At 52.3% G+C, this 137,837-nt stretch overlaps 7 protein-coding genes across 16 annotated transcripts; 2 read left to right on the top strand and 5 right to left on the bottom strand.

Moving 5' to 3' along the window:
* The first annotated feature begins 54,633 nt into the window (after positions 1-54,633).
* On the top strand, positions 54,634-62,448 carry ZC3H12A (zinc finger CCCH-type containing 12A). The gene is made up of 5 exons (XM_033080978.1): positions 54,634-55,033; positions 57,779-57,918; positions 58,318-58,552; positions 59,439-59,545; positions 59,649-62,448. Exons 1-5 carry the CDS (start codon positions 54,642-54,644, stop codon positions 60,644-60,646), a joined length of 1,872 nt encoding a protein of 623 aa, XP_032936869.1. The 5' UTR covers positions 54,634-54,641; the 3' UTR covers positions 60,647-62,448.
* Positions 62,449-65,741: 3,293 nt separating this feature from the next.
* On the bottom strand, positions 65,742-68,453 carry LOC117007691. Its single transcript, XM_033081015.1, has 6 exons — positions 68,357-68,453; positions 67,987-68,012; positions 67,324-67,380; positions 67,062-67,146; positions 66,770-66,927; positions 65,742-66,702 (listed from the first exon to the last, which is right to left on the bottom strand). Exons 1-6 carry the CDS (start codon positions 68,451-68,453, stop codon positions 66,343-66,345), a joined length of 783 nt encoding a protein of 260 aa, XP_032936906.1. The 3' UTR covers positions 65,742-66,342.
* Positions 68,454-70,479: 2,026 nt separating this feature from the next.
* MEAF6 (MYST/Esa1 associated factor 6) lies at positions 70,480-76,984 on the bottom strand. Of its 5 annotated transcripts, XR_004420171.1 has the most exons (9): positions 76,832-76,946; positions 76,601-76,716; positions 76,430-76,517; positions 75,990-76,035; positions 75,270-75,462; positions 72,496-72,525; positions 72,335-72,392; positions 71,707-71,740; positions 70,480-71,249 (listed from the first exon to the last, which is right to left on the bottom strand). XR_004420171.1 is itself a non-coding variant. In XM_033080848.2 (8 exons), the coding sequence occupies exons 1-8, from the start codon at positions 76,925-76,927 to the stop codon at positions 71,241-71,243; spliced, it is 612 nt and encodes a 203-aa protein (XP_032936739.1). In that variant the 5' UTR covers positions 76,928-76,984; the 3' UTR covers positions 70,480-71,240. The 5 variants fall into 5 exon arrangements, 3 of the variants coding, with proteins under 3 accessions (XP_032936739.1, XP_032936740.1, XP_032936741.1); XR_004420172.1 differs by lacking the exon at positions 72,496-72,525; XM_033080848.2 differs by lacking the exon at positions 72,335-72,392 and having other exon boundaries at positions 76,832-76,984.
* Positions 76,985-77,823: 839 nt separating this feature from the next.
* On the bottom strand, positions 77,824-81,619 carry SNIP1 (Smad nuclear interacting protein 1). 2 transcript variants are annotated; one of them, XR_004420192.1, is made up of 5 exons: positions 81,465-81,619; positions 81,290-81,392; positions 80,262-80,842; positions 79,325-79,718; positions 77,824-79,214 (listed from the first exon to the last, which is right to left on the bottom strand). XR_004420192.1 is itself a non-coding variant. In XM_033080994.1 (4 exons), the coding sequence occupies exons 1-4, from the start codon at positions 81,617-81,619 to the stop codon at positions 79,454-79,456; spliced, it is 1,104 nt and encodes a 367-aa protein (XP_032936885.1). In that variant the 3' UTR covers positions 77,824-79,453. The 2 variants fall into 2 exon arrangements, 1 of the variants encoding a protein (XP_032936885.1); XM_033080994.1 differs by having other exon boundaries at positions 77,824-79,718.
* Positions 81,620-81,725: 106 nt separating this feature from the next.
* Positions 81,726-85,741, top strand: DNALI1 (dynein axonemal light intermediate chain 1). Of its 2 annotated transcripts, none has more exons than XM_033080831.1 (6): positions 81,726-81,852; positions 81,935-82,017; positions 82,097-82,266; positions 83,095-83,441; positions 84,329-84,493; positions 85,399-85,741. In XM_033080831.1, the coding sequence occupies exons 1-6, from the start codon at positions 81,772-81,774 to the stop codon at positions 85,432-85,434; spliced, it is 882 nt and encodes a 293-aa protein (XP_032936722.1). In that variant the 5' UTR covers positions 81,726-81,771; the 3' UTR covers positions 85,435-85,741. The 2 variants fall into 2 exon arrangements, with proteins under 2 accessions (XP_032936722.1, XP_032936723.1); XM_033080832.1 differs by having other exon boundaries at positions 81,729-81,852; positions 83,263-83,441.
* A 623-nt stretch (positions 85,742-86,364) lies between these two features.
* On the bottom strand, positions 86,365-96,614 carry GNL2 (G protein nucleolar 2). Its single transcript, XM_033080830.1, has 16 exons — positions 96,475-96,614; positions 96,313-96,397; positions 95,335-95,429; positions 94,250-94,389; positions 92,843-93,027; positions 92,521-92,587; positions 91,307-91,465; positions 90,642-90,755; positions 90,368-90,496; positions 89,945-90,049; positions 89,708-89,866; positions 89,447-89,563; positions 88,786-89,222; positions 88,093-88,172; positions 87,371-87,471; positions 86,365-86,547 (listed from the first exon to the last, which is right to left on the bottom strand). Exons 1-16 carry the CDS (start codon positions 96,536-96,538, stop codon positions 86,398-86,400), a joined length of 2,187 nt encoding a protein of 728 aa, XP_032936721.1. The 5' UTR covers positions 96,539-96,614; the 3' UTR covers positions 86,365-86,397.
* A 4,066-nt stretch (positions 96,615-100,680) lies between these two features.
* RSPO1 (R-spondin 1) lies at positions 100,681-116,942 on the bottom strand. Of its 4 annotated transcripts, none has more exons than XM_033080996.1 (7): positions 116,688-116,942; positions 116,437-116,557; positions 108,234-108,608; positions 105,810-106,001; positions 104,879-105,028; positions 104,384-104,572; positions 100,681-103,544 (listed from the first exon to the last, which is right to left on the bottom strand). In XM_033080996.1, exons 3-7 carry the CDS (start codon positions 108,325-108,327, stop codon positions 103,393-103,395), a joined length of 777 nt encoding a protein of 258 aa, XP_032936887.1. In that variant the 5' UTR covers positions 108,328-108,608; positions 116,437-116,557; positions 116,688-116,942; the 3' UTR covers positions 100,681-103,392. The 4 variants fall into 4 exon arrangements, with proteins under 4 accessions (XP_032936887.1, XP_032936886.1, XP_032936889.1 ...); XM_033080995.1 differs by having other exon boundaries at positions 116,437-116,763; positions 116,888-116,936; XM_033080998.1 differs by lacking the exons at positions 116,437-116,557; positions 116,688-116,942 and adding an exon at positions 116,243-116,311.
* Positions 116,943-137,837: the final 20,895 nt, after the last annotated feature.

Here is a 137,837-nt window from a genome sequence, read left to right as displayed (position 1 = left end):
GACAGGTGTAGAAGGAGGTTGGGTATGTGCAGAGGAGGTTGGACAGGTGTAGAAGGAGGTTGGACAGGTGTGGCAGAAGGCTGGGCAGGTGAAACAGGAGGCTGGGCAGGTGTAGAAAGAGGTTAGGCAGGTGTGGCAGGAGGATGGACAGGTGAAACAGGAGGCTGGGCAGATTCAGCAGGAGGTTGGACAGGTGTAGAAGGAGGAGGACAGGTGAAACAGGATGTTGGACAGATGGAACAGGAGACAGGGCAGATGCAGGAGAGGCTGGACAGGTGGAACAGGAGGTTGGACAGGTGTAGAAGGAGGCTGGGCAGGTGTAGAAGGAGGCTGGGCAGATTCAGCAGGAGGTTGGACCGGTGTAGAAGGAGGTTGGACAGGTGAAACAGGAGGCTGGGCAGGTGCAGAGGACGTTGGACAGGTGGAACAGGAGGCTGGACAGGTGTAGAAGGAGGTTGGACAGGTGTGGCAGGAGGATGGACAGGTGACACAGGAGGCTGGGCAGATTCAGCAGGAGGCTGGGCAGGTGCAGAGGAGGTTGGACAGGTGTAGAAGGAGGTTGGGCAGGTGTAGAAGGAGGTTGGACAGGTGTAGAAGGAGGTTGGGCAGGTGAAACAGGAAGCTGGACAGGTGAAACAGGAGGCTGGGCAGGTGTAGAGGAGGTTGGACAGGTGTGGCAGGAGGATGGACAGGTGACACAGGAGGCTGGGCAGATTCAGCAGGAGGCTGGGCAGGTGCAGAGGAAGTTGGGCAGGTGGAACAGGAGGCTGGGCAGGTGTAGAAGGAGGTTGGACAGGTGTGGCAGGAGGATGGACAGGTGAAACAGGAGGTTGGGCAGGTGAAACAGGAGGTTGGACAGGTGCAGAGGAGGTTGGACAGGTGTAGGAAGTTGAACAGGTGTAGAAGGAGGTTGGGCAGGTGCAGCAGAGCTGTGCCATGCTGCAGGTCCACAGGGTCTTGTGAAGGGCACTCCATCACTATTGACACTTGGTCCAAGAGCCAGAGCAGTTGATGCTTTTAGCCAGCCTGGTCTGGGGGTGTTTTGCAGTATCTGAGTCCTGCCTAGTTAAGCAGCCCCATCTCCCACCAGGAGATCCCCCAGGACCAGCAGATCCTGCTACAACACCTTGTCAGCATCTCCTGAGCAGCAAAGACTTGTTTCAAGGCCTGGGCTTGTTGTTTTCACCTTTTTGTGGCTTATTTAGAAAAACAACTCCTTGCTTAAATTGGAATATAAGAAGTTAATCAAATAACTTGGGCGTGATAGCAACACCCAGTGCTGTGAGCCCTCCTGGGGTCAGCCGTGGCTGAAGGCCACAGGAATATTTGGTTCCAGCAGTAAACACTCTGGTTTTCAATTTAGCTGATGCTACTTGTGGTTAGCTGTGTGTGGTGGCTGCTGCACACACTGGGCAGTTTCTCTCACAGCATTTTGCCAGTTCTAAGTAAAGGCCATTTTTCTCTGAGCGTGCCTTCTATTTACTGATCCAGTGAAGCATATTAGGATCACAACCATGTTCTGAGAAGTAATTGATGTAATCAGCTACACAGAGCTCTGTGATTGTGATAGAAGTGTGCTCTGGTGAGGAGCATGAAGTGCAGTGGATGGCATTGAGTGAACGGGAGTTTAGCCCTGAGCAGGGAGGAATTTCCTCTCCACTGCCTTGTCCTGTGGGTGATTTTTCCTCTGGCATCTCTGGGTGACATCAGTGCCCTCCAGCCTGTTAGAGTGGTGAAGGGGACAGCCCTTTGGGTTCCAACACCCCTGAGCTCCAGCCCTGGGCATGGAATCTGGAGACAGTGACACTCAGCCCCTTCTCCCTGCTGCCCTGCCCTGTCCCCAGCCCCTGGGCCATGGGCACAAATCCACTGTGTCTTTGCATGGCAGCAGCTCTGCCAGCCCTGCACGGGCTCTGGGTGCAGAGGATGTGGTGGCCACAAGCAGAAGTGTCCTGTAAATGCTCAGGGACAGCGTGGGACAGCAGCCCCACTGCCCTGGGGTGGCTCATCCATCTGCTGGCATCCCCAGTGCTGGGATACTCTGGAAAAGCACCTGTCTGATGTGCTTCACTCCTCACACAGCTGGCAAATCACCAAACTGAGGCAGTGCTGGGTTCCCTGATACAGAGCAAAGCACAAGGTGAGAGCAGCAGCTTCCTGGGCAGCCTGAACCCAGCAGCATCCCTGCAGTGCCCAGAATCCCTGCAGTGCCCAATGCCCTGGCAATGCCCAGCATCCCTGCAGTGCCCAGCCCCAGGGAGATGGGGCTCCAGGCTGCCAGGTGTGCCAGGGCCTTCCCCGACCTGGCAGTGGGGAAAGAATAAAATGTTCACAGAGAACATCATGGATATGGGGAAGCAAACATTACAGGGAGGTGCTGCAGAGCTGACACAGGTGAGAGTGAGTTACCGATATGAGTATTGGTTTAACACCCATACTCAACTGTGACAGACAAAAGACTCTCTAACAATTTAATCTCTAACAGTTTAAAGTTACAAAGTGTGTGTTTATTCAGCGCTGGGCAGCAGTGTGGGGTAGCCCCCTAACACACACTGCAAAATTACAGGTGGTCACAGAGTGAATTTATTGACAAAGCTTCAAACAAATAAATATTCATAACACCAGCCCCTCCCATCCGTGCTTCCCATGGTAATTAGCTGTAATGGCAATTAAGCAGCGTGGTTGGCTTCTTGAATTAAGTCTGGGGTCGTTTTTGTGGGGAGGGGTCTTAAAAGGAGGAAGTAAGGTGAGTCTTCCTCACCCTGACCTTTTCTATCAATGACAATACAAATGGCTTTTGGGGCAACTCCAGTTTTGCAAAGAATGAGTTTGTGGTTGCAATTGTTTGTGTTCTTTGGACCTACCTACCAGTTTCATCCTTCCCCAAGCAGGCAATCAATTATTTAAGTTTCAGGTAACTATCTCAAGCCCAGTTTCTTCTAACTTTTAACTAAAATCCTAATTTCTTTAAGATTAGTGTTTCAAGAGCTGCCACCTCTGCCTCCTCCTTGGCCCAGCCTCAGCCGTGCTGTGTCTGAAGCTGATTCCTTCCTCTCCAGAAGGTGCCTGGGAAAGGGCAGAGGCCAGCAGTGAGGGTATTTAAAGTGCTTTCTTGGTTTTGAAATAGTGCAGGGAAGCAGCAGGGGATGGAGCAGAGGTGCAGGATGAAAAGAGGGCACTTGGGCACTGCAGGCTCAGGCTCCTGAACATTTTTCCTGGACTCCACACAGCTCCTGCTCTGCTCTGCCTGCACCCAGGGAACGTGGCAGAGCTGCTGGCTATTTATTTTTCCCTGTGTGTGGGGTGAAGAGGTTCTGTGCCACAGAAAGTGGCTCTAGAGATCGCTTTAAATTAATCAATTAGGGGAAAACGAGCTGTGTGATGTGAAACGTCCTTGCCCCGCGCGAGTCTTTTGAACTATTAGTTCTCTCGAGGAGATTAATTATGAGCGTACAGAGCTAATGCCCTCTTAATGGAATCAGTTATTCAGTTTAAGGAGTCCTGCGTACTGAGCATGCAGGCATTAGATATTCATTGTGTAAGTTCCAGATCAAACAGGAGAGGATCAAGCTGATCAGGGCTCTCTGAGCTGAGCTGAGCTGAGCCCCACGTGCGGATCTGAGGCCAGTCACAGACCGGGAGCTGCTCTAATTGTCTGTTCTGGATGTAATTCCAGAAACTGCCTTTTAACCTGCACTAAAAGGGGCTGTTGACAAAGTGCATACATTTGCATCTCAACTACCTCCCCTCGACTTAATGAAACTTGGAGATGAGCTCTTGGCTTCTCCTGGCTGCTGAGCTGCAGACAAATTCCTCCCCACATCCTTTCCCTGCTTCTCACTCTGACCTGAATTATCCATTTTTAGCGTCCCTGCTTTTAGGTGCCCGTTTGAAGGTAGCAAAGGCCCGAGCTCACACGGCTCCCAGCAGCCTCGTTAGTAATTGGAACAATTAAGGAAGCAATGTGCACACACTCCAAATTGCAACACCAAGAGCAAATCCACTTACTCAGCAGCAAATTGCAAATGGGGAATTGAACGCAGCAATCTTTGAGAGAATTCTGGAGGGAAGGAGAGGATCTTTCCAGAATACCTGAAGTCCCTTTAGGACTTTCAGAAAGGCACCTCTGGGGCAAAAGGGGTTTATTAGCTGGGGTGAGGATGTGAGAGGGCAAGGAGGGATGTGAGCTGGGCAATCTGATTAAAGTGCCATGTTTTTTTAATATATTCAACCCAGAAAGCTTGTTTGCAGTCTGGCCCCAAACACAGGCTTCCTTGAGAGGCAATATCTGGTTTTTTGTAGGCCAGTCCTCTCAGACATATCAATTATGGATCTGACTGGTGGTGCAGCTTCCTCACTGTGGCAGCCAGATCCATCTCCAGTGTTATTCTTTTTCTGTGGTAGAAACAAAACATTTGCTAAAGCAAAGAACATTCATTAGCACACAATGGAAACGACCCAGTATTTTGGTTTCCCACTTGTCTAATTAGTTTTTGCAGATTAGCAAGTAGAACAGCTGAACAATCAATTGGACATATTAATCAGGCCTATTTTGGAAGCTTTAAATAGAGAATATGTTTCATCTCTTCTTTCATTTAGGATATAATGGCTGGTAAATGGACACACACAACATAAATTACACCCTCTAACAAGATGAGGGGAGAAAATAGTGAAGCCCAAATACAGAAGGCTGGAGCATTTATTGTCAACTCATTGAGTTACAGCCTCTCAAGCTGATGCTGAGCCCCAGCCCCACCACATTGCCCAGCTCCATCCTCTCTCTTTCCTTCTTGGGAAGGTGAGGGCAGTTCTGGACTGTCCAAGAGCTCCAGCTCCCTCCCAGGGCATGTGACAAGCAACAGGGAAAAGGTTCAGCAGGGAACAAGAGATTGGGATGGGATGGGATGGGATGGGATGGGATGGGATGGGATGGGATGGGATGGGATGGGATGGGATGGGATGGGATGGGATGGGATGGGATGGGATGGGATGGGATGGGATGGGAGGTCTGAAAAACCCTACCAGGAACAGCTCCTGGCAGAAACATCCCAGCCAGTGCCTCTAAAAATGAATTTCCATCTGGGATCCCAGCTAGAGCTACTCCCACCTCCTTCCTTGGAGGCTGAGGAATAGGCAGCCATGGCTTACATTTCTTTGATGCATTCCTTAGAAAAAAGGGGCTGTATCCAGCTGGGATTGCTGGCAGGTACAAGTGGGGAGGAGGTTTGAGATCCTTTGTTCTCCAGGTGTTCGTGACACTGGCAGAGTCTTCTCTAAGAGACAGAATGGCTGAGCAGGGTGGGCTGATGGTCACTGTGCAGCTCAAAGTTAAACTTGAGAGTGAGGTGCCTGACTTAGGCAGGAGGGAGGGGAAGCAGGCAGGGTCTGTGTGCCCAAAACTGCTGGGAGAGCTCCAGCTATCAAAGGAACAAGGTCAGATGAGAGAGAAATCTTTTGTGTGTGAAAAGCTCTGCTATCAGATCCTGAACACTGCAGCTGACTCATACGTGAGCAGTGCTGCTGTCTGTAGGTGTGAGGCAGACACAGAGATATGTTTGATACATTATTCCTATTTGCAAAGGTTCAATAAAAAATGTGTGGGTTGTTGCAAATTATTTCTCCCATCCTTCTTGCAATGAAGTTAACAGCTGAGTGCATTCAAATGCATCAGTTGTATAAATTCGTAGGGCATTTTCATGTTTCAATCTAGTTATGTATTTCTAGTTGACCAAACATGTTCAAATTACCATTAACTGCAATCCTATCACTTGGTTCACTGAGCAGAAAGGCAATATCTGTGTTTTAACCCTTGCAGAGCTGAGGCTGGAGGTGGAGAGAGAAGAGGGGAAGGAGGAGGGGGTACACAAGTACACAAGTGTGATCTCCCTCCCAGCACAGTAACTCATGATTTGAGACCCCCAGCTCACCAGGGATGCACAGCTTGTCCTGTGCCAGGGGTGACCTGGGACACAGCCACGAGCCTGTCCCTTCTCCCTGCCCCACAGGGACTGTGCTGCCACTTCAGTGCAGCCATCCCCACCCCTGGTGTGTCAGGAGATCTCTGGGCATCCTGATTTCCCCTTCAGTGGAGCCATCCCCCATCCCTGGTGTGTCAGGAACTCCTTGGGTATCCTGATTTTCCCTTCAGTGCAGCCATCCCCATCCCTGGTGTGTCAGGAGATCCCTGGGCATCCTGTACCTGCCTTCAATGGAGACATCCCTGGTGTGTCAGGAATTCCTTGGGCATCCTGTATCTGCCTTCAGTGCAGCCATCCCCCATCCCTGGTGTGTGAGGAACTCCCTGGACATCCTGATTTTCCCTTCAGTGGAGCCATTACCCATCCCTGGTGCATCAGGAACTCCCTGGGCACCCTGTACCTCACCCAGGTGCCCCTGCCCCACCACCCATGGCACCCCCAGTCCCAGTGTTGCCCCCCTGGGACCTGAGCCCTGAGTGGTGTCACTGCCCTGGGACCCTCCTGCCTCACTGCTGGACCAAGGCTGCACAGCCTGCTCCAGATCCATCCCTGAGCAGCCACCTCCCTGCAGAGGCTGCAGCCCAGCTCCCTGTGTGCTGCTGGGCTCTGCTTGCTCTCCCCACACCAGCTCTGCCTCAGCAGGGTCTCTCTCCCCTTTTTCAGCCAGAAAACTCCTCAGGGCAGTGTGCCAGGACACAGCACATTCCCCTGCCTGTGCTGACACTCTTGCTTTGTGCTGCTTAGGTGTAAAGGCACAGACAAGAAAACAGCTTGTCCTGAGGAGATTAACAGAACCAGCAACAAGCCCCAAAAGCCAATTAAAGCAAGAACAAGGGGCTGTAGGACAACGGCAAGAGCAAAAGGGAAGGGAAGGGCTGCTGGGGTGGTCTCTACCCCAAGGGCCTGGGCAGGGCTGACCTTCAGCAGCTTTGATGCTCTTTTGGGTTACCTAAAATCAGAGGCCAGACAAAATTAAGGGAATAAAAAGCAGCTCTATTTATTGAAGAGCTTTCAGGTACATTTAGGGCACACAAAGCCCCCCAGGGATTACACCCAAAATGGACAATGGGTCCCAGATTTTCACACTTTTATAAGTTTGGTCCATTTGCACATTGGGGGTTAATGTTCCAATCACAGCTCCAGGTAATGAAGTCATTGACCCCAAGTTTGCTCCCCCAACTCACTTCTGTTTCCATCTCTGGGGGCCTGAGGCAGTGAGGTGTCCTTGATTCCCAGCCTGGAGAGGAATTGTTGTGTCTGCCCAAAATGGGAGAGCAGCAGTGACACTGGATATGGAGTTTAGAGTTACACACTAAAGAATTGCAGGGTTACAAATAGATGAAAATATAAAAGCTGAAATCCTAAGGCATCAGGTTCAGTGCCAGCTCCAGGGATGTGGGGCCATGTCTCCCTGTGTTCCCTCAGCTGTGGCTGCTGCCTGGATCCTGCCTGCTGAAGGGCTGGAAATGCTTTTATCAATGTCCTCATTTCCTATGGTCCTTCCAAGGGGTCTCACTGCACTGCTGGGTGCTCTGTGCATTATTTAATGTCCCACTTCAGTTTTTAAAGCTGCTGAACCCCACTCGGGGCACAAGCTAATCTTAAATTAGTCTCTCCCATGAATAATTGCCTCTGCAGAGCCAGGGTTGACCACCAGGCTGGTTTAACCCCACCCTCTGCCCTCCTGCAGTGTTGTCTGTGCTCTCCAGCATCCCCATGGATCTGACCAACACCAGCTTGTGGATGATACCATTCCTCCAAAGCCATCTTCCCCTGGCCCCTGGAACTGGCTATAATAGATAAGGTTTCCTAGATACCAAGGCTGAGCCAAATTCCTTAAGAATTTGGTCACTCTCTAACACTTTGGAAGATAATTGGTTAGAAATTAGTTTGTGTAATTGCTCAGTTCACCTTTAGAACTTCTCACTTAGATTGGATGCTGTTCTTTGTATAAAGTTTTTATTGGTTGTAGTTTAAATCCCCCCTTGAACCTATAAATGTGACTGTCTGCCCTTTGTTCTGAGAGAATCCTGCTTGGCCACCCTTGGCATGAAATAAAGATTCTTGTGGAACACAAGCAAGGCTCCGGTCTTTCTCTGCTGGCTGATGTGAGCTCCTGAGAGATGGCTGATGGATATCAGCACTCTCAGGTCCTGGTAAAACAACTACCAGGGACCAAAAGAAAGCTTACAGCAGGTGTTTAATCTGCCTGTACCCCCCCATCAGCACAGCATGTCAGCTCCTCACTGGGGTCACCCCGTGGCATGGACTGACTCTGGGCACAGATTGGGTGCAGGAGTTGTGATGTTGTAGGGCTGGGATCCAAGTGCTTGTGCTGGTGGAGTCACTGTGGGGATGTGCAGTGCAGCCTGTGACACAGAATAGACATTCCTGGCTCTTTCTAAGCCCCACAGGGCAGAAGAAAAGAAAGAGAAAGAGATGGAAATGAATGCTAAAATCCCAGCATGTAGCACGTTGGAGATCTGTCTGAATACTGCTGCAAGGAAAATGAGACATGGGCTCAAGTCAGCATGAATGACACTGGAATTACCTTAAAAATTCACCATATTTTAATGACTGTGATGCAGGAGAAGTGTTTTCCACCTGGAGTTTGGCACTGCTGCCCTGCTCTGCAGGATCAGCTCCGTTCTGTTGCTGATAGTGGGGCATCAGTCATTCCAGCGAGCAATTCCTGCATAAATTATTAGTCAAAATTCTCTTTTCATTGATAATGCCATTTGATCCCAAGCAGAAGTGGTCTGCTCCAGCCTGGCCAGGGCCCCCTCAATGCAAAACAAACCCCATTCTTGCAGCATGGGCATGAGGAGTGTGCAGTGCTAGGGTCTGGTCTGGCAAAAGGGACGGGAGGGAGCCAGGCTGGGGACAGGAGGGAGAGCCCTGGTTGGGGAGGGAAGTGCTGGGAGGTTTTGGGCTGTGGATGTTGATGCCACTGAAGGTGATAGCAAAGGTGAGGCAAGGCAGAGCAAACCCAGTGTCTTGGGTTACAATGCAGGATGTGATCAAAGGTTTCTGTTCTGTCACCATCTGTTGAGGGTGGGGGCAGTGATCCTGATCTCTGTGGGAGATATTCTGCTAATGGGCATCCATTGAAACCAGCTGGGGCAGTGTTCTTTATCTCATGGGATATCTCCTGTTCATGGCCATGGTTTATAAACCAGCTGGGACAGTGTTCTTTATCTTTTCACAACCCATCCTTCCTCCAGCCAGTCATTTTCTGCTCATGGCCATTGAGTCCCACTGTGGCACTGATAAAATTACTGCATCCCATTGGGAGTTGCTCCAGCCAGGGGGAAGAGCCCAACATTTCTTACCAAGATAAAAACAGAGGTTTGGGACACTAAGGGAGCCCTTTCTCCACTGGACTCCAGAGGGAAACGGGATTGCTCCACATCACCACTGGAGCTTGGGAGGAAACTGCACCTTGTACAGGAGCACTGCTCCAGCTGAGCCACATCTGTCACTGCAGGAGGATGCAGCCACCATGGGATGGGACTGCTGCCAACACCCTGCCTGCCTGACGGGTGTCAGGTTGTACTCTGACTGTGTCAGGGTTTGGGGTTTGTTTCTTTGTAGTGCTGTATTTCTATTTTAATTTCCCTAGTAAAGAACTGTTATTCCTATTCCCATATCTTTGCCTGAGAGCCCCTTGATTTCAAAATTATAATAATTTGGAGGGAGGGGGTTTACATTCTCCATTTCCAAGAGAAGCTCCTGCCTTTCTCAGCAGACACCTGTCCTCCAAACTAAGACACCCAGTCGTGTGTTCCTGAATCCCACATAAAGGTTTGGGGTATGGCAAACATCAGGAGCAGGCAGCAGGAACCGATAACAGCCCTGACTACTGCCTGTGTCAGCTGGAACTCTAAAAGCTGGAGCAATAAAAAAATAGATAAAGCAACCATTCCAGGCTGCTGCAAACCCCCCAGATTGCATCCCTGACTTTTAACACCCATCTGCCTGGTGCTAAAAAATCAATTTTGTGCAGGTGGTGACAGGATGTGAGGCTGCAGGAGCCACTCGTGGCTCAGCCCTGCCAGGACACCACGGTCCAGGGGGGCACGGTGGGGCTGCCAAGGGGGCAGCTCTGAGCTCTGCCAAGCTGCTGGAGTCAGGCCAGCCCCACAGCTTGTTCCAGCTACTTTGGAGGAGCAGGAGCAGGCTGATGAGCTCTGGAACAAAACTCACTGTTGATGTGAGATTTAACCCAGGGTCAGCTGGAAGCTTTCCTGCACCTGGCTGAGACTCAGCAGCATGAAAGATGCTCATCAGAAAGTATTTCACCTTGCTGATATTCTCTTGTCTCTCTTCTGGCAACCAGCTAAGACACAGCATTATGGTTATTTTGAGAAGTCAGTTTAACACAGGCTTTTCTCTCACTTGGTGTATCCCTCCCACGAGACACTGGGACCAGGCTCAGACTCCTCATGTATTAGTCATTACCCAGAAAGAAGCTATAAATCTAATAAACATGCCAATGTTTCCTCAAGGTACCAGTGGGTTCTTTCAGAAAAATTAATTCTCTGTAAAAATCAAATAAATAATGTTCACCTGAAATGTCTGATACAATTCATCATTTCAGAGCTTAAGACTGGGGAGGATTGCTGGATTATGTCTCTCACCTCATTTATAATGTGAGCCATCACACTCAGTCTGTCTGTGAGGATGTGGCCAGGTGGGGCTGGGCTAGGCTGGGCTGAGCTGGGCTGGGCTGGGCTGAGCTGGGCTGGGCTGAGCTGGGCTGGGCTGGGCTGGGCTGGGCTGAGCTGAGCTGAGCTGAGCTGGGCTGAGCTGGGCTGGGCTGGACTGAGCTGGGCTGGACTGAGCTGAGCTGAGCTGGGCTGAGCTGGGCTGGGCTGGGCTGGGCTGGGCTGAGCTGGGCTGGGCTGAGCTGAGCTGAGCTGGGCTGGGCTGAGCTGAGCTGAGCGGGGCTGGGCTGGGCTGGGCTGGGCTGGGCTGGGCTGGGCTGGGCTGAGCTGAGCTGGGCACTGCTGAGCTGAGCTGGGCTGGGCTGGGCTGATCTGATCTGATCTGATCTGATCTGATCTGATCTGATCTGAGCTGGGCTGAGCTGGGCTGATCTGAGCTGAGCTGGGCTCCTCTCCCAGCCATGGAGAGCACAGCCCTTCCCTGGCAGAACATTCATCTGCCATAAGGATGTCTGTCTCTTTTCTGCCTGATGTGAACATTTCCTCTAATCTTCCTTCCATCTGTCCACTTGTTTTGCAGGTGCTGCCCGGGAGCCGCTGGCCTCATCAGCAGGTGAGTGTTAAATCCAGAGAAAAGGTGGGAAAAGCCACTGAGCAGTGGGTGCTGCCAGTGGTCATTGCTCCAGAGCCTCACCTTTGGACAAAGGGGAAAAAGCCTCCCAGCTTTTGCCTTAATTAGTGTCTAGTCTCTGTGCAACTTGACATCTCCATTTAATTTTGTTTGCAATACACATGCAGAGGAGAATGATAATGTAATACTGTAATGATCGTTCCTGAGACAGTCACTTATTCAAAATATTACTCCTGTTTAATCAGTGCAGCCAAGTGATTTATTGACTTGCATAACCAATCTTGCCTGGCGTCTCACTGTAATTAAAACAGCCACGTTCCCCGAGTCCATCACACGCAGTAAATTGTAAAGATCCATGTCAGGGCCACATTAACACTGTGACAGTCAAGTCCCTCTGAGCTGGGCTCATCCTCTTCCCCTGCCGGGGATGGGAGGTCAGGCAGGAGCTGGAGCTCAGGGATGGAGTCCTGGGAGAGACAAACTGGATATTTGGGGTAGCTGAGCCAGGGAAGGGACATTCAGGGCTTTTTCCAGGAACAAATCTGTTTTTATCAGGTGGAGATGGGTGATACCTTCTCCATTGATGGAAGGAGCTCTGTGATGCTTTGTGAGACCAGAGGAGACCCCAGAGCTGAGGCAGAAACAGAACTCTGAGTGAGCTGCTCCCTTCTTCCCAGGCCTTGGCAAAGTCAATGAATTTGCAGCCTTGGAGGCAGAAGGCAATGGTGACACAAGAGTTTGAGATGCCATGAGTGAGTCTGTGCTCCTGGCTGTGGAGAAAGGGAAGGTCATGCTCTGTCCCCCATTACCCTTCCAGAGCTCTCCCAGCAGCTCCCAGTGACACAACACACTGGCTCATCCTGACACTGATCATTTCACTTTTATTGCTGGAGAGATTGTGAAAATCTGTTTCTTTTTTTCTCGATTCAAATTCTAACAATCGAAACTCAGATATTCTAAAAAAGAATGGAAGATGTCAGCTTATCATTGAGAAAAGAACAACTGTCAAAACCCAAAGATTTTCTGCCAAAACCCACTGAAAGATGTTGGCTGAAAACTGCAGAGCATCAGAAGCCAGTCCAAAAGAGTCAGTTTGGGTGTTGTCAGCCTTTTTTTGACAAAAATTCTAAATATTTTGAAGAAAGGGGCAGCTTCCAGGAATTTCTGTTTTCAGCAGCTCCATGTTCTGTAGGTTCTGACCCAGAATTCTGCAATGGGAGGCACCTGGTGCCTGCACACTGCTCCAGCACTGCCCATAGAGGAGATGATCGTGGTTCCAGTGGGGTTTGGTGGCTCCTCACTGCCCCAAGACCCTCCCCCAGAAGGGACAGGTGAGGTGGGGAATTGGAAAAGAGGGAGTGCCTTCAGTCCTGCCTCTGTGCCGGTTTTTATTGGTGTGACAGTGCCCTGCCCGGGAGGGATGCTCAGAGCTGCAGCAGCGTCAGCCAGGCGAGCCCCTGGCAGGGAGGCAAAGGAATTCCTGGGTGGAAATGGGAAGCAGAGAGCAGCTCTGCAGTGACAGCATCAGCCCGAGGCACTCGGCTTGGAGAGGGCTGGGGGCGAGGCAGGGAAAGGACACGAGGTGCTACAGGGCACAGAAAACCATCTGGATGGCACTTGACTCTCACCCGAGGCTCTCATCCATGCTGGAGTGCTGTGATGTTATTAAAACCTCAGAAAAGGACTTAACACCCCTGCCTGCCTCGGCTGCTTCACCCTGGGCTTGCTGAGCTGTGACAGCCTGGGGAGGGGTCTGAATTACAGCACAGAGCTGCCCCGTGCGATGGCACAGCCCCACGGAGGGTGTGGATGTCACACGGAGGGGTGAGGGTGTCACACAGAGGGTGTTGGTGTCACACAGAGGGTGTGGGTGTCACACACAGGGTGTGGGTGTCACACAGAGGGTGTTGGTGTCACACAGAGGGTGTGGGTGTCACACACAGGGTGTGGGTGTCACACAGAGGGTGTTGGTGTCACACAGAGGGTGTGGGTGTCACACAGAGGGTGTTGGTGTCACACAGAGGGTGTTGGTGTCACACACAGGGTGTGGGTGTCACACAGAAGGTGTGGGTGTCACACAGAGGGGTGTGGGTGTCACACAGAGGGGTGTGGGTGTCACACACAGGGTGTTGGTGTCACACAGAGGGGTGAGGGTGTCACACAGGGGTGTTGGTGTCACACAGAGGGTGTGGGTGTCACACACAGGGTGTGGGTGTCACACAGAGGGGTGAGGGTGTCACACAGGGGTGTTGGTGTCACACAGGGTGTGGGTGTCACACACAGGGTGTGGGTGTCACACACAGGGTGTTGGTGTCACACACAGGGTGTGGGTGTCACACACAGGGTGTGGGTGTCACACACAGGGTGTGGGTGTCACACAGAGGGTGTTGGTGTCACACACAGGGTGTTGGTGTCACACACAGGGTGTGGGTGTCACACAGAGGGTGTTGGTGTCACACACAGGGTGTGGGTGTCACACACAGGAGGTGGGTGTCACACACAGAGGGTGTGGGTGTCACACATAGGGTGTGGGTGTCACACACAGGGTGTTGGTGTCACACAGAGGGTGTGGGTGTCACACAGAGGGGTGTTGGTGTCACACACAGGGTGTTGGTGTCACACACAGGGTGTGGGTGTCACACAGAGGGGTGTTGGTGTCACACAGAGGGTGTAGGTGTCACACAGAGGGGTGTAGGTGTCACACACAGGGTGTGGGTGTCACACAGAGGTTGTTGGTGTCACACAGAGGTTGTTGGTGTCACACAGAGGTTGTTGGTGTCACACAGGGTGTTGGTGTCACGCACAAGGTGTGGGTGTCACGCACAAGGTGTGGGTGTCACACAGAAGGTGTGGGTGTCACACACAGGGTGTGGGTGTCACACACAGGGTGTGGGTGTCACGCACAAGGTGTGGGTGTCACGCACAAGGTGTGGGTGTCACACACAGGGTGTGGGTGTCACACGGGGGTGTTGGTGTCACACACAGGGTGTGGGTGTCACACACAGGTGTGGGTGTCACACAGAGGGTTTGGCTGTCACACAGGGTGTGGGTGTCACACAGCCCGAACGGTGCTGCAGCCCCTGGCAGGAGCTGTCACAACTGCAGGTGTCCCTGGGCTGCCTCAGCTCCTCTCCAGGGAATGGAGAAGCTGTCCCAGGACAGATTTTAGTGCCCAAATGCCTCTGCAGTTCGGGGCCCTCCTGCCCGTCACTTCTGCAGTTGCTGTCACTCCTGCTCTGCCCCTTCCAGCATTCCTATCCCTTCCTGAGCACCTGAGTTCTTGGTGCTCATGGAACATTTTCCCTTGGAACTTTTCCCAGCCTGTGTTTTCCTTTGCACCTTCCTCACCTCCGAGACACAGGCTCGAGTGTTTGCTTTTCCCTCGGGTTTGATGTCAGGTCTTCTTCAGAATAAGGGAAGGGGGATGAAAAATTCAGGGTCTTTGGCCACCCACTCCAAATAATTTTGCAGAAAATCCTTTCTCCCGTTAGACACGGGGATGGGGTGGGAACCAAAGCTGCTCACCTGGAGGCAAACCCGGCCTGAGCACAGCAGAGCCAGGTCTGGCTGTGGCAGGAGGTGCCTTTGGCTGCCGGCACAGGCACATCCCACATCCCACAGCGCCGAGCCTGGCAGCCCTTGGAGCAGCTGAGAGGCTATTTCATGCTTGGGTAGCCTGGCAAACAGGAGTGATTTATAGCTCTTGTGTCTGGTTTTCATCACTGCCCAGGGCAGCGTGTGCTGCTCCAGCGCTGGGATGACTCAGTGTAAGCCATGCTCAGAAACATCTGGGGTTTCCTTCTTTAAATTAAAGGTGTAGCTGATGAACTGTGAGGTGAGGGGCAGGCACAGGAGGTTGAAGGGGAGGGGAAGGTGTCAAACCCTGAAGGTTGCCCCACGGTGTCTGTCAGGAGCAGCACACACATGTGTGCCAGAGCAGAACGGCACAGGTGCCACACGGAGAGAAAGCACAGAGGTGTGGGAGCACACGGAAATCATCACCAGGGGCTTTCCGAGCCCTGCTGGCCCAGCCAAGTGCGTGGCTGCTGTGGGAAGGGGATCACGCTGGGGAGGGGGCACACGGAGCCATCGCAGCCATCGCAGGGAAGTGTCACTAAATCCTGTCACCAGCCTGGCGGCTCCCAGAGCACTGCCAGAGTGTCACGGTGAGGAGATGGGACATCAGCACCAGCCGAGGGTCACGGCAGGAGCACTTAGCACAAACAGCCACGGACACGCGTGGCCAGCTCGGGGCAGAGCCGATGGCACCAGGGCTGTGCTGGAGCCCGTGTGGGGCACTGCCCGCACAGTCCTGAGCTGTCCTGGCTGTCCCAGCCCTGTCCAGGCAGGGTTTGGGTTGAGGTGGCCCCGAGTGATGCTTCCAGCAGCGCCTGGTGACAGAGAACTGCCGAGAACAATTTGTCACCTCTTCCATGTCCCCACTGCGTGCGGCTTGTGTGTGCACGGCACGGAGAGGGGAACTCCTGCCCGAGACCTCTCTGCCGCTGGAAAATGGATCTGCAAGGGCTCAGCAGCCCGAGGGAAAGGGTTTGCTGTCTGGAAATCATGCCCTGCTCAGAAAGCAACGTCGGCTCTTTGAGCGCAGCAAGCGTGTGACGATGCGAGATCCCCTCCCGGAGTGTGAGCAGGAGAACGGGGGGCTCTGGGGGCTCCTGCAGCCCCTTCCCCACTCCCAATCCTCGGGCAGAGCCTGCGGACGGAGCTGTCGCCTCCCCCCATCGCAAGGTGCGATTGCCACCTACAGTTCTGCTGGCACCGGGAGCCGCACACCGCTGTGCTGTGAAACACCCGAGAGCAGAGCAACACAGCGCTCTGCTCCATGCAGCACCTGGGGCAGGATTTCAGCTCTCCCAAAAGATCTCACTTCGCCCGGGTACGGGAATTTTCCTTCCCCCGGGCACGGGAATTTTCCTTCCCCCGTGCACGGGAATTTTCCTTCCCCCGTGCACGGGAATTTTCCTTTCCCCGGGCACGGGAATTTTCCTTCCCCCGGGCACGGGAATTTTCCTTCCCTCGGGCACGGGAATTTTCCTTCCCCCGGGCACGGGAATTTTCCTTTTCCATTTTCCTCCTGGCGCAATCCCCGCTCCGTGCTCCTCCTCCAGCCCTGCACACTGCCTGACAGCGCAGCCCCATCCCCGTCTGTGATTACAAATTAGCAGCCTAATCCTAAATATCGTTTTTTGCCTAGAGATGCTTGCCTGAATCTGATTTTTAATCTGTCTTTACCAGCTGCTCCTCCTGCCGCCCTTTGCAATTTATTTTGCATGTGACTGACGCTGGATAAAGAATATCTGCCTAATTTTCTCCGATGTCAAACATCCATTTAGCTGGAGATGCTGCTTTATATGTTCTGCAGTACAAGGGGAACCGTGCCAGCGCAGCGGTCTCTGCTTTCCTTGGGATTTATTGACTACAGAGAGGTCCTGCTCTAATCTTCTCCTCTCACACCCTGTTTCTTTCCCTAAGAACCCCTAAGCTCCTTGAGTCTCCCGTATCATCTCTGTGATGGGCAGAGCTCCTCGCTGGCTCATCCCCTGCTCAATCCCATTGAAGTGCAGGGCAGCTCCGCATCCCAATCAGCACGGATTTTTATTTTTTCCCTTGAATAGCCTGGTTTATGCACGCTCCGAGGGAGAGAACCAGCCTCCTAAAGACTAAAATCCTTCCAAAAGGGATTTTAAGTATTTCAGATAAATCTTACTAATGGTAAATGTAGCTATTCACTCCCAGCTCTTCATACGAGGGATTTGACCCTTTTTTATGTTAATACCGTGGAAGCCGCTCAGGGTCCCGCTGCCTCTCCCTTTTCCTGCTGTCTGCCATCCCCTCCCCTGAGCTGGGGGTTCCCAACCCTCAGCCCTGCTTTATATTGGGGAGGGGCGGCTGTGGTTTTCTTTTTCGGTCCCTGATGGTATTTGCCAGGACCAGAGAGTGCTAACAGGTAGCTATCGCTCAGAAAACCAACATTTTTCATCAGCCGAGAAAGACCAGAGACCCCACTGGACGAGTTCCACAAGAATCTTTATTTCATGCCAAGGGTGCTCAAGCAGGATTCTCTCAGAGACAAAGGGCAGACAGTCACATTTATAGGTTCAAGGGGGATTCAAACTACAGCCAATAAAAGTTTATACAAAGAACAGCATCCAATCTAAGTGAGAAGTTCTAAAGGTGAACTGACCAATTACACAAACTAATTTCTAACCAATTATCTTCCAAAGTGTTAGAGAGTGACCAAATTCTTAAGGAATTTGGCTCAACCTTGGTATGTAAGAAACCTTATCTATTATAGGAAGTTCCAGGGGCCAGGGGAAGATGGCTTTGGAGGGATTGTATCATCCACAGGCGGCCCCCTGACCTTTTCCTGGGGAATTCCGGAGGTGATGATGAGTGCTGGAGGTGAGGAGCAGCCGGGGCAGGAGGAACCTGCAGCACCGCTCCAGGGGCACAGCCTTTATTCCACCCCCCAGCATCAATTCCAGCCCACGGGGGGAGCAGGGAGGATGCAGCTCCTTTGGGAATGGTTTTGTTAGCGCACATTTCTGTCCCTCGGAACAGCGGGCTGTGTGTGCAGACACCCGCACGGCTCAGCCCCGGCAGCCAGAGCGAATCGCTGTGTGCACACGTGTCTGCTCGCAGCTCTTGTGCACGATATCCCGAGATGCAAGCTCAGGAGCGAGCAGCAAATTACACCCGGGTCTTACTAAAGAAAGAAAAGAAGGAATGCGAGAAGGCTTCTGAAAATGTTCTGGAGGGATTTCTTGGCGTGGCTCCCTGCTGCCTGTCTGGGGCTCGTCAGCAGCTGCCGAGCAGTAAATGGATCGGGCACCGCTGTCAGATGCTGGGCTCCTTCTCCCTCTGCCACTCAGCTCTGCCAGCCCGATGAAAGCTGCGAAGTGACAATCTCCAAGCTGCTGCCTGGCCTTGCCTCCCCTCCCCTCCCCGCCGCTGTGGGTGAGCCCAGGGGAGCACCTGGACAGCAATTCTTTCTCTGCACAGCAATTCTTTCCTCTGGACAGCAATTCTTTCTCTGTACAGCAATTATTTCCCCTGGCTCGCTCTCTCTGGGGCAGCTGCGGGCAGGGTGAGCTCTCGCCTCGGGATGGTCCCACAGCCACAGCAAAGCCCAGGGACCCTGCACGGCTCACGGGTTTCTCGGAGGAAGCAAGCACTGAGGAGATTCTGCCTCTCTCTGTAGGAGTGTGTTCTCGCTCCTGCTGCAGTGCTGCCCTGGGAGCAGGTCCGGACCCCAAATCAACAAAATCGCTCCATGAGAAGCAGCGCAGGAGCTCAGCAGCGAGCCAGGTGTTTGCAGCTGGGTCCCTCCGAGCCAGGGGAGCCCTTGCAGTCCCAGCCCCAGCCATCCCCCGGGCTGGAGCAGCTCGCACTGGAGCAGGGCTGCCTTCCCTGATTGCTAATTTAGATTTTCCTGCCATCCCACACGGTGGAATCAGGGGAAATAAAATTACAGACTTATTCACTCTTTTTGTACAGCTGATGTGCTGATTACCTGTCAATCACAGAATTGCATTAACATCTGACAGTGTGTGCATAACAATTACCCCCATCAAATTAAGGAAACCTTTCACACTCAGAGACACAGAGAGGGAGGAAATTCAATCAGCGTAATTAGTTCAATCAGAAAAGATCTTCTTTTCATCAAGAAGGGGAAGAACGTACAGTGAGAGCAGAGTGGGAGCCAGGTACGGCTCTGGGATGAGACAGTGGCTCAGCACTGCAGCAGAGCCTGGCCTGGTGTGGCAGGGTTGGATTCCGTGGGTGTTGAGGGTTTGTCGGGCTCTGTGTTCCTTCCCCACCCCAGTTCCTCCTCTCCTGGCTCCCAAAATCCTTTTCTGTGGTTTCTGGGTTGTCCCATTTTGGAGGACAGGTGTCTGCTGAGAAAGGCAGGAGCCTCTCTTTGAAATGGAGAATGTAAACCCCCTCCCTCCAAATTATTACAATTTTGAAATCAAGGGGCTCTCAGCCAAAGATATGGGAATAGGAATAACAGTTCTTTTCTAGGGAAATTAAAATAGGAATACAGCACTACAAAGAACAAACCCAAGCCCTGCCAGAGTCAGAATCCAAGCTGACACCCGTCAGTCAGGCAGGGTGTTGGCAGCAGTCCCATCCCATGGTGGCTGCATCCTCCTGCAGTGACAGATGTGGCTCAGTTGGAGCAGTGCTCCTGTACAAGGTGCAGTTTCCTCCCAAGCTCCAGTGGGGATGTGGAGCAATCCCGTTTCCCTCTGGAGTCCAGTGGAGAAAGGGCTCCCTTAGTGTCCCAAAACCTCTGTTTTTATCTTGGTAAGAAATGTTGGGCTCTTCCCCCTGGCTGGAGCAACTCCCAGTGGGATGCAGTAATTTTATCAGTCCCACAGTGGGACTCAATGGCCATTGGCAGAAAATGACTGGCTGGAGGAAGGATGGGTTGTGAAAAGATAAAGAACACTGCCCCAGCTGGTTTATAAACCATGGCCATTAACAGGAGATATCCCATGAGATAAAGAACACTGCCCCAGCTGGTTTATAAACCATGGCCATGAACAGGAGATATCCCATGAGATAAAGAACACTGCCCCAGCTGGTTTCAATGGATGCCCATTAGCAGAATATCTCCCACAGAGATCAGGATCACTGCCCCACCCTCAACAGCTGGTGATAGAACAGATACCTTTGATCACACCCTTTATTGTAACCCAAGACATGGGTGAACTCCAGTTTCCTGCAGTGAGGAGAGGCAGGAGGGGTGTGTGGGTCACCTGCAGCCGTCCCTCCTCTCTGCACCCCAAATCAGCAGCTGGAGGAGGGGGTGCAGGGATGCAGAGACTCCTCTGTGGGACCAGAGCAGGGCTGAGGGCACTCATGTGCTGGTGGAAGGTTTTGTTTTGCATTCCCCCTGGAGGGGACAGAGATAATTAATGCTAATTCCTAACAGCAAAAACAGGAGAGAGGAAGAAAAGTTCCACGAACAGCTGGACTGGTGCTGCTGAGCACTGGCACTCCCAGACCTTCCCAGCTGAGGTGGGGACAGGGCTGGGCAGGATATCAGCACCACCTTCCCCCATGGTGCTCAGAGCTGGGAGGGACAGGCAGGGCAAGCCCGGAGTGCTGGCTCCATCCCTTCTGCCATCCCTCTGTTAACCCTGGGACTAAAGGTGTCAGGTCACCCAGGCTGAGGATGGCTGAGCCTGACACCAGGCCTGAGCTGGTTTCACAAGCGGTCCAAGAAATGCCATGGAAGGAGAAGGGAAGGGATGTGAAGCTCTGTGACATCTCAGCACAGTGGAGTGACAAAAGGACACTGGCAGTAGTGCATGAGACAGGCACACGTGCCAAGGAACTCCTGAGCTTTTGTTGAGTTAATTATTTTGTAATTCAACTCAAATTGAAAGGCAAAAGTGTTCGTGCCTCAGCCAGCAGCTCAGGGGGAGCGAGATGGAGCGAGGGCAGGTACCTGGAGAGGTTTTCCTGTGTGCTGGGGGGGTTTACCCCAACGAGGCCCCTGTGGTCCCATGTCAGCAGGTCCTTTTGACACCACCACGAGCTGTTTGGGGTCACAGTCAGGGCAAGCTGCCCTGGGAGCCCCTGGTTTGCTCTGGCTTGGTACAGGAGCTCCTGCTCCTTCAGGAATACTCCAGTATTGGAGGTGAGATTAAAGCACTTGGGGGTGGGACAGGATTTCCTGTCAGTGGGGACATTTTTGAGGCAGAGAGGAGTTGTGGGATGAGATAGAAAGGTCTCTCATGAGGGCACAAGCAGAGAGGGATGTGAAGCTGGAAGAGAGCAGGATCCTCACTCTGAGCACTTGTGCTGAGAGATTGTCAGCCAGGGACAGACAGGCTGCTGGGAACACCTGAGGGGCAAGGAACATCTCTGGGACTGGTGACAGCTGCTCCTGCCTCAGGCAGGCAGGCAGCCCCTCTCTGTGCATGGGGCTATAGTTTTGGTGTGCTCATTATTAGTTTTCTTACCCCAGCTCTGTGCTCAGACCAAGCCTGGCTCTGCAGGACCGTGCTGGAGATGAAGCACCCGATCCCCATCCACCTGCAGACAAACATGGGGAGCAGGGAGGAGGCAGGAGAGGCACAGGCAGCCCTGGCTGTGCCCAGGCTCTCCTCTCTGAGTGCAGATGTACAAAGCCACGTTCATTTTCTTTCTCCAAAATATGGTCTATAAATGAATAAGCAAGTAAATAAACCCATCCTCTCTCCGCAGTCTCCCTGCCATCTGCTTACCATTACCACCTGGCACCCACCCAGGAGCTTGTATCTCCCTTTTGCTCCAGAGGATGAGAAGCATTCTGCAAACTCGGGCCAGTGTTTGGCTCTCACTCACACCTGGGTATGTGCAGAACAACTCAGGGCTGGGTTTGTCATTTCAGAAGTTGATATCAAGGTTATTTAATGCCCACTGATATGAGCCAACCCCAGCAGAGCAGCTGCCACCTTGGTGGGCATTCAGAGGGACCTGTCCTCCCATCCAGCTGCCCTGGTGTCTCACAGGGCACTGTGCTGCAGGATTCACCTTCTGAAAATCCACTTACCCCACACTGGGCACAGGGGATGGAGTGGTGCCTTCTCCAGCTCCTCCTGCCCCAGGTCTGCACAAGAATTTAACTCAATGTCCAGAGTCAGGCAAGGAGGAACAGAGAAGGAATTAGAAACAAATTGTGAACAGATGTTGGGCAGAATAACCAGGAATGTATGGGAGGCCCACCAGGATGTATGGATGAAGCAAAACAAGCACAGCAGCTGCTGTCCTGGAGGGAGCACTGGGGAGGAGGAACCAGCCTGGAGAGAGAAACTTGAGCTGTGCAGGTTCTGCTCCCCAGGGCCACCTCTCCCAGCAGCTCCTGCTCTGCTCTGCTCTGGTTGCACAGCAACATCGCATTAGGATGCAGGATTTCAGCTTCCACCTCTCCTGTGAGCTGGGAGGATGGAGATGCTTCCCCTTTCATTGCAGATGGAGGGAGGAGAGCAAAGTCTGTGAATAGGACAGCTCACAAAAGGGGCAAAAAATTCCTTGCATGGTGATAAAATCATTGAATTGGTTCTCTTGCCTGGCTTGTGTCCCTGAGCCTCTAGCTGGAGTGAAAACTTTATTGCAGGAACAGCTTGGGTGAGTCCTGCTTGTTTCTGTGCAAAAACTTCTGCAGAGCAGAGCATAGGGACTCTTTGGACATGGGGTGGGAAGAGAAGAAATCCTTTCCAAATACCCAAAAGGGGAGTTTCTCTATTTACTCACAAGAGTAAAGATCAAAACCTATTTTTTTGTCATTAGCACATCCTAAAATAGCTTGTAATGAGTGAGTCAGAGGAAATGCTGGGGAGAGAGCAGGGCCTGTCATTCAGCACATGAAAGGCTGGAAAAGCTCTTTGTTTTCCAGATTAAAGTATAAAGATTGGAGATTACCACAGGCTGCAGGTAATGGTGGAGCAGCTACAGCCTTGGAGCAGTGGAAGGATGTGCTCTGGGCTGGAACAATGCTGCCAGAGGGGCCACAGCCTGACCCTGTCTGTCTGTCCTGGCTGCCATCCCTGCTCTGAAAAATGCAATCTTTTTTTTTAAAGGAAATACTTCTTTGAAGTGCTAATATTGATATCCAGGAGTGTTTAAGGGCTCTTAAAGCAAAATCAGACTTTATCTATGATTCACCCCAATTTGCCAATCAGGCACAGAGGTGTGTGCATGTATAACTCACAGCCAGCCATGGCTGTGGCTGTTGGGACTGGAAATCAGCCAGGGCTGGGATGTAACAACTGCTCATCCCACAAGTTTGGTCACCAGCTTGGTTAATTGCTGCACTAATGACACCTCGTGTCAGAGAAAGGCAGGAGAAAATTTTTTGAATGCTTAACAAATTAAAATGGCAATAAATGTGTCTGGACATTGCAGGATGGTTTTTAAAAGCAGCAGCTGAATTACAGGTGAGGCACCAAAAGGAGCTTCGTTTCCAATTCTGTTCTCTTTTTAGGAAGGTCTGAAAACTCAGTAATTTGCTGTCATGAAGAAACATTCCCAGCACAAGTGCCTGACACTCCTGTGGCTCAGGGATCCCTTTCCAGCAGAAAACAGGGCTTCATTTTCAGTGCTGTGGGTCATGGGAGGGATGGGAGCAGGGACAGGAAATGTCCCCATGTCCCTGGGGCAGTGGGGCATGGGGGGCTGTCCTAGTTTGGAGGAGAGGAGTTTGCTGAGAAAGGCAGGAGCCTCTCTTTGAAATGGAGAATGTAAACCCCCTCCCTCCAAATTACTATAATTTTGAAATCAAGGGGCTCCCAGGCAAAGATATGGGAATAGGAATAACAGTTCTTTACTAGGGAAATTAAAATAGAAATACAGCACTACAAAGAACAAACCCCAAACCCTGACACAGTCAGAGTACAACCTGACACCCGTCAGTCAGGCAGGGTGTTGGCAGCAGTCCCATCCCATGGTGGCTGCATCCTCCTGCAGTGACAGATGTGGCTCAGCTGGAGCAGTGCTCCTGTACAAGGTGCAGTTTCCTCCCAAGCTCCAGTGGTGATGTGGAGCAATCCCGTTTCCCTCTGGAGTCCAGTGGAGAAAGGGCTCCCTTAGTGTCCCAAACCCTCTGTTTTTATCTTGGTAAGAAATGTTGGGCTCTTCCCCCTGGCTGGAGCAGCTCCCAATGGGATGCAGTAATTTTATCAATCCCACAGTGGGACTCAATGGCCATGAGCAGAAAATGAGTGGCTGGAGGAAGGATGGGTTGTGAAAAGATAAAGAACACTGCCCCAGCTGGTTTATAAACCATGGCCATGAACAGGAGATATCCCATGAGATAAAGAACACTGCCCCAGCTGGTTTATAAACCATGGCCATGAACAGGAGATATCCCATGGGATAAAGAACACTGCCCCAGCTGGTTTCAATGGATGCCCATTAGCAGAATATCTCCCACAGAGATCAGGATCACTGCCCCCACCCTGAACAGATGGTGATAGAACAGACACCTTTGATCACATCCTGTATTGTAACCCCAGACAGGGGCTCTCCCAAGGTGGGCAGTGGAACATCTGAGAAAGGACTGAAGTCACAGCATGGGTGGCAGCAAAGGCTGGGGCTGCACTTTTTGGGGTTTTAGGGGCTGGGTTGTGCAGGAGGTGAGAAGGGAGCTCCTCTCCTCCCTCTCCACCCCTGAAGCTGGGGTTGTTCAGCCTGCAGAAAAGGCGACTCAGGGGTGATTTTATCACTCTGTAACTCCCTGAAAAGTGGCTGTGCTCAGGTGGGGTTGGCTTCCTTCTCCAGAAACGAGGGGACAGTCTCAAGCTGCACCAAGGGAAATACAGGTTGGATATTAGGAAAAAGTTTTTCTGCTAAGAGTGATAAAATACTGGAATGGTCTTCCCAGGAGGTGGTGGAGTCACCATCCCTGGATGTGTTTAAGCAAAGACTGGATGTGGCACTGGGTGCCATGGTCTAGCTGAGGTGTTAGGGCATAGGTTGGACTCGATGATCTTGAAGATCTCTTCCAAGCCAGTGATTCTGTGTTTAAAGGGTGAATTTCTGCATCCTCACCAAGAGGAGCAGGACCAGGCTGGAATCAGGACCTGACTCACCCCCCTGCCACGGCAAGGCTGGGGGTGCAGACCTGGAGCTGTGATTCCTGGTGCTGCCAAGAGGGCAGACAAAGCCTACCAGGACCCAGGTAATTTGATTAGAAATGAATTGGCCTACATCAGAGCCTGAAAAATCCAACAGATTTGCTGCTGATAAAATTAAAATTAGAAACTGAATTGATTAGCCTGTGCCAGCAAACGAACCAAAATGTCAGAGGCACCAGCTGCACATTTGCATTTGGTACTTAACAAAGTTCTCACCAAAGCGAGTGAGAGATGTTTGACATTTCCATGATTTCTGCAACTCTAATGTATGTTTTATTGATATTAATTCCAAAATGCAAGGGAATAATGAGGTGAGGAGTGGCAGGAGGGAGATTGGTCATTCCAGCTCAAGAGTGTGGTGTGTGGCTCCTGCTCTGTCATTTTTGGGAGAAATTGGTGCTGGACTGGGCATGTGTCATTTTTATGCTTATCATGCTGGAAAAAAGAAAAGTTGGGGAGTGCAAACCGTAGTGAAGTTTTAATTTGGAACAGTTATTTTGAAACATTTTCTTCTCTGATGTATTTTACCTTGGGGACTTATTACTGTGGGAAAATCTTATCATGTTTATGCAAAGGTTTCTGCCAGAGTCTATTGGGATATTTTAATTTCAGTTTCACTATGAGATATTCAGGAATATTGTGAATAAATTGGAATGATTTTACAATGGGAAATTATGAATATTTTCACCAAAGGAGGAAATCTTTGGCTTTCTTTTTAAAACAAAAAGCTCCAAAAGTTCTTTTTCCCCTCCTCAAATCATTTCCAGGGTGCTTTGTAACACTGAGCCCATGATTGCTGGTTTTCAGCAGCTTCCCACTGCTGCCAGTGCCTGTCACTGCCCACAGCCTTCCCCATCCCAGCTCTGCCACCCCTCACCGTGCTTGGCTTCCTCTCTGTCCCTACAGACTGAAATTATAAATGTGTCAGATGAAAAGCTTTGTTCTCTCAGAGTGAAGGTGAAGAAAATCCTATAAATTTTGCAGCCTGTGTCTGAGAATCCGAAGGACAACTACAAATCCCCTTTTAAAGAAAAATCCCTCCTGCTTTATAAATATTAATTGCAAGTCAGTGGTAATGAGAGAGACCAGGAGCCTCTGCCTCTGATCTGTGATTGTTTGACTAATACAAGCAACAGTTTAAACAGGAGTTATTTGATATGTCACTAAATTAGAAGTTTCACACTTCATATTAAAGGCTGGTTTGTCGAGAGCAGGAGGAATGTGATTCTGCAGGTCAGGATGATGCTCAGCAGATCTGGACATTAAAGAAAGGAAGGTGGCACCAGGGTGAGGTCCCCGAGCTGTCCCCAGGGACAGGATGGGAAGAGGAGGCTGTGCTGATGCCTTTTCATGACTACCTAAAAACAGAGGCCAGACAAAACTAAAGGAATAAAAAGCAGTTTATTTATATTTATTGAAGGGACTTCAGGTACATTTAGGGCAGGGGCAACACCCAAAATGGACAATGGATCACAGGTTTACACACTTTTGTAAATTTGGTCCATTTGCATATTGGGGGTTAATGTTCCAATCACAGCTCCAGGTAATGAAGTCATTTACCCCAAGTTTGCTCCCCCAACTCACTTCTGTTTCCATCTCTGGGGGCCTGAGGCAGTGAGGTGTCCTTGATTCCCAGCCTGGACAGGAATTGTTGTGTCTGCCCAAAATGGGAGAGCAGCAGCTCACACTGGGTATGGAGTTTAGAGTTATGCACTAAAGAATTGCAGGGTTACAAATAGATGAAAAATATAAAAGCTGAAATCCTAAGGCATCAGTGCCAGAGCACCCACCCACCCCAGGAACAGAACTGCCTCCAAATTTTATAACAAGGCACTGAAAACGTGGGGAAATGGAAAGTTTCTTCCTGCCAGCAGCATTTCCTCAGGGACTGGGGGTCTGTGCAGTGAAGCCTCAGCAGAGGGTGGGTGAGGAGCAGCTCAGGGAAGGAGCAGGATGCTGAGATGTTCCCCCTGAGAATGCCAGGGCTGGCAAAGGGCTCCTGTGGCAGCACAGCCAAACCCAGGGCAGTGTCTGCACTGGGCAGCAGCTCACAGACAGGGGGTGGCTCCAGAGGAGGGGGGAGTGGGATAATTTGGGTGATCCAGGCAGAGCTGGAATTCACCTTCTGTTACATGAACTGGGCATTGCTTGTACCCACCTGCATCACAGGCTTTGGGGAATATGAGCCATTGTTTCTTTTTTTGTGCCAATAATTGTTTCAGCTGCTGTTTGTGAGGTGGGCTCAGGTGAGCTGACAGCTTCCTGCACTCACACCAACACCACAAACAGCACCAGTCCCAAAGGCTGCCTGGGTCTGAACAGAGCCCTGGGCATCCCTTGGGAACAGGAGCACAAGGAACAAGCTGAGGATAACCAGAAAAGCCTTCCCTGGACTGCAGGACTTGCTGACATCACTCACAACTCAAAGCACAAGCCAGAGCGACCCTGAGCGACTCTGACCATTTGAAGTCTGTGCTCTAATGCTGCTAAAATTACCAAAGCTCCCAGCACTTAGGAAATAGCCATTATCAGAAGCTACTTTTATTGCCATGGAAACTGAAGGAGAGCAAAGTCCGGCCACGTCTCCCAGCTGAGGTGGATGTGTGTGATGTTTATGGATGAGCTGCTGGCCGGGGTGGGACTGCCAGGAGCAGCAGCTGGGGGATTCATGTGCACATGTGTGTGGATATATGTATAAAAATGTACCTGGGAACATGAGGAAATGCACAGCTTTGTATCAAACCTCCAGAATTCGCCATTTGTGGCCAAACACCGAATTCCATTTTTCCGGACTTGTAGAAGGTGTAAGACTGATTCAGGCAAAAGCCAGAGCAGGAAAGGCAGCACAGCACAAATGAAGGTCACCTTGTCAGCCCCTGCCCCATCTGCACCCAGATTCCTCCTTGTCCCTCAGATTTGGGATGGGAAACTCCAAGGCAGGGCTGTGGAACAGAGCATGGAAGGATGTGGGGTCAGTGACACAGCTGCTCCTCCACGGCTCTGGGGGCAGGGCAGTGCCAGCTTGTGGATGGTACAATCCCTCCAAAGCCATCTTCCCCTGCCCCTGGAACTTGCTATAATAGATAAGGTCTCCTAGATACCAAGGTTGAGCCAAATTCCTTAAGAATTTGGTCACTCTCTAACACTTTGGAAGATAATTGGTTAGAAATTAGTTTGTATAATTGGTCAGTTCATCTTTAGAACTTCTCACTTAGATTGGATGCTGTTCTTTGTATAAACTTTTATTGGCTGTAGTTTGAATCCCCCCTGAACCTGTAAATGTGACTGTCTGCCCTTTGTTCTGAGAGAATTCTGTTTGACTACCCTTGGCATGAAATAAAGATTCTTGTGGAACACAAGCAAGGCTCCGGTCTTTCTCTGCTGGCTGATGTGAGCTCCTGAGAGATGGCTGATGGATATCAGCACTCTCAGCTCCTGGTAAATACCACCAGGGACCAAAAAGGAAAGCAACACCAGCTGCCAGAGCAGCCCAGGGCCCCTCTGCTCTGCAGAAGAAAGAGGGGATGACATTTTAATCAGAATTTCCCCAAGTGCCCAGGGCTGTGAGTGAGGGCCTCCATGAGCTGCTCCACCTCCATCCTCCTCCTCCTCCCATCTCAGGCATCCTCATCAGCGCAGCCACCTCGGAATGTTTTGTGCTCAGGCTTTCCCCAGGACTTCAAGCCACCCAATTTACGTTCCTTTGAAGCAGGAGACCTTCTCAATCTCTAATTTATATTTTTTAATTAGGACACCAAAGTCTGAGAGAGCTCAGGGGAGCCGTGTCCCTTTTAAAAACAAAGTTATTGCTTTAATAAACATGGGAGGGAGGCAGTAATGGACATGGGAGCTTCCCCTGGTTACAAATGTAGTAATCCAGCCCTGCTCTTAATGAGACTGAGGATTAGTTGCAGGGAACAGGAGCCTTTTTCTTGGCAGTGTGAGAAGGATGGATGATGTGACAGTGGGGAATGTGAATGGCACGGCAGAGTCCCTCTGGCAGAGGGCTTTGGAGCTTCCCCACCTCTCAGCCTTGTTTGGGTCTGTCCATGAGGGAATTCCTGGCCAGTGGAGTGAAATTCCTGGCACCCAGCTCAGCAGAGAGAGGCCACCCTGTGTGTGCACAGCTGATTGCTGGAGATGCTGTGTCCTGTCTAACTGTGATCTAGGTAATGGCTCTGAACTCCCATTAAATCCCATTTCGAGTTGTGCCTTCCATTATTCCTGTCATCTTCTTTATTCCCCTGCTCACTTTGAAGCAGCCACTGCTTTGCACGTGGCCCTGGCTGGCACTGAGCTGCCGTGTCATTATTTCTCAGGAGCACATTTGCAGAATGACAGCAGCTCTGTCCTGGAACAAAGGAGCCCAAAACAGCCCGGGGAGTGTCAGGGCAGTGCTGGGAGCTGGGGGATCAGCAGAGCCTGGGACAGAGCCAGTGCCAGTGCCAGCACAGGGGACACTGGCAGCCTGTGGCACTTGGTGCAGCCCTGGTGACTGAGCTGTGTGTGTGGCAAGTCACTTAAAAACAGCAATGACACCTTTCTGGAAAGAGAATCAGTGACACCAGAGGTCCTCCCATCTCTCTGGAAAGAGAATCAGTGACACCAGAGGTCCTCCCATCTCTCTGGAAAGAGAATCAGTGACACCAGAGGTCCTCCCGTCCCTCTGGAAAGAGAATCAGTGACACCAGAGGTCCTCCCGTCCCTCTCTGTGCTCAGGGTAGCTGATGCAGTCAGTGGGAGCAGCCCAGTGTCAGGCAATAGGAGTGTGGCTGCCTCTTTATTCTGCTTTTCAGCTTCTCCCTCCTCTGTTAATAGTTAAAGACATAATTCTCTGTCATATCTTGCTTGGCAGCATGTCAGGAGCCAGTGCCAGGCAAAGCGGGGAGTGAGACTAAAGGATTTCCTTTACACATTCACTGAATGTGAAATTTTCTGCTGTTCACCAGATTGCTTTGTGTTTGCCCTTCAAAATGCTTCTAGTGCAGAAAACTCTCACCCAGCCCTGTCCACCTGGCCTGAACCTCCTTGAGGCTGGACAATGTCTGGCTGCTCTCTGCCTCCAGCTCTGCTCAGTAGCAGGTGGAAACCTGAGGGCAGCATCCCATGGAGCACACACAACAATGACACAAACGAAGGAGGAATTTTTTTTTTTAATTGCAAGACAAGCTAGTATAAAAGGCATTTATTCCTTCTTTATAGTTCATTACAGCTGAAACAAGATTTTTGTGCTCAGAATTCAGATGCTTGGGATCCTTTCAAAAAGTGCTGTGAGCTCTTCTATCTAATTTTGGAAGAGATATATTCACATTGCTCCTGATGCACTTTGTTGTGCCCCAAAAGGCTGACAACCTGCTGGCAGAAATTGCAGGAAAATGCAAATAAACCCAGATAAATGGTGATTACAGTAAGGCAGTGCCTGCCACAGACCGAGGCCAGGTGAGCAGTCACTGACCTGTCCTGTGGCTCCAAGCTGTGCTGGCACATGCTGAGAGCCAGACCAGCCCAGGGATGGAGATTCCCACTGCACCATGTCCCCACTGCACTGAGAGCTCCTGCTGCTCCCCAGCTTTCCTCCACAGTGAGTCCTGGCCAGGCTGGTGCACCCTCTCCCCCTGCAACCTCTCCTCCACTATTCAGGGATGATTTCATCCAGGCCATCCTTTTCCCCAGCTGTAACAGAGTGTGGCACTGCCCTGCCTGCCAGGGGACAGGAGCTGCTGGATGGTGTCACTGGGGTCATTCTGGGGGGTGGCTGTGTGTCCTTCTGACATCTGCACTGTGCAAGGTCCTCCTGGACCCCTGTGCTCCCTGTTCAGGGGTTCTGATCCTTGTCCTGGGGTTCTGATCCCTGCTCTGGGGTTCTGATCCTTGTTCAGGTTTTCTGATATCCTGTGCTCCCTGCTCTGGGTTCTGATCCCTGCTCTGGGGTTCTGATCTCCGCTCTGGGGTTCTGATCTCCGCTCTGGGGTTCTGATCCCTGCTCTGGGGTTCTGATCCCCTGTGCTCCCTGTTCTGGGTTCTGATCCCTGCTGTGGGGTTCTGATCCCTGCTCTGGGGTTCTGATCCCTGTTCTGGGGTTCTGATCCCTGTGCTCCCTGTTCTGGGGTTCTGATCCCTGCTGTGGGGTTCTGATCCCTGCTGTGGGGTTCTGATCTCTGTTCTGGGATTCTGATCCCTGCTCTGGGGTTCTGATCCCTGTTCTGGGGTTCTGATCCCTGTGCTCCCTGTTCTGGGGTTCTGATCCCTGCTGTGGGGTTCTGATCCCTGCTGTGGGGTTCTGATCTCTGTTCTGGGATTCTGATCCCTGTTCTGGAGCTCTGATCCCCTGTTCTGGGGTTCTGATCCCTGCTCTGGGGTTCTGATCCCCTGTGCTCCCTGTTCTGGGGTTCTGATCCCTGTTCTGGAGTTCTGATCCCTGCTCTGGGGTTCTGATCCCTGCTCTGGGGTTCTGATCCCTGTTCTGGGGTTCTGATCCCTGCTCTGGGGTTCTGATCCCTGTTCTGGAGTTCTGATCCCTGCTCTGGGGTTCTGATCTCCGCTCTGGGGTTCTGATCTCCGCTCTGGGGTTCTGATCCCTGCTTTGGGGTTCTGATCCCTGTTCTGGGTTCTGATCCCCTATGCTCCCTGTTCTGGGGTTCTGATCCTTGTTCTGGGGTTCTGATCCCTGCTCTGGGGTTCTGATTCCTGTTCTGGGTTCTGATCCCTGTTCTGGGTTCTGATCCCCGTGCTCACTGCATTGGGGTTCTGCTTTAATGCCTTTGCACAATATATATGCATTTATTAGTCCTGTGTTAAGCAGTTTAATGAATCCAGGCCTTTGGGAAGAATTAACAGTGAATTAACACCGCATCTGAAAAATTAAAGGAATAGTCAAGCAAATTTCTTTTTATTGACTTTTAGTGAGCCATTTAATCCAAACATCTCGTTAACTGCAGTATAACGATACACTGTAATGGGTTCTGCAGTAAGAACAATTAGCTTTGCAATTAGCAGAAGAGTGAGCGCTCTGCAACCGGCTGCACTTGGCAGAACGTCCCAGAGAGAGCAAACAGCAGCACTTGCATGGGCAGAGCAAAACTTGCTCTTGGCTTTAAACCCTAATAATATTTCTCCTATTGACCCAATGACCAAGGTGTGGGGTGCAGGTTGGCTGCTCAGGATCATCTTATTTCTCTTCTCCCCTGTCATTGGCACTGATCACTTTGCAGGGTGACCCTCAGAGACCTGCAGCCATCAGCCTGTCCTGGCAGTGCCCGTGGATGGATCTGTGGGGAAGGCTGGGCTGGTGCAGGCATGGAACACCTGTGGATGATACAATTCCTCCAAAGCATCTTCCCCAGGCCCCTGGAACTTGCTGTAATAGATAAGGTATCCTATATACCAAGGTTAAGCCAAATTCCTTAAGAATTTGGTCACTTTCTAACACTTTGGAAGATAATTGGTTAGAAATTAGTTTGTGTAATTGGTCAGTTCACCTTTAGAACTTCTCACTTAGATTGGATGCTGTTCTTTGTATAAACTTTTTATTGGCTGTAGTTTGAATCCTCCCTGAACCTATAAATGTGACTGTCTGCCCTTTGTTCTGAGAGAATCCTGCTCGACCACCCTTGGCATGAAATAAAGATTCCTGTGGAACTTGTCAAGTAAGGCCTCCAGTCTTTCTCTGATGGCTAAATGTGAGCTTTCTGAGAGATAGCTAAATGATTTTAGCATTCTCAGGTCCTGGTAAATACCACCAGGGACCAAAAAGAAAGCCACAAGCACCCACTGCTGGAACCCTGCCCACCCCAGGGATGCTCCTGGGGAGCTCAGTGTATGTCTGAGGGCACACCCAGATATTTCTGCTCTAGGAATTTTCTCTGTCAAAGGCAGAGTGTCTGTGTGGCTCCCTCAAGCTTGTGTCTGGGAGAATATCCACCTGGGATTCTGCTGAGGTGTGGGGTGTAATGGGATCCATCACTCCAGGCCTGCTCTATCTGGAGCTCCTCTTTCTTGGAAAAACTGAAGACAACAAGGTTTGACATCTCAGGCTATTGAATAAATAATAACCATCAAAATGTCAGCATTTAGGTTTTATTTAAATCTCCTCACCTACACTAACTTAAACTTTATGATGCACCATTACAGCATCGGAGAGCGTTCTGCCTGCTGAACAATATGTTCCATGGAAACTGATATAATCTGCTTGTTATCTGCAGCACTGCCTTGTAGTGGGGCTTTATTGATTTTCTGCACAATCACAGTAAAAAGCCTTCCCCCCCCACCCCCCTCTGGTGTCTTTTCATGATTCTGGAGGATTTGTTTCCGCTCATCTGTCATTTTTCACCCACTCTTATCTTGGCTGGTTTATAATGGTGAAAACCCACAAGTCACTATTTATTTGCTGAGCCACGTTAACAAACAGAAGCTGGAGTGGAGATGAGGAGAATTCCTGGAGCTGCACAGACAGACAGACAGACAGACACCTGGCAGGGAGCAGGGACAGGAGCTCACAGCTCTGCCACCCTGGGAGATGCTGCTCATGTCCTGCCCACACAGGTGCTGTGTGCTGGGGGCAGCTCAGTGAGGAGGGGAGTGCTGGGGAGGCCACAGAGGAGGAATCTGCTGGCACAGGGCTCTGCCTCAGGCACGTGTCCTGGGACAAGGGACAGCTCTCTTAAGGGACCAGGGAAGGGTGACAGCTCTCTCAGGGACCAGGGAATGGTCACAGCTCTCTCAGGGATAGGGAAGGGTGACAGTTCTCTCAGGGACAGGGAAGGGTGACAGTTCTCTAAGGAACCAGGGAAGGGTCACAGTTCTCTCAGGGACCAGGGAAGGGTCACAGCTCACTCAGGGATAGGGAAAGGTGACAGTTCTCTCAGGGACCAGGGAGGAGGTCACAGCTCTCTCAGGGACCAGGGAATTGTCACAGCTCTCTCAGGGACCAGGGAATGGTCACAGCTCCCCCAGGGACCAGGAAATGGTGACAGTTCTCTCAGGGACCAAGGAAGGGTGACAGCTCTCTCAGGGACCAAGGAAGGGTGACAGCTCTCTCAGGGACAGGGAATGGTCACAGTTCCCCCAGGGACCAAGGAAGGGTCACAGTTCTCCCAGGGGTAGGGAAGGGTCACAGCTCTCTCAGGGAGAGGGAATGGTCACAGCTCTCCCAGGGACCAGGGAAGGGTGACAGCTCCCCCAGGGAATGGTCACAGCTCTCCTAGGGACCAGGGAATTGTCACAGCTCTCTAAGGGATCAGGGAATGGTCACAACTCCCTCAGGGACCAGGGAATGGTCACAGCTCTCTCAGGGACCAGGGAAGGGTCACAGCTCTCTCAGGGGCTATGAGGGGAGCTGTTAAATCACACAGAGGTGCCACAGCAGGGCCTCGGATTTGGCCATCAATGTCTGGAGCCATCCCTCCTGCGAGGTGCATGTCCCCTCGAGGTGAATGTCCCCTCGCTCACATGCTGCTCAGGCAGCTGCTGCCCTGTCCTCACTCCATCTCCAGCAATAATCTAAAGTCAATTTGCTATAACAATTGAGACTGTTCCCTTTGATGAATTCCTGTTTGCCTTTAATTTGTTACAAGATGATGAGACTTGGAGGAAATGTTCAGCTGTCAGGAAAGTGCACTCTCAGACACTTAAATTTGTGAACTTTGATATCATTGACTGAGTCATTTTCCAGGGACTCTCTTCTAACTCCCAGCATTGTCAGTGCTGGGTTTTCTGTCTCCCTCACATTTTCCATGGCACCAGGCTGAATAATTTACATTAGGAAGCCTACCTGTGCCTTGGTGAGATTCAGATGCTTTGAAATGTCACTTGCCATATGTTACCATGATTATTATGAATTATGTTCAGATGAAGAGCAGCTTCTCCTGGGTCTGTAGAGCCAGACCTTTGCACTTCACAGGATGCCAAAGAGCCCCTCATGAAATGCCAGTAATAAACAAACCTCACCTCTGCCCAACCAGGCACTTGCTTCATTTTGAGCTTTAGAGTTTATTGCCTTTGAACTGAGGTGTTGAACTTGCACAGACCATGGCAGGGCTCAGCAGGGACATTCAGCCCTGATGGCCCCAGGTCCCAGCCTGGGGGGCTGGATGATGCCAGCAGAGCATCCCACAGTGTGGGGATACAACTGGAGAGCAGAACTGCTGGTACTGCTCAGCCTGTCACAGCCGATGTGGATCTGTCAGTTGTAGTGGGCCGCAAGGCTCAGCAGGAGGGAGTAGGCCCAAGGCTTGGCAGGAGTGAGTAGGCCCAAGGCTTGGCAGGAGGGAGTAGGCCCAAGCCTTGGCAGAAGAAAGCAGGATTTTGGAGAAAGAAGATTTGAGATAAAAAAGTGCTTGGTACAGAGTGCTTAGCCTGCAGTTTCTATGGGGATTTGTGGGAAATATTGTATCTACCTGGTTAGTTTAAACAGGGCCTAGTTGAGCAATGTTATCTAGTTACAGTGAAGGAATATACCTTAGTGACATGAATATTATTGGTGTGCTATTTTTAGTAACAATAGGAAAAGTATATAAAATTTGCTTTGTGGATCAATAAACAGCTTCATGGCTCCTTGCAAATCATGAAGACCCCGTCCCTTTTTTTCCACCGCCATCCCTCAGCCCAAGGCAGTGACACAGGGCAGCACTGCTCGGGCAAGGGATGCTGGGGCTCAGTGCCAGACACAAATCTGGGATGGTTTTCCTGCTCTTCCCCCACAGTTTTGCTGCAGATTGCCTTTAAAGCAGGCAGGGATATGAATGGGAAAAAAAAAAAAACAAACCTCTTTGCATTTCTGAGAGTTATGAAATAATCAGGTGGCATTTCCCTTCATCCCTACTAATCACAAGAACAAGCTCTCACAAGGAATTAGTTTGCACTAAACCTTCTGTAAATCTTCGAAGCCACAGATGAGAGATTGCAGAACTGGAGATTATGACTTTTAACTTTAATTCATTACCTCAAATTAGCATCAAACTCCACAAGCAGAGCTCATGGCACAGCCATGCCCTGAGCTGCACAGGTCGGGTGAGGCAGAGCAGACTCGAGAGCAAGGCTGGAGAGGAGCAGTTCATGTTGCTGTGAGCTCCAAACAGGGTTTTCTCTTGCTAGAAAAGATCATTGCATTATTAGGCAAAATAGATTTTAGCATTGATTTATCATCCCCTTCAGAGACACCTTTTGCTAGGCTGCTCTGTTTAATCTGAGCTCACAGCCTGGCCGTGGGAGCTGAGCCCCTGTGAACCAGAGGTGAGGGAGGAGGAATCCTGCTCTGATCCCAGCTGGATGAGCCCCCATCTCCCTGCCAGGAACAGAAAAGGGGCAGCAGGCTCTGGGGGGGTGTGGGTGATATTTGTACCTATCAAAAAAAAAGAAAAGTCTGAAGATGAGAGAGGAGGGAGCTGCTGCTGGGGATGGTGGCTCTGCTCCCCTGCTCCTGGGGAAAATGTAGGGGTAAATTATTACAGCTCCAAGAGCAGTGAGAATGTCAGAAATGGTGTTTGAAACTGAGTGTGAAATTCCAGTAAATCACTGAGGGGTGCTGGAAGGACCTGGGCAGTGGGAAACCCAAAGCTGAGCCATGCTGGTCCTTCCAGGAGCAGCACGGTCTGCCTGGCCCTTCTCAAGGGGTGAGAGGGGAGCAGAGGACAGGGGTGGCTCCAGTGTCCTGGGAACGTGCACAGAGTGCCCCTGTCCCCTCCCTGTGCCAGGAGCCGTCTGTGGAGGCAGCTCATTGCTCAGCACACATCCAGGATCATTTAGATGTGCACAATAGAGAGAAATGGCTTTGCTGCTGGGATCAATCCTTCAATCTAATGCCTCTCACTCCATTGTAACTGTGTTTCATGACCTGCTCGAGGATTTTCAGGTTTTTCACTTGACGGAACAAGAGCCGTGGAGAGAAGGACGTAAGGATAAAGAGCTCTCTGGTTTCCATTCAATGCAGAATGACCTGGGCAGGAAAGGAAAACTCACGAGCTGTGATGATACACTGCTTATGTCTGTGCAGCACTTGTGATGCTCTCTGTGGTTTTAAAGCAGGGCTCAGCACCTACTTGAGCATCTTCTGCTACTCATCAAGTGTTCCTGCCAGCTCGTGCCTCTGTGCAAGGGGAGTGGGGCTGGCCAGGCACAGCCAGAGCACCTTTGCCAATCCAAAGGGGATTTGGCAGTGGCAGAGGGGCACCATGAGGGTGCAGGGGGGCTGGGGGAAGGACCCTGGTCCCTGAAAGGATTTTCCATCAGCTGCTGCAGACCCTGAGGCAGCCCCAGCACTGCTCAGTCCTCAGTGCTCACTCAGCCTGAACCAAAGGCTGAGGCAGTGTGGGCATGGCCCAGCCCTTCCTCTGTGCCTGCACTCAGGTGATGCTCCAGTGAGCCAGAAACTGAGCTGCAAAAACCATTAGATCCAGCAAGAGCACAGCCAGGCTCGTGCTCACACACCCCGAGCTGTGTCCCTGAACCAACCCACCACTCCTCCCAGTGCTGTTTTCATTCATTTTTCATCACCCTGGCAGTGCTGGGCTGCAGCTGCATGGCCGTGTCCCAGGAGCAGGGCTGGGTGGGTTTTCCATCGTGGTTTTGGAGCAGACTGGTGTGGGGAGAGCATGACCTGGACCCCTGGGCACAAGCCAGCAGTGACAGGCTCCTGGGCCGTGTCCTGGGGAGGGAACTGTGACTTTCTTTTGGTCCCTGGTGGTGTTTTACCAGGACCTGAGAGTGCTGATATCCATCAGCCATCTCTCAGGAGCTCACATCAGCCAGCAGAGAAAGACCGGAGCCTTGCTTGATGAGTTCCACAAGAATCTTTATTTCATGCCAAGGGTGGTCAAGCAGGATTCTCTCAGAGACAAAGGGCAGACAGTCACATTTATAGGTTATGGGGGGATTCAAACTACAGCCAATAAAAGTTTATACAAAGAACAGCATCCAAACTAAGTGAGAAGTTCTAAAGGTGAACTGAGCAATTACACAAACTAATTTCTAACCAATTATCTTCCAAAGTCAGGAGAGTGACCAAATTCTTAATGAATTTGGCTCAACCTTGGTATCTAGGACACTTATCTATTATAGCAAGTTCCAGGGGCCAGGGGAAGATTGATTTGGAGGAATTGTATCATCCACAGGGGACCAAGGGCTCCAAGGGCCACCTCACCCCCAGAGCTGTGTGTGTGGCAGCACTGCCCCTGTGCCAGGAAGGGCTCAGGACAGGAATGCCTCATGCCCCACACACGAGGGCACAAATCCCCACGGCAGCAGCACTGTAGCAGTCTGTTAATTATGCCATTTAATTGGATGACAAATATTCATGTTTCAGTAGTGACTGCTCGTGCTGCATTCAGCTCCTCGGCTGCAGTGACGCAGCTTCCACCAGTTTCTCGCTCCTAATGAACAACCACTTAGAATTTTAAAAAGTGGAGAATATCTTTCTGAGTTAATTAGCTTGAAATTAGCTTAATCACAGCTCATTTAAACTTATCTAAACAACAGCATGAGGAACTCTAGGAAAACTTGGGCTCAGCCTTACTCAGCTTTGCACCCAGCGGATCGGGGGTTTTACACCTCTGCTTCAGGCTGATTTGAATATTAATTGTGTGTGACCTGTTGCATTCAGCTCATGCAGATCCAGCCCACAACTTCTTTATTTACCTTCTCTGCCTCCTGCAACGGCTGTCAGGAGTAATGAATAAACCCTGAATGTGATCCTGAACAGAGAACCGTCATGCTGGAACAAGTTTATTATTTCATGTGCTTTTCAGGGTTCCTGAACATGATGTTAAGATCTGATCAATTGAACATCTGGGTTTCCTGGAGGCTGAGGCAGGATCATGCAATATTTACATCAATATTCTGAGATCAAAGAAGGCTGTGAGTCTTCAAAAAAACCTCCATGCAGAGGGATAAAATGGAGTACAGGAAAGCACAGCTGAAATCCAAGTCAAGCCCTGTCCTGTGCAGACAGAACCTGTCAGAGAAGGACACAGGAGGTCCCTCAGTGCCACAGGGAACTTCTGGGCTTGGGTACCATCAGAAGGAAGGGATCCATGTGATCCTGGGATCCACTTGGCCCAGTGCAGAGTGACAGCACACCTTGAGAGTTTGCTCTCGTGTGCTCCCACCCAAACTGCCATGTCTTTAACCTGCTCTTAGCTTCAACTTCGAAGAAGGAGGCAGACCCTTTAATGCTGAATTTCAGTTTCCAGAGCAAGTTCCACAGCACATTCCCCCCACGAGCAGCTGGGACCAGGAGATGCTGATGGCAGTGCCAGCCTTGCTGCTACTGCAAATATGGAGGAGAGCAGAGAAGGGTGAAGGCAGAAACCCTCAGAGATCTCATTAGTGGGAACATCCTCCAACTGCTGCCATATGGTTGTCAAACCTCAGCCTGCTCAGGGTTTAACCACAGCACACAGAACCATGTCCTGGGCACAGAAGGGAGCCTGGGCAGGCTGGGCTGGGCTGGGCTGGGCTGGGCTGGGCTGGTGCAGTTCCCTCTGACCAGAGAGGTGTGAGGTGCAGGTTGTTCCTGAGCTGTGTCACAGCCACTGCCCCTCTCCTCACTGCAGAGATGGAGAAACATCATCCATCTCCACTGCAGAGCAGCTGCTGATGGAATCAGGTGTGGAACATGAGGCTCCTGTTTCAGTTCCATTACACCAGGCTCAGGCTTGTTCTGCTGAGGATGAGGAGCTGCTCATCATCCCAATACATTGTGCTGAGGATGAGGAGCTGCTCATCACCCCAATACATTGTGCTGAGGATGAGGAGCTGCTCATCACCCCAATACATTGTGCTGAGGAGCTGCTCACCCCATAGATTGTGCTGAAGATGAGGAGCTGCTCACCCCAATAGGGCTGAGGATGAGGAGCTGCTCACCCCATAGATTGTGCTGAGGATGAGGAGGAGCTCACCCCATACATTGTGCTGAGGATGAGGAGCTGCTCACCCCAATAGGGCTGAGGATGAAGAGGAGCTCACCCCATACATTGTGCTGAGGATGAAGAGCTGCTCACCCCCAATAGTGCTGAGGATGAGGAGAAGCTCACCACCATACATTGTGCTGAAGATGAGGAGCAGCTCACCCCAAACCTTGTGCTGAGGATGAGGAGTTGCTCACCCCAATAGTGCTGAGGATGAGGAGCTGCTCAACCTGGCATGTTCTGCTGGGGATGACAGGCAGCTCACCCAGGTACCTCTCTAATTGCAGGTTTGCTGCATGAGCAGATTATTGTCACTGTGTTGGTGCTACCCAGAAGGAGCTCCCCTCAGTGTCACTCTTGTTTCCCATATCATGGGAAATGTAAGTAGTGTTTAGGGCCTTTTTCACCACTCTGGTATTTGTGCCCCTCTCATTAGCTGTATGAGGCAGTGCTGTGCTGCACCACGAGTTGACCAACTCCTGTGTTTTTATATCAGACACAAAATCAAAATACTTCAGGGCTCCTTCAGCAGAGAAACGAGCACCCTCTGCCCACTGCAGTGATACCTGGTCCCTCTGGCTTAGTCATTTACTCTGCAGTTAGCAACAAGGTGAATTTTAATTCCAGACCATTTTTTCAGTCCTGCTGCTCCTTGTGTGTGTTGTGTCTAATAACAATGTGAGCCATATGGTGCCTCCAGCACTGGGACTGCAGCCATGGGGTAACAGATGCAAAATGGCCCAAGATAATAGATGGAAAAGTTTTTCTTCTCACTTTTGAGGAGTTTGAAGAGCTACCAAAAACAGCAACATGAAATATTCAGCAAATTAAACATGGCTGGAGTACATAAAGTCCAGCCCAGCTGGAAATTTTCTCTTCTGGGGACTCTTTCTGGGACACTTTGAAGGCATAGCTCCAGAACCTCTCAGGCAGCATTGTCTGCAGGGTGTGCTGCCTGAGAGCTGCTAAAACATCTCCTTCACCAATCCTTGTAAGAACTAATGAAAAAATGTCCTTCAGGGCTGACAGGGCAGGGCTTGGAGCAGGCAGAGGGATGAGATGACACCCTGAGGTTCCTCCCTTGCTGGCCTTGCCTACAACACACAGCTGAGCTCTGCAGGGTCCTGCCTTACCCAGACAGGCAGGTCCCATTGGCCAAGAATTTCCAAAGTCATTGGAGTAATTTCACCATTATAAGCCGCACCACTTTGACTAAATTTTGGTCCGAACCCGAAGTGCAGCTTATAATCAGGTGTGGCTTATATATGGACAGAGAATGAAAAATTGCTGGTTTAGTTTGGAGGACAGGTGTCTGCTGAGAAAGGCAGGAGCTTCTCTTTGAAATGGAGAATGTAAACCCCCTCCCTCCAAATTATTATAATTTTGAAATCAAGGGGTTCTCAGGCAAAGATATGGGAATTAGGAATAACAGTTCTTTACTAGGGAAATTAAAATAGAAATACAGCACTACAAAGAACAAACCCCAAACCCTGACACAGTCAGAGTACAACCTGACACCCGTCAGTCAGGCAGGGTGTTGGCAGCAGTCCCATCCCATGGTGGCTGCATCCTCCTGCAGTGACAGATGTGGCTCAGTTGGAGCAGTGCTCCTGTACAAGGTGCAGTTTCCTCCCAAGCTCCAGTGGTGATGTGGAGCAATCCCGTTTCCCTCTGGAGTCCAGTGGAGAAAGGGCTCCCTTAGCGTCCCAAAACCTCTGTTTTTATCTTGGTAAGAAATGTTGGGCTCTTCCCCCTGGCTGGAGCAACTCCCAATGGGATGCAGTAATTTTATCAGTCCCACAGTGGGACTCAATGGCCATGAGCAGAAAATGACTGGCTGGAGGAAGGATGGGTTGTGAAAAGATAAAGAACACTGCCCCAGCTGGTTTATAAACCATGGCCATGAACAGGAGATATCCCATGAGATAAAGAACACTGCCCCAGCTGGTTTCAATGGATGCCCATTAGCAGAAGATCTCCCATGGAGATCAGGATCACTGCCCCACCCTCAACAGATGGTGATGGAAACACCTTTTATCAGATCCTGTATTGTAACCCAAGACAGTTGCCAACACCTGGACGTGTGGCTTATAATCAGGTGTGGCTTATAATCATGACATTACTGTAATTGAAAATTAGGCTCTAAGGGATAACTTTTACAGCTCCTGCAAAGAGCAGAAGCGGTAGAGGATAAGTCAAAGCAGTTCCCAGCCCATATCAATACTGGGCTGAGACCCCACTAGGGTTTGGCTTTGCTGCCAGCTCTTCCCAACCCCTCTGCTGTTCTGACAGAGGGAAAGGAGAGGACTGGAAGGCAGGAGCATACTGAACACCAAGGAAAGCTCCTGAGAGTGGTGTGTTTGGGTTCATTGCTCTCAGTGCACGGCCTGAGTGGTGAGCAGCTGGTATTGCTCATTAGAAAGGCATTAAAACATGACTTACAAATGACTGTGGAGTTCCACAAATGTCAGAGCCCCATCAAACAGTTATTCAGTTATTGATTTGCATTAAACAAGTAGATAAATACTTAATCTGAGTAGCAGCAGCACTCTCATCATAAAGTGAATTAGTGCCTAAAATGTGTCTGGCTCATTAGCAGACTCAGAGCTGTGTCACTGCTCCCAGGTCAGCAGCCAGAGCTGTTCATGACCCTGAGCCCCCCAGCCCCCATGGCTGAGCCCCCCAGGCTGCAGGACATGAAGTGAACTGAAGAGAGATTCTTTTTCAGGAGTGGTAAACTGACTGATAATCCCAGGTTTTGTCTCTTTACATTTTCAGTGGGAAGGAAAGAAGGGCTGATGGGAGAAAGGTGTTCCAAAAGTTTTAGTTCTTATCACTTCTCTTTTTACTCTGCAAATAAAGTTTTCTTTATACCCTTTAAATTTTGAGCCTGTTTTGCCCCCAAAGCATTTTCTCCTAATCCTTATCTCAACCCCACGAGCTTTATTTTAACTAATTTTTCCCCTCCTCTGCTCCAATTACAGCAGAGGAAGATGAGTAATTTACTTTGTGAGTGCCCTGGCGTTTGGCCAGCAGTCAAACCACTGCATGGAGCCACAACCTGCTTTGTGCAGTCCCTCCAGCAGAGGATCCATGGGCAGCAGGAGCAGCTTGGGGGGACACAGCCTGCTCCCAGTGCTGATGGAGCTGAGGCACCTCCCATCCCAGCTTCCCTCAGCACCCTGTGGCAGAAACGAGCTGTGCTGAATGTGAGGGAACAGCTGGAATCTGCATTCCTGCAGCTCCTCCTGCAGTGCAGGCTGGCCAGGGGGCTGTGCTGGGGCACAGGGGTTGTCCCACTCCCTCCAGAGCTTCTGCAGAGGGGTGCACTGAGCTCCCTTCTCCCCATGGTCACATCCCTCCGTGCCACTGGGGTGGCTCTGGGCTGCTGGCAGAGCGATATCAGCACTGGCAGCAAGGCACAGATGTAGGCAGGAGAACTGTAAATAGTTTTAAAAGGTAATTAAGACTTTGGACAACTTTCTTATTACAGGTGGGAACTAATACAGATAACCTTCTTCCTTAGCTATTCTCCTGGGGAAGGATCTGCTGCAGGAAAGCAACTGAGCAACATATTAAAAAAAAAAAAAAAAAAATCCATTTTCAACATCCCTTTTCACATCCCGTCTTGCTTCCCAGGGCGCCTCCTCTCCTCCTGTCACCTATCAGCAAACAAAGAGTTTGGCTCTAATTGCGAAGGACACGCTTTAAAGTTGGAAGCCGAGCCCGGCGAGATGGATGGGCGGGATGGGATGTTCTCCACACTGACACCGTGTCCCGGCACGGGCGGAGCAGTCTGTGCTGATTTACTTCAGATTTGAGCCGCGAGTAAATTGGAAAGCATGAATCATCTTGACGCAGACGCTGCGGAGATGGATTACCTGCTTTGGCAGCGTGCTCCTCTCTTTCCACAGACATGCTTTTCTCCTTTCACTGAGGTTTCATTTCCCAGACACAGAAGGATCCTGCTCCGTGCCCATGCCCTGGGGAGCCCTGTCACTCTGCAGGTGCTGCCATGGCCAGGCTGGACCAGAGCCACTGGGTGATCCCTGCTGGTTGGGGGCTGGACCAGAGCCACTGGGTGATCCCTGCTGGTTGGAGGCTGGACCAGAGCCACTGGGTGATCCCTGCTGGTTGGGGGCTGGACCAGAGCCACTGGGTGATCCCTGCTGGTTGGGGGCTGGACCAGAGCCACTGGGTGATCCCTGCTGGTTGGGGGCTGGACCAGAGCCACTGGGTGATCCCTGCTGGTTGGGGGCTGGACCAGAGCCACTGGGTGATCCCTGCTGGTTGGAGGCTGGTGTCCCCCTCCAGAGCCACCCTAGGGCCCCCTCCTCTCACCTGGCACCCCCAGATGTCAGCCACAAACAGCACTGGGCTGAAATAGTGCCCCATGAGCTCTGTCTCCTACATCAGTGGGTGCAAAGTGTACGATCTCTTTCTGCCCAGGCTTCTACCAGTGTTCAGCACATCCCTTTCCAGCTTCTTCCCCCCAAGAACTGTATTTTTGTGGTTTTTAATTGTCTCTTTTTACATATCTTTTAAGACCTAGCTGAGCAAGGGTTGGATGGCTGCTGCCCTCTCACTGGCCATTGCCTTTTGCCTTCCCCATCAGTCACTCTGTGGAAACCAGAGCTGGAAGCACAGGGAATAATGCTGCTCCACATTTCACTCACTAGGCAGATTGACTCTCCCACTGCGACCTCTGGGGCTCCACCAAAGAGAAATCTTGACTCACTTGTGTGATGAGGCAGGACTCAGCCTTACTCTGGTCCAGCAGGCCAAAATTCTCAGTTAAATACATCCTGACACCTTCTCACCTTAAAGAATTCAGCACTTCACACCACAAATTACAAGCTAAACAGGCAAATAAGCCCCAGCCCCGTTTTGCAGTGATTGCAGCAATCAGAGCCCGGCTCAGGTTGGCTCCCAGGGACTGCAAATCTTGAACTCTGCCAGCACAGCCCCAGCTGATGGTTGATACCAAGTGATTAGCCTTAATTCCACTGCTCCTCTCCTTTAAGATGGTTCATCTGGAGCCCCCACGGTGCTCCTCTGATCAGGGGGCAGGGGCTGCCTCTGCTCCTGCTCAGACACCTCCAGCCTCCCTTTCCTTCTTGTCTCCAGCTAACTCCTCCTAGAACTGATTTTTTCCTTGGTGGGAGGGGATTTGGAAGCAGAGGGAAATGTGGGGATGAAAGCTCTGTCCTGAAGGGTCTTTAGAGCAGCCCTGCACCCGACACAAGCTGCTGCTCTGAGGCAGGTTCATTTTGGGAGCCAACTTCTGCTACTCACAGCTCCCAAACCCTGACTGGGGACATCCCCGACTTGGGACATTCCCAACCCATACCATTCCCCAGCGTTTCCACCTGGCCTGTGGGGCTCTGGAGCCCATCTGAGGAACATGAGTTAAGAAGCAGGTTGTCTGCATTTATTTTTAAGAGGTGGTGGATTTTTGATCACAGCCTTGCTTCCGCCCTCCTCTCCATCCCCTTCTCCAGCTTTCTTTGAACAAATCATTCCATTTGCAGAGTCCTGTTGTTTAATTTTGCCAATTGCTGAGTCTCAACCTCCCGTTAATTGGTTTTGCCTCTCTTTGTGCATCCCGTTAAATGAGAAAATGCCACACATAAAATTTTAATTTTGAAAGCCGCCTTGTTTGTTTTATATTGAAATTACCCACGCCACGCCGGCCCGAAGAAACAGACGCTTTCTCGTTTCATTAAAAACTCTTTGTGATGATAAAAAGCAGCAGAAACGAGATAAAAAGTGGTGTTTCCTTAAAGGCACATGAAAGTGGGAGAGATAAATCCCATGTATTGTGGGGATCAAATCCAGTGCAAGGCTGCGAAGTGGCGATACCGGGAAGGAGGCTGTGCCAGCAGCAGCGCTGCAATAGCTCCTCTCCCAGGATGCTGCAGGCTCTGCCTGGCCTGGCCTCTGTCACCCTCCAGTGTTCCTGTCCCCTTTATTCCCTGGTTTTGTCCCTTTGTCACCCTCCAGTGCTCCTGTCCCCTCTATTCCCTGCTTTTGTCCCTTTGTCACCCACCAGTGCTCTTGTCCCCTCTGTCACCCACCACTGCTTGCTCTGGGTATTGCAGAGAGGCACTCCAACTGTGTGCAGCTCAGCCCTGTGTGTCCCCAGCCCTGCTGATGCTGGCACAGTGAAACCAGCAGCACCCAAAGCAGCGAGAGCACAGGGCAGGTGCCTGGCAGGTGGGTACGGGGCAGAGGGACCAGCTCCTTCCTCTCCAGCCTCGTCTTTCAGAGCTGCTGTGAGCACACAGGGGATTTAACCAGCTCCTCATGAGGGATCCTCAGAAGGACCAAAGACCTGAGCAGCTTCAAGCACTCCCAAACAGCTGCTGGCAAAGCAAACTTGTCACCACTCTGCTGTCCCTTGCTCTGGAGCAGATGTAACCACTGAGCACAAAGGGAGCTGAGGCCAGTGGAAGCTCCTGTTGGATCCCTTGGGTGCTCAGTGATCCCATATTTATTCTGCCCAATGGGATGTGTAAATCAGCACAAATGAAGAACAAATTTCCAGCTTTGGACTTGATTGCTTCACTTCCCTTTACATCAAAGTGAGTTTTTTCCTACTTGATTTTCAATGTTCTTCAGCACTTGCTGAATTGCTATTCAGCTTTGCACAATTTTTCCACCCACTGCAATTTTAAAGGTCAGTTAATTATTATTAAAGAGAATTACAAAAAGATAGATTTTTTTTTAATGCTTTAAGCTGCAACAGGTTATTGGCATGGAACTTTTATAGTCATGTTAAATGGATCAGTATTTACTGCTCAGGAGTCTTTCATTGTCCCCTGCTGATGCTCAGAGCACTGAGCCAGCCCAGCAGCACTGCAATGGGAGGTGCTCAACTGCTCCCTTCAGGAATAGCCAACACCTCTTTGGGAATTCCAGACCTGCAAACCACAGAGCATTCCTCTCTGGGGAGCCCTGGGCAGCTCTGCAGACCCTCCTGTACATGGAGGCTGTGTGGGAGAAGCCTGAAGCAAAACCCAGAAACTGAGGCTGCTGGTGAGGCACAGCACCTCCTGAGGAGTGAGAACAGGCTGCAGGGCCACTGCTGCTCATGGTTCTTAGGGAGCTGTTGCATGCAGAGGTTTTCCTTTTAATTTCATCAGCACATTAATGTGTCTGTTAAAGCAAACCGATTTTTTTTAATGAAAAAAATGTTTTCTACCAAAAGGCAATTATTGCTGGTAAATGGACACCTGTCCACCTTCACAGAAACCCTGCTTGGAGCAAGGAGGAAGAGAAGGATGTGCTGCCCTTCCAGGTGTGCAAAGAGGCAGGACTGGAAACAGGGACAGTGGTGAGGTACACCAGATCCACCTCCTGCTCTGAGCAATTGGAACTTGCTGGTAGTTACTGTAGAGAGAATTTTAAATTATAAAGCAAAGGGCAAGTTTTAATTTCTGCACATCACATTGGACAGACAAGCCCAGCAAAGAACATGCATTTATCAGCAGAACTGGAAGTGGCATTAACCAGCCTTGCCCAATTATTAACCTGCTTTCTGCATCTCATCCTCCTTCTCATCCCAGATGCCGTTCCACAAAGCCAGGACGTTAAATCAGAACATTTAGACTAAACTGTAAAGCCTCCCTTAGGCCTCTAGGTGGAAGGCTGAGAAAGCAAATCTGATCCTTAGGAAAAGGGGTAGCTGTCCCAAAGAGGAAAACAAACAGTGCAATCATTTCTCTGCCCCTTTCCTTGATGTCAGCTGTGAATCAGGTGTGTGGGCTTGGGAGGATGTTAAGATTGGCGAGGTCTTAACTGAAACTGTCTGACAAACAGACCTCAGATCCCACACACTGGGTATTGTGTCTCTTGAGTCTCCACTCCAGAAGCTGTTTTGCAATAAATGCATCACTCCTGCACACGGTTGTGTAAAAGTGGAAAGACAGGCTGGGGCTGAGCTGGGCTCTCCCACTGGGGAACTGGACCACGACTTGGGCTGGGGGTGGCAGCGTCCCAAGGCAGCAGGAACAGCACCGTGCCGTGCTGTGCTGTGCCGGGGGAGCTGCCCGTGTCCCGGACACCGCACTGCACCGCTCATAGCACGGGTAGTGCCGGCTGAGCTGCACCGCACATCCATTGCTCCCAACACGGTCAGTGCCCGGCTGAGCTGCACCGCTCCCTGCACGGTCAGTGCCCGGCTGAGCTGCACCGCACCGCTCATAGCACGGGCACCGCACCGCTCCCAACACGGGCACTGCCCGGCTGAGCTGCACCGCACATCCACCGCTCCCAGCACAGGCATTGCCCGGCTGTGCTGCACCGCACCGCACCGCACCGCATCACGGCACGCCCCGCACGGGAAATCCCCAGCCGAAGGCAGCGAAAGCACGGGCTTGCCTCACTGCGCCGGGCTTGCCTCACTGTGCCGGCTGTTCCCGGAGCGCAGGGGAAGCCGCTGTTTGCTTGGCTGCACCCCAGCGTTGCACAACCAGCGCTGAGGGAGCGCACGGCTCAGCCCTTGTCCGCGCTCTGTTCGTGCCAGGCACTGCGAACGAACTTTCCCTGCTGACACCTTCTCCAGGTATGGCCTGAGCAGGTGGGCCCCTGCAGCACGCTGTCACCTCCTGAGTCACAGCGGGCCGGCCGCCGGCGCTGACATCACGGGAGCGGGGAGCGGAGCTGCGGCGGTGTCGGTGTGTGCCGGTGACACATCCGACCGCGGGACAGCGGCACTGCCCGCACTGCGCAGGCAGGACAGCACGGCCACAGGGCCACAGGGCCACAATGGTCACAGGGCCACAATGGCCACAGGGCCATAGGGCCACAATGGTCACAGGGCCACAGGGCCACAGGGCCACAATGGTCACAGGGCCACACGGCCCCCAATGACCACAGGGCCCCCAATGACCACAGGGCCACAGGGCCCCAATGGTCACAGGGCCCCAATGGTCACACAGCCCCCAATGACCACACGGCCCCCAATGGTCACAAGGCCCCAATGGTCACAGGGCCCCCAATGACCACACGGCCCCATGGCCACACAGCCCCAATGACTCTGTGGTCCCAATGACTCTCTGGCCCCAATGACCCCACAGCCCCATGACCACATGGCCCCAATGACCCCACGGCCCCAATGACCACATGACCCCAATGACCCCATAGCCCCATGACCCCACAGCCCCCTGACCACATGACCCCAATGACCCCATGGCCCCAATGACCCCACAGCCCAATGACCCCACAGCCCCATGACCCCACAGCCCCAATGACCCCATAGCCCAATGACCCCACAGCCCCATGACCACACGGCCCCAATGACCACACAGCCCCAGTGACCCCACAGCCCCATGACCCCACAGCCCAATGACCCCACAGCCCCATGACCACACGGCCCCAATGACCCCATGAACCCGTGGCCAGGTCTGTGCTGACCCCATCAGCCCAGCCTGTTGGAGGAGGAAATTAATTTCCTGACAGGCAATGTGTGGTCAGAGCCAGGACCTCCCGTTCCTAACAAAAGCACTGGGGAAACCCAGCTGTGTCCCCAGAGATTCACGAGCCCACTTTGCAGAGAAGGTCCCGAAGCTGTCCAGGATTTAACATTGGCACTTCAGAGGGGCTGCCATGTCCTGCCCTGGGTGCCCAGAGGAGACACTGCTGCTCTGCTCTCAGCTCCTTGGAACACAAATCACTTCCCAGATGGATGTGACTTCTTAGGAGGTATTTGCTTAGCAATAGGCATAAATCTTCTGCTCTTCACATCAGTCTGGGTGGGATAAAATATTCTGTGTCTGTCTATTTAAACATCTTATGTTAATACCATGAAATATTTGTTCAACATTTATTATTCTTTTAGTTCTGAAGTAGCAAATGCTCCCAGGCATGTCAGAGTACAGCAAATCCAGAGCTGCAGACTCTGCACCCAAACTACACTGGGGCTGAGCAGGCAGGGATATTTCTGGATGAGGGGACCACTGCCATTTTCTGGCAGAGAGGCCACAGCTGGGAAAGAGCTTAGCAAAACAGTAAATGCTGCTGTCACAGCCACTTGCGCAATGGCTCGGATTTCCCCAGCATTATTTATTACTTGAATTTGTTGCTTCTCTCTGCTCTTGACCCAGCTGCTGGAAACCCGAGGTTGCCTGGTGAGCCAGGAGTGTTGCTTCAGAACAGAGAGGAGTGCTGCTGGAGTGCAGATGCTCTGGGTGCTGCTGCTAGACATGCTGCTGGAACAAGGTGATCAAAAAATTCACAGAATTCACAGAATCACTGGGTTGGAAGAGACCTTCAAGATCATCGAGTCTAACCTATGCCCTAACACCTCAGCTAGACCATGGCACCCAGTGCCACATCCAGTCTTTGCTTAAACACATCCAGGGATGGTGACTCCACCACTTCCCTGGGCAGACCATTCCAATATTTTATCATTCTTTCCATGCAAAACCTTTTCCTAATATCCAAAGGGGAGGTATCACCAGATATTGAATCCCTGGGCAGGGACAGTGGGACTGTTCCCCCCTGGCTTTGGAGGGGCTGCTTTCCCAGGTCCAGCTGAAAGCCCTGGTGATGGTGAGGCTTCAGCCCTCAACAATGACAGGTTTATAGCCCAAAAGTTTGAAGGATGTCTCTTTTCCTTGACAAAAGTGCATGAGGAAAAAACTGTCAGGGTGTGCCCAGTCCATCTGTCATTGGGGAAATAGGCTCATCCTCTGACTTCATGCCATCAATCACAAAGACCAAAGGCAGAGATCAGGCTGCTTACTCAGAGGAGCACCTAAGGCCATATATAGTCAGGCACAAAGTGACAGCCAAATAAATGTCCTTGGTGTGACCCCTTGGGAGCATTCACTCCCTCCAGAGCTCAGAAATATGCCTGCTCTGCAAGGAGCCCTCAGGCTACTCAGAGAGTAATTACCCTGCAGAGTAATGAGGATCTCCTTAAAGCCCATAGAATAAGTTCAAAATGGAATGTTTCAGAAATCCATCTATTTGTTTGCAGCTGCATAGGAATCCCATACTTGTGGGTGAAGGCAGCGCTGTGACAAGGACTGCAGGTGTACAGGCTCCAAACATGAGTTCTGCATATTCTTGATAAGCTTCTCCTCTAGTCCTCCCTTGCTACATTTTCTTTTTTTTTTTTTTCTGAGAAGACCTGAGCGTTGTTTGTCCTCTGGAATGACAGCACACAGCACTGGGGTCTGGAGGCCAGGAGCTCTTGCCCAACATACAAGTGGGAGTAACCTTCCCTCAGTGCCTCACTGGGTGTGTGTCCAGACAGGGGCTTTGCTCAGCTTTGCTTCCACTCCAGCAACCCATGAGGTGCTGCCGTCATACACTTCTATATCAAGGCCAGTCAGAGCATCACCTAGTCTCTCAGTCTGCATTTCCATAAACCTGAGTCGCTGCACTGCAAACCCAACCATAAAAGGAAGTTGTTCAGCTTTGCTTCCAGCATTACTGCTCAGCTTTCCTCGTGGGGCATGGTGACCTTCTTCCAAAGAATGAGCATAAATCATCATTTGTGTTTACTTTGATTCCAGAATGTGCTAAGTGCTCTGTTATATATTATACTGCTTGCTGTAAAAGAAAATCCAGAGGCAGCTCTGTGAGCCTCTTGAGTCCTTGAGTTGCAGGTGATGGGAGAATTCAGTTCATCACCAGAAGTGCAGTGAGATGAGCCATCAGATGAGCATCTGTGACTTTCTTTTTGGTCCCTGGTGGTATTTACCAGGAGCTGAGAGTGCTGATATCCATCAGCCATCTCTCAGGAGCTCACATCAGCCAGCAGAGAAAGACCAGAGGCCTTACTTGATGCGTTCCACAAGAATCTTTATTTCATGCCAAGGGTGGTCAAACAGAATTCTCTCAGAACAAAGGGCAGACAGTCACATTTATAAGTTCAGGGGGGATTCAAACTACAGCCAATAAAAGTTTATACAAAGAACAGCATCCAATCTAAGCCAAAAGTTCTAAAGGTGAACTGACCAATTACACAGACTAATTTCCAACCAGTTCTCTTCCAAAGTGTTAGAAGAGTGACCAAATTCTTAAGGAATTTGGCTCAGCCTTGGTATCTAGGATACCTTATCTATTATATAGTAAGTTCCAGGGACCAGGGGAAGCTGGTTTGGAAGAATTGTATCATCCACAAGCATCCACAGATGAGTAAGGCATTTAGGACACCAAAGCTGTTGGAAACACTTAGATCCCAAGGCAGCCAGTCCCAGCCCTGTCAGCTCCCAGAGGAGCTGAGGAATGAGCTCTGCTTGGGGCAGGTGCTTTAGTAGGTACCTCATTGCTCAGGGTTTGTCTATACAGGATTCTTAAGAAAATTAAATTGAATTAACTAAGTCTAAAGTAGAACATTAAAATTCTGCATAAAATTCTCATTCAGAATTAAAGTGGCCTTAATTTAGCTCAATTTACTTCTAAATGCTACTAAATAAGGCCATTTAAATTGTCTTTAATTAACATAATGGTCCCACATAGGCTTTTATAAATGAGATTTAATTAGGCCTTTTTTAGAAGTGAGTTAGCTGCCTTGAGTTTCCATAGGGAGGCAGCCAGGTCCAGGGCCACTGCTGACAGGGCTCCTGGTTGTGGCTGGTTAGCAGGAGTTGCAAAGTGTTGGCATCCCTTCCCAAGGAACTGGCACAAGGCCAGCTTCTTCCCCACCAGCAGATAATGGGAGCCTTGAATATCACCCATTTTGACTGTGTTAAATGCATGAGTGGGACATTAAAGGCTCTGCCAGAGGACAAGCTCTTCCTTTAAAATCTCGGAAATTGGGATGGTAATCCCTAGAAAAATGTGACATCAGGATTTCTTGAGACTTGTTAATGAACAAGGAGCCAGGCTGGAGGAAAGCTTGCACTGAGTTAGCAGAGAAGGGGATGGAGATGGAGGGCTGGGAGGGGCTGAGCCCATCCATGGACAGGGCTCCTGCTGTCATAGAGCACTTTGGGGTCCCTGCTGCCCCTGGATGCTTTAGTTCCTTTTTTGCATACCAGAACTCCCAGCTCAGCAGGATGAGGTGCTGCTGATGACCATCCTGATGGTGCTGACCTGGCCAGCCCCTGTCCCTTTGGTCTCACAGGTTCCTCCTTGGAACAGCCCAGCGCTCTCTTGTGCTGTGATGGGGACTTCCACCTCTTCTCTGTGGCCACAGATGTGTCACAGAGGGACAGAGGTGTGAGCCCTGCTCAGCAGTGGCAGCTGACAGCCCTGACAGCCCGTCCCACTGCAGGAAGGGCATGATGCAGCTGCCCTGCTGTGGGCACAGCACTGCCCAGAAGAAGCAGAGTCTCTTATCTTGAGATGAAGGGCCTCAGTGCATCCATGACCGCAGCAAAGGCTTTGTTCTGTGAATTTTCATATCCTCAGGAGCTGCAGCCTCCACCATAGCTCTTGCAGTACCAAAAAAGAAAAAAAGAAAAAAGTATTGTTCAAAACAGTTTGCAAATGTGAAAAAGAAAAAAAAAAAAAGTCAAAATCACCCACTAAGAGCTCCGAGGTGTGATCGACATGTGACTCCCTCTGACTTTTTGGGTGGAGAAGCCAACAGCCTCTCTCTCTCCTGGCTTCTTTCACCAAATTAGAGCCATGTAGCTGCTGTCACTGCTTTGCATAAATCAGGAGATTCAGATTTGTGCCTCTTCCTTGGGGTATGTCCTATAGGAAGTACATCTGTGGCCATACTTTCTGGTGCAATACACTTTAGCCTGGAAGCAAAAGCACACAAACAATGCTAAATTCATGCTGACTGGAGTAGATTCCAAGGGAAAGAAGTGTTGGGAAAGCACCTACTTAAGAACTAAGTAAGGATTATCTCTGATCTGAATCTCGCTGTGTGTGTGTGTTACTGTTGAGCACACAGTGTGGTTTCAGACATGGCCAGAGACAAGGAAAAATGATTGTTTCGGGGTAACCACAAGGAAGATGAATGCAAATGTATTCCTGTAACTGGGAGAGTTCCTTGCTCCTGAGCTGGGCTCTGGTACATGGCCTCAGGGAAGCAAATTTGCAACTACCTTCATTAAATTGTTTAGGCATGATTAATCAGAAGTCAGAGATGTGAAGTTTTTGCACGTTTCACAACGCAGATTTTAACCCCTGCAGTTGAATACAGTCCACAAAGTGCTGTTTAGCACTTTTAGGCAAGGAACGGGTATGGCTGGGTGACAGATATTTTCCGCAGCACTTATCTCCTGCATGGGTTGATAAGTCACCACTGGCTGAATCACAGCACCTGCATCACCGGGATCCAGGTGGCACAAGGGAGAGGTGTGAGCCAGTCCGTCCTTGTCTGTGTGTCGGGGACAGCACAGGAGCTCCGGGATCCAGGTGTTACAAGGGACAGGTGTCTGTCAGTCTGTCCTGTGTCGGGGACAGCACAAGAGCTCCAGGATCCAGGTGGCACGAGGGACAGGTGTCTGTCAGTCTGCCTGTCCCTATCCCCGTGTCGGGGACAGAACAGCAGCTCCGAACCCCGCCTGGGCGGGCCGGGAAGCGGCCGCCGCTCCACCCCTCGCTCTGCCCTTCCGCCCTGCGCTGCTCTCCGGTATTATAAATCGGCGGCCGCCGCCCGCCCTTCTCCGGCCCCATGGAGAGGCAGCGGCAGTCTGGCCGTGGCAGCGGCACGGTGAGCGGGGGGGATCGCATCGGACCGGGACGGGGCCGGGATCGGGCGGGCCGGGAGCGGGGCGGGGTGCGAGGCCGGGGTTCCGGGAAGCGGGGCCGCGATCGCCCGGGGTGCGGGGCCGCCGCTGACGCCGCTGTCGCCCCGCAGGTCCCGGCGGCGAGAGGAGGCCGCGAGTCCCCCGTGGGGAGCCATGAGCGCGGGCAGCGTCGCCCCGGGCTGGCCTGAGGCGCTGGCCCGGCCCGCAGCGGGGATGAGCGGCAGCGAGAGCCCCGAGGGGCCCGGCGACGGCCCCGAGCTGCAGCTCAAGGTGGATTTTTTCCGCAAGCTCGGCTACTCCTCGGAGGAGATCCGCGTGGTGCTGCAGAAGCTGGGCCTGGGCGCCGATACCAACACGGTGCTGGGGGAGCTGGTGAAGCACGGCCCGGCCGAGCGGGACGGCCCCGAGGCCCCGCCCGAGCCCGGCGAGGCCCCGCTGGTCCCTCGGGGCGGCGCCGGCAACAAATCCCCCGCGCCTGGCCCCGAGGAGACGGAGAGCGACAACCTGAGGCCCATCGTCATCGATGGCAGCAACGTGGCCATGAGGTGTGTGCGGGGTGGGCGCGGGGCTGTGCTGGGGGAGCTCTGCCGAGCGCACGGAGCTCGGGCACGAAAAGCTGAGAGCAAGCACGGCAGCTCCTGGTGCTGGTAATGTTTTCCGAGGTGCTTCCACATCACTGCTCTGCTCACCCAGGGCCACCAGTCACGGGGCGATGATGGGGACAGCAGTGAAACATTTCCTCCTGTGTCCTGGCACCGAGGGGATCGCTGGAGAGAAGTTGTCCTCTCAACTAGTGGCTTTGTCTAAGTTTCCGTAGCAGGAAGTTGCTCAATAAATAATGACAGGGTTAATTAGAGGAGGCTTTGCAATATTGGTGACTTGTCTCCAAATTGTGCCTCTTGCGTTTTGGTGAATTTCTGTACAAGGTAGAGAACAATGAGATGTCAGAGGTGTCATCAAGGCAGGGCTGTGGCTCGTCCTCAGCATTTCGTGTGTCCCAATGCTGCTGGATCAGGTCCTGTTGGACCCTGTGACCAAAGCCCCCAGAATCCATGAAGCTTCCAGAATCTCAGGGCTGGATCTTTATTGGTGTGATGCCAGTTTTCACCCTGGCTTTTGCTCCCACTGCTTGCCCTCACCCCAACCCCAGCAGTATGTGTTCCCCACCTCTGCATAGCAGGGCTTCTTGAAATTTAACACACTGGGTTCTGAAAGCCTTTTTTATGCTGCAGCTCAGAAGCTGCCTCCTTTGTTGTTTATGTTTGTGTATGCAGATTTTATAAAAAATAACCCTGGGTGCAGGTGGAGCTGCAGTAGGTTTGTCTGAGGTGAAAGTGCTGCGTGGAGGTTTGTTTGCAGGTGTGGTTTTTGCCAAGCCCTGGCTGACAGTTCTGAGAACAGAACTGAAAAAGATGAGGCACAGGCGAGTCCCAGGGCAAATGAAGAATGGTGATGGCAGTGGAACAGGGCTGGAGAGTGAAAGCTGTGCCTGGAGTCCCTGAAGAGAGCCTGTTCCAGTTCCTACCCTCTCCACAGCTCTGGGAACACTGTGGAAAATGGCCTATTGTGAGCCCTGGCTGATAAGTGACTCTGGCAGCAAAGTTTGCCTTGGATAAGTGCTTGGGCTTTAACAGCAGGACTGGCTGTGTTTGTAAGAGGAGCCTCTCTGGTGAAAGTTACCCCAAGATGCAGAGGGGAAATCACAGCTGTGAGTCAGGGCGGGCCAGAGCCCAGGGTCTGACATGAGAGAAACAGTCTGGCATTTTTTAAGCAATTTGCTAGAAGGGGAATTCCATTCTGAAACTTCCTGTATTGATGGTGTGATGTTCCCTGCTGATTCATTTGCAATGTGTACAGCGGCCTCTCTCAACAGCGCTTGACAAACTTATGCAAATCATAGTGGAAATTAGCTTTTACTTCCTTCTAAGGGAATTTTTCTTTGGCTGCTGCCAAATCAGATCAGCCCAATTAGCTGCCTTCTGGAGGCTTGAGGTTGGTAGCAGGGACTCAAAAACTAAAAAACAACCAACAACCCCAAAACCAAGAAGAATCCACCAGAAAAGATTTGGTTTTCACATTTATCTCTAAAAAATTTTAGTAACCTGGCTATTTATAGCTTAATCCACTTGATATTGGAGAAAACTTTTAGAGCATGGTGATTGTCAGCCTTTTGTAATTTAGGATTGTTATTGGAGGTGTGTTAGGTGTTACTTCTGTTGCCAAGTGTTTAGTTCTTCTAGAATAAGTACTTTTGTACAGCTCTTCTTTCTTTGTAGTTTCAAAGAAAGGGTGAGGCCAGGAGGGGAAGTGAAACTGCTCTGTAGTGATGCTGCAACAGTGCCATTGCAGGAATGGCGCTGGTCAGGGGCTGGTGGGAGCTGAAATGTCATTCAGGTGCAGATGGAAGGAGTAAGATTGAGACAGGTGGTGTCCAGGGGGATGAAATTTTCCTGAATTTTGGTGTAGTGCATCTTCCCAGAATGCTGCCACAGAACATGGGCAGTTGGATCCCCACAGTGACACATCAAGCTGGAATAGAAGAGTTGAAAGCTTGCCAAAACCACTATCAGCAGAAGAGCTGATTGCACTGTAAATACTAGTGCTTGTAAAACAGGAGGGGTAGTTTCCTCCAGAAGTTCTGGAAACTTATTGATATGACCTAATTCCATTAATTAATTTAATGAATAATTAAGAAGCTTTTTACATCAGTACATGGCTACTGGCAATGTTGTCAAACTTTGTTCTCCAACTGTCATGAGCTGTTCACTCATCCAGCACTGATCACAGGAGATGATGTCATTTTGTGCAAATAGTGCATTTGTAGATGAGGTTTTGAGCCATCATGGAAAGAATCATGTATCCTTGAGGTGAGAGTGCATATAAAATAACTTGTTTTCCTGAGGTGAAACAAACCCCCAGTGAGGGTACAGTGCACCCTGGCAGGAAGCAGTGTTAGCATTAGCGATCAGAGGGCTAAAAATAACCATCAGAAGTTCCAGGGTTTAAGCAGAGGCGGTTTCAGAGCAGCTGCAACAGTTCTAGCTGCTGTCTCCCTCCCAGTGAGTATTTGGGTGTTTACTGGTGTCCTGAGGTGCTGCAATGAACAGGGGCGCTGGGCAGGTCTGAGTGGGGGTGTTGTTACACAAGACAAGTATCTGTGTTTGCTGTCTGTGCTCCTCAGCACTTCACTGAAACGTGTCCTAGTTGCCAGCTCCCTTTGCTCTGTGCATTGCCTGACTAGCACGTGTTAAATCATGAAGGAGTTAAAGTCTTAATTTTCTCCTTTGCAGCCATGGAAATAAAGAAGTGTTCTCCTGCCGAGGTATCCTCCTGGCTGTGCAGTGGTTCTGGGACAGGGGACACAAGGATATTACAGTCTTTGTGCCATCATGGAGGAAGGAGCAGCCCCGACCAGACGTGCTCATAACAGGTGAGAAAATACGAAAACCGAAAGTAGCATTTCAGGCTGACTGCTGTCACTTAGTGAGCTTGCAGAGCTCTGGCTAAGTCAGTAATTAACTTCAGGATGGAAAGTCTGAGTAGTAGGAGCTGAACTGACCAGGCAGAATTAGTCATTAACTTTTCCCCTAAGCCAGCTTTTGCCTGAATCAGTTGGAATTAATTCAGAAAACAAGGAATGTAATACCACTCTGCTTCCTAACTTCTTGTCTTTTATTTCTTGAATTTTTTCCTCTTTGTGCTTTTTAGCCAGAATTGTTTGAATTGAGGCGAGCTTGCAGGATGAGCAGGGTTGAATACACTCCAGGTTGTGAGTGACGTCACCTGCACTTTATCTGTGCAGGTGTGCTCACAGTTGTGTTTGCTCTAGACCAGTACATCCTGCGTGACCTGGAGAAGAAGAAGATCCTGGTGTTCACGCCGTCGCGGCGGGTGGGCGGCAAGCGCGTGGTGTGCTACGACGATCGCTTCATCGTCAAGCTGGCCCACGAGTCCGACGGCATCGTGGTGTCCAATGACACCTACAGGGACCTGCAGAACGAGAGGCCAGAGTGGAAGAAGTTCATCGAGGAGAGGCTGCTGATGTATTCCTTTGTTAATGACAAGTATGGGTGAAGTTTTCTGCTTTTGTGGGGTTTTTTTTTCAGCTCTTGTGCTGTGTTAGTGTGTGAGTTTGGGCTCTGTAGAGGGTGTTGTGGTCAGACAAAACAATTCTTCTGGACCTGAGAACCAAGGACACCCTCTGCCTCAGGCCCTGAAAACAAAAGTGAATTAAGGGGAGTGGAGCAAACTGGGGAGTATGACTTCATTACCTGAAGCTGTAATTGGAAAATTAACCCCTATGTGCAAATAGACCAGACTTATGTCTGTCTGAAAAATTTGTGACCACCACCCATATTGGGTATAGCGAGGCTTTTACACTGGCACAAGGTGTATCTATTGAAGGCCTTTAATAAATACCCACTTTATTCTCCTAACTCTGTCTGACCTCTGTTCTAAGTAGCCACTGCAAGGCATCATGGTCACATCTTCCTGGGCTTTTAATAAAGATGTGTGTGAGACTGGCTTGTTTTAAGGTAGTGATAGCAAGTGATGCATGAGAAGAGCAAAGTGCTAGTGATGAAATAAAGAAAAGCTGTAGGATACAAAGGCAAAAGAAGCTGGTGGCATCTCAGTAGCTGCTTCTAATTTGGAGCTAGGAGCTCCAAGGAGAGCTTCAGGGTGCCATTTCCTCACAGGACTATTGTTAACAGGCTCAGCAGCAGGTACTAATTCTTGTAACAATCAAGCATTGAGCCTCTTCTGTACCTGAAGGGAAGCATTTTGTGCTGCTGTGGACTGGGTGGCAGGAGGTTTGTCTCTTCAGGAAATGGGAGAGCTTTGTAGGGCTCAGATAGCTTTTGATCTTCAGTGAAATAGGAGGCTTTGAGAGGAAACCAAACTCAACTCAAAAAGGTGAACTGCTTCTGACTGAGATTTGTTTTTCTGTAGGTTTATGCCTCCAGATGATCCCTTAGGGCGTCATGGCCCCAGCCTGGATAACTTCCTCAGGAAGAAACCTGTAGTTCCAGAACACAAGAAACAGCAGTGCCCTTATGGTAAGATCTGCCTTCTTTATGTGAAGAACCAAGTGTCTGTGCAAGTGTCATTCATAATCTAGTCAAATCCAGCTGATCATTCCATGCTCTGGCTTCCTTACAGGGAAAAAGTGCACTTATGGAATTAAGTGTAAGTTCTACCATCCTGAGAGGATCAACCAGCCGCAGCGCTCGTTGGCTGATGAGCTCCGTGCCAATGCAAGGCTGTCTCCAACCAGAAGTGCCACTGCCAAGGAGGAGAAAAAGGGGAAAAGGGGTTCCCAGGCAGAGCTCTTGTGCTCTGTGCCCACAGAGAGTGACAAAAGCCCTTTACAGAAGGTCTCTGCAGAGAGGAAGAGCTTAGCCCACAAAGCCAAGCCCAGTGAGGTTGTGCTCCAGGCCAAGGGCTGTGTGGCAGGCAGTGTTTCCCCTGACAGGTACCAGCAGCCTCCCATGGACTCTCTGTCTTACATCTCTCAGGAGCGTCTCGACTCAGGCATTGGCTCTCTGGAGAACCAGCTGTCTGACATGTGGCCTCACAGATGTGCCAGTCACTGTGAGCACCCCCATGCAGAGCAGGTGTCTGTGTGCACCTGTGCTAGGCAGAGACCTGTGTACCCCCATTCCCCCAGCTTAGAGCACAACGGGCTGGTCTCTTACAAGCACACCTCCCATAAATCTTCTTCCTCTGGTGCTAGCTTCTTGCAGTACAGCCCTGAGATGTCTCACTCAGGAGCTCCCCACTCTTTCTCAGGCTATGGGGTACCTGTGCATGCAGGCACTGCAGGGCAGTACAGCCTGCCTGCCGAGTTCAGTGCTGCCCTGCCCCACTCACGGGAGTTCTGGTCTGAGCCATACCCGCTGCCACAGGTGAGATCCCCGGGTGTGCCCAGCCCCCACACGGTGCAGAGAGCCCCAGGACCGGCCTATGGGGACTCAGGACCTTGGGCTGGCTCAGAGCAGCAGTTTGCTGAGGAGAGGGCCAACGTGCATGTCAAGCTCTGTGGCATCTTCCACCCACACTTGGTGACTGCTGTGATGAGCCGCTTCCCCCGGCTGCTGGACCCCCAGAGGTTGGCAGCTGAGATCCTCACCTACAAGGCCCAGAACCCGGGTATGTGAGGCAGGTTCTGAGGGCAGCCTGGCCTTCAGAGAGTTTGAGGGGCTGATTTTGCCTCTGCTGCTGCCACAGATGCCTTCTGAGTGCTCCTTCTTATTCCTTTGGAAGTACTGGGCTCCAGCTGGGTGCTGGATGTGGTGTGCTCACAGTAAATTCTGCTCCAGCTATGACTGCGTGCCTGTGGGAGAGGTGAGAACACCCCAGCATCCCACCTTCCCCAGGGGCTGCTGAGCAGGAAGGGAGGCTGCAGCTCTAGAGCAGGACTGTTCCCTTGGGGTTCATGGGAGTCTGACACACCCTGAATTCCTGCAGTTGTCTGTAACTGGATGTGAGAGAAGTGGGTGCTGCCTTTGTAGTGGCCTAAGGCTAGTTTCTGAGGACCCAAATGCCTTGTCAATGCTGTTGTTAGGTCCTGACTAAGCCTCTTTACTAAATCCCACCATTCAGATCTGTGGCAAATACTGGGTTATTAATGTAATCTGAAGCCGGATTTATCCAACTGGTTTTACTGGTGTGCTTCTTGAATGATGTTTTCCACACCCTCCCACCTCAGCTTATCTTCCTGAGGTGAGGTAATTGTGCCACATGGACCACAAGTGCTCAGTGAGCTGCTCAGCTCCCAGGAGCTCAGTCCTTGCTCAGGAGGAGTAGCTGGACACTGCTCCAGAGCTGTGAGTTGTGTGTTGGGCATGTGCTGACAGCTGCAGTGTCACACAGGTGGGTGAGCTGAACATGCTGGGAGTGCTGCTCTAGAGCTGTCCTGTCCCAGGCTGGCTCTGTGCAGCACTGACAAGGATTTCTTCTGTGCCTTTTGCCTTCAGACAGCAATAGAACAGCTGCAGTCACATCTGGACTGCTGCCAGGGACCTTCCCGAGGAGTCTTTAATATTTTGTGCTGTAAGGCTGTTGCTTCATCTTCTTCCTCACCAATATTCCCCTGTCCTTTGGCTGTGCCCAACCAGAGCAGCATCCAGAATTGTAGAATAAGACTTACTTGGCAAGACTGTTCCTGTTTCATTTCCTCTTACTCTGTAAGATGTTTTCTATTGTAGGTACTGTAAGAGATTTTAAATATGCAAAACCAATTGCTGTAGTAATTGGTTCTGGCCATGGAATTTTGCTCTGCAAGGGATGCAGAAGTGTCCCTGGCACTTGCAGGCCAGAAGCAGTTGATTTGTTGATACACATTGTATCTGTGTGTGTTGTTGTTTTCTAAATACAATACGCCCTTCTGTGGTTAAACCAAGGTTATTGAGTGGCAAATTAGGAAGGGGAGAGTGGAAGGCAGCTGGCCCTGAAACCCTCCTGGGAGCAGTGGTGTCCATTCCTGCTCTTCCCTCTGATGTCCAAGGAATGACCTGTCCAGACTGGCACCATGTGCCATGAGACCACAGGGACACAGAAACCTGTATACCTGGTTAATAATGATACATTACAGATTAGTAATGTTTCATGTTAGTAAGCAAAATGCTTCTTAATTTTAAGTAACCTGATACTTTGCATATTTGTAAATTACAGAAAAAAAAAAGGTTTTTAATGTTATTGTTCAGCACCTTGCTGCTTGCAGTTTTAATCAATGCTGTTCTCACCTCAGCCATGTGTTACTTGGTAAGGTGGGTTTGGGTTTCTGGTAGAATGCTGGTAACTTCTGCCTCTCTTGCAGTGAGAAAATTAACATTTTATACTCCCCAGCTGACACTTGCTGAACTTTCTGTATCACTATGCAGTATAGTCATGTACTGAACAGCCAGTGACAGCCTGGCAAAGAAGAACTGTGTTATATAAATAAAAACTGCTGAGTTGACATATTTGGTCTCTGGTGCCTTTGTGAAAGAACAGCCAACATTTTGGTTGGCTTTCCAGGGAATTCAGAAATTCTTCCCTGAGGTTCTCTGACGGGCTTTGCTCTCTGTGTGCAGTCTGAGGGCTGGCTATTGACAGGCTGTTAATCGATGGAGCAAGACCAAAACATCCATGTGCTGTGGCAGATAAGGGCATGTGCAGTGTGTGCTGTTTATTTGGCTTCACTGGGGCTGCTCAGAGCCTGGGGCAGGCACTGGCAGGGCAGGTGGGACGAGCAGCAGTGCTGGCTCTCACTCAGCTCCTCAGTGTGGGTGTCACGGGTGCTAAAGCACAGCACACTGCTGGCAGTTTTGGAATCAGTGTGGACTGTTTGGCTTTAAGGGGCAATTCCACAGTACAGCCAGGAAATAAAGACATTTTATCCAGTTACAGCACATCTGTAGTGTGGAATATATGAATGGCAACATGTCCAGATTTTGCTCTGAAGATTTTTTATGGGCTGGAAGTACAGCTGGAATATCATTGCTCACATTGTGGTGTAAGGATCTTCCCCTCCCATCTGCTCCACTGCAGCACAGCATGTTCTTATCTCACTGGTTAAATAACTTTATGGTCTGTATTGAAACTTGTGCTCTTCATTTACCACAGGGCAGTGACTCTCTCTAGTTAATCAGAAACCAGGGGAAGCAAGTGCTCCCAGAGACCAGCTGCATTTCAAAACAAAGCTGCAACCTCCCAGGCTGAAGTCTTTATTGACTGTGGGAGAGGAAGCCTCTGAGGACGTCACTGCAGTGACAGAGCTCATGTGGCTCTGTGTGTGTGTGGTGGGAGGGGATGGAGTGGTGGCAGGGTTCTGAGCACACCTTTAGCCACGTGAGGAGTTTGCTGCTCTCTGTAATGGGATCTGCAGCTGAAAAATGCTGTAGGATTTTAAGGGCTGGTGTTCCTGTAGAAGACACTAGGTAAATCTAGTTTTACAGGATGTGTAGAGGGGTAAATTATTGTTTTTGCATCTCTCAAAGCTGCACAGGGACACAATTAAAGGAATCAGTGCAGAGGTTCATCCTCACAACCAGGAGAGGAAGAGCTGGAGCAGAGTGTGGACTTTGGTTGTGATGTTTCTATTGCAGTGACAGTCCTGGGGCCACATGGAGTTGTGTGGGAGGGTCAGGGCCTGGCACAAATCTGGTTGAAGTCACTTCCCCAAACTGCTGTTTGTGCTGCTGGGGCAGCCAGCAAGCCCAGCCACAATCCACTGCTGTGCTCTGAATTTTCTCCTTCCTTCACACCAAGTTCTGTGGTACCAGACATTTGGGAAATGGGAATGCTGATTGGAGCTGTTGCTGCTGCATTTTTCCCCTACACACTCCTCAGTGCAGGAGTGGTGGGGCTGCCTGCCTGCACACCTTGGCAGCCCTGCTGAGGCTGTTGAGTGGGGTTTTTGGGGTGGCTCAGCACCTCCTGGGGCTTGGGGGTAGAGTCTGCTCTAACTGCTGGGTGTTTGTTTTGTGTTCTGGGTTAGCCAAACTGGGTCAGATCTGTGTCTCAGCTCACTGTTGGAGGGAAGGAGGTCACACATGGGCCTGTTGAAGGTTTCCTGTGTTCAGGGGCTTCCCAGCCCTCATCCTGTCAGATGTGTGCCACTGAAGCCTCATGCTGAGCTTTAGGTTAGGACAGGCTGGTTCCTCCAGGGCTTGCTCACTTCTCCCTGGTCCTGCTGCCCTTGCTCCCTGAACTCCCATTTGGACTCAGCTTGATCCTCCCACTGGGGGTTTCCAGGATCTGGCTAGCCCAGTTTCAACATTTTAAAGCATTTTCAGAGGCAGGAATGGGAAAGGTTCCTGTGGAGGCTGTGGGACAGGGGATGGGGTGTGGTGATTTGGTGTTATACATGGGAGCAGATTCAGCATCACCCCTGTGTTTCCCCAGTGCTGAGGCTGCTGGGCTGCTGCTCTCCCCATAAAGAGGAATGGATATACTGAGCATGGCAGCAGCTCTGCACCCTGTATCCCAAATTGCTGCTGCAGCAGCACAGCCTCCCTGTGAGACAGGCCTGCAGGAAGCAGTCACTGTTGCATACAGGAGAAGGGAGAGGAGCTGGGGAGGAGCTGGTGCTGCCCCAGGGCCGTGGGATGGGATGGGATGGGGTTGTGATGGTGGGTGCTGTCCCAGGGCTGTGTGGGCAGGCTGGGATGGGATGGGGTTGTGATGGTGGTGCTGCCTGTGCAGATGCTGTCAGCACTTGCCCTCCAGCCACGGGCTTTTCAGTTTTCTCATGTGCTCTCTTCCGGGCCCTGAATAGCCCAGTGCTCCCCAAGGCCAGGGGGTGCCCCTGGAAGCCAAAGCCCTGTCTGGGGCAGCAGCACCAGCTCAGCCCTTCTGACAAAGCCACCGAGGCTCCTGGCCAGGACTGGGAGCAATGTTGCACAAGGATGTTGGAGTAAATACAGCCTCAGGTTAAGCAATAGGTCAGGAGGCTTTGGCTGGGGTGGTGGCTGGAGAAAGGTTTCTGTGGCCTGTGTGGTGGCTCTTGCCTTGCTGCAGGTGCTGTGGTCAGGGGCTGCTCTGAGGGGGGGTGGTGCAGAGCTGGTGGTTGCAGCTAATGCTGAGTGATGTTACCTTTCACATGCAGCTAATGCTGAGTGAAATCACCTTCCACACGCAGCTAATGCTGAGTGAAATCACCTTCCACACGCAGCTAATGCTGTGTGATGTCACCTTCCACATCCTGCAGCCGGGCCCCTGTGGGCTGGCTGGGGATTTCCAGCCCAAGGATTGCCATGGAGAGGTGCATGGTGGCTACAGCAGGGACAGGACCTTGTCACATCACTGTCTGGTGCTCCCATGGCAGCTGTGATTCCTGCAGGGTAGGGGGTGCAGCATGGGGCTGGGGTTTCCCTGCAGTGAGAGCAGCTCATTTGCAGGACCTGGTTTACTTTGCTCTTTCTGAGCAGCACGGGGCTGTCCCACCTCCAGCACGCCGGAGCCAGGTGGGTGCAGGGTGAGTCAGGCTGCTGCTATTCCCATTGCATCAGTTCCCTGCATGTGGGAGCTGCATGGGCATGTCGGGAGGACAGATCCCTGCCCATCCTGCCTGCTGTGGAGCCTGGAGCCCGGCCCCAGCCCCTGCTGCAGCAAGAGCTCATCCTGTCCCCCCTCCCAAAGAGCTGGGGGTGCTGCAGGGCACTGGTGCAGCTGTCCCAGCTCTGCTGGGGAAAGACCAGGCAGACACAAGCAATGGAGAGAGGCTGCCTGTATTGAGCAGTGCATGCAGCCCTGAGCTGGGCAGGCCTGGGCACGGGGCAGCCCCTCAGCCCAGCTCCTGTGGGGCTGCTGCTCCGTGCCCAGGTGTTGTGGGCAGCCAGGGGGGCTCAGCCGTGCCTGGGGAGCTGGGTGCCCTTGCCCACTGTCTCAAGGAGCTGGCCCAGGGTTGCGACATGTGCAGGAGCAGCTCATGGAGAGGATGGATGTGGCCAAGCAGGAAGTCAGCGGGTGAGTTTTGCAATCTGTCACCCCAGTGCTGACCAGACTCCTTGTTCCTGGAACCTCCCAACAAGCAGCAGAGCAGGAGGGCTCAGTGGGCTTCACCAGAGCCAGCCCTGTGGGGCACAGTCAGTCCAGGGGCAGCCCTGGGCAGGGAGGGCTGTGACGTGTCCTGGGGCAAACCCAGGGCCAGGGGCTTGTCCTGACCTGCCTCCAGCTGGTTCCTGCTCCTGGGAAATGGCTGCAGGTCTGCTGGATTGGGCCAGGCCCAGCCAGCACCAAGGGAGGGAGGGATACAGCTGGGACTGCAGCAGCCTGGCCTGTGTCCTGCAGGGCCTGGGCAGGTGGAATGTGTGGATCCTTCCTGATTTCCTGAGGTCCTGCTCACACCTTCACTTACTTTTTCTGCCTGTCAGGCTGGATGGAGCCACGTGGCTGCCGAGGTGCCTCCATCCACTGGCATCCTGGAAAAGAGGAAAGGAGGGACAGGGGACACCACTGGGAGCATCCAGCCAGGCTCCTGGTGGGAATAGATGCAGAAAACTGGGAGCTTTTCCCAGCACCTCCCAGGCTGCCCATCACCACCCAGTGCCCAGGTGTGAGCTGGTGGCCATGCCCAGTGGCAGAGGTCAGCACATTGCCCCATCCCCAGCAGTTTCCAGCCCCTACCTTCTGGGCTCTCTCCCTCACTCCCACTGGCACTTTGGTCCTCTGCTTCCCCTAGCAGGTCAGGGCTGTCACCACTGTTCCACTGCCATGGCAGCTCCTGCAGCTGAGCAGGGAGTGAGGGTCTGGGGGCTCAGAGGGGACGCTGGGGCTGGCACCCCCCAGGCACTCACCCTTTGGCGCAGGCTCTGCTGCTCCCGCAGCAGCTCCAGGAACCGGCTGCTCCACAGAAGCTTCTCAGCCCCCAGCTCGGTGCAGAGGAAGCGAACATCGGCCTCCAGAGCCTCCAGCCTCCCCAGCACGGCCTCGCTGCCCTCGCCACGCCGCTGCCCTGGCACCACAGCTCAGCTCCTGCCACTGCCCTGGCACCTGCCAGCCCCAGGGCCCCCCTGGGCCAGTACCCCCCTGTCTGTCCAGGCACCCACCTGTCTGTCCAGGCTCCCACCTGTCTGTCCAGGCACCCACCTGTCTGTCCAGGCTCCCATGCAGAGTCTGAGTCCACCTCCTCCTCCTCCCTCCCCTCCAGTCTAAGCTGCAGGGCTGTGCCGAGCTGGAAGCCAACACGGACAGTGGGGACTCGCAGGTCCAGGGGCAGCTGAGCCCAGATGGCCCCTGGCACCCAGCCTGGCTGGGGAGCCCCTCCCTGTCCCCCAGCCGGCTGTGTCACCGGGCTCGGCGGTGTCCCCGGGGCTGGCGAGCCCCTCGCTCTGTCCCACCGAGGCTTTACCTCCTCGGTGGCCTGGAAGGCGCCGTCCCAGCAGCTCTTGTAGCACAGCAGCAGCACCTGGGGGCGGGCACGGCTCACACCTGTGCTGGGCAGCAGAGAGCCCGCAGCGCTGTCCCCGCGTCCCCAGGGACAGCCACACCGCGCCTTGAGCCAAGGTGTGCTGGTGGTGATTCGCTCCCCCGCCCTGCAGCCGCAACAAACCCCAGCAGCAGCGGTGCAGCGATTGCGCCCCAGCAGCAGCAGCCGTGCAGATATTGCGCCCCAGCAGCAGCAGCGCAGTGATTGCATGATTGCACCCCAGCAGCAGCAGCCATGCGGTGATCGCGCCCCAGCAGCCCCCACCGCCCCTGGCCCGGCTCCGGCGGTCCCTGGGCAGGGGTTGTGTGGTACGGACCCAGGCCAGGCTCCAGAGCCCCCGCAGTGCCCGCAGCGCTGTCCCGCAGAGCGCCAGGAGCCCGCAGCCCGCAGAGCGCAGCAGCCTCCAGCGGGGCCGGCCCGGGGCGCGCTGCCGGCCCATGGCACCTGCGGAGCGGGACACGCTGTGAGCCGGGAGCCCCGAGCCCCCAGCACTGCCGGAGCCGTGCCCACCGTGCCAGGCTCTGTCCCGGCTCGCCCCGAGGGGAGCGTTTGCGGACCCCGCTGCCCTCCCCGCTGCCCCCTTACCCAGCCGTGCACCGGGCGCTCCTGCCCTCGGCCAGCAGATAACTCTGCCTAATCCTCTTGGTGACGAGGCTGGGCAGAGATTAGCGTTCCCCTAACGCTCCTCCTTTGGGGTCCGTAAGGGCAGTGGCTGCCCTTCTACGCCTTTCTTTGCTCAGGATTCATCTTTCACAAGCAAAGCACTCGGGATATATTTCCAACATCAATTTTTACTTTAATTAACATTCGGGTGAAGTCTGTGCAGCTCTGTCTGACTCCTGTGCCCAGGCACTGGCCAGCCGGGGGTCTTTAGTCACTCAGGCTCTTTAGGAAGTAAACCAGAAGTGTTCAGAAGTCAAAGGGAAGCTTTAGGCACAACTGCTGCAGTCAGCACCCAGCAGGAACCAGCTGATCCTCTGACTGAATCCAGTGTTTGCCATTTCTCTTTGTGCCCGATCAATGTGCCCCCTCAGGCTGCTGCCATCAGACATCGAGCCGGGCAGGACAGGCTGTCCCCTGTGCGGTGACAGACACAGCCAGAGGCAGGAATGGCTGCATTTCCCCACTGTCCCTGTGTCACAGGGAACGCAGAGCTGACCCTGCTGCATTTCCCCACTGTCCCTGTGTCACAGGGAATGCAGAGCTGACCCTGCTGCATTTCCCCACTGTCCCTGTGTCACAGGGAGTGCAGAGCTGACCCTGCTACATTTCCCCACTGTCCCTGTGTCACAGGGAGTGTAGAGCTGACCCTGCTGCATTTCCCCACTGTCCCTGTGTCACAGGGAGTGCAGAGCTGACCCTGCTGCATTTCCCCACTGTCCCTGTGTGTCACAGGGAGTGCAGAGCTGACCCTGCTGCATTTCCCCACTGTCCCTGGGTGTCACAGGGAACCAGAGCTGACCCTGCTGCATTTCCCCACTGTCCCTGTGTGTCACAGGGAATGCAGAGCTGACCCTGCTGCATTTCCCCACTGTCCCTGTGTGTCACAGGGAACACAGAGCTGACCCTGCTGCATTTCCCCACTGTGCCTGTGTCACAGGGAACCAGAGCTGACCCTGCTGCATTTCCCCACTGTCCCTGTGTCACAGGGAACCAGAGCTGACCCTGCTGCATTTCCCCACTGTCCCTGTGTCACAGGGAGTGCAGAGCTGACCCTGCCACACAACCTGCCGGCACACTGCTCTGAGCTCCACCTGCTCCTTGCTGCTTCTCCAAAATGTTCCACCCAAAAAGTCTGACAGCTTTCCTCGAGGTCAGAGGTGCAGTAGACACGTCAGCCTCTGAAATCCAGGTGCCGCAGCCATCCCTAACAGCAGGAGAATTGTTTTCATACCGAGGCCAGTGAATCAAAACCATCAGCTGAGAATTCTTTATTCCAGAACAATGGAAGAGCAAGGCCCTGTACTTTGTGCTGTTTCCTAGATCTTCCACTCCCCTGTACTTAAACTCTGTAACTCAGAACACAGAAGTAGGTCAGCTTGCCGCTTGACCTTTAAGCTGCTCTATCCTGACCCACCCCGAGGAGAAGCAGCCGCCAGCCCCGAGCAGACACAGCTCCTGTAGGATGTGCCAGCTCCTTCAGGGAACAAACAGGAGCTGCCTTGATCCCCAGATCAGGCTCTGCCCAGAGGGAAATTCTGCTCGTGCCCATTTCAGCTGAGGGAGAGCTGAGCCCAGGGGAGCAGAGGTGCAGCAGAGAACCCTTGGCTGTTCCAAGGGCTGTGCACACTCTGGGGACTCAGTGGGACCTGTCCTGTTGCAACCCTATATCCTGATGCCTTAAAAATGGAATGTTCCCTGCAACTCTCTAACCCTATAAGCCCTGTAAAACCTATGAACTGACCAGCTGAAATCCTATTGGAAAGAAGCCAAGAAGTTCCCCTCCCCTTTCCTGACCCATAGAAAAACCCTGAGCCCCTTTGTTTCGCCCTCTTTGTTCCCTGCCTTCCCCCATGGAGGCCACTCGAGAAATAAACTGAACATATCCAGGGAAGAGCCTCTAATATCTCATCTGTTCTACATGACAGCACCCCAGGTTAGCCCTGCAGAGTATTCAGGAAGCAGGGCTTGGCCTCAGGGTGTTGTATCACTGTCCCACAGCCCCTGTCCCACATCTCCCTCCAGCAGCAGGGTTACACAAACACATCCCAGCACTCATAAAGAAGGAACTCCCCAGGCTGAATGAAGCAAAGCTCAGTCCAACAGCAACACCTGGCTGCTGTGAGAAGCACCCAGCCCTCACTCCTGTCCTGCTCCAGGGACAATCCAGCCAGCTCATCCCTGATCTGCAAGCACTGTACCCTCAGCAGCAGAACCATCCCAAAGCTGCCTTGCAGCAGGATCAGACACACCCGCAGAGCAGAGCCTGGCACTCCCTGCCTTAGTCACAGCCACCCTGAGGAGAGAAAGCACCAAGAGAACTCCCATGGGACAAGAACAGCTCCAGAGCCAAAGGGGAAGAATTCCAACAAAGCCCCCATAAAGCAGGTGGACATTAAAAAGCACCAGGAGTCAAAGTTTGGACTGAATAAACCATGAGAAGAGACGAACATGGAGCTTTTATTGTTTATGTACAAATGAGAGAAGTTTGTATTAAAAAGAGAACCCACACAAAGTCAGCGACAGCAAAGAGCTGGCTCTGAGCTCTGGCCCTTCCTGCACTTAACACACTGAAGAATATTGGGAGATGGTGTTTAAAATGAAAGTAAGAGAAGAGGGATAAACTACCTTCTTCTCTGCTTAAGTAAGAATCAAAAGAGCTGCTCCACAAAATGAAGAACTTTCCACTATATGGACTAAACAAAGAAACTCGAAGTCAACTTGTAACTATACACTTCAGCTTTAAAAAAAGCACAACAAAACAAAACAAAAACAAACAAAACAAACCTGCAAAGCTAAATATCAGCAACAAAAGTAATCTAAGTCTCACAACATGGATGGGACACACTGAATGCTAGCCCAGCTCCAGTGGAAAAGGAAATGCCTCTCTGTGGGTTTGCAGGTGACAGGGGCAGCAGTATCAGTCGCTTCAGGAAGTTCCCGACCAAGGTGGAAGCACAGAACAGTCAGGAATTCACAACTACTGCAACTACTACACCACCTTTGTCTTCCTGCAACTCAGGTGATTTAAAAATGATGCAAAGTACATGGTCCAGGATTTCCTCCCCCCATCCAAGTCCCTTAGAGTGAGTCACTCCTGCTGCAGTTGCCATCCTGCTTCAGGGCTTCTCAGTGGGGAGGCACAGACCTAAATCCCAGGAGCATCAGCACTGATGGCTTTAGTAGTCCTGCAGAGAAAGGACAGCACATGCAAGGTTAACACCTTCCCACCTCTGATTCAGCTCTTGGAGCTGGGGGGTCTCAGTCCTCTCTCATCTCACACACCACTAGCTGCAGGCAAAACAGATCTTTTCCTTGTAGCTAAACACTGAAAAAGCTGGACCCTTCCAACCTTGAGTATCAACTCAAACCAGAGGCTTTTGATGCTCCAGATCATGACAACATAACAGGATGCAAAGCAGCTTTTTCCATGAGAAGCACACAGGAGTTATCTGTGATCCAGGCTCAGAACAGCCCCCTGGGCTCAGTTGCTGTCACAGCCAGGGGACAATGCTGATCTCACACTGTGACGCCTCAACCATGACAATAAGAACTCAAATGACAGCAGCAGAGGGTTTTAAAGCTTGAGAGCCAGCCAGCCCCTCCAGTGAGCAATGAAAACACACACAGAGCACGGATACTTACGGCTCTTGGCTTTTTGTTTAACTTGAGATCAATCCTGTGGTTGGAAAGACAAGAGAAACGTCCATGTCAATACCTGACCCAACACCAGAGTCACTGCACAGGGCACAGCTACCACAGAGACTATGGTTAATCCATCCACTCCCAACTGGCTGAGCCAGGGCGCTGTTCCCAGGGTTACTGGGCATGAGAGCAGCAGAGGAGAGTCATTATTTGCCAAAAAAGCAGATTCCATCCACTCCCAGAGTTAATCAAGGGGCACAATCAATCACAGGGCACTTAGGCAGGTGAACAAGGGGAACTAGGCATGCTCTATGTTAATTTAATCTGCCAGAGGTGTAACTATGCCACAGGTAATTAGCCAGACATAGTGTCAGAGTTATTTACTTGGATAGAGAGAAGAGTTAGGATGACAGGGATTATATGAGCCAAAGTTACTGAGTTTAGTACATTTTTTCCAAAAGGAAATATCCAAGTCTATACTTATCTCCTTAAGCAGCAAAGCCAAAAGAATCAGTTTTTAAACTAAATTTTAAAGTTAAAAAGTTTTATCTATTTAAATATGAAACAGAAAGGTAAAGAAGAGTGAAGTTAATTTACAATTTGCTGAAGTTATTAAATAAAATGTTACCTCCATCACGCTTTTCTGTTTTTAAAAAAAACTTCCCAGCCTAACCTAATATACATACCTACAATTAAACAGATAAACTAGGGGTTAGCGAGGTCTCAAAAGGCACATCGGTGTCTACACACTAACAACACAGCACAAGTACTAATTCAAGTCAAACTTACTCAAAGTCATAATCAAACATGCCAGACGGGCTGAGGGGCAGCATTTGAAAGGAAGAAAGCAGTAGAAATTAATATACTAATGAATTAAATCAATTAATTGATTAGCCACCCTACAGAGATCGCTAAAAAGTAAAATTAAATAAATAATAAAGCCAGTGTTCAAACACCATCAAGTTTTTCAGATATCTTAAACCAGGACTGGACACAAAAAGCACTCTGGGTTGGCAGTGCAGAGTCCCCCTCCCCACTGGATTTCTGGGAACAGGAGGTGTTAGCAGAGGTGGGTTTGGTTTGTGCAGGGGATTTTAGGAGCTGGAAGAGGGACAGCTGCCAGACCCAGAGAGGGCAGAGCTCACTCAGGGGCAGGAGAGGAACCCCAGGGCTTGGAAAACCAAAGTGAGGGCTCAGGAAGCAGGGTGGGTTCAGGGAGCTGGGGAGGGGGCTGGGCTGCCAGGGCAAGGCAAAGCTGCTTCAGGCAGAGGTGACCAGAACTCGGTGCCCGAGCCTGCACTGGGCTGTTCCCCCCACACCCCCAGCACTGCTGTCCCCAGGGACATCTGGGCAGAGCTGACCAGTTTGGTGACTGTCCCACCCCTCCTAGAAGTGCCACAGCACAGCCTCCAGACACAGCTGACAGCAGTGGGAAGGACTGATGATGGAATCCCACTGCAGGAAACAGCCCTGGGTTCCCTCAAACACCCGTTAGCCGTGACAACAGCCGAGCACACAAAACATCCATGCTGGCCTTGCTGTGTGTGGCAGGGAGCAGAGGGACAGCACAGCTCTGGAGCCACACCTGAGGCTGTGTGCCCCTGCAGCCAAAGGTCCCCAAGCTGACCCAGCTCCCCACAGGAACCCCAGTGAGGCTCCTGCAGGGCCCTTCCTCAGCACCTCCCAGTCCTCCAGGACCTGGGGAGTGACACCCAGGGTCGTGCTGGCAAATGGAAGAGCTTCCGAATAAAGAGAGAAGCCAACATTTCTTTTTATTTCTCTTTTTTCATGCCAGACCCCTCAGGGAGAGACCTGAGCACCTGTGGGGGTGTGGGGCCTGGAACACCCTCGCTGCACGATCAGGGACTGGGTTGTTGCTGGGGTTTTTTAGCCTAAATATACTTGAGAATTGTTTGGTCTTGTCTGCCAAAATTTAGGGGATAGTCAGTAACAGCAATCACAATTTTAAAAGAGCTTTTATTACAGACAAATTTAATTATTTTAAAATCTTTTTTTAATTCTCTATCTGGCCCTGCTAAGCATTACAAACAGTTGGTTCCTGCCTCACTGAGCCCCTCGGAGTGTCTGACCCTGGGAACAGCAGCTGCCACAGGTGAGCAGGGCAGGGCTCCTCTGCTCTCCCCTCCACCAGCTCAGCCTGGCAGCAGCAGCCAAAGCTGCAGAGAGGGGATGTGAAGGAACCCAGAGCCACACAACCTGTTGGGGGGCAGCTTCCCCCCAGCTCCTGTCCCTGAAGCCCAGGTCATGGACTGGAGCAAAGGGATTTATGTCAGTTCCAGCACCTGCCCTGCACCCCACCATGTTGTTGGCCATGGTTTGTCCAGGGAGAATATTTTAGAATTTGTTTGAAATGGCAGTTTCCTTAAGCTGTACTTCAGTTTTACAGGTAGTTTCTCTGGACTTGTTCACGGATGTGGTTTCTTGTGTTATTCCTGAACTTCTTCCAAATATCTACAGGCAAAAAAAGAGATTTGAACTTCTTTGGATTCCCAGCTCATGAGGAACCAAAGGGATGTCAGTCCTTCCTGACATTTGCCCAATTCAGGCTGCTGCAGGAAAAAAATTCTGACCTAAAAATTAAAGACATGCTAATGACTCAACACTTAATGAAAGCAAAAAACTGAGTTAAGCATTTTTCAAGCATTGTACCTACCTCGTGTCCCCACCCCAACTGTCCCCATGCCCCCCTGTAAACTTTTACCACTTTAAACCCTTTCTCTAATTGCATGGCAGGTCCCTTACAGAGAAGAGCCTGTCCCTAGGCACAGCCAACAGCTCAGAGCCAGCACAGACACTGGGGAGCTTTAAAAGCTCCTTTATTTCTGTGAAATCATTAGGTCCCAGCTTCAGCAATCCTTCCAGAGGGGCACAGCTCTGCATGGTTTTCCTCCTGACTCACAGGCACTGTCACTGCCAGCAGCCTGGGCTGAGGGCACAGGGACCAGCTCATCGCCCTCATTATGCCCTAGGGGCAGAGCTGGACAGGTAAATCCAACCAGAAAAATGTTCAAGGAATCTGTTTGACATGAATTTCAGGTCGGTTTAATAACAAACACTCTGAGGTGAAGGTGACACAGCAAGTCCCCTATGCCAGCACAGACTCAGCTGGGATGTAAGAGCTGGAAGGGGCTGGAATGGAAATCCAGATACTGGGAGTGTCCAAAACCCCAAAACCATTCCCATTTGCTTTCCACCCTCCTCCAAAGAAAGCACCATCATTCCTGTCCAACTGGGCTCTGCAGAAAGCAAGCAGCAAGCTCAGGAGGTCAGAACCTGCTGGAAGGAATGAGCTTTATCCTGGAGAGATGGGAGAGCTGGAGAAGCTGCCCAGAAGCACAGCTGTGCCACAGCTGGAGTGAGCACCCTGTGCTGCTTGTTTAACTTCCTCAGCACCTTCCTCTCCTCTTCCAAAACCAGGAAAACCACCCAACTGACCCCAGCTATGATATTCCAACATGTTACTGGTTCCCCTCAGACAATAAATTCACTCCATCCCCAGCCAACTGTCCAGGTGTGGCGAGCAGGCTGCTGGTCCCACTGACCTGTGTCTGTTTTTGTTCTTTCTCTTTTTGTGGCTGCTGTGGTGGCTCCCAGAGGAGGTGGAGGAAGCAGCTTTCTGGGGCTTCACACCCTGCATGGAGCCATCCAGCTCTTCAGCATCCTCCTGGTTGGGCTCATTCTCCTGGTTGTGGAAGTCTGGAGAAGTGTCACTCTCTGTGCCACTGCCTGGCTCCCCTAGGGCAGGACAAACCCAGGTGAGCTCCTGGCTGCCCTGGTACAGCCCTGAGGGGGAGAAACAACCCCAGAACAGCAGCAGAGACACCTGAGCACTGCAGTACCAGGTAGAGAAACACAGAGCCTGGGAAACAACTCTGCAGGATGGACAAGAAGCTGCTCCTCAGCACTGAGGAACCACTTCCTATTTGGTGCTGATCACAGAAATGTTTTCAATATTCTGGAGGTGAGTGGTCCCTCCTCACGTCTCCTGTGACACATCTACAGCGCTGCAGTGCTTCAGCTCGTCCAGCCTCTTCCTCCAAAGAGCACCAAACCAATTCCAATCCCTTTCACAAACAACATATCCCTGCTGAGCATGGAAGGAACTTGGGAAGTCAGCAGCCAGGAGCAGCCTGAGGGCAGCAGGCACAGGGACTGGGAAGGGAGCCCGAGTCCAGCCCACATCTGGGAGGCTGAGACAGGGCTAAACGGTGGGGAGAGTGTAATTCTTCCCAAATTCAGAGAAAAATGACAAAGAGACTTACGCTTCTCAATGAGCTGGTCCTGGACTCCAGCTAACGCACTGACAGCCTGGAAAACCAAACGGGATGTCAAGCCAAGCAGGGATGCATTCCCCAAGAATCACAGCATGGAGCCCAGGTCACACAGACATGTCCCCCTGAAGTGTCTGTGGGCCCATGTGGCACCGGGGGTCTGGGGACAGCAGGGGACACCAGTGACAGACATCCTCCCACCCCCAGGAACTCGGGAGGGGGGCTCTGGCAGAGGATGCAGGGTGGGATGGGGATGCTTAGGGCAGGGAACAGGGCAGGTAGGGAACTTCAAATGGTGCAGGACTGAGGGACAGGGATGGGATGGGGACAAGGACAGGAACGGGAATGGAGACAGGGATGAGGAGAGGGGCGGGCACGGGGATGGTCACCGGGTCAGGGCTCATCCCACGTGCGCCCACCCCGGCACTCACCGCTGCCGAGGTGACCGAGGACTTGCTGAAGAGCCTCTCGGCCTCCTTGAACTTGCGGTTCCTGCGGTCGTTTTTGCTGTTGGAGTTCCTGAAACAGAGAGAGGCGCGATGGCGGGGCCGGGCGGGGGCGGTGGGGGGGGCGGGCAGGTGGGCAGCGCCTCCAGCACTCACTTCTGGTTGGTGAGATAGCGATCCCAGCCGCGGATGATGTTCCCGTACATCTGCGTGTCCTCCAGGTAGCTGCCCTCGAAGGCGTAGATCTGCCGCTCCAGGTTTGCCAGCGTCTCCTGCCGGGAACACGGCCGCGCATGGAGCAGGCCCGGCCGCGCCGCCGCGGCCCCGCCGCTCCCGCAGCCGCTCGGCCGGCACCCGCACGGCTCCCACCCCCTCCCCGGAGCTCACCGCCAGCTCCTGTTTGCGTTTCACCAGCTCGGCGAGCTCCCGGCGGGTGTCCGGGATCTGCGGGGGCCCGCCGGCCTTGGCGTGCAGCGCGGCCATGGCGGCGCGGCCTGCGCGGGGCGGGGCGCGGCGCTGCCGGCGGCGGCCGCTGGGGGCGCTGCGGAGGCGGCGGGGGCGGGCCCGGGCTGGGCCAGCCTCAGGAATTTAAATATTAAATTTACCGGGTGTAATAAATGCGGGGTTCCGCGAGTCTTTAGGGTCCCTCAGTCATTTAAATATTAAATTTATCGGGTTTAATAACTGCGGGGTTCCGCGAGTCTTTAGGGTCCCTCAATCATTTAAATATTAAATTTATCGGGTTTAATAACTGCGGGGTTCCGCGAGTCTTTAGGGTCCCTCAGTCATTTAAATATTAAATTTACCGGGTTTAATAACTGCGGGTTCCGCGAGTCTTTAGGGTCCCTCAGTCATTTAAATATTAAATTTACCGGGTTTAGTAACTGCGGGGTTCCGCGAGTCTTTAGGGTCCCTCAATCATTTAAATATTAAATTTACCGGGTGTAATAACTGCGGGGTTCCGCGAGTCTTTAGGGTCCCTCTGAAAGGAGTGAGGCGTTTGGCTTTACAAACAAACTGTGGGGGTGCTAGTAGATAAAACTAGAAGTTAGAGATAAAAAAATAAACAATGGGAAGGATTCCACTGATGGATAAATAGAATGAGAGACCTGTCTTTACAGATCTACTGTAGGTCTGCTGATATAATAAATAAAATAGAATACTGAGAGGTGAAAGAAACAATGGGAAGAACTATAAATTCCATAGGAATTCCACTGATTGACTCAAGGAAAGGATAAAGGGGGTGGGGAGTGTACATTGGAAGGGGGTCTATGTTGGGTGTCTGGGGAAGTCTGTGCCTCAAATATCTCAGCCACAGGGAAAGAGAGAGGGAAATGTGGCTGGGAAATTGGGATATAAAGGAGGCTGCATTCACCAACTTGAGAGACCCCACAGGAATGCCCCATGGTCTCTCCCTTTATTCCAATAAAGTTACAGGGCCCCTCTGTCTCTTTTCCAGACATAAACCTCTGGTGTTTGTGGATTGATTTTCCTGACACCTCCAACCCAAACCTTTCTAGGATCCTATTAAACTGTGTCACTCCAATCTCTGCAGTGACACTGGGGCCAGTTTGCACTTTTGCAGTACTATTGTGTCAGTTCACATTCCTGTGTGAGCCGTGTCAGGCACACAGGATGAGCCACCTGGCCTGGCCAAGGGGAGTGATACAAACCTGCTGTGCTCACAGCCTCTCCAGGATACAAACTGTGCCGTTTTTAACTTATTTGGTTTCTTTACTACAGAAATAAGTACTGAAACTTCATTTCTTTTGAAGGAAAAAAAAAACAGGACACTAGAAAAATATTACAACTGAAAGCAATCATGGCTAAATTTACAAACTGTATATTTAAAAACCCTTGGAGTAGATATAAAGGAGATCCTCCTCCTCAAACCCCATCCTACCCATCTGAAACCCCACAGCAATGCCCCATATTTACACTGTCAATGTGTACAACAAGCACCTTTGTGTACAGTCCATACACAGCAGGGACGAACAGGTGAGAGCACAAACACCCAGCTGAAGTGTGGGACACACACACTGAACAAAAAGCAACGTGGAGGAGACACCAAAGACTCTGCAGCTCCCAGGAGTGGGACTGGTGCCTCTCTCTCTAAACACTGACTTCTTCACTGTGTTAAACAAGGGACTTGGGTAAGCTTTTATAAAAAGAGAACTTAAATAGTGCAAACTGGTTAAAACATGTCACCCCTATCAAAGGTGTTTCTGTGTGACACAAACAAACCCTGGGGTGGGGTCAGGAATAACAGCTCCAGCTTTCAAAGCAGACACTCCACATCCAGGACAGTTTCAGCATCAAGTGTGGGAACAGGGAACTTGGGTCACAGTTTCACCACCTGAAATTCCAGGAACTGTTCAGCTTCTGTTTCACATTCCATTGTGATTTCCAGGGGGAATTCCAGTGAAATGCCCATCCCTCAGTCACCATGAGGCAAATTAAACACCCAGAACATACAAATACATGAGGGTCTTTGCCACATTTCTGCCATTTTAGCAAGTAATCCAGGTAAATTCTCCTGTCAGAACTCCCAACAGGCAGAGGAATTTGGCAAACTACGGAACAGGACGTGCATCAGGTATTCTCTAACTAACCTTTCAGTCTTTGTAGCATTTTCAAAGGGCTATAACAAAACAAGTCACAAAAATAATTTTCCAGATGCTGTGTTTGACATGGTTTGCTGGAAGAGTCTGGCAACATCTGCGGAGGGTTTCCAGCATCAGAGCTTTCATGTCCAGGTGCTCTTCGGCTTCTTGGGAGAAAAATAAAATAAAACAAAAGTAAAGCTGTATTTCCTGATATGCAAAACTATCAAAAACGAAAAATGAGCAAAGCCCCCCAAAACAAACTATGGGAACAGACCAGCAACAGAGAAAGGACTTTAAGGCAACAAGAGGCATCAGTGCTGCAATGCTCCGTGTTCACATCTCAGTCCAATTCAATTGCAAGGAGTTTCTCTCCTCTGCCTCTCCCCAACTTCCTCCTCATCCGTTAACTGTCAGACTCTTCCTCCTTCTCCTCATCCTCATCATCATCCTTTGCATTGGCCTCAGATTTATCTGAGGATTCGTGGAGCAGGACATACTCCCTGCTGCTGAAGCCAAACTTGAGCACGTCCTTCTCCTTGAGTTCGTAGTAGCGCTGGGGCTCGATGCGCTGGTTGTTGAGGAAGGTTCCGTTCCCCGAGCCCAGGTCGATGATGTAGGGCCTGACCCTGCGGCCCACGGTGCCGTCAGCTCGGGTGTACTCCACCAGCCTGCAAAACAAAACCGCTGCCTGAGCCATCAGAGAGACAGGAAACGTGCTCCAAAAGCAGGGGAGATGGAAATTGTGCTCTGCAAGCAGGTGGGTTTGTGCAGTGAACAGTTATCTGTCCCAACAAGAAACTGTGAGACAGAACAGATTCTGAGAGAGGCTGCATCATTCCCTAAACTTCTGGTGATGTAACACAGCAACATTGGGATAGATGTTCTCCAAGAGCACCAGCAGGAGCCCCCTCTGCATCAGAGCACAGCTGCCCTCACTGTGAGAACCCAAACCAACAAACATCTCCTTGACATGCTTTTACTGTCAATCACACCTGGTTACTCCACCCCCATGCTGTGTCTAACCCCACTGTGTGATTTCTCTGCTTGCAGCTGAATTACAGGAATCTCAGCTATATCTGCCCACCACTGGGATGATCTACACACAAATTCCATTTCTACTGTGCTGACAGCACACTCCCCCTCCCAGCCACCCACTGCAGCTGTTTGCTCTGTGTGTGCTGCTTTGCTGCCCAGCCGCCCAGGCTGCTCACCGGTACTGGAAGACGGCGTGCTGCTTGGAGCAGGAGGGGTGGTCGATGGGGATGTCGGCGATGCGGCGGTGCCGGCCCAGCAGGTAGGCGCTCTGCCTGTGGATGTACATCACGGGCAGGAACTCGTCGTTCTTGAAGGGGTACAGGCGCCAGCGCGTCTTGGGGATGCGCGCCTCGGGGGGCTCGCTGTACTTGATCACCACCCCCCGGAACGTGTTGGTGTCCTCCAGCAGCGCCCCTGACAGCTCGAAGCTTGGCTTCTCTTTGTTTGCAGCAGCTTTTTCTTTGGGTTTGCTCTCTGATTGCCAGAGCTCTGCGTTCTGGTCGCCGCTGCCCTCAGTGCCCTGCCGGTGCTCTCGCCTCCTCTCGTTGTAGAACTCCCTCTCTGCCTGCTGCTCCCGCAGGTTCTGCACGTCCCGCTCGTGGCCGCGGCCTCCCTGCCTGTCACTGGAGTTCTTCTTTCTGTCTGAGTGCTCCTTGTGCCTGTCCCGGTCACCGCTCCTGTCCCTGCGGTGCTCCTGCTCTGCCGGGTGCCTCTGCTTCCGCTCCTCGTTCCCCCTGCGACAGTGATCATCTCGCTCCTGGAAGGGACAGCCAGAATGAAAGAGCGGCACATCTACCTCGGCTTTTCAGAAAATCCCAATCCTACACACTGGGAAAGCACATACTATGACGTGGAACAGATTTTCATGCCAAACTACTTAGGTTCCCACAATTTGCATCAAATAAAGCACCAGAAACACGCAGTGTAACCTGCTCTGGACAAAGGACACAGATCCCAAGGACGCCTGTGCTGTGGCACAGGCTGGGCTCGACTTGAAGCTCCAGTCACTGGTGGCACAGCCTGAGCTGGGCAGCAGGAGCTCCTGACACGCCCAGAGCCTCCCTCTGCTCATGGGACACGATGCAGGGCCCAGTCTGACCCGACAAGTGAAAAGGTGCCTTCTGTATCCGGCACAGCCGAGGCTCCGGGAACTGCGTCGGCTGCGGCGCCAGCAGGGCCCCGCTGTACCGACACCACCACTCACCTGCTTTATCCTCACAGTGCCGTGGTGTGGGCTGTGGCTGCGGCTCCTCCTGCCTCGCGGGGAGCGGCTCCTCCTCCCGGACCGACTCCTCCGCCGGGGCGACCTGGGGAACAACGGGAAAGGTTGAGCGGCGAGGCCGCGCCGAGCGTGGGGCCGAGCGGCTGGGCCTCCCTACCTGCTACCGCGGCTGCCCGCGCGCGACCCTGCCGGGCCCCGCCGCTCCTCCCCTGGAGGCGACGCGCTGCGCCGGGGGCTTCGCCGCTCGGTCTTCACCGCCGCCTCCCGCCGCCGCCGCCGCTCTCTCCGCCGCTCCTCCGCCGCCGCCTCCATGGCGCCCGTCCCTACAGGAAGTGCCGCCGCTTCCGGCCCGCGAGCACTTCCGGCCGCGGCTCTTCCGCCCGGGCGTTGCTGCGCCTGCGCGGGGCCGCGCGCGGCGGCGTCGCGATCGCCATGGTGACAGGGGTGACAGGGCCGCGGCCGCCATGGCGGCGCCGCCGGAGTCGCTGCTGCGGTACTGCCCGCCCGTCCTGGTGTCCCGGCGAGGAGACAGGGCCTCCCCGGCGGTGAGCGGGGACGGGGGGCACGCAGGGGGATACCGCGGTCCCCTGCCCGCTGCTACGGCGCTGTCCTCTCCTGTTCCCGCAGAGTCACCCGCTGAAGGGAACCCCCCCGGGAGCCTCCGGCACGCAGCAGCCGCAGGAGCTCCTGAACGCCATCCTGCCGCCGCGGTGAGCGGGGCCGGGCCGGGGCCGGCAGCGCCCGGGGGGTGCTCGGTGACTCCGGTAACGGGCGGTGCTTCTCTGGCAGGGAATGGCAGGAGGCGCACAAGCTCTGGGTGCAGGAGGTATCCACCGAGCCCAGCACCCGCCGGGACGTGGTGATGCTGCAGGAGCAGCTGGACCGGCAGCTGCAGCAGCGGCAGGCGCGGGAGACCGGGCTGTGCCCCGTGCGCAGGGAGCTCTACACGCAGTGCTTCGGTCAGTGCTGAGCACACGGCCACGCTCAAGGGACAGGCTGCCAGGAGCTGCCTGCACATGGAAAACGGCTTTAAATCCTCTTAGTTATCCTCTTAGTTGCACTTAAACTTAGTTTACTTAAAGTAACTTGAAGCGGTGTGTCTGACACACTGATGACACAGAGCTGGTCGGGGGTGGCCATGGGTTGGAGAGCAGGATCCTCCGAAGGCTCCCCCATAACTGCAACAAGTCATTACACATTTTAAATGTGTGCTGTTACAGCTTTAGGGGATCAGCAGCACTGGCATTACCTGAAGGGCTGCACCACCACTCTGCTTTTACCTGCTGCAGTGTAACAAAACAAATCAATTATTACTGTCTCTAGTCCGTGTCATGTCCTAAATGTGGGTGCATTTACCCCAAAAGCCCGCATTTACCCTTCCAGGACCCTCTTTATTCCCTCAGACCCCTCTTTACCCTTGCTAAAACATCACTTCCAGGACTTCATTTTCACCTCAGGGCCCCATTTACCTTTCCAGGACCCTCTTTATTCCCTCAGATCCCTCTTTATCCTTCTATATAAAAGCTGAAACATCACTTAATTTTCCCCACTGAGCCCCATTTACCCTTCCAGCACCCTCTTTATTCCCTCAGATCCCTCTTTACCCTTCTATATAAAAGCTAAAGCATCACTAAATTTTCCTCACAGAGCCCCATTTACCTTCCAGGACCCTCTTTATTCCCTCAGACCTCTAAAACATCACTTCCAGGACTTCATTTTCCCCTCAGGGCCCCATTTACCCTTCCAGGCCCCCATTTATTCTCTGACAACCCTCTTTACTCTTCCAGGACCCCATTTCCACCCCAGCACCCCAGTGCCCCATGCTGGGGTTCCCAGTTTTACACCGCTATGTAACAGGCACACAATGACGTGTCACAGGGAAGGGGTGAGAGGAGCAGCTGTGGCCCTGTGCATGTCCCCAGGAAGGCACTGCAGCCTCTGTTCCCCCTCTGCAGACGAGCTGATCCGGCAGACCACGGTGAGCTGCGCGGAGCGGGGGCTGCTGCTGCTGCGGGTGCGGGACGAGCTGCGCCTCACCCTCTCTGCATACCAGGCGCTCTACGAGAGCAGCGTGGCCTTCGGCGTGCGCAAGGCGCTGCAGGCAGAGCAGGGCAAGGCTCACCTGGAGAAAAGGGTGAGTGAGCAGGGCTGTGCTGGAGCTTTCTGCATGTGAAAATAGCAAATTATATAGCCTTACATCCATTGTTTCCATTTCCACGGGATGGCAGCAAAGACCATCACAATACTCAGGCTTCGCTGCACTTCTGAAGCTTGTGCTACTGCTTTAAACACTGTACCACACACTACTTGGTCTTCATGCTTTAAGTCTTAGCCTCTCATATTTTTCAGATTCTGTACTGCTTTAAACACTGTACCACACACCACTTGGTCCTGATGTTTTAAGTCTTAGCTCTCATATTTTTCAGATTCTGTACTGTACCACACACCACTTGGTCCTGATGCTTTAAGTCTTAGCTCTCATATTTTTCAGATTCTATACTGCTTTAAACACTGTTACACACACCACTTGGTCCTCATGCTTTAAGTTTTAGCTCTCATATTTTTCAGATTCTGTACTGCATTAGTATGTAATTCTGAACTTCATATAAAGTGTTAGCAATTTGTCTTCACAGTTTAGACAAAACAATCCATTTCCAGCCTGAGAACCAAGGACACCACTGCAGCTTCAGGCCCAAAAAGTGCAAACAGCAGTGAACTGAGGAGAGCAATCTGAGGATGGGACTTCATAACCTGAAGCTGTTAACTGGACAATTATGTAAATGGACCAACTTATAAAAGTATAAAAACTCATGAGCTGTAGTGCACCTTGGGTGTAGCCTCAGCCAGGCTCTTGTACTGCCCAAGGTGAATCCTTTGAAGGCCTTTTAAATAAATACCCACTCTAGTCCTTTAACTCTGTCTAGCCTCTGTTTCAGGTAGCCTCTCAAGGCATCAGTCCCATCTTAACTGAAAATTGACTATTTGCCAACAAAACTTGAGACACCCATACTCTTTTCCAAGATTGCAGAGCTGGAAGAAGAAAAGAAGGAACTGGAAAAACAAGTGAGTGAAGAGAAAGCGAAGTGTGAGGCTATTGAAAGGCAAGAAACGGAACGGCGAGAAATCGAAGAGAAGAAACACAGCGAAGAGGTTACGTTCCTCAAACGGACAAACCAGCAGCTGAAGGTCAGTAAAAATCCACAACTGGAAATACTGGTGGTAAAATTCTCATTAAAACCATTAAAGCCCTAGTAACACAACACACCATTTAACATTAAATATTACCCAAGAACAACTGGATAATTATTTGTGCATGTGGCTTTGGGGAGAACAGAACTACTGCTCTGTACTTTGTTTTTAAAAGGAAAAAAAATTCCAGATATTTTGAGTAAGGAAAGAATGTCACTCTGAACATCAAATGTTTCTGGCTGCAGCTAAAACCATTTCTCTTAGAGCAAGCTGCTTGTCCTGCAGATCCTACTTTTTAATTCGCCTTTGAGGCTGCTCTGCAATGTTTTAGGACACAAAATTTTATATCAGATGTATGCTGAATCCTTGAAGTACCTGTACTTGACCAGCTGTATGTGCCACTGCTGTGGGTTAGTGTAGTGGCTGTTCCCATGCACTAACTGGCATCAAAATTTCTCAGTAATCACCAAATTTCTGTTCCCAGGTACTCTTGTCCCAGAGTCAGTTCATGTTCCAAATTCTAGAGAGCCAACTATTTAATTTAGCTCACACAGTCCAGCCTGAAATCAGAGAATTGAGACCACTGTTTCAACAGCTTTTATTTAATTTCCCCCTCGATGCTTCAGATTCTAAACCAAGTCTCATCGTACGGAGCCAAGGCCAGCTCTGTTCTCCTCAGAATGCAACAAGTGTGCATGCCAGGAATGACAAACTAATTTATAAAACATGTAGAAATGGAATTGCTGGGGAACAAACCTGGCCTGGCTCTCCTGGCAGCAGCACAGTGTCCCTCAGCTCCTTGCTGTGAACATCCAACAGAAAATTTAGCCCTTCACAGCACTGAAGGTTTATTTTTTAGGCCAAGGAATCTAATTTGTCTCACTGTCTCATTTGTTTTTCAGGCCCAACTTGAATGCATCATTGCAGCAAAGAATTAATTGTTTTGTTGTCCTCAAGGCAGGCTCAGAAGAGCTGTCAGAGCAAGAAGCTTGCAATTAGTGACAAAGATTTGTCTTCCTAAAACAATCTTGAGTTTTCACTTACCAGTAACAGCAGGCAGTGTAACTGTGTTCTTTCTTTCTCTCTTGAAGAGTTGAAATTCAAGAGCTTCATTAATTACTGCTCCCTCCTTCAAAGCCATCTCAGCAGTCAGCTCTTTGAACAGTGAACTTGTCTGGGACTTGTCTGTTGGTAATGTGCTAATGACCTTCAAAGCAATAACTAATAAACATTTTTAAATGCAAACATCTCTCTGACATTATTAATTTGAAAATGTTGCAGAAGATTCAGAAACAATATAAAAGTGCTTACAAGAAAAGTAAGTCACATGCACCAAGGAAGAAATGGCAGCTCACTCTTGGACAGGTGTTTTGGGGGTATTTCCTTGAGTCCCTGCACGCTGGTGTCAGTTGTGCACAGAAATCCCTTGTCAGAACCATCAGCAGTTACTGAGCACTCACACCAAAGCTCTGGGTGTGATTGTTTCTACTGAAATGAAGGGGTACAATGGCAATAGATTCACTTCTCAATGCAAGCAAATGAAATCCCTGCTTGAGGTACCTCAGCTGGTTACATAGCAAGAGAATTCCCATTAGTCATGTGAAAACCCCACAAAGCCAGTTTTCAGAAAAAAAACCCACCCAAACCCCAGCACTGAGCAACTCTGGAATAGCTGCTTGGCTACTGCAGTGTTTGCTGGCCTGGGACGGCGATGTGGAAATACCATCAGCTCCAACTGCACAAAGAACTTTCAGATGATGCAGAAACAAAGAAAGAGATGCTGCTCCTGGGGCCAGGACAGACCGGTCACACTGGGCTTTGAACAGGAACCGCAAGTTTTATAGTAAAAAAAGCCGCCACATACTAGAGCTGTTTTATGTAAAATTTAATAGAATAAGCAGCTATTGCTTATGTTTGTATTTTTTGTGCTTTGATCTTTGTCCCTCCAAGCCAGTTTTTTTCTTGTTCTTATTCTTATTTTTCACGTTGTGAGTTTCATAATACCGGACTCCGACTTTCTTGGAGCGCTGCTGCCTCTCGGCTCGTCTCCTCTGCAAACACAAAACACATTAGCAAAGCCCCAGCATCCAGAGCCTCGGTGTCTGCAACTCTCCAATGGTGTTCACTCTGCATTCCACACGCCTTAAGTCAAAAAAATAATTTCAAATAAAATGTACTGACTCTATACAGAACCCACCCCCTGCTCTTGTGAGAGTAAGCTCCACTTCAGTCTTTACAGAGAGATTCAAGATGCAATCTGGTGTGCATGGTCAGGTAAGAGAGAGGGGGGTGACAGAAGCTGTCACAGAATATTCATAACAATTCAGTTTTCATTCCCTTTCTGTCCATACCTGTGGATGATACAATCCCTCCAAAGCCATCTTCCCCTGCCCCTGGAACTTGCTATAATAGATAAGGTATCCTAGATACCAAGGCTGAGCCAAATTCCTTAAGAATTTGGTCACTCTCTAACACTTTGGAAGATAATTGATTAGAAATTAATTTGTGTAATTGGTCAGTTCACCTTTAGAACTTTTGACTTAGATTGGATGCTGTTCTTTGTATAAACTTTTTATTTGCTGTAGTTTGAATCCCCCCTGCTTGACCACCCTTGGCATGAAATAAAGATTCTTGTGGAACACAAGCAAGGCTCCGGTCTTTCTCTGCTGGCTGATGTGAGCTCCTGAGAGATGGCTGATGGATATTAGCACTCTCAGGTCCTGGTAAAACTATCACCAGGGACCAAAAAGGAAGCTCACACATGTTTAAAGTCTCAAAGCTCTTCAGTGACAGCAGGCTCTTTAGTGATATCACCAAGGATAAAAAAGCCAGCTTATTTCCCTGTTCAGCTGTACTACAGGAAAGCACACTTACTTCTTTGGATGTGAGTTTCTTACAAGGCTGTTTACCCAACTGGTCATCATCATCATCATCACCTTCCTCATCTTTCCTCTTCCTTTTCTTCTCTGTGCTGCCTGTAATCAGCAGAGATCATGCACTTGGTACCTTCCAGAACACTCATTTGTCTAAAGAACTTCAGGCTGAGGTTACCATATCAACTCCTTGAGCAACACATTCCCTTGGCTGTACTTAAGAGCTTCTACCAAAACAACCTGAATGTTCCTCACAAGAGAATCACAACTATTACTGTGCAAACTGCTCTTGAGAAGCAGGTTGCTTCAGCCCCATTCAAGTCCAGGAGAATTCCACAGTCAGGACAGGGCTCTCCTACCTGACTGTGCCTTCACTCAAACTGGCTACAACAACTGAAGCTTCAGTAAAAACCAACAGCCTGAAATATCTCTGCTTTTGTAACATCCCCAACCCCATCCACTCCTTCCTCCAACACCCCAGGAACTCAACACTTGCCTTCACTGTATCTTCCCTCACACATAATGGGGACATCTCCCATCACACAGACAGCTGTTCTAAAGGAAGGCTACACCAGGTCAGCTAAAAGGAGATTTAAGTAGTATTAGGGGAAAAGAACTTGCACTCAGGATCCAGTGGATGCTTCTCCCCTTAATGCCATTTTTTTTCTCTGGCCCATAGGATTTCCAAATGTAGATTAAGAACATCTACTAATCTTGTTTTACCTCTGTCTTCAGTTTCTTTGGGTTCTTCAGCCTTCTGCATGGATTTTGCAAACACTTTGTCACTCAGTCCCTTGGGGATTCTATGGAAGATAAAACCAGCAATAAAAGATTGTTGTTACACAAACAGTGACCACCTCTGAGAAGCCATCAGACTCCAGCAGATCCCAGTCCCCTGTCAGCATCAAAGCCACTCTTTGCACCAGAATATTGCAATACCCTTTTTGCTGGAGTTACTGTGCTTGTAAGCTATATGAGAGAGAAAATGTAGCATTTAAATCTTGAAATCTCAGTCCTCCCAAGGCTGGTGGGTGAGTTTTGCTAAAACTGGGCCTGCTGTGTGGGCCAGGGTTCACTGCACATGCACAAAGACTCAGGCACATCCAGCCTTGTTATTACCTAACATCAAGGAGAGATCTTGCTGCCCAGAAAACCAAGATAATGGTAACTCAAATTCATAGTTTAAGAGTCAGCTTTCCAAAAGTGAGAACATTTTTAATTTGCTGGTAAATAGCAGTTCTTGAATTAATCTTTCATAAACTTCACCCAATTTCCAACCCTTAGAGCTAAGCCAGATAAGCTGCAGCAACTTGTGTGGGAGCAGGGGGAACCTGTCAATCAAGTCAGAAATGGAGTCAACCACAGCAGAGCCTCATCAACCCTTCCCCCCTGCAATGTATTGACAGATTTAGGCACCTTATTGCTGAGAATCTCTTGGCCTTGGCTTTCTCCAAAAATTTTTTGTATTTTGCAATCTTGTCCTCCAAAGCCTTGAGAACTGCTTTAGAGCTCTCCTGGGCAGCTGGTGCAGCCACCTGCAATTCCTCCTCTCCTGCATCCTGATGTTGCTCATTCTCTTCTTTTTCCTCTTCTTCCTGCTCCTCCTCTCCAGAGGAATCATTGTCTGTGTCATCAAAACCTGGCACATCCACAGGAATCAGGTCTTCTTCTGAGAACTGAGGTGCCACGTTAATCCTGCCAAAGTTCTGCCGAACGTTGGACATGAGCTGCCTGATTTCAGTGTTTGTGCTGCTCTCGTCTTCTGCTGGTTCCACACCTGATGCCACCAACTCACAGACTTTCTCCTCACTATTATTGTGGCTGGGTGTCACAGATGCTTCCAACACAGGAGGCTGTAAGGAAGAGCAGGATATATTATCCCCAAAGTCCATCCCACCATCATCAGCAAAAACTTCAATTTTCCCTTGTTGGAAAAAGCCTGAGATGACAACATGATTGCTGACATTTCTGGGAGTCAGACACCTTTGTAAAGATGGCACTCTGGGAAAAGCAGCAGTGAATACCATTAAGAAAATAAAGTATGAGGGAAGAGGAGGCACAAGCATCACATTCTTACCTGGGGACCAGGCTGACCTGGTTCTGCATTCGGTGGCTTCACAAAGAAAGGGATTCTGCCCCTCTGCCAGTCATTGAGAACCATCTTGCTCACAGTCTGCAAGTCAGGCTCACCACCCTGAGAAAAAACAGAACAGTTTACGCCCATGTTTGCAGGGCACACAGCCCTCCTACGCCCTGTGAGCAACAGGAACATTGCCATTTCCCATGTTCACAACAGGCCACATGCTCTTCCAGCCTGCAAATGCAGAGGCTGTTGCACCTTTAGCAGTTTTCCAGTCCTAGCAGCAAGCTTCTCAAGGAAGTCCTCTGTATCTGTCCAGGAATCAATCTTGTATGTCTTCCTGATGTACTCTGCTTTGGCTCTCTCCAGCACTGCACCGATATGGTCTTCGGGGCTCTTAATCTTTTCAACTTGAACCTGAAAAAGCACAGCAGAGGATCAGAAGAGGATCAACCCTCTGAGACCATCACAGTGACAAGAAAAGCAGGCACATACCACTCCCTTCAGCACAATGTCTGTCTCTGAGTCTCCTGATGGATAAACCACCCCAGGGCAGTCGATGAGAAAAATCCGCCGCATCAAGGTGATGTACTGCCACACCTGGAAGAGATCAGCAGCTCCCCATCAGCACCTTCCACACAGCCCTTGTTTCATTTTTGAAGAGCAGAATCAGAGAAACAGAGCCTGACCGAGCATTTGGATGAAGAGAGCACAGACAGGGAGTGAGGACAGCTGAGCATTCCCATCCCAGCCCTGCAGTATGGCAGGGTGGGAATTTGGGAATGCTGCCAGAGCAGTGCCTGGCCATGAGCCCCTCCTGAGTGTCACACAACCTGTGCAGGTCAGTGCAGAATTTGACAAGGTCATTAGGCTGATTTAATGAATTCAGGTGTACCTTTACCACAGGGATGCTCCTACCTTTGTTTCCCCTGCAATGGGGGCCACATTGCAGACCTTCTTGGAGCGCAGGGTATTGATCACTGAGCTCTTGCCAACATTGGGGTAACCAATGAACCCCACACTGATCTGCTTCTTGTCAGAGTGTAACTGGTGAGAAATAACACATCCTTTTACATCTTGGAGTGAGGGACAGAATTACCACTGCAGTCCTGAACCCCAAATGCTAACAGAGCACAAGACCACAAACAGGAAGCCCCCAAACCAACCACAGATCCCCAAAATTGTTTTGTACCTTTCCAAACTGCCTTAGGAGCTGTATGAAAGCACCTTTGCCAAATGGGTTTGTGAGGCTGGCATGGAAAGCCAGTGTTGGATACTCCTGGGACAGGACAGCAACCCAGCGCTTCTGGAGAGGCAAAAGGAGCTGGGTTAGAGACCCAGGGCTGGACAGTGACACTCTGTGCTCAGAGAGCAGGACACAACATCTGCACTGGGCTCACAACTGCAACTGGCCATGAACATTGCTAGGGAAGAACCTTTGATGCACTTCCCCAACCCAACAGCTAAAAGCTCTGAGTATTGTTTGTATAAAAGACAAACAATTTCCCAAAAACGCCTTCACTGCTAGCTAAAACTCATTAGTTTAATGACATAAAGCAAACCAGCTGGGGTGGATATGGATCCTAGGCAGACTAACATTTAGCACACTCTGGAGACAACAGCTGAACTGTTAAATCCAGACAGAGGAAGTAGGGAATTTGTGGCTGGCGTGTGTTGCTCAACTTGGCCAAACTTGGCCAGATTTACATGGTAATTGTTACTTTTACTGCAGGCAAGCAGAGAAGTCCCAGCACCCCAGCTGCAGTACGCCCTTCCAGAGCAGCATGGGGACTGGCACACAGCTACAGCACAGCCACCACAGCAACAAAGAAGAATAACAGGCAGGACTGTGCTTACAGTGGCCCAGGTAGGAATGAGATCACATTTGTTCAGGACAAAAATGAGGTGTTTCCAGTGTTTCTCCTTTTTAAGGTAGGATTCCACGTGAGGGGAGCGAGTGCCTATGGGATCCCGGGCATCGAGAACTTGAACAACAACATCTGATGAGTCAATCACCTGAAAAATAAAAAAATTCACACAGAAGTAAAGCATTTTGTAGAAAGCAAGATATCTGTACCTCCCAAATGAAAACTAGTCAAATTGGAAACTACATCATTAATTAAAAAACCTTGTATCTCTCACAAACTGCTACTTCCCCCAGACTAGTGAAGTTCAGACTAAAATCCATTGATGCTCTACTCTCTCCTCTCCTAAATCCCTCCAAATTCAGCCAGGACAGCTGAACAACTTTTACCTGTTCTTATGCACCAGGGAAAGAAAACACTACACCCAAAAGGGAAAACTAAAGTGCTGCAGCACACAAACCCCCAGTGTTCATCATCCATTCAGCAGCTACTCCCTTCTACCATTTCATAATGGATCAGGGTATAAAGGATGTTTTCTGGACCAATATGAAACACACAGCCAAGCAGGAACCTGCTGTTAGTCCACGAAGCAACTACAGCAGGGAGCTGTCATTTTATGACTTGCTTCAAGCCAAGTGAATTTGTTTCACAGCTTTTCCCTGCAGTTTTGGCAGCCTCTTACTGAAATCTGTTTTGCTCAACCATTCTCAGGGCTTTTAGATCCAAATGAAAAGGTTTTAAGCAACATTCAGAAACTCAGAGCAAAAAGTCAAGCAATTTCACACCTAAGTGTCACTGAGAGCACACAAACTGCTCACACCACCCCATTTCACTCAAGTCTCTGTTTCTCTGGCAGTAATGGTGGCTCATGGAGAACTGAGAGTCAGAGCTCTCCCAAGACGACCCCATTGACATGCCAGATGTTTTTAATCTAAAGAAATTTAAGGGAACATGACTCTTTTACTTGTGGTGAAGACTCAGTAATCCAAGAGAAATTTACACCTTCACTCTGCCAGTCTTCTAGATCATGTATTTTAAGAATGTTTTTTCCTGTAGGACAAGAGCTCAAGAATCAACCTCGGTCAGGCAGAGATTTGGAAATTAAAATCTCTTCTTTTTGAGTTTTTCTCATTGTTGCTGTACAGGATTTCAATGCTGTGCTGAAGCTGACAGATGTGACTGCTGCAAATTCCAAGTGCCATTTACCTTGTAGAGCTCACCCCAGATTCTTTTGGACTGTCCTTTCTTAAAGATTTCCTCTTGTGCTTCATCCCTAGAAGACATCACCAGAAACATCAGCAACCACAGATACAGGGTCAGGATCTTCTCTGCTCTCAAACCATTTACAGACAGAAGAGAGGATGATGCCCAAGTAAGAGCTGGTATTCAGCCAAAATCCCAAATTCAATCTCTTTTTCCTTCCTCCTCACACAGTAACAGCATTGATGGAGGTACCAGATACTTCTTTAAAAACAAGGCTGGCTTTTCATACATGTAAACAATGACATCATTTTTCCTTTCCAGTCACCTTACACCAGTGTCCTCTGTCACCAGGTCTCTGTCCTTGCCCTGGTCGTAAGACTCAGACGAGGCCTCAGCATTCTCCACCAGAGACTGCACATCACTTGCAGACAGAGTTGGTCTTTTCCTTTGTGATTTGGGGCCAAACGTTGTTTCAAACGTTTCTGTGTCAAGAATGTGGACTCTGGAGGTCTGAGGAAAAACAGGTTGGTTAAAAACAACAAACCTCAAGCACTGGGTTGTTTTTTCCCCATCTCTCGTGACACACAGGGAAGGAGCCCCAGGTTCCACACAGCCCTGGCAGCCTGTAACAAGTGACAGGCAGTTCCCTAATGATGTTTGAGTTTTCTAGTTTAAGTTTTGAGAAACACAAGAGTGGATATTTAATAAGCAACAAAATATTCTGCACTCACCAATGAAATATGCTTCAGTTCTTCCACCATAAATGGTGTCAAGTGCAATTACAAGCACTGTGATGAAAATTCAGCTGCTATCTTTGATCATTTCTTGCTTTTCTAACATGAACACAAATCTTGCCAAATTCTCAGATTTTTGTCAGGGATAATTAAAATCAAAACTGTAGATTTTAAAGCTTGCAATGAAAGCCAGCTTGGCTTGGAACAGCAAACAATCCATTGCTGAGAGCATTGCTGTTTTTGTAATGCACGTTTTAACATGACTTTTTCCCTAATTTAAATAATATTTTAATGAAAGTTTCCATATGACAAAATAGTTACCAATAGTCCAAAATAACGATTTACACATCATGCAAAGAAATGGCAGTAACTAAAACTTGATGTACCAGAAATGAAGGCTGCATGAACAAGAATTTCTGACACAGGATAGAAGTTTTTTAGTTCAAATTCATCACGTGAGTGTCTGCATGGTGAAGCAGCCTCAAGAAAGGCTCAGGAGGTGTTAGAGGCATTAGAACATCAGCTGGCACACCAACCTATCAGAAATCAGATCATAATATGATAGTATCATAACCTATCATAGAATAGAAGGCTTTGGGCTGGCAGGGCCACTAAAGCCCTTCTCATTCCATGCCCTGTCCTCCTTCCACCATTCCAGGCTGCTCCATGCCCTGTCCAATCTGGCCTTGGACACTTCCAGGGACAGGGCAGCCACAGCTTCTCTGGGCAGCCAGGGCCTCCCCACCCTCACAGGAAAGAATTTTTGGGGTAATTTCCTACGGGAAAATAAGAATTTTTATTAAATTATGTATCTTTCTTTGTCCTCACACTTGACACCCACAGTGACAGGCAATCAGAACCATCCTTCCCCAAGGAATGCACTACAGCTGCCCCTCCCAAGGCTTCCAGAAGCAATATTCCCCCAGACTGAGCAGAGACAGCACAGGTTCACAGGTAAATCCCTGTGTGCACACACCTGCACAGGGAGTGATACCCACATGTGGTTTGATCCGGTCGTAGAAAAGGGACATGGGCAACTTCTTCTGCTTCATGATCACCCTGTAAGGATCCTTCATCACAGTCTCCATCTCCTCCTGGAATTTCTGTAGGGATGATTGCTTGATCACACGAGTATTTCCTGAGTGTGAAAAACAAACATCACACCTGGCCACTCCTTATCTTAACTGCTCCAGCCGGGGACACTAACAAAACATGAACTTTCATCTAGGAACAAAAATACCAGTGACAAACCCAAAGGGTTTTACTTCAGACCAAGCCCAAATAGGCAGCCAATCCCTTTCTTTCCCTCCATTTATAGGAAATTTGGAAAGTATCTTTAGGAAACTTAACTTGCACATGGGCAAACCATGGGGAAAGGCCACAGGAGCCAAAATAACCACCCTTAGGGGAGTGTGTGGAAAGCAAACCCCCCCAGGCACAGGTACAGGCAAGGGGTGACAGGTAAAGGTAAAAAGATTTCAGCTTTTATATTTTTCATCTATTCGTAACCCAGCAATCCTTTAGTGTATAACTCTAAACTCCATATCCAGTGTGAGCTGCTGCTCTCCCATTTTGGGCAGACACAACAATTCCTCTCCAGGCTGGGAATCAAGGACACCTCACTGCCTCAGGTCCCCAGAGATGGAAACAAAAGTGAGTTGGGGGAGCAAACTTGGGGTAAATGACTTCATTACCTGGAGCTGTGATTGGAACATAAACCCCCAATGTGCAAATGGACCAAAATTATAAAAGTGTAAAAACCTGTGACCCATTGTCCATTTTGGGTGTAGCCCCTGGGGGTTTTGTCTCCCCTAAATGTACCTGAAGTCCCTTCAATAAACAGAATTGCTTTTTATTATCTTAATTTTGTCTGCCCTCTGTTTTTAGGTAGCTCCACAAGGCATCAACAACAGCAGGGGACCCTCACCTTCCCTTCCAGCACCTGTCCCACACAGCTCTGACCATCACTCTAAACAAACACCTCCCAACACACAAAGTCATCATTCTGAAACAAACACCTCCCAACACACAAAGTTCAATAGTTCTGAAGCTTGCTGAGTCTGGAAGTTTGGACAAAACTCACCAAACCATTTGATATTTGGTTCCACTCTCGCGACAGTGCCTGGTGCCACAGTTGATTGAAACTGCAGAGGTTTGATCACTTTGCCATGTTTGTTCCTAAAGGACAAATGAAGGCATGTCAGTGCACAGGGGCAGCACTGATCCCTCCAACCCTTGTGTGTACCAGGCCAGAAGCAGAGACACAAAATGCAGAGAAACCCTTCACCTGCAGCCGGTGCTGCTGCACATTCCGTGAGGGTGAGTTACTCCAACCCTGGGCAGCAGCAATGGCCCTCACAGCCCTTGGTCTCACTCCAGCCTGGCCAGACCCCCCCTGCAGCTGCTTGTGTCAGCCCAGGAAGGGCTCATGGGGCTGCAAAAGGCATCAAGAACCGTTTTCTAGCAAATCCCACCGTGCTCTCTCATGAAGCCTTTTAACCAGTTCTGCCCACCAGCTCTGCAGGACTCATCCACACAGGATTCACAAGATCAGACCTGGTTTGAATTCAGCAATGTTTCAAAATCCCTCCTTCCTAGCTGCTCTCCAAACAGTTGGAAATTTGGCAAAAGAAACCAAACACGCTGATGTGAAATAGGATTCTCAGAACTGCCATGGCACAGACACCGTGGGTGCTGCTCCCCTGCCCTGAGTGTGGCACAGAGGGGAACAGGGAGACCCTCTGTGAAGATGCTGAGGGGAGCTGAGGCTCCCCAGATATTTTGGTGGGAGCTTTTGAGTTATGCTGCTGTGGGAAATTCGGGAATTCTGTGTGTTTTGGGTCTCATGACACTCCACACAGATGCACCAAGTGTTTCCAGGCTGTATCCCCGGTACATTGCTGGGCTGCTGAGAGCTCGGCATGAAGCTTGGGATCGGGCTCCCCAGCTCACGGGCTGACAGAGCACACGACGGAGCGACACCGTGCCAGTACCGAGGTGTTCTGACCGGGAACACGGCCAGGTCACGATGCAGCTGCCCCACGGGCCGGGCCGCGCTCACCTGCGCTCCTTTTGCCGGTACATGTTGAGGCGCCGGATGGTCGCTCGGTCCCGCATGTTGTTCCCTCCCTCGCCCCCGATGCGATCTGCGGAGACAACACAACATCAGCCTCGGTCCGGTCCGGTCCGATCCAGCTCGCCCGGCCCACAGTCCCGTCCGTACCGGGGTTGGTGCTGGCGCGGGAGGGGTTGATGGAGCAGCGGCCCTTGTAGCGCGGTTTCACCATGGTGCCGGTGCGGGTGGCGGGACAGGCCCGGAGCGCTCGGGACGGGCCGGGGACACGCGCGCGGCACTTCCGGCAGCGTCTGACGCACTTCCGGCAGCGGCCGCGCAGGCGCCATCTCCGGCCGCGGTTACCATGGCAACGCGTGGGCTGGGCCCGCCCCGGCCCGGGAGCCCCGCGGTCACTTGGTGTCCCCTCGGGTCCCTTGGTGTCCCCTCGCGGTCCCTTGGTGTCCCCCCGCGGTCCCTGTGTCCCCCACGTGCCCCGTGCTCCGTGTCAATGCCCGTCTCCGGAGGTGGCGGTGCCCGCCCGGAGCGCTGCGGTCTGGCCGGGTCCGGCCCGGGGCTGCCGGGTGGTTCGAAGGCCCGGCGGGGGCGCTGGCACGAGTGCCCCCATTGTTTGGGAAATGGTGTTTGTTCACAGACTCCTAATGGAAATCGTTCGGGAGAGCGGCAGGAACTCTCCCTGCCTCTCGCTGATGGATTTGGGCGGCCGGAGGGACGCTGGGAGGGACGCTGGGGAGGGTGGAGGGACACTGAGGAGGATGGTGGGACACTGGGGAAGGTGGTGGGACACTGGGGAGGGTGGTGGGACACTGGGGATGGTGGTGGGACACTGGGGCAGCCAGAGGGACACTGAGGAGGCTGGTGGGACACTGGGGCACTGCCACAGCAAAAACTGGAGCACAAGGCAGTGCTGGTGGATGTTTACAGGCATACAAGGCTGTTCGTTCTGGGTTACTGGTGAAGAATTTTAAAACTTAGCAATAGCAACACTTGCGTGTTTTGATGTGCGTGTAAAGAATTGCATGGATGGTGCACTAACAAATCAAATCTGTGCAAGTTCTGTGTCCAAAGCGCAAGCACACATTCACGGTACTGCCAGATTGTAACAGCAATTTGAGAGCTCCTCACCTTGGGGAAATGAACAAAGCTGAACTGAGCAGTGTTAATTGATACCAGAGCTTGGGCTAGGGCCAAGCTCAGCACCTTGGGGAATACTTGCCTGAAACACAGCTCTGGCCCATCCTTCCTCAGCACTCATTAGCAGCAGAGCGTTCCCAGCCAGTGCAATGTCTTTCTGGTGCTGCTAATGCTCCTTTAAACCCAGAACAATAACAGAGCTGCTGGAATTTTGTTCTTTTAATGATTTTCAGCGTTTTGCTGTGAGGTGTAGAGTCCCTGCTGTACAAAGGGAGCCATGATGAGTCAGGCCTTGGGACATGTTTTGTAAGACTGAGTCTGGAGTTGGAGGCTGTTGGCTTAAGCCTAAACGTTCTGGTTTTTCTCTTAATAGAATTATCTCTGCCTTGGGCATTGAAAAAGTACACATTGATGTGGGCATAAAAAAATCAATTCCAAATTGTAGATAATTGTTTAAGCTATCAGACTCGAGGCTCATGCAGAAGAGTTTTCCCGGGACAAGTGTGTTTTCTATTAGAGTCGATATCAATCTGTCAGAAGAGCCTTTTGATTTTCAGAATTGTAGACTAAATAGTTGAGTAATACTTCTGCTCTGCTCTCCCCAACTCTTTCTTCCTTTCCTTTAAGAAAACTCCCTCTTTATTGTTAGCAAGAGATCTTGGGGTGCAGCCAGGAAGTCACTGTCTCTTTCTGTGAGAGAGCAGCCCCAGCCAGCTTTGGGCAGGAGGTTTGGGCAGGGAGTTTGGGGATACCCCAGAGCTGGGAGCTGAATTCCCAGTTGGAAGCATTGGTGGGAGGGCTCAGGCTCTTTACCCAGACATGCCTCAACCCCCTCTTTGGGGTGGGCTGAGAGTCTGGATTTTCTGTCACAAGATCCTACTGATAATGTGTGGGACATGCATTCAAACTGGCACCTTCCTGCAGGACTTTCCTCACTCTCACAAATTCCCTGACCCAAATTCCATCACTGGGACCAGCAGTTGGTGTTTAACTTGCAGCATCCCTGAGGCTGCAGCTGCTTATTGTGTGTCTGATAACGTGCAATCAGATATTTTTCCCCACTAAACTGATGTTTTCTTGCTCTGTGACTCACAGCCTTTGCTGTTGATGCATCCCCCCCGTTTCAATCTTTAGCTTCTTCTCATTCTGTTACCACTGGCTGCAGCAAGACACTGTGCCACAACCAGCCAGGACAGCAGGGCTACAGATCATCATCCATTGCCTCTGCCTCAGCTCCTCAGCACCACTGCCCTGACCAGGGCTGAAATGAAACAATTTTGAGTTTTATGTGGCCTCATCTTTGTCAAATCCCAGTGAATGTGGTTACGTGATGCCATCGGAATGACTCATTCCCATAATTACATATGTTCTGAAGGGTCATTCCCATTGTATTATTAAAAACTAGTGAGGTTGGATTTTTTGGCAGGGAATGTCTTCCTCGTATGATCTACAGATTTTGTCAATTAAATGAAGGAAAAGTAGATTTCCAAGAGCTCAGAACAAGACTGGACTTGCACTCAGAGCTCTTTTTCAGTGTGGTATTTGAGCTCCTCTGTTTTATTTAACAGGATAAAGCAGCATCAGCCATCTCTGTTTCAGCAGTTCCCTGCAGAGCACAAGGATGCAAGTGGATTTTATAGCTCATATTCAAAATCACAGCAGAAGATATTGTAGGCTGTTTATCAGCACAGCAGCTTTCCCAGCTCAGTTCCTCAGGAATGGCTTCCCAGGGACACAGCTGGAGGAGCAGGAGGCTGGGCTCCTTGGCAAAAGGCTCCAGGTGTGACAGCTCTTGAGCAGGAAAAACAAACTGATCCTAGATTGTTGCCTTGGGTGTGGAGTTCCCAAAATGGTGCCTGAAAGCAACAGGGGATTTGGGAGGGAGGAGAAAACTGAAGTCAAGAAAAAAGGCGAAAAGGTGTGAGAGGACTTTGAGAGGCCAGGCTGAGCTGTGGCAGCAGGGTCGAGCCCTTGGAGCTGGGCAGGCTGCAGAGCCCTGGGCTGCACTCTGGGAACATCTGCCAGCACTGTGCATCTGGCACTCACCAGCACTCTGGAAGCTACAGCAGTTACATAGGAATGTTTTCCTGTGGTTTGATTTGAACAGTCATGGAAAGTAACTTCTACCCTTTGTGGCACAGGAGGGGCTGTGGCTGCTGAGGCCCTGGCAGTGCCTCTAAAGCAGTGCTTTACCTCAGGCTGTAAATAACAACATACAACCTACCTGGCTGCCTCTTTTCTCATGTTCTTCAAAAATCCTGGAAATTCCAGCAAGCAGCTCCATCCAAGTGATGGTTTGGCATTGGGTGTGATGTATTACCGTGTACATAAATGCCATTGTGATTTATTTATGGTGACTGATTAAATACACTGGTATTTCTGTAATTTTAATATTGATTTTTTAAAATGTGATGTCTATAATCTCCCTCTGTGTAGTCTATTGACTTCATAAGATCTGTAAATATATATCTGGACTATCCCTTTTAGTGTTCTTACAAAATGTAATCCAAACAATAGTTTTGGAGATAACCTGTTTCAATATCCTACTTTGTTTCCTTTAATCAAAGCTAAGATTTCTCCTGAGTGAGAAATCATTTGAACATAAACATGGGCTAAGGAGTATATACATTACCTCCACCTCTCTGGGGGTGGAAAGTCAGTGAATTACTGTGTGAGGAGTGTGTGTGCACACACTTCATTGACTGTAGGTGATGAAAAATACAGATTTATATTACCAGAGAGGGTTAAGAATATGATAGAACCAACGTGGTTTTGGTGACATTCATTTGCTTTAGGTTCCAAATCTCAGCAAATAAGAGAGAAATTCAACAGTTCCAAACCCACGACTGCAAGCTGTCCTTTATTCCTGGCCCTCTGTTCCCCCCATGGCATGGAATGTATTGCTCAAAAGATGAGGAAACCATCCTGCAGATTCTGAGTTAATGGAATTCTGTCCAGTGAATAACACCAGGTTTTTCAGCAGGGAAAATGAAGCTTTTTCCTGTGCAGTGGAGTTCCTGACAAAGGATCTCTGTGCATCCAGCAGTTGCTTCTCCAGTTCAGCTCAAGTTGAACTGCAGGAGTTGGAGCAGTGAGGTTCCCATCCATGATCCATGTGGCTCCCTTGGCTCTCAGATGGAGGCAGAAAGTTCTCTGTGTCTCTGGACATTTTTGGTGAGTTGGGTTTGACTCCAGTTTTGGTGAATAAACAAATGAAGCTGGTTCAGCAAACCCATTTATTGATTTATTTGTTTAAAGACATGTATTTTACAGTGATGCCATGGAGACAACACCACAACAGGGTTATTTAGTGCATGGAAAGAGAGCATTCACATGTGTGTGAGTTGAGGTGACATCACCCAGCTAAGGACATCTCAGCTTGGACTGGAGAGCTCAGTGTGCAGTCCATGTTGGTCAAAGGCAAAATGTTCCTAAATTCATAACTGAACCAGCTCTCTAGGAGTGGGAGTAAGCACAATTCTTGAGCTGACTCAAAAAAAAAAAAAAAGAAAAGAAATTGGATTTTTTTTTTATATTTCTTCTCCTAATTGTACTAAAACAATTTAGTTTTAAAATCACCCCTACTGAAAAAATCTTGGATATTCTTAATATGCATCTTAAACTTCCTGTTGCCTTTGTCCTTTTTTCTTCCCATTTTGCCCTGAAAAAAGGAAGAAAGTAGGGGAAAGGCTACAACAGAAAAGTTCATCAGTTTTTCTAATAATCCCTAGAGTTCTCTAAAATAGGTTCTGTTGATTTATTACATGCAGTTTAGTTTTGAAATAGTTGTGCTAATAGTGCCAGGAGTTACTGTAGGGAATCAAGTCATTACCAGAGCCTCATGCAGCAAACTTTCCTAATGCATTCTCTTTTGTTTAATCTTCTCTGAGAACTCGGTGGGGACACGGCACCAGGAGGGAGGCACAGCGACAGAGCTGAGCTGCACCAATGCTTCACTGGTGGTGCCAGTAAAAGTGGAAGGGAAAATGGTTCTGCTCATGAGCAATGCCATGGCACAAACAAAATAGTAGAAAATAGAGCAAGATTGGATCACTGTGCCGGGAAGCTTTCAGAAATCATATGAACATGATCCCTAAACAACTTAAAGGATGACTTTTAAGAACCTCTTTCTCCCCCTGCTTGGTATGCTGGTCATTTATCATTGTGCTGAAATGGAATCCCCTTTCAAAGATGTAACAGCTTCTTGTTTACTTAAACACAAAGTGGACGATAGGCTGAAAGGTTTTTCTTCCAGCAGAGCAGTCACGGAGGGTTTGGTACAGCTCTGGAACCAAAACAACTGTGCAGCCTCCACGTCCTGCACCGAGCCAAGGCAGCCCTGTGGTGGCTGGGTGAGGGGGGTCAGGGTGTCCTGTGCCACAGCTGAGTCACCATGGGCAGCAGGAGCCACAGGAGAGAACCAGGGCTGTGGTGTGACCCTCAGATGGACAGGGAGCTCTCTCCAGGCCACCCTGCACACCTGTTGGCTCACTCTGCCCTCCAAAACCACAGAGCAGAGTGGTGTGGAAGTGAGTACAGCGAAGATTGGATTCACCAGGGTTAGCCTGGGGTGAGGTTTCCCCTGACCTTTGTCCCACCAGGGCTCCAGCAGCACATCCCTGACCCACCCTGGGCACATCTCTGGGAGCCACCACCATCCCTTGGGACCAGAGAGCTCCTGCTGAGCTCTCGAGAAATGAAATGTGTCTCTAAACATATTTATACAGAGAAAGCACATTTTACAATGCCAGGGCAGTGAGTGGTGAGGCACCCTGTGGCACTGCTGAAGGAGCAGCTCCCTGAGCAGAGCAGTCAGTGAACCCGCACGTCCCACGCAGGGCTCGCCAGGTCCGTCCTGCACAGTCCTTGTCCCAGTTCCTCTGCTCAGGTGTCAGCTCTTGCAGAGCAGGAGAATCCAGGAAATTCCAGCCAGTGGGATGCAGACAAGTAGTTTCTACCCAATTAAAAATTTTCTTTCTCTTCTGCAGGACTTGAGCTGTGCCTTCCCTCTCCCACCTGCCTCCCTCCTGCAGCAGGACCGGCTGTCCCCAGCCCGGGATTGTCCCACAGCTGTCTGAGCTGAGTCACAATATTTCAGCAACCTGTGGTTTGTTTTAACCTTTATTTCCTCAATTTGCTGAGTGTTAAGCAGATCCTTCAGTGGGGATTTCCTCGGGGCTCAGTGGGGTGCAGCTGGGTCCCTCTCACAGGAGGGCTGGCAGAATTTTCTGGGATTTTCTTAAAGCTTTGGTGAGTTTTCCTTCCACAAGTGAGTCTCTGTCCTGTGGGACACCAGCCTCCATAGGGGCCAAGGTATGAACCACACACTCAGGAAGCTGGTTGTCATTTTGGTTTTTTTGTTGTTTTTTTTTTTTTTAATTTGAAATAATTCTTTGAAGCAGATTCAGGGCTGATACCACTGACCTCTTATCACAAACTTTTAACATGTATTCGCAGTGATAAAGTCATACAGCTTAAAACACAAAGGGGTGAGGGAAGAGAAAGAGGCCACTGCTGTGTGTGTCTGGGTGCCAGGTCAGGGAAAGTGGCCATGTGGGTTCAGTCTCATCCCCTGGCACAGTGGGGCTGTGCTGGGGCCACGTGCTTGGCCTTCCATCATGAAATCAATCCCATATCTGGGTCCTTCACTGGCTCATGCTCCACCTCTCCTCCCTGCAGTGTCCCCAGAGAGCCCTGGGGCTGTGTGCTGTGCCTCCTGTGTGCTCCCACTCCTCAGCAGGTTCTTCCACAGCCCTGGCAGGGTGTGTGTGCAGCCTCCTTTAGTTCTGAGTGTGGCCTCTGTCAGTCCGTGGGTCAGCCTGGGGTGTATGTCAGTCTCTGGACACGTGTACATGGTGTGCAGTGCTCTGTTCAATAAAGCTTTCATATACATAGCAGCAGTGGAGTCTTGCCATCAGTGACACACAGGGACAGCTACTGGGCAGGGCTGGCGGCCGTGGCGGCCACAGCGGCCCCTCTCTGTTTGTTCTTCCTCCTCTTGGTGCCAGACTTTGTGTCTTTGGTGTCTTTCCGATTTCTATTCCCATTGTCTTGCTTTCCTTGCTCTTCCTTTTTCTTCCTTTTCCCTGCAGTAAACAAAGAGAGAGAGTGAGATGGAGGAAGGCACTGGGGAACAGACTGACCCCGTCCCCACTCAGAACCCTTCCCTTCAGAACACCCAGCACAGCTGCAATCCTTTCCATTCTGTAACCAGATAACCAAACCACCATTCATCCTGAAAACACCCTAATTCCTGGGAAATAAAGAGAGGAGAGGAGAGGAGAGGAGAGGAGAGGAGAGGAGAGGAGAGGAGAGGAGAGGAGAGGAGAGGAGAGGAGAGGAGAGGAGAGGAGAGGAGAGGAGAGGAGAGGAGAGGAGAGGAGAGGAGAGGAGAGGAGAGGAGAGGAGAGGAGAGGAGAGGAGAGGAGAGGAGAGGAGAGGAGAGGAGAGGAGAGGAGAGGAGAGGAGAGGAGAGGAGAGGAGAGGAGAGGAGAGGAGAGGAGAGGAGAGGAGAGGAGAGGAGAGGAGAGGAGAGGAGAGGAGAGGAGAGGAGAGGAGAGGAGAGGAGAGGAGAGGAGAGGAGAGGAGAGGAGAGGAGAGGAGAGGAGAGGAGAGGAGAGGAGAGGAGAGGAGAGGAGAGGAGAGGAGAGGAGAGGAGAGGAGAGGAGAGGAGAGGAGAGGAGAGGAGAGGAGAGGAGAGGAGAGGAGAGGAGAGGAGAGGAGAGGAGAGGAGAGGAGAGGAGAGGAGAGGAGAGGAGAGGAGAGGAAAAAGACTCTTCCAAGTGCCATCACATCCATATCCCCTGCACTTCAGAGGAGGCAGGAGCTGCACAGCCCATTTGTGACCCTGCACAATTGGCTGACTACCTGTGCCTGACCCTTACAGGGTGTAGGGGATGATGGAGAGACCCCCAGCTCTGCTCACCTTCGGGGCACTGGCTCTTCTGCACCGTGCACCGCCGCACCTCCGTGGTTGGTGGGCACAGGGACACGTCCCCAGAGGGAGCCTGCAGAATCCGCCGTGTCCGGTCCTCGTTGCCCTTCTTGAAGCCACAGAGCTTCCTTTTCTTGGAGCAGGGCCCCCACGGCCCCCACTCACTCATTTCACATTGTGCTGCCAGATAACAAGACAGCCCAGCTGTAACTCCTGCTCCACCAGCTCAGGCCATCCCAGAGCCCACCACTGCATCTCTCCCCAAATTTAGGCTGCAAGGACGTGTGTCCTTCCCTAAACCCCCCAGCTCCCCTTCCCTGCCACACCACACCAACTCTGGGTCACAGTTCACAAACAGCAGAGGCTGCTCCCCATTCAGGGGTGCCCAGAGGGCTCTGCCCCATAAGGGCTGTGCTGTCACCTCCTTGACAGGGGTACAATGAGGGGCTCACCATCTGACCCCCTGCAGCATCACCCACTGCTTACCAGGACTGCTGCACTCCATGGTGCCGTTGGCAGCAGCGTAGCCTTCGGGGCATGTGACGTAACATCTCCCTTTGTGCAAATACAAACCTTCCTTACATTTTGTGCAAAAGTTTCGACTGAAACAGGACTCACAGTTCTCAATTTTGCATTCTGGGGGGAAAAAAAAAAAAAAAACAAACCAAACACCAAAGCCATCATGTAGTCCGATGTGAACAAAACACTCAAGAAGCTCCACAGTGCCAACCAGAGCCCAGTCCTGGCTGCCAGGGGTCTCACAGCAGCCAGGCCATGTCTCTGAGCATACTGCCACTCAGAAGTGAGATTTCTTTGCTCTCACAGCCAGCAACAGCCACTGCCAGGACAGAATCAGGCGGGGTGGGAAAGTTTTGGGTGGTGTTCAGCTGAGCATCAGTCAGCCACAGGGGACGTGCAAAGGATACAGTCCCAGCTCCAGCTGCAGCTGCAGGACAGGCTGCATGGAAAGGGAGCTGGATGGAAACCTGGCCATGAGGGTGCTGTGCATGGACCTGCCAGGGGAGTGAGTGTGTGTTTCTACATCCAGCTTTTTCTGCTCCTCTGGCTGCAAGATGCAAGCCAAGGATTTCATTCAGAGCTGCCTGAGTCTGGTGAGCAGCAGAGCAGGAAAAGAGGCACTGAATGCCTGAAAGGATTTCCCTCTTCCCAAAGGCTGCCAGTTTGGCAACCCGTATAACAAAACTGCCCAGAGGTCCTGCAAGATCCCACGGCCACAGCATGCCCGTGCAGTGCTGAGTAGGGCTCTTTGCCGTGCTCAGCTCTGCCTCAGCCCTTCCACACAGCCACAGCCCCTCCAGCCCCTGAGAAGAGGCAGGTGCTGCCCTGCAGAGCACTGCCACCTGCCCTGCAGAGCACTGCCACCTGCCCTGCCCCTTCCCTCCCAGCCCACACTCACTGATGCACTTGTTCATGTCCGTATTGCGAAGGCCAAAGTATCCCAGCGGACAAGAGGGCAGGCAAATCCCAATTTGTCGGATATCGTTCCGCTCCAGGAGGATGAAGAGTTTGGGGGAACACCTCAGGCACCCATTGAACTCAGAGCACAGGTCACAGCCTCTGGCACAGCCCTGACTCAGCTCGGTGCTGACTGGAAGAGCAGGATAGAGGCAGTGGTTAGTGCTGGGCTCTGCAGGCACCAGCTGGGACCCCAAACCACTGGCACCACCGGCAGGAGGGGCAGGAACTGGCACCAGAGCAAGGCCAGGGTCCTGCAGCACTGACACACTTGCAGCACAGCTCTGGCCAGACACCATGACCCCATCCCCAAAGGCCATGGCTTTGCCAAGCACAGGCACCAGAGTCACAGGAGCAGCCACCAGCCGTGCCCAGAGCCCCAGCACTGTCCACCCCAGCACTGTCCACCCCAGCTCTGTCCACCCCAGCTCTGTCCACCCCAGCACTGTCCACCCCAGCACTGTCCACCCCAGCTCTGTCCATCCCAGCACTGTCCACCCCAGCACTGTCCACCTCAGCACTGTCCACCCCAGCCCTGATGCCCGTGTGGGGCAGGCACTAACCATGGGCATGTGCCCAGCCCCTCCTGCTGCCTTCCTGCTTGCAGCTGGCAGTGCCTCCATGCCAAGGACCAGAGCACATGGCCCTGGAGTGAAACTGTTCCACTAATTCCATCCCTGCTGCATCCCAGGCTGGATCTCACTCTGACTCTGCCTATGTTAAATTCTCTCTGGCAGTCGGGAGGTGTCACTGCCCCCAAAATAGAGATGTGTTCTCAGCTCCTACATTCAGTCCAAGAAAAATACTCAATCCCATGTCTTGAGAGTTTTCTGCTTTTAATTATCATATAAAATGCTGCTTGTTTTGAAACCAATTGCATTCTTTGCAGACTAGAATGCAGGTTATTTTTATTAGTTTATTATGCAAGCCATGTCCTTGTTTATAGAAAAACTGTGTATTTAAAAGATGCATTCTTTTAAATACTGTGTTTACTACACTTCAAAAGCAAGTGTAGAGCAGCATAGTGCTCACGTGCCAGGACTAGAGGTGAGAAAGCTGCCCTGCCCCCAGCATGACCCAAGAGCTGCCCTGTCCCCAGCTATGACTCAAGAGCTGCCCTGTCCCCCACCATGACCCAGAGCTGCCCTGTCCCCCACCATGACCCAGAGCTGCCCTGTCCCCAGCTATGACCCAGAGCTGTCCTGTCCTCCTCAATGATCCAAGAGCTGCCCTGTCCCCCAGCAATGACGCAGAGCTGCCCTGTCCCCCACCCTGACCCAAGGGTTGTCCTGTCCCCAGCTATGACCCAAGAGCTCTCTTGTCCCCAGCAATGACCCAAGAGCTGCCCTGTCCCCAGCTATGACCCAGAGCTGTCCTGTCCTTCTCCATGACCCAAGAGCTGCCCTGTCCCCCACCATGACCCAAGAGCTGCCCTGTCCTTCTCCATGACCCAAGAGCTGCCCTGTCCCCCCAGCATGACCCAAGAGCTGCCCTGTCCCCCACCATGACCCAAGAGCTGCCCTGTTCTTCTCCATGACCCAAGAGCTGCCCTGTCCCCCAGCTATGACCCAAGAGCTGCCCTGTCCCATGACCCAAGAGCTGCCCTGTCCCCACCATGACCCAAGAGCTGTCCTGTCCCCCCACCATGACCCAAGAGCTGCCCTGTCCCCCCACCATGACCTGGCAGCCCCCACAGCCTGCCCCAGCCCCGTTGCCATCACCAGGCAGGTGGGCTTGGAGGCTGCTTCAGCCTTGGGAAGAGACACTGAAGGCAGGGGGGTCCTCAGCCCCCAGCTGCCAGGAAAGGTCACTGGCCTGGATTGGGACCCCCTTGGCACTGTGGGCCCTGCCCCCTCTACACAGAGACCCCCAGGGATCCACCCCATCCCTCCCACAGCGCTGGGCCCTGGTGCCAAGCTCTGCATCCATGACAAGGGTATGAACTGGGCCCTCACTGGAAATTGCCTTTATAGCATTAGCCATGACGTCAGCTTTTCCTTGTTCTCCCAGGGCTCAGCAGTCCCAGTTTCAATATAAAATCAATTTTATATAATTTAATTTAAAACAGTTTTAATGTAAAACAGTTCTAAAATGCGCTTACATAAAGGAGGGCAAACTGTGGCTGCTCTTGTGCCAATTCTGCTCTGCACGAGCCCCACCAGGGACCCCCTGGGCTGGAGGCAGGACTGACCCCCCCCTGTGACCTCAGGGGACACTGCTCTCGGAGCTGTGGCAGGTCAGGGGACATGGGGAGCAGGACTGGGGGATCTCTGTGGGCACCACAGACCCTGTGTTGTAAACACATTCACACCAGCATGACCAGCATCACGAGGGGAAGTAGAGAAGAAAAGCATTTCATACATACTTCGTCTTTGCCTCTTGCCCTTCACCACTTTGCTGCTGCCTGTTAGATCCATCGAGCTTAGAAAAACCACCACCACAAGCAGTCCAAGCTGCATAGTAACTCTCCAGCGCTGCAGCCCCTCCGTCCTGGGGTGGTTGGGGGCGCGTGCTCCACAGCTGGGGTCTCTGCTGCCGCTAAATCGTCTCGGGTGGGATCAGAGCTGAGAGTCTGTGCACAGAGCCGGGTCTCGGACCATATCCACAAACTACAGCAGCAGCAGCGAGATTAGGTAGCAGGTAACATGGCTCTACCTTCATCCCTGTCAGCAGTGCAGGAGCTCGGCCCCAGTCCCATCGGGCGTTAGCTGCTCCCAGTTCCCAGGTACACTGGCAGGAACTGCAAAAAAGAGGAGAACAGGTTAACTCGACAGACAGCACCACTCCCACAATGGCTGGGGGTGAGCACAGGGGTTGTGGGGTGCACTGGGGGTGCTGGCAGATAGTGGCACCTGGAGTGATGTGGGGAGAACTGAGCTCCAGCCTCATCTGTAAGTCCCTGTTGCTAATAATCAGCACCCGTCAAAATGCTCAGAGCATCTCAGCCATCTGCCAGTGCTGCAAACAGTAGTTATAGCTGGAACTTGTTTAAAACAGAGCCAGACCCCTGGGCTGCCCTCCCCAATGGCAGATGGCTGCTGCGGGTGCCAGGCACACAAGATGTTTCCCATCGAGTGGGCACCTCTGGGGCTGGTAGTCAAGCCTAGCAGAGCCTGCAGTGAGCCTGCAGTGATCCCCAGCCAGGGCTGGGGCTGTCTGGGGACGGGGTGGGATCCTCCCCGAGCTGCCCAAAACGCTGTGTTTCTGCTCTGAGGGAATTTCCAAACCTCCCATCTCCCGTTCCCCGAAGCACAGGGCAGGGTCACGCTGTCTGCACAGGGCTGAGCGCGGGAGCTGCCGGGCTGTCTGTGCCCCAGGGCCCCCGGCAGGGACAGCCCAGAGTGGGGCAGGGAGGCTAGAATGGGGCAGCGAGCCCAGAGTGGGGCAGCGAGCCCCGCTGCAATGGGGCAGCGAGCCTGGCTGCATTGGGGCACTGAGCCCAGCTGCAATGGTGCACTGAGCCCGGCTGCACTGGGGCAGTGAGCCCAGAGTGGGGCAGTGAGCCCGGCTGCATTGGGGCACTGAGCCCAGCTGCAATGGGGCACTGAGCCCGGCTGCATTGGGGCAGCAACCCCAGAGTGGGGCACTGAGCCATGCTGCACTGGTGCACTAAGCCTGGCTGCAATGGTACACTGAGCCTGGCTGCAATGGTATAATAAGCCTGGCTGCACTGGGGCACTGAGCCCAGCTGCAATGGTGCACTGAGCCTGGCTGCACTGGGACAGCAACCCCAGAGTGGGGCACTGAGCCATGCTGCACTGGTACACTAAGCCTGGCTGCACTGGGGCATTGAGCCCGGCTGCAATGGTACACTGAGCCCAGCTGCAATGGTGCACTGAGCCTGGCTGCACTGGGGCACTGAGCCTGGCTGCATTGGGGCAGTGAGCCCAGCTGCAATGGTGCACTGAGCCTGGCTGCACTGTGGCACTGAGCCCAGCTGCAATGGTACACTAAGTCTAGCTGCACTGGGGCCCTGAGCCCAGCTGCAATGGTACACTGAGCCTGGCTGCACTGATGCACTGAGCCCGGCTGCAATGGGGCAGCCAGCCCAGCTGCACTGGGGCACTGAGCCCAGAGTGGTGCACTGAGCCCAGCTGCACTGGGGCACTGAGCCCAGCTGCACTGGGGCACTGAGCCTGGCTGCACTGGGGCAGCCAGCCCCACTGTCAGTGCTGCACTGCCCTCACCAAGCCGTGGTGCAGGGTGACCCAAGGTGCATGGCAGGACAGAGCAGTGAGATGGCAGCACCAGCCAGACAGGCTGGGCAGCAAACCAATGGCTCTGCATGAACTTGATGAGCTCATGAGGAGAGAGAAGGAAGCCCAGCCAGCACCCAGGACTCCACATGTTCCATCCTTTCCTGAGAGTGCCCAAGCCCTCACTCCAGCTGGCTGCTGACAGGACATTTTCCCTGTAGTTTTCAAGTGGTTTTCCCTGTGCCCGGTGCAAAAGAAGGGCAAGTCCCACACTGCACCAAGAGATCTGGCACTGCCAAGCCAGGCCCCACTCCTCTCTGCAGCTGGCACAGCAAAGCTCTGCCAACGGCGGACATTGTGCTGGAATAAAGGCGACAACATTTGTTCTGTGAAGTCAAATGAAACAGAAAATTGTTTTAATCCCTTTATAATAACTGCGCAATCACCAATGCCCCAAACAACTGGTGGCGACAGTGCTGGAAGTGAGCCCAGCCTCAGCCTGGGCTGGGCCAGTCCCCTCCCTGGCCCACCCTGGCTCGGGGACCTGCTGAAGGGCCACTGCCCCAGCCCACCTGAGGGCAGCTATGGCCACCCAGCAGAACACCTGGAGGGAGGGGACAGCCCAGCAGCTGCTGCAGGGAGGTGTGACCCAGGTACAGCTGGGTTTTGCACAGCACATGGCTCGGACACTGAGCTGTGCCAGGTGTGGCTCACCTGTGGTGGCAGAGCTGGCACCCACTGGGCACCATCCCACTGTCCCCCCGCCCTGGTGGCTCTGAACTTTTCACCGTGGCCCTGCTGCGGCTGCCGGGGCAGGAGCCCAGCGCTCCCCATGTGCTTGTCGTTACAGCCTACGGGCCGTCCGCAGGATTTTCAAATAAATAATTAGTCACTTGTGTAAACACCAACTTGTTCTGCACTTCCAAGCCTGTTTGCTGCAAGCTGCTTTATAAACACTGTCAAGTGCTTAAGCTGGGACTGTTTACGGAGCTGTGCAGAGCGGGGATCCCTGCAGTTCTGCACTTGTGCGGGGAGCTGGGCAGCGATCGGGTCGGGTCGGGAGGGTCCCTCCGGACAGGTGGTGTGGGACAGTCCGGCCATAGGACCCTGGGGATGTGAGCAGCGCTGTCAACACAGCCCAAAGTGTCCCCGAGTGTCCGGGGGGAGCGCGGTGTGCCCGCTCCGCTGCCCCCGATATTTAATTACGGCTTTGGCGTCCGCAGGAAGCACACGCCGTGTTTACACAACACTCACACATTGGGCACAGTCCCCCGGCGTGGGGACAGCAGCAGGGATGGATGTCCGGAGGGAGCAAACACAGCCCCCGTGTGCCAAAAACCAGCGTGAAGCCCGTGCCACCAGCGCACACCCCATTTCTGGGGGCTGGGAAGTGCCATGGGAAACCTTGAGACCCCGGCACAAACCGAGCGAGCACACGCTTTTTCCTCCTTGCTTTCTAAAACAGAGCCTGGGCTTGGCCACAGCTGCTGCCACTGGCATTCTAGGTGCTGCAGAGTCAGTGTCTTGGCAGGTCACACACGATCCACAGGTCTCCAAATCCCCCCCGTGAGCACCTGGGGGTCTGTGCTGAGCTGGCTGGCTGGGCTCCCAGCTCTTCCCACCCTCACTGCAGGACACGAGTTATGGTTCTTTCTGTTACTGCAGCCATCAGTCAAGCTCAGGTTGCTACAAACAATTTCCAGTCTAAACATTAGCAGGATTTATGCCATTATCCCATCTACAGGAAGAATTTGGGGTAACCTGAATTGCTCTGAATTCATTTATGGAGAGACCTGGCCCCTGAATCTCAGATGGCACTAAGCCTTGTTTGCAATTCAATCAGGATAAATTAGTCCTTGGGAGCTCCAATACAAACCAGAAAATGTAAACCATCCAGATAATTTGCCATTAGTCCTCCTACACACAAGGTGAGAAAGACTGACATTATATCCCGAGGATATTCGAGACCTAATCCACAATAACTGAATTGCTGATATATTGCCTCTCGCTGAATGTACCAGGGATCTGAAATGTAAACAGGCTCTCCAAAGGTTTACTGAGCCTTGGAGAGAAGGACCAGATGCTAGAGGCAGGACAAACCTGGTTATAGCAGCAATAGGAATGAACCCCTGGGAACTGCCAACAACCCGCTGGGCACCAGCTGTGAGGGGGGGAATTTGGGTTTCCAGGTCCCAGCACTGGATACAGAATTTGAATTTCCTCTTGGTAGTCACTGAGGGGTGTGGATATGCACAAACTGGCTTCCTGCAGGAGGAGTCATGGTTTCACAGGGTCTCACTTGGGTTAGCTTGGTCCCACATCTCCCAGCCCTGCACCAGGGGACAGCACCCAGGACACCACTCCCAGCCCCAGGACAGAGCTGTGGGTGGCAGCAGCAGCTCCACACTCCCAGCTGATTCCCCAGAGCCTTGGTGGAGCTTTCAACAGGCCCCTCAAACACCAGTGATGGCACCTGGTGATCACTGTCCCTGCTCCACAGGCACACAGGGATGTGCCCACGCTGCCTGACCCCACTGTCTGCTACTTCCATGAGCTGGTGACCCCATGGCAGAGCTCCCTGCCTTCCTGCCATGGGAGGGAAGGGCTGAGGGGGCAGGTTTGGGCCCTGGTTCCCTTTGGGAAACTCCCTCTCTTCTGCTGTGCCCCCCAGGGCTGTTTTCCTGTCGGCAGGGCTAATGCTCCAGGAGCAGCACTGTGAAACCCTCCTCACTGGAAGGTCCCACCACGCTTGGCTCGGCCATCACAGCTGCCACAGGGTGTCTCACGTGCCTCTGGCAAACATTTCTGCACATGCACAGGCAGAGCCACTTTGTTCTGCTTAATCCTTGAAGCAATAAAAGACGGCTGCATTAAGTCAAATTTCCGAACCAGAAGGTCTTCATTTGATATTAGATCCCAGTGCCAAGTTCTGCAAAATCCCCAACCCATAAACTTCACTGAAAAAATAAAATAATAAAGCCCAATCTGGCAGCAGAGCCATCCACAGCATTGTTGAGGTCTGACTTCTTCCACCAGCTCCTGCACTGCATTCCCCGGGTCTGTGACCCCTGGTGGGGAATACACTGAGGAGAGGCTGCTGCTCACAGCCACCCCTCTGCCCTGACCTGGCACTGGGGGCTGCTCTGGGGGCCAGCAGCACCTCAGCTCCTGCAGCTCCTGCAGCTGCAGCCCTGGCTCCTCACCCTCCTGCGCAGTGCCCTGCAGTAGCTGCTCCAAGAAGCGCTGTGATCCACAGTGCCACAGGCCTCCCTCCAGGAGTGCTTGTGCTGCAGCGCTGTAAAACATCAGGAAATGTTTTACAGGGGGATTCCCATGGCCCTCATGCCAAGGCAGAGGCAGCACACTGCTCTGGAGAAGGAGGAGGCAGAGCCCTGAGGCAGGCTGCAGGATCCATGCCTGCTGCTTCTCCACGGAACCAGAGCAGCGTCTGGAGCTGCACTGGAATCATCCTGGCAGGCACAGCTCTGTGCCTGGGGAGCTGACTGCAGTCATGGGGGCAGCAGGCCTGTGTCTAAGTACAACTCAGGTGGCTTTGAGCCTCCTTCAGATCAGTAACTCTCACCAGAACAAGCAAATTTCAGACCAGGAAACAGAACAGCCGGTTCAGGGTAGCACAGAGCAGGGCTCTTCCCCCAAAAGGGCTCCCTAAAGGCCCCTTGCAGGGCAGGGACACGCTCAGCAGGTGCCCCAGGAGGTGTGGGCTGGACACACACCAGGTACAGCCCTGGGATGGGGAGCAGGGGGCTCTGACCCAAACCAGGCAGCACAGTCAGGGGAGCTGAGGCTCATCCTACAGCAAGTGCACACATTCAGCTCAATACACAATTCCCCTCTTATTCCTGTGGAAATGCATGCAAACAAGGGCTTACAGCTCCTTCCACCTCAGACCCTGCCTGCCAGCTTTGTAAACACAAATTTCCAGGCTCACAGGGGCCCGATGAGCCATGAGCTGCTGTGCTGAGCTGCAAAGGCAGAACCAAAGCCTGAAGCCCTGAAGGGCAAAGCCCTGAGCAGCACCTGGGGCTTTCTGCTTGGCCATGTGCACAGGAACCATCTGCCAAGCAGAGCTTCCTGAAGGGATTCCCGGTGCTCTGGCTCTCCCAGACATCACTGCCTGGGAAACCTGAGCCCTGCAGAGCCAGGAGCAGCACCAGCTCCAGCAGCAGAGGAAAACAAACCGGGGAAAATAACCCTCAGCCTCAGCTCTGGATGCGGGGCAGGACAGCAGGAGGGAGTGAGCAGGCAGCCAGGGTGTCCTCCAGACGCTGCCAGCCTGGACTGAGCCCATCCAAACTCTGCCTCTTTGTGGGATGACAGCCCCCTGTCCCACCAGCACAGGGGGGGCACGTTCTGAGCTCGGCAGGCTCAGTGCTCAGGGGGGTTTGCAGTGAAGGACATCCTGCAGCCAGCCCACACTGCCCTGCTGCCTGAGAGCTGGGGAAGCTGCACTGCCCGAGGATCTTCCTGGAGGCAGGTTGGTGCTGGGTAGGACAGGAAACCTGTCGGTATTTGCCAGGTTTTAGGCAGAGACAGGCGCTTGCAAGAGGACACCACATAGGGGAAAGGTCTCTGCAGCCAGTGCCACCTGCATGGTCCCCTCTGTCCCACTCCAGGGCTGTCCCCAGGGACCAGGAGGGTTGAGCTGGCCCCGGCTCTGCTGCTCACCACCCTCCCAACCTCCCAGTCCAGCTGTGCAGCTCACATCCATCTCGGGATGGAAATGGGGGTGTTTGCTCAGCCCAGCTGTGCCAGCTCACATCCATCTCGGGATGGAAATGGGGTTTTTGCTCAGCCCAGCTGTGCCAGCTCACACCCATCTCGGGATGGAAATGGAGGTGTTTGCTCAGCCCAGCTGTCCAGCTCAGACCCATCTCAGGATGGAAATGGGGTGTTTGCTCAGCCCAGCTGTGCCAGCTCAGACCCATCTCGGGATGGAAATGGGGGTGTTTGCTCAGCCCAGCTGTGCCAGCTCAGACCCATCTCAGGATGGAAATGGGGTTTTTGCCCAGCCCAGCTGTGCCGCACACGGTGGCACGGTGCGGGTCCGGGCTGCGCTCGGGGCAGCGCTGGGATCGGAGCTGATGCTCCGGCTCCTCCCTGCCGCGTCCCTCAGGGTGGTGCTGCTGCTCTCGCAGCGGCCGTGCAGGGGCTGGGGAGCTGATCCAGCTCAAACGAGCCTTTTTTCCAGCGTGGTTTCCAGGCATGTTGCAGCACTGGCATTCCCAGCCCCGCCGTGCTGCTGCCATCCTCCCTCCCAGCCCCCACAGCCCTGGATGGAGTCAGGAGTTCAATCATCCACTCCAGGGTCACCAATGGACTTCACACAAAATCTGAGCGTTTTGCAGATGGAGAACCCTCCAGGCAGATGTCTCACTGCGAGTGCCCGGTCCCTGTGGGATCTCAGCACAGACCTGCCCCCCCAAACAGCACTGAGTGCTGGCCCAAGTTCAGAGAGCTCCAGGTGACAGGATTTCTCTGCGTGGGTGCCTGCTGACCCCTGTGCAGAGCTCCACGCCTGCCTTGCCGTGCAGCATTTTCTTCTGCCACTATTACCCTATTTTAATGCCTTTTGCTCCAAGGCGCCTCTTTAAACCCAAACAGCATCACCTGAACCCCCCTCCTGTGTTCCCAGAGCCCTTCACACACATGCCTGATCCTCTCCAGCCCCATCACCGCCACCCACGTCCCGCAGCACTTGGCTCCACCAGCACCAACAGAGTCACCTCGTGTCCCAGCCGAGCCCTGGCTGACCCAGCGCTGCATCCAGCAGCACTTCCCTGCACATCAGCACCAGCTGCTCACACCACGGCTAATTACTGCCATAATCCCAATTAACTATTTCTGCACTGATCCCCCCTTCACAGCCCCACGGAGCCCGTACTCACCCCCAGCGCCCGCCGTGCCCCCATGGGCGCAGCCACAGCAGGGCTGAGACAGCAGCAAATTAACTGTCCTGTCCTCGCATTGCTCTGTCCCTGGGATCAGGGGGAGGGCAGCAGGGCACGGCTGCACCCTGCAGCTGGTCCAGAATCAGCTACGAGCTCCAGCGAGCTGATCCATGTCCCCAGCAGCTCTCCGCGTCCCCGTCCCCAAACGGGAAGAGAACACCGTGGCAGGGGACTCAGAGCAGCCCAGCTTCCCTGCAAGCCCCACACACCTTGGGGAGGGAGGGGAGAAGGGGGATCCCACAGATCGTGCTGTGATTTCGCGCAGCTCTCATTGTCTGAACTCATTATCCACGTTGCACAAGGCGAACCCGCAGTCAGATGCTGACACGGCTCGCGTTCTTCATTACCAGCCCGCATTGCAAAAGCTCCATTGACACAAAACAAGCATGCTTGAAGCCCTTACCTTCAACTTGTCACTCCCTCATCACTGCAGAAAAGACTCTACTGGGTTCTCAGATTTAAAATACTATAAGAACAACTACAAAATTCCTCAGTTCCTCCAGAGAAAGGTACACACACGTTTTCTGTCAAAAAAAATGAAAAATATATTCATGGCGAGTTCATGGAGAAGTCTGGTGCGTTTGGATAGTTTGGTCACTCGTTTTTTAAAGCAGGTTTCTAACGGGGTCCCAGGTTGTGCACAGAGAAACAAACCCTTCTGCGATGTGCAGGATCCCAGCTCGTAAAGATCGCCCAGGCTAATTCCTACTCCATCAGCCCACGCTGCTCCCTGCGTATGCAAAGCAGAAAGTATGTGATCATATCAGAGCTATTTGCACATTAATAAATCCTGGTCTCAATCCGTAGACTCCGTCCCCATCCACCGGGTAGGGGCTTTTTATTATTATTATTACCAGAGTATCCAGCTTTGTAAAGGCATCCAGTGCAAACTCCTGCATGAGGGAATTCCACCCCACTAGTACCACCTCCTAAGACAATATCCAGCCAAAATATTGTGACTGTTGCAAAACCCGGACTGGAGCTCCACAAAGGACCTTCCAGCCTCGCATCCAGAGCCAGCAGGGTCTCAGTAAATTACTGCAGAGTGACACACCATCGAGTTGTCTTTGTAGTCTTTTTTATTTATGACAGTTAATTCCGAGTTATTACTAACATTTTAGTGGTAAGTGGCATATGAAGTCATCAGCTGTCACAACTGCATCTGTTAATAAACATGTCAGATATTAAAAGCAGCTTATTATCCTCTGGAGGGGGGAAGGCATGAAGGCAAGGAGCTCAGAGCCTGCTTGTTTTTCCATTGCTGGCTGCTCGGCAGGAGGAAACGCTCCTGCTCAGGAGAAGAGCATGGCTGTGGTGGGACTGCCTGGGATACCTGCCCTCCAGCACACCTGAGCAGCCTGTGAGCTCTCCTCCCTGTGCTGGCAGCTCCCTTTCCCTCCTGCCCCTGCCCTCCAGCAAGGACGTGTGACAGACCCCGCTCTGTGCAGGTGAACAGGGCACATCAGTGCTCAGTGCTCCCCTGAGCCCCACCATACCTGCTGGGATGAGCAGATGCTGCACCAGGGCTCAGGTGGCAGCCAGGTGTTCCCAGAGCCAGGCTGGACCCAGTGTCCTGTACGAGCCACACAGAGGAGCTGGTGGCCACCAGCGTCCCGAGGGCCAGCAGGGCTGGTCCCCAGCCGTGAGTGACCCTCACCTGTGGCTCAGCAGGGCTGGTGTGATGCTCAGGGCCATGGGGCTCTGCCCTGAGCTGTCCCAGGGGTGTGTGACAAGCTGCCAGGCACGGCATGGCCATGGACCCTGGCAGTCTGCTGGGGGAGATTCCCCAAGCTTGCAAACTGCAAGCCAGAGGGCACAGCTCTTAAAACAATGTGATGAGCCCTGAGGTGGCTCCTGAATCCCTCCTGGATCCCCACTGGGGCCAGGGCAGTTCCCCCTCAGCACTGCTGACCATGAGCCCCCACTGAGGAGCTCTCTGAGTATCCCTGGTGCTCACTGGGGCTCAGGATGGACCCCACAGCCCTGAGGGAGACAAGGGCAAGGTGTGGATGCAGAACACGACATCAAGCAGCCCCCCAGACACAGAGACAGCCTCATGGATTCCTCACACACCTGCCATACACAGCTCATACACAGAGGTGAAAAATAACCCAAACACAGGCAAGAGGGAAAACTCACCCTTCCTGCAGCTTTTCCTTTGTGCTGTGTGTGTTAGTGCTCACGTACATAGAAGTTTTATTCATTCTGAACTTTGGCACCTCGATAAATGTCCCTCATTTCCTATTTGTAAATGATACCACTGAGATCTTTGCTATCTCACAGGAGGGTTGTGAATGAGTTCTGCTTGTTGGCAGATGCTGGCCAGTCACTGCTGCAAGTCTGCATATTGAAAGACCTTTTTCTATTTATATTTAGAACTATTTTTTTTTTACTTTCTATTCTAGGAAATTCTCAAGTACCATCAAATGTTGCCAGGGACAACATCACTCCATTGACTGTAGGAGTAAAAAGTCTGATGGACCCAGGATCTGTATTTCATGCAGACTGAAGAGCCAAACCTCCTTTCTGACACTGGAGTGCTGCAGCCTCAGCTGACGGCTGTAGATCAAGTTTCTAACTGAGCAATAAACCCCGAAGTCCGAGCTGTGTGCTGGCAGTGCTGACAGAGCCAGCTGCAGCAGCAGGGCTACCAGCACAGCAGTGATCAGCCAGCAGAGCAGCGGTTCTGGCTGAAAAAGGGACATGCCCACAGCTCCCTGGTGCCAAGGTGTCATTGCAGGAGATGGTAAATCAAACTAAAACCTGCCTTAACGCCCTGCACAATAAATCCAGCACCAAGTTCTTTCCCCTCTGACAGGAGCTCATTTACAGGCTTGGTTTTCTTTAGCTAATGGCTCTTGAGGCTGATCCTAAATTAATCCCAAACAGGTTGTTTCTCTCCTGTACAAAAGGACACGAAATCCCCTGGTTTAGCAGGATAAGATGCCAAGCCACTCCAGATTGAAAGCAGACGGTTCCTTGACACCCACAGCGGGTTCCCCAGGCTCCTCTGGCTGGGACACGGGCACAGTGACTCTGCACAGAGCTGAGGGGAGAACCCCACTCTGTTTCTGCACAGAGTGCAGAATTCCATCCCCTAGCCCACCCTTAAAGTACATGGTTCTTCTCTACATTAAAAACCTGCAATATTTTGGTCCAATTTCATCTCTCTATAGTTCCTGCTTTGCAAAACCCTCTGCTCTCTTGAAGAGGGGGAAATGTCTCTGTGAAAGGCTGACCCTGCCCAGGGACTGCCTGGACAGCCAGGAGCAATGTCCCTTGTCCCAGCTGCACCAGGGTGTAGCCAGGTCTGCACCAAGCAGATCCAGCCCTGAGCACCACAGCTTCTTTCAGACCCAAATTAACCCTACCAGTGCCTACAAATTCCCAGCTGGCACAGAAGGTGCATTACTCATCCCTGGTGCCTCATCAGCCCTTGATAATATCTCAGCATAAGCAAAAAGCAGCAAAGACACTCACAGAGAGAGCAGAAGGAAAGCAAGTATGTCCTGAAGTGTGTGAAAGCATGTCCTGAAGTGTGTGACACTCCCAGACTGGACACAAGGTCTTGTCTGCTCTGCTGCAGGATGACTGATAGCCCAGGCAATTGTCTGGATTAGTAACAGCTGAACATCAGCAGCCCAGGTGTCAGGAGCACAGCTCTGCTCACTGCCTCGCCCCTTGCTCTGGCTGCAGGGACACAGCTGCACTCCTGGCAGCCTGCTCTGGGGGTCAGGCACAGGGGCACTGGCATCACACCTTCCGTGGGAGGGGTGAGAGCCAGAGGATGTGGAGCTGGCTTCCTGATAGGATCACCCGGGCATGCCTCTGCTTCCCAAGCAAGCCTGGGCTTTCATCCAGCCCGTGCTGCTGATGGGCTGTGGCACTGCCAGCCTGGCCCGTGCTGGGGGCGTCTCCATCTGGGATTGTCCCTGGATCCTCATCCCAGAGTGGTGCTGGGAGCCACAAGCTGCAGAGCAGTGCAAATTCCCTCAGTGTGGAATCTCTGTGGGTGACAGGAGAGTGACACTGTGTCATCCCAGAGGAGGAGGGGATGAGATGCCCCATCCCACCCCAGATGTGCTGCCTGCACCCCCACACGCTGTGGGCTGCTCAGGAGTGCTCCAGCAGGACTGAGCTGCTCTAGGCTGCCCATGCCCAGGGCAGGTAATTCCTGAGTGCCCCAGCAGCTGCCTTGCTGCTCAAACCCTCTCCTTGAGCCTGAGATGTCTTCTGGCACCTCATCTGGACATTTCCCCTCTCCCCAAGGAGCAGCATTATGTGCCTGTTGGGAAATGCTCTTTTCCCATTTGCTCCAAAGGCCCTTTCCCCTGTTGTTTGAGGAATGCTGTTTGAATTAGCTGCACGGATTGCAAACAGACCCCGTTGTTTTCCTTTCCCAATGCAGGGAGGCTTCTGTTCTCTCTGGCCTGCTGTATTAACCAGGGGCCTTACACACTGACCTCTCTGCAGCTCAGGGAAGCTAATTTAATCCCAATATTGTTACAGATCACAGCAGGACGGATGTCACAGATTCCTTGAGGCAAACCAGCATGGAGTGCTGGCAGGGACAGCAGCACGCTGTGTTTGTAGAGGCAGGAGCTGCTGCAATTTTTCTGTTAAATTCCCTCTAAACTCCTGCAGCTGGGGAGGACAGCAGCACTGGGGAGCAGGGGGATACCCTGAGCACAGAGGTCCAGCTGAGGAGAGGCTCTGCCTTCATCCCCAGCACCCCTGGCACACCAGAGGGTGGGTGGTGGCTCTGAATCCTGGCAGAAGATAAGGAGATGCAGACTCACATCTCCTTGCTATTTATTTCTCATTATTATTCTTTTTCCCTTGGTACCTGCTCCTGAAAGTGGTCTGGGATGTGATGCTGAGCCTGGAACAGCACTCTCACAGCAGGGCAATCCACATCCATCTCAGTTGTATTTTCAGGGGGAAGATCTTCCTTCTCATCTTGTCCCAGCCCTGCTGCCCTGGCCCCACAGCCCCACCTGAAACAATCTCCAGCCCCCCAGGCAGGGCAGAGGGGTGCAGGAGGGGTTTAGGGGGAAGCCCTGCGACTCCCAGCATTGCTTGGGGGTCTTTGATATTTGGGAAAAATAAATTACTTTGGGATGCTATTAAAGAAAAGTTTGAATGATGACACATCACAGGGCTGGGACTTCCAGCGTTTCTTGTAAGCTCCATCCAGAGCTGGAAGTGGAAGAGCCAAGAGTGCGTGAAACCAAGAGCCTCTGCAGCAGGAGTGGCTTTGTGAGCAGCCTGTCCCTCTCCAGGCATCTGCTCCCTCCCTGCTGCCTCTGCTGCTGCTGCAGATGTCCCTCAGGAGCACAGGGCAGGGTTTGAGGAGCACAGATGGGGCACCCGAGGGAGCCACAGCCCTGGGAGCCAGTCCTGGGAGACTGGGACAAGGATGGGAGCTGGGCATGCAGCCCCTGCTCGAGCCCATCCTTCTCTCAGCCATGATCAGCTCTTGGGAACATTCCTGCTGGATGACATTTCCCAAGGCATAGAGGAAAAAAAAAAAAAAAAAAAAAAGCACTTTTTTCCCAATATAAATTCTTGCAACATTAAAAACCCCACACAATAGTTGTAAGCCCTGGAACGGCTGGGGGTAAAAAAGTTACAGTTCAACATGGAAATAGCACTGCCATCTCCAACTGGTGAGTCCCAGATGTGGGACATCATGTGTGACAAAACCCCACAGGCGGGACATGCAGGATCCTGTAATTTGTCTGGGCTCCCATCCCTGGGTGGGGACAGGCTGGTGACCTTGGCAGTCCTGAGTGCCCGTGGGTCACCTGCCACAGGGACAGCAGAGCCCTGCAGAGGGCTGGCACTGTGAGTGACACAGAGCTCCTTGCTGCAGCACAGGGGCAGTTTTGGGACCCTGGGGTGACTCAGGGATGCTGGAGCAGTTTGGGAATGCCCCAGGCATGAGCTGGAGGTTCCTGCTTGCCCACAGAACGGATGCTGGTGCTGTGGGTTGTACTGACCCCACAGCAATGGGTGGGCAGTGCCTGTCTGTGTGTCCTCACTAACAGTGGCCGTGTGTCCCTGGGCAGGGAGCCATCCAGGAACATCCCTGCACCGAAAGGAGCAGAACAGATCAGCAGCAAACACGTGGAGGGAAACCTTGTGCAGCAAAAGCAGGAGTGATGTGCTCGTTCTGCTCTATTCTGAGGCACTTGCAGAACACCTGTAATTACTTTAATTAAAGTTTGGGACTCTGCCATGCCCTGCCTAGGGCACATGTCTGTGCCCAACCACCTTCTGCCATGCAGTGGATCTGCAGAACTTTCCAGCAGAGCCAAGAGCTTTGCTGGTGTGGATGGGAAATGTCTACATATTGTGTCTTACACTAAATCATTAATTGGATGCAGCACTGAGCAAGGAGCTAATTCTGCCCAGGGGCTTGGGTCATTGTACAGACAAGGAGAAGAGGGAGGCCCTGCAGCATGAGGCCAGGATGGAGGAGGCTGGGCAGGGAGCAAAGTTCAGGCTCCCAGAGCCAGGGCAAGGGGAGGCCAAGGTGGGGAGGACCAGGAGTGAAAATCTCCCTCGGTGGGACGGACCAGCAGCACAACGATGGCAGCTCTGCCCTTCCTCTTTCTACCTTTGCCTCCTTTCTGTTTTTGGGTGCATTCATTACGTGGCACCTCAAGGTGAGGCTGAATCACCCTGAATCACCTCACATCACCCCACATCCCCCTGTGCCACCAACCCCCATTACTGCCCATCACCCACCCATTACTACATCACCACCCCCAGTAACCCCACACACTCTAGACACCCGTGCTGCATTTGTGTGTACTTCAAACATCTACAGGACAACAGCATGAGGCAGAGACGGGTCAAGCCTGGCTTTTTTGGGAGCACACCAATCCCAGCACAGAGCAGGACAAGCAAGAACAAAGCCAGAGCAGCAGTGGGGCAGTGGAGCAGGAGGTGGGGTGGTCTCTCATGGTCCCTCTGTCCTGGGAGCTTTGGGGTTTCATTTCCAATTAAGTTTTTTCATATGGTAACATTCAGGATTTTGATGGGAGATGAGGCTGCTTTTGCCTAAGAGAGAACATACTTTCACTGCTGCGCCTGGCCCAGGAATGAATGCTCCACTATTAAAATGTAATTTAATTTATCTCCATGGGTTTTGTGATGACTGGGATTTGTTCTGAGGAGACCTTTAAAGGAGAATTTTTGCATTATTGAATGTATGTGCTAGGAAGTTGAGTTCTGGCATCCTCTGATAACCAAGTTTCTTTTCTATCCTCCACTATATCAATCATGATAAAAGCCCCTGCCAAAGCCCTAACTCAAGCCATGCTTTTGGCATATTGTGAAACAAATCAGAAGGGGGAAAAAAGCAAAACCCACAAGATGCTCTAGTCCAGTATTTTTTAATGTAAGTTTCAAGGATATTGATGGTTTACCTCATCAGGTAAATATTTGTAACACAGTTGCTTTCCCAGGGTTAAACCAGGACCAAGTGGCTGCTGAAACTGCAACTCATTTGCTCTGAGAGACCCCAGGTAGCTTAAAAATGAGTTTTCCTGAAATCTGAGTTTTCCTGAAATCTGAGACCTCGCACATGCCAAGCAATGGCACCGGTGCCTTTCCCAGCGCGGGCTGCAGGGTGATCCCATTTTCCAGGAAAAAAGCTCCCACAGCTTCCCAGGGCTCCCCAGACACAGAAGACCCCACCGAGCTGTGGGTGACCTCTGAGCATGGGGCAATGGGCAAGAAACCCTTGGTCCTTTCCCGCATGCCAAGAGGAAGGTGTCTATTTTAGAGTCATAATTTTATCATTTCCATCACACATCAGCTCGTGGAGCGCAACACCAGCAAACCACGCTGCAGAAAGAGCTCCCTTCGCTGAGAGCATCCTCAGGGCACGGCGGCGGCTGGGGCAGCGGAGGGAGGATGAGTTCAGCACCAGGGCTGGCATCCCGGCAGGAGCCGCGGGGCTCGCACACCTCGCTGCTCGCCCAGGACAAGGTGCCTGTGTGGTCCCGGCTGCCGGCCGGGAAAGCGGCTGCTCTGCTTTGCGTACAAGTCAAAACCTGCGAGCTACTGGTTACAGACACTCGCTGCTCCAGCAGGGAGCGGGAGAAGGGAGAGAGCTGCCAGATCCAGCTGGTCTCCGCTCCAGGAGCTGATGGAGGATTAGCCCAGCAGCGTGTCTTTACAAATTGTCAGTTCCCAGAGTACAGAAAACAAAGCTCTGAGGATTGAGTGTCTCAGCGCAGAGGCAAAGGCAAAGACTTTGGGAACCTGATATTGCTTTCCACCCAGACACAGAGACGTGCGGACCCCGGCTCCTGCAGCCCCCGCAGAGCCCCGCGGGTCCCGCACAGCTCAGCCCTGGCAAACACGGCTGATGGCTCTGCCGAGCCTCTCCCTCTCTGCACTGCTGCCCCACAAACCACAGAAGGTTTTGTCAAGTCACCACAGGTCCCTCCTGGGATGTCCTGGAACACAGAAACCCATTCCCTGCTCTCCAGTGCCCACTGCCACTCTCCTGCAAAAGGCTGGGGCCTCCTCAGCAGCCACCCTGTCACGCACGGTGGCAGAGCTGGAAGCTCTCACTACTTGTTTCACGGGAACTTCCGACATTTCAAAAATTGTTTTCATTCTGGCTTGGAATGAAGACAAATATTTCAGAAATTTCCTGGATAACATAAAGTTTTAAATATCCTTCAAACTAAAATAGAAGCGTCGGGCTATCTCAGCTCTTGCATTATGTCATATCATGCCAGCTCACAGTACACTACGCAGAGTCACGAGGAGATGTAAACAAAAATACAAATAATGTCAGCAAGGGAGGAGAAATGAAACGCTGAAATGACAAATTCTCTAAAACTACTTTTTTCCCCCCTTGTGCAAATTATTTCTCCATGGGAAATCGCTTGGCTTTTCAAAAAGAGCGCAGTCTGGCCAAAGCAGCTCTGATGCCGATTCTCCCCTCCAGCCCGTCCGGCCGCGGTCCAGCAGCGCTGTTCCTGCTCCGGGCTGTCCCCAGCCCTGTCCCCCTGGCCCCGCTTGACCCCTTATCGTGTTTCTCGCAAACCAAGCGCGGCCGAGCCGTCCAGCCCAACGCATCAATGGCTCAGCAGCGTCCCGGCAGGTTCCGTGCTCCCGCTCTGCCCGCTGCCGAGGCACGGCGCTTACCTGGCTCAGCTCAGCTCGGCCGGGGCTCGCTGCCCTCCCTGCGCCCCGCGCATCGCCCGCCCAGCTCAGCGCCGCCCCGAGCCGGGGCTCCGCGCCGGGCAGACCTGCGGGCGCCGGCTGGCACCCATCCCCCTGCCTGCCCCGTGCCTCTCCAGAACGGCACTGCTGGGAAGGAGTGCCGGGGCTCATGTCTCCGGTGCTGTATCCACCCCTTCCCACCCTCTTGGGGTTCGGTCCTGCCAGTTCCACTTGTGGGCTGTCCTCACCACTTTGGGCCTTTCTACCGCTCCCCTTCTTGTGGCTCTGGATGTCACCACAGACACGCTTTTATGAGAGTGGGCTTGTGCAAGGCTTGTATAAAGTGTTCTCAGAAATACGAGGTCCTGTCATTTGTAAAACTAATAAAAATGTCCAATAATTTTTACAAGGGAAAAATGAGTCATTGGATGGCACATTTCTCATTACTGGCATTTTACAATTAAAATGAGCATCTATTGAATCAATCCAAAGCTCTTATTGTTAGCAGACACTAATAACTTCCTGAGCTATTGAAGATACTTTTTTTCTGAAGAAACATGACCCTTTGCCACGGCATTTCTCGTTGAGAGTGGTATCCAGCTGAGACCAGCTCTGCTCAGCTCCTGCTGGAGGGTTTTCAAACACATCCTGATGAGACTGGTGGCTATAACTGGGTGGGAAATTGTTTTTAAGCCCTCAAAAATGTTCAAGATTTCAAAATTTTTCCCGCTCCACATGGGGACGAAACCAGAATTGTTCAACATTTTTACCAAAAAAAAAAAAAATAAAAAAAGTCCTCATGGAAACCATCTCCGGAATAGCCAATAGCCACGGGTCACGCTGAGCCAGTGGAGCAGGGACTGCAGTGGCTTGGACCGCCGTGGTGGTGGCTGTGCTGGCATCAGCCGACTTTTGTTCCCAGGGTGGGACACCCATCACAGACCTCATGACCTTTTCTGGTGAAAAATTAATTCATTGAAACTTTCCCGGTTTCACTGCAGCCATTGCGGGTGCATGGCCACGATCTGCCCCGTGCACAGCGAGCCAGCCCAGCACAGTGGAGGCATCACCACCTCCTGCCTCTGGAAAACCAAGAATTTTGCAGCTGCTTGTGTTTTAAGGACGGTATATACAGTCAGAGCTGAATTTTCAACAGGCACTATGCCCATCTGCAGCTGTTTCTGAAGATCAGCCTCCCTCCAGATGTCTCAGGATGGATCCTGGTCACCATAGTTACCACCAGCTTTTTGGAAATGGACACCCTGATGGAACAGAAGGTGTGGTCTGAGGAGAATTCCATAAGAAGCCCCACAGAGGCACAGGGAGATTCTGAGTGTCCTCAACTGTCCTTCCTTGTTCATGGGGGCTCATTTCAGCCTCAGGAGATGGGACCAAGAAGAGCCAGCTTGACTGCAGGACTTGATTCTCAAAGTTACTCCAGACGAAGAAAAAGAAATCAAAGTGCAAAACCCATTTATTGCCTTCAGCAGAGGTGTCCAGGGAAAGCTCCCACTGCAGGATTTAGCAGAGGAGCTCCAGGTTGCTGTCTGGTTTTAGGAGTGCTGTTTTTCCATGTGCAATCGCCTGTACACCCTCAAGGCAGAGTGGGAAGCCCTTTCCCCTGCCATGACGCCAGGGAAGAGAAGCCAAATTGTCCCATGTGCCCAGTGAATACACAGAGTTTCTGGATGTGAATGGACCTCTTTCCTCTCAAGCCCCAGCGGGCCCCAGGCAGCCAGGCTGCTGTCACTTGTGGGGAGATTCAGTTCCTATTTGTACTATCAAACACGTGCAAAGCTTATGAAAAGCTGCCATGAAATCCCACTGCACAGCAGTAACAATCCTGGCTTCTAAACACTGAGTGCCCTGCCAAAGGGCTGGCAAATCCAGATCCTGCTGGGTGGAGGCATCCAGATGCCACATCTGCCACAACAGATCCTCTTGGTGCAGATGTGCAGGAGACCAGCCCCAGCCCAGCCTCCCCAAACACCAACTCTTTTCCAGAAATGAACACCTGCAGGATTCAGAGACATCCATGGTGGAGACTTCACTCTGTCTTGGTTGGAAGGGTCCTTATTTGCACGGAGCACAGGGCTGGAGCTTGGTTTTTCTGGTTGAGCAGTCCAAACTGGGCACAGCAGAAGGATGCCAAGCTCTGCTCCCTGAGCACCACGCTCAGGGCTCTCCTGTCCCCGTGGCTGTCTGGAAGGGGTGTTTCTGTCTCTTGGGAAAGTACCATGGGAGTAGGGATGCTGGTGCAGGGCCCATCTCTCCCCCAGATGCTGGGGAGAAGCAGATGAGGTTGTTTTCCATTCTCTGTTGTTGTGCAATGGCCCCAGCGCTGGAGACACTTCCCACTCCTTTTCCTTTGCTACTGAGCATGGGGGTTGGAACGACAATATGTATTGTCATTTATAAGCTCTGTAGGACCCTCCTGGGACCTATGTGCATAAATCTTGGGTTTGCTTTAGCATTCCTTTTTCCTCTTGCATCCTTGCAACACAGCTTCTGCCTGTCCTGCCCGTCTGCCAGCCTGAGCTTTGCAGAATCTGGAGTCCTGTTCCCAAGAGCAGTGGTCTGTGCTGCTGCCGTGCTCATCTGCTCCTGCTGCAAAGGAAGGGCCTTGGGAACGAGCTGCTAATGCAGCTTGGCCTGGCCACACTCCTGCTGAGGCTTCCAGGTGCCTGAGCACAGCACACACAGCGGGCACTGCCGACAGCTGACAAAAACACCAGGAACTTCCCTCTATGGCTCTGTATTTTCTGTTAAATTTTTATGGGATTTCCTTAGCCCCCAAGAGCCCGGGAATTGGCAAAGCTGAGCAGGAAAACCTGCTGCAGGAGGGGACAGGGCTGGGGACTGCCCAGGGAGGGTCCCATCAGCCCGGCCAGGCTCCCCACCCGCTGCGGGGACAGCTCCCAGCGCCACCGCAGGCTGTCGGCCCCCAGCTCGCCGGGGGCTGCCGTGTGCCCGGCGCTGAATTTGGCGTCCCCGCCGCAGGGACTCATCGGCTGATGTCGCAGGATTTCCTCCCCCCGCCGGGAGCGCACAATAGCGGGGACAGGCTGCTCCGCAGACACCCTAATCCCTTGGCGATTGTGCCGCCTTTCGGGGGGTGACAATGGCTCAATGAAGGTTTGCAAGGTTAGCAGGAACGCTAATCCTTACAGAAGAAAAATGTGACAATTACTTAATGCCGTGGCTGAGAGCTTTTGTGCGGCCCCTGTGGGCAGTGTCTCATCGGCAGGCGCTGCCAAGAACCGGCGCTGCGGGTACCAGCGACAAGAGGGGATCGCAGCCGGGGCTACCAAATATCTGCCCAGCCTGGCTCGGCTTCTGCTCGTCCCCTGGAATCCCCGTCCGAGCGAAGGAGTTTGTGCCACCACTCAGTGAAAGCACAAACTTGTCCATGGGCAGAGCGCGGGCGGCTCTGGGGAGCTTTTCTTTGCCTCAACTTAATTTCCAGAAAATCGGGTGTCTCTTACAATTCAGAAATGCTGCAGAAGAAACGCAGCTGAGGAGCTGCTGCGAGAGGAGCGTGGAGGGCACACTGCTGTCACCGTGCTCTGGGGACACGGTGGGGAACACGCCCCAAACAGGGCCCAGAGCCTTGCTGGGAGGGGCAGGTGGGGGTTTAGGGGGCTGGAAGGAAGGGAGCAGCAGAACCTGGGTCGCTGGACAATGATCCCAAGGGTTTGTGATGACACCACCCAGGAGGAGGGGATGGATGGATCCTGCAGAGCCCCGCGGTGCCGGGATGTGGGCTCGGTGGGGTGGGGAGAACCCTCAGCTGCGAGCCTGCGACAGCTGCCGGGGGCTGGAGAGATGTGCGAGTGCAATTGTGTCAGTGCAGAGCCTCGGCCGCTTCCGCAAGACGCTTCTTCTGGCATCGGGGAGCCGCTGGGAGGTGGAGGAATGAAACACCCTCGGCGCTGCCAGCCCAGCCTGTGTGCGCAGCGCTGTGACAGCCATCCGGGGATTTCTCTGGCTGCAGCGGCTGAGGCGAGGGAAGGAAGGGATAAAGCACTGAGATCACAGACGAGATCCCGCCTGCTCGCCCGGAGGCAGGGTGACAGCGCAGCACGCCCCGCCAACCTGCTCCCGGCGGCGCTGGCCACAGTGCGGCCGTGCTGTCCCCGCCTGACCCCGCACCGTGCCCAGGGCAGGACAGGGACAGCGGGGACAGCCGGGACCCCGCAGCGCTGCCTGATGCTCTGGGGCACGGTCTCAGCCCGGACAGGGGTGCGCACCTCTCCAGGTGTCCCCTGTGCGAGGCTGGCAGCCCGCAGCGCGTCCCGGCTCTCCCTGGCTGTGTGCACGCCTGGGACAGCAGCAGGAGAGAGGGGAGCTGCCAGAAGGCAGAGCCAGATCCCCGACGGGCTCCCGAGAGCCTTCCCTCACCTGTCCTTCCCTCCCTCCTGTTCCTGGCCGCCACCAGAGGCGAGAGGCAGAGCGGTGTCCCCGGGGCTGGCCGTGAGCATCCCCCCCCGGGTGGGCGAGCATCCCCCGAGCCACCCCAAGCCCGATTCTCACGGCACCGTGCGTGTGTGAGCTCTCGTGGGTGTGTCGAGCCCATCGTGGCTCGGCGGAGTTTTAGGCACTGCAGTCGGAGAGCGCAAATCTGCCTCTGATTAAATCGGCCCTTTGTAATATAACCTATATGAGGCTGCACTTAACACCCATCATCGTGAGGAAAGCCCAGGCTCTCTTCCAGCCGGTTGGGCTGCGTGCCTCCGGGGCAGATCTCCCAGGGACATGAAACTGCCGGGGCAGGAACTTGGATGCATTTCTGTGCAGATTCTTCCCCTTTCTAGAGAGGCACAATGGGGCTTTGCATGAGTGATACAAACATGCCAGTTGTACTTAAGGTTGACAAATAATGTAAACCACACAATCTGGTTTGAGGGAAACGACTTCACCACAATTTATTTTAGTGCTTTAAACATCACGCCAAACTCTGTAGTGAATTGCTAAATTAATGCCGGGCTGCCATCTAAATAGACATCTTCAGATCACAAGCATGTTATAGGGGGAATGGTTTCCTTTGAAATGGTTCCCACAGCTTAAAGGCTGCACAGAGAAAAAATGTGCCCAGGATTCAATTGCTGCCAACATGTGGTGGCCACATTTCTCCACTGCTATTGGCCAAGATGCACAGTAAAGCTGAGGAAGCATCGTCTGAGGTGGATAGATAAACTGGTGATTGCAGAGAGACAGGGAATGCCATAAGCAGCTCACTCTGAGGAAACTGGTAAAGCACAACAGCCTCCGTTCCAAGCCTTTAGCCTGGAAAATGTGCCCTGCCCAGGAAGGCATCTGGTTGTCCCCACCACACATTTTCTCGGCTGCTTGGGATGCAGCAGAGCCCAACCCAAGCACAGTGGATGTGTCCTCCACTCTTGGTTTTACACTGGTGCCTCGGCTGATGTTCTCAGCACTGCTGCACTCTGCTCCCTGGGCTGCTGGCACCAATGGCAGCTTCCATGTGCTCACAGCCACGTCCTGCATTTCCTGATGCAAAGGGGAGCTGGAATTCTGGGGCTGATGCTCCCCAGAGGTGTCAGGGAAGGGGACAAATAAGACCATGATGTCCTCCTTCCAGCTGGGGAGGTTCCTGGTGGGTGCTCAAACCCCACATGGGCTTCACATCTGCACTTCAAACTGGAGATACCCCAGCACCCACTGACCAAGGGTGGACAAAGGATGAGGAGACAAAGGAGAGGGAAGGGAGCAGTCATTTGGCCATTGTTCCCACCCTGGCAAGTTGGGGCTTGTTTCCCCCACCACCAGCCTGAAGTCCATCTTCCATGATTTCGTGGCTCAGTCGCTCTTTCCCCTTATGGTTTCCTTCAGCTGAGCTGGAGGAAGAATAAAGAAACGTCTCTCTGGGCCCCAGCCTCTTACAGGGCTCATAAATATGTCTCTGCTTAAAAACTCAAGGATTAATTAACTCATGAGTATCTCCTAACCAAAGTTCTGGGAAAGAGCACCCTCCTGTGTGGGAGGCAGCACATCTGTGGGAGGTTTCCCTGGGGCCTCTCTCCTTTCCACAGATGCCTGACTGGGACAGACCCGGAGCCAAGCAGTGCCCACCAAGGGGGATCCTGGCCTGGCACTGCCCCTGCATGCCAGCCGTGCTGTGCTGGGACCCCAGTGCCACCAGGCACCTGGGTGGCCATCAGCCCCGGCTCTCAGGCCATGCTGCCGTGTTGCCTTTACAGTGTTTTCAATTAGGTGCTTGACAATGCCCAGGCTTGGTGGTCCCTCATAAATTCGGAGCGCTGACGGTGCCATGGGAAAGTTTGGACCGAGGGGGGTGGTGCCTCGGGGTGCAGCACGGGGTTAGGCTCTCCAGACACACCAGCCCTGCTGAGCCCCTCGCCACAGCAGCCACCCCCACTGCTGGTGGGGCTGGGGAGCCCTGCCAGAGGCTTCCACCTTGTCCCCGTGCCCTGTCCCACCTGGGGAGCTGCCAGCTGCAGGGGTGGGTGCCCCTTCTCCCCAGAGATACGCACTCCCTCTTTGTCCCTGCCTCTCTGGGGGCAGCAGGCACAGGGCAGAGAGCTCAGAGCACTGCTGGGTGAGGGCAGGACCTGCCCCACACTGACAGCACCTCTGTCTCAGCGCCTGCCAGGGCTCTGCCTGCCACCAGCTCTGCAGCCCAGCGGTCCTGGTAGCCCTCATGGCCAGGGAGCTGGCCTGGTCTGTGCCTGGCACACCCCCAGGGAGGGAGGGAGGGTGCCTCCAACAGTGTCTGGTCCCTGGCACAGCGTGTCAGCCCAGCAATCACCGCTCTCCGAAGAGCTGAGCTGCCAGGAACCGCTCCTTGTGCAGCGAGTCTGTGCAGAGCTGGTCCGAAACAAACAACTTTTGCAACATGTTTTGTTTTCCACCATTGCATTTAAAAAGTAAATAAATTAAATTCATTTTGCTGCCACTTCACTATGTCAAGTGTAACCTGAGCGCTGCTGGCAGGGGAAGCAGCTCATGGTGCAAGGCCTCCCCAGCTCGTGGCAAGGCTTGCTGGCTGTGCTGGAGCCTGAGAGCTGTGCAGGGAGCGACCCAGGGGAGCTGCATTGAACCTGTGCCAGTGACCCCTCCTGCCCTGCTCAATCCCAGCAGGAATGGTCCCACACCACATGCAAACTGGGGTGTAGGGAACTGAGATACCCAGGCTGAGCAGGGCCCATCGGTGACACACAGCCATAGCTGAGGCTGCTGGTGTCCCCCAGACTGTCCCCAGGTCTCTCTTCACTCTGCTGTATCCCTTCAGCTCCTGCACAGTGTCTGCAGGGCTGGTGCTGTGTCTCAGTGTGGGAAGGGCAGGCTGCACACATCCACCCTGTGCTGCTGCACAAATCCATCCTGGGCTGCTGCACACATCCATGCTGGGCTGCTGCACACATCCATGCTGGGCTGCTGCACAGGCTGCACATATCCATGCTGGGCTGCTGCACACATCAACCCTGGGCTGCTGCACACATCCACCCTGTGCTGCTGCACACATCCATCCTGTGCTGCTGCACACATCCATCCTGTGCTGCTGCACACATCCATCCTGTGCTGCTGCACACATCCATCCTGTGCTGCTGCACACATCCACCCTGGGCAGGCTGCACACACCCACCCTGGGCTGCTGCACACATCCACCCTGGGCTGCTGCACAAATCCACCCTGGGCTGCTGCACGTTGCACAGGCTGCACATGCATGCCCTGTGTCACCCAGCAGGGCACTGACCCCAGCAGGAGCTGTCCCCAAGGGCTGCTGCTGGAGTCAAATGATGTCCCTCAGTGAAGGTCCTGTCCTGTCACTGCTCTGGGAGGATGAGAGGCCCTGGGGACAGCTCTCTGCCCAGTCCATGTCCAGTCTGACTGAAACCATCTCCCATGGCCATGCTCACCCTCCTCTAAGGGCAAAGGGACTTTTCACACAGTCACCCACCCCTCCAAGGCAGGCCCCCTTGTTTTCCCTTGCTCCTTGGGGCTGCCACCAGCAGCCAGCAAGCAGAGGCAGGGGGATGCCCAGTCCCAAACCAGCTCCTCTTTGCTGGGGCTGCCCAGGCCTGGTGGGTCCCACTGTCCCCATGCCAGCCCGGGGACAGACCAGCCTGACTCCAAACCCCTACAGCTGAGCAGCAGGGAGGGAACTCTCTGCACTGGGAGCCCCATCCACAGGCCTGGATTTTCTCCTCCCCGTGAAGGCAGCTGTCTGCACCCGGGACAGACCTTGGCTCCTCTGGCACGGCAGCCAAAGCACCCACTGATGTGATGTGGAATGGAACTTGGCCCTGGGTGAGAGCACTCGGGCTGCTTCCAGCTGGCCTCCTTGCTGCTTCTCGCACTGTCTTTGGGACATAATTAATTTTCTCTGTTGGAAGGGTAGTTTCCAGCTAAGCAGGGATCCTCTGGGTTTAAAAGTCAGCGAAAGTGATTTCCAAAGCACGGGACACTCTTTCCTCTCAAGAGCTGGCTTGGAGAGGCAGCAGCAGCACTCCCAGGTTCCCGCCTGTCCCAGTGCCATGCTGCTTCATTTTTGGACAAACCTAACTCTTTGGCTTTGTCAAACTGCTCTAGACACTGCCTGGTTCTCTGCAGCACCATGGCACACAGCTCTGCAGCATGGCCAGTCTGCAGGGACAGCTGTGCCCAGCTGTGCAGGGCTGTGCTGCCAGGTGGGTGACCTTGAGCAGTGGTAGTGCTTGTGGGACAATCCAGCCACCTGGCCTTCTCCTTCTTCCACAGAACTCCTTCCTTCTGCCTCTGCACTGCCTGCAGCAGGGTTACACCGTGCTGGGAACCCAGAGAGTTCCTGTCCCTTTTCAGCTTCAGCCCCAGCTCTGGGAGATGGCAGGCTGGGCACCCAGAACACACCTGACAAGATCATGGTACCCAGGATGCTGTCCCCACCTCCACCCTGGTCTCTTGAAGAGGTTTTTGATGAGACAGCTACCTCTGTCCCATCCCATCCCATGCCATGCCATCCCATCCATCCCATCCCATCCCATCTCATCTCATGCCATGCCATGCCATGCCATGCCATGCCATGCCATCCCATCCCATCCCATCCCATCCCATCCCATCCCATCCCATCCCATCCCATCCCCACAGTCAGGCCCTGTGGGTGCTCCCGTCAGGTTCTTCTTGGTGCAGGAGGAGAAGAGGAAACATTGCAGTGAACTGCTTTACCAAAAAACACACAAGTGACTTTTAAAATGACATCCAAATTAAAACAACGTGGGCTTCAAATTCTGTCCTGGGGATGCTTAGTGGCTCATGGGCATTCTGGCATCACTGCTGCTTTCCATCCCAGGGAGCACACCCAGCCCCTTCCTGAGGAGCCTGAGAGCCTCTCATCACTGAGCAGGGACAGTGGGTGCTGGCAGGGCCTCGCTGGGACACCAGGGATTCTGTCACTGCCCAAATTCAGCATCTTCCTGGCTCCTGCCCTTTGCCAGCAGTGCTGGCAAGGATCGGCGTGGCCTCGGCTGTGGTTGCTCCAAAGGCCATCTCCTGTTACCCAAACGCAAATGTTGATGTTTGAGGAGCGGAGATGCTGATGAAAATGGAGCTGGCTCTGTTTGTTTGTCAAAGCAGCTATTTTAAACAAGTTCTGTTCACACAGCTTGCAGATCGGAAGGAAGTTTTCCCAGCCATAATATCCTAGCTCAGCGCTGGGCAGACAATGGTTCAGCAGTTGCCCGGGATTAGCTGGTGAAATCACCCTGTGCAGCCTGGGGAGGACGTCTGGGAAAGGGCAGCGCTGGATTTTGTGCTGGGGAGGCCGGGGGAGGGTCAGGAGCTGCCTGGGGAGCCGGGTGTGGCAGGGCAGGGGTCAGCCAGGCTCAGGGCAGGTCAGTGCACAGCTGCTCCAGCTTGTCCTGGCCAAGAGCTCCAGCAGAGCCCTCCCTGGCCTCTCACCATCCCTGGCTCCTGCTTTTTTTTCTCAGAGAAAATGGTTAAATGCAAAGCAGGTTTTTGTTAAGATACTTCCCAAAGCAGCAAGCCTGAAAACAGGGGCACTTTGTCACCTGCAGTGTGACTGGGAAAGGTGTCCTGCTCCTCGAGCAGGGGAGCAAGAGACCCCAACAGAACCACATCTGCCCTGAGCCTCACACCCTGAGCCCTGTGCCCTGTGCCCTGAGCCCTGTGCCCTGTGCCCTGTGCCCTGTGCCCTGAGCCCTGAGCCCTGAGCCTCACACCCTGAGCCCTGAGCCTCACACCCTGAGCCCTGAGCCCTGTGCCCTGTGCTCTGTGTCCTGTGCCCTGAGCCCTGAGCCCTGTGCCCTGAGCCCTGAGCCCTGAGCCCTGGGTTCTGTCCCCTGTGCCCTGGGTTCTGTGCTCTGTGCCCTGGGTTTTGTGCCCTGTCCTCTGTCCCCTTTTCCCTGTTCCTATTCCCTGTGCCCAGAGTCCTGAGCCCTGGGTTCTGTTCCCTGTCCCTTTTTCCCTGTCCCCTTTCCCGTTCCCTGTCCCCTGTCCCGTGTCCCCTGTCCCCTGTGTCCTGTCCCCTGTCCCTGTTCCTTGTCCCCTGTGCCCTGTCCCCTTTTCCCTGTCCCCTGTCCCCTGTGCCCCATGTCCCCTGTTTCCTTTTCCCTGTGTCCTGTCCCCTGTCCCCTGTCCCCTGTCCTCTGTCCCCTGTTCCCTGTCCCCTGTGCCCCATTCCCTGTCCCCTGTGCCCCATTCCCTGTCCCCTGTTCCCTGTCCCCTGTCCCCTGTGCCTGTCCCCTGTCCCCTGTGCCCCATTCCCTGTCCCCTGTGCCCCATTCCCTGTCCCCTCTGCCCTGTCCCCTGTCCCCTGTCCCCTGTCCCCTGTCCCCTCTGCCCTGTCCCCTGACCCCTGTCCCCTGTTCCCTGTACCCCATGCCCTGTGCCCTGTCCCCTGTCCCCTGTCCCTGTCCCCTGTCCCCTGTCCCCTGTCCCTGTCCCCTGTTCTCTGTCCCCTCTGCCCCATTCCCTGTCCCCTGTCCCCTGTCCCCTGTCCCTGTCCCCTGTCCCCTGTCCCCTGTCCCCTGTCCCCCGAGCTGTCCAGGCTCAGGGCTCTGCCGTCACGGCTGCTGGTCCCTGGTGTGCTCCCCTCAGGAAAGCAGACAGGGCTCCTGGAGGGTGGTGGAGGCGGCAATGCCAGCTCCTTTATTCATTACAGCCTCATACACAAATAAAATCTTTACAAGCTTGCTTTGAGCCTTTAAAAATGCCGTTTAGGATGTGTCATTTGTATTGTCTGACTCGGGCCGCTCTGCACCGCGGCTGAGCTCAGCGCAGTAAAAATCGCTCTCCACGTAAAACCCAAATGAGTTTATTTTATTTGCAGGGCAAGGGAAGCTCTTTGTGACACCCCAGTGCCCAGGGCAGAGCTCCCCTGCCCGCTGTGACCATGGGCTCCCTTGTGAGCACCCTGGAGGTCTCAGGGGACAGGGACACGGAGCCTCTGGTGTTTGGGACATCCCAGAGAGCGGCTGTGGCAATGCCACAAACATCAGAGCAAGACTCAGAGATTAAAGCAAGTTAATCTCCACCAGCCCTTTGGCTGCTCTGTGAGTGCCAAGGCGTGAAAGCTCTGACTCCGGAGGTGCACATGGAAACTCTCCACCGAGGGCAATTCATTGCAGGAGCACTGGCCCGTACTGGGAGGATTTTTTCATTACATGCTCAGATGAAGCTTTCTGCTTCTTCCTCCTCTTGGTGAATCTTATTGTGATTAAATTAAAGGAATTCTTGTTAAAATATTAGTATCCTACTAAGACCATTTGTTGTTTTTCTCAGCTGCCTCTGGTCTCTTTAGAGACTTTGCTGCCTATTCCTAACATTTTCCAACTCTTCCCCCTCCGCGCTGCCCTCCCCGCTGTTTGTGAGGCAAACTGGAAAGTTAGAGCTGTGGTTGAGCCGTGGCTGCGGGCGGTGAGTCACGGCGAGGATCCCCACTCACAGCTCGTAAACAGCGCGGAGGAACGGAGAAACACGAGAAACACGAGAAACACGCGTTCCTGCCCGGGGCTGTGCCCGGGGCCTCGGGGGAGGGATGGGTGCGACAGGGAGGGGTGGGACATGGGGATGGGGATGGGGACATGGGGACATGGGGATGGGACATGGGGGTGGGGATGGGGACATGGGGACATGGGGATGGGGGTATGGGGGTGGGACATGGGGATGGGGACATGGGGATGGAGACAGGGAGGGGTGGGACAGGGAGGGGTGGGACATGGGGATGGGGATGGGGACATGGGGATGGGGACATGGGGATGGAGACAGGGAGGGATGGGACAGGGGGTGATGGATGGGACAGGGAGGGATGGGACATGGGGACATGGGGATGGGGGTATGGGGATGGGACATGGGGATGGGGACATGGGGATGGAGACAGGGAGGGGTGGGACAGGGAGGGGTGGGACATGGGGATGGGATAGGGAGGGATGGGACAGGGAGATGGGGACATGGGAATGGGGACATGGAGATGGAGGCATGGGGACATGGGGATGGGGATGGGGATGGGGAAAGGGATGAGGGCATGGGGATGGGGACAGGGACAGGGAGGGGATGGGGATAGGGATAGAGACAGGGAGGGGATGGGGACATGGGGATGGGGATGGGGACAGGGAGGGGGATGGAGGGATGGGG

The sequence above is a fragment of the Catharus ustulatus genome, chromosome 26 (assembly GCF_009819885.2).
Source record: "Catharus ustulatus isolate bCatUst1 chromosome 26, bCatUst1.pri.v2, whole genome shotgun sequence".
In the NCBI taxonomy this organism is placed as follows: Eukaryota; Metazoa; Chordata; class Aves; order Passeriformes; family Turdidae; genus Catharus; species Catharus ustulatus.
The sequence above is the reverse complement of the archived record's forward strand: the minus strand, read 5'-3'. Positions and strand labels throughout refer to the sequence as shown.

Bases quoted from the DNA above. Each gene is read 5' to 3' on its own strand.
- ZC3H12A (XM_033080978.1), top strand. From the start codon at position 54,642: ATGAGCGCGGGCAGCGTCGCCCCGGGCTGGCCTGAGGCGCTGGCCCGG. The intron at 58,553-59,438 runs GTATGGGTGAAG...GTTTTTCTGTAG, and splicing joins TATTCCTTTGTTAATGACAA to GTTTATGCCTCCAGATGATC. The intron at 59,546-59,648 runs GTAAGATCTGCC...GCTTCCTTACAG, and splicing joins GAAACAGCAGTGCCCTTATG to GGAAAAAGTGCACTTATGGA.
- LOC117007691 (XM_033081015.1), bottom strand. From the start codon at position 68,453: ATGTCTGATGGCAGCAGCCTGAGGGGGCACATTGATCGGGCACAAAGA. The intron at 68,013-68,356 runs GTGCTGACTGCA...CTGCTGGCCGAG, and splicing joins GATCAGCTGGTTCCTGCTGG to GGCAGGAGCGCCCGGTGCAC. The intron at 67,381-67,986 runs GTAAGGGGGCAG...GCCCGCCCCCAG, and splicing joins AGCGCCCGGTGCACGGCTGG to GTGCTGCTGCTGTGCTACAA.
- MEAF6 (XM_033080848.2), bottom strand. From the start codon at position 76,927: ATGGCCGCGCTGCACGCCAAGGCCGGCGGGCCCCCGCAGATCCCGGAC. The intron at 76,717-76,831 runs GTGAGCTCCGGG...TGTTCCCGGCAG, and splicing joins AACGCAAACAGGAGCTGGCG to GAGACGCTGGCAAACCTGGA. The intron at 76,518-76,600 runs GTGAGTGCTGGA...TCTCTGTTTCAG, and splicing joins CGCTATCTCACCAACCAGAA to GAACTCCAACAGCAAAAACG.
- SNIP1 (XM_033080994.1), bottom strand. From the start codon at position 81,619: ATGGAGGCGGCGGCGGAGGAGCGGCGGAGAGAGCGGCGGCGGCGGCGG. The intron at 81,393-81,464 runs GTAGGGAGGCCC...GTTGTTCCCCAG, and splicing joins GCGGGCAGCCGCGGTAGCAG to GTCGCCCCGGCGGAGGAGTC. The intron at 80,843-81,289 runs GTGAGTGGTGGT...TGTCCCTTCCAG, and splicing joins GCACTGTGAGGATAAAGCAG to GAGCGAGATGATCACTGTCG.
- DNALI1 (XM_033080831.1), top strand. From the start codon at position 81,772: ATGGCGGCGCCGCCGGAGTCGCTGCTGCGGTACTGCCCGCCCGTCCTG. The intron at 81,853-81,934 runs GTGAGCGGGGAC...CTGTTCCCGCAG, and splicing joins GAGACAGGGCCTCCCCGGCG to AGTCACCCGCTGAAGGGAAC. The intron at 83,442-84,328 runs GTGAGTGAGCAG...CTCTTTTCCAAG, and splicing joins AGGCTCACCTGGAGAAAAGG to ATTGCAGAGCTGGAAGAAGA.
- GNL2 (XM_033080830.1), bottom strand. From the start codon at position 96,538: ATGGTGAAACCGCGCTACAAGGGCCGCTGCTCCATCAACCCCTCCCGC. The intron at 95,430-96,312 runs GTGAGCGCGGCC...TTTGTCCTTTAG, and splicing joins TACCGGCAAAAGGAGCGCAG to GAACAAACATGGCAAAGTGA. The intron at 90,756-91,306 runs GTAAGCACAGTC...TTGCCTCTCCAG, and splicing joins TCATTCCTACCTGGGCCACT to AAGCGCTGGGTTGCTGTCCT.
- RSPO1 (XM_033080996.1), bottom strand. From the start codon at position 108,327: ATGCAGCTTGGACTGCTTGTGGTGGTGGTTTTTCTAAGCTCGATGGAT. The intron at 106,002-108,233 runs GTATGTATGAAA...CTGCTCTTCCAG, and splicing joins GGGCAAGAGGCAAAGACGAA to TCAGCACCGAGCTGAGTCAG. The intron at 103,545-104,383 runs GTGAGCAGAGCT...TGTTTACTGCAG, and splicing joins GAAGAGCCAGTGCCCCGAAG to GGAAAAGGAAGAAAAAGGAA.